The sequence below is a fragment of the Leucopleurus acutus genome, assembly GCF_964270905.1.
Source record: "Leucopleurus acutus genome assembly, chromosome: 6".
NCBI classification, from domain to species: Eukaryota; Metazoa; Chordata; class Mammalia; order Artiodactyla; family Delphinidae; genus Leucopleurus; species Leucopleurus acutus.
In genome coordinates, this window is record NC_139149.1 from 48713523 (window position 1) to 48857701 (window position 144179).

General features: G+C 37.0%; 3 protein-coding genes across 3 annotated transcripts; 2 read left to right on the forward strand and 1 right to left on the reverse strand.

The window, feature by feature from the left end:
- The first annotated feature begins 10689 nt into the window (after positions 1 to 10689).
- On the forward strand, positions 10690 to 106297 carry PSMD14 (proteasome 26S subunit, non-ATPase 14). Its single transcript, XM_082841791.1, has 12 exons — positions 10690 to 11023; positions 17351 to 17479; positions 19746 to 19797; positions 64926 to 64997; positions 65225 to 65344; positions 67900 to 67970; positions 68964 to 69114; positions 82926 to 83033; positions 89703 to 89777; positions 92955 to 93080; positions 102817 to 102879; positions 105335 to 106297. The coding sequence occupies exons 3-12, from the start codon at positions 19750 to 19752 to the stop codon at positions 105431 to 105433; spliced, it is 933 nt and encodes a 310-aa protein (XP_082697917.1). The 5' UTR covers positions 10690 to 11023; positions 17351 to 17479; positions 19746 to 19749; the 3' UTR covers positions 105434 to 106297.
- On the reverse strand, positions 20694 to 22471 carry LOC309962821 (AP-3 complex subunit sigma-1-like). Its single transcript, XM_082840849.1, is given in 2 exon segments — positions 20694 to 21888; positions 21891 to 22471. Coding segments are annotated over 2 exon segments (579 nt in total). The 5' UTR covers positions 22381 to 22471; the 3' UTR covers positions 20694 to 21799.
- Positions 106298 to 110637: 4340 nt separating the features above from the next.
- Positions 110638 to 118662, forward strand: TBR1 (T-box brain transcription factor 1; the record flags this gene model as incomplete). The annotated part of the gene is made up of 6 exons (XM_082841146.1): positions 110638 to 111329; positions 111891 to 112045; positions 112400 to 112521; positions 113144 to 113302; positions 114253 to 114314; positions 117374 to 118662. The coding sequence occupies 6 exons, from the start codon at positions 110638 to 110640 to the stop codon at positions 118227 to 118229; spliced, it is 2046 nt and encodes a 681-aa protein (XP_082697272.1). The 3' UTR covers positions 118230 to 118662.
- Positions 118663 to 144179: the final 25517 nt, after the last annotated feature.

Genomic DNA, 144179 nt, shown 5'->3' on the forward strand with positions numbered 1-144179 from the left:
TGTATATATGTCAATACCAATCTCCCAATTCATCCCACCACCACCACCCCCGCCACTTTCCCCCCTTGGTGTCCATATGTTTGTTTTCTACACCTGTGTCTCTATTTCTGCCCTGCAAACCGGTTCATCTGTACCATTTTTCTAGGTTCCACATATATATGTTAATATACAATATTTGTTTTTCTCTTTCTGACTTACTTCACTCTGTGTGACAGACTCTAGATCCATCCACACCTCTACAAATGACCCAATTTTGTTCCTTTTTATGGCTGAGTAATATTCCATCATATGTATGTACAACATCTTCTTTATCCATTCGTCTGTCGATGGACATTTAGGTTGCTTCCATGACCTAGATATTGTAAATAGTGATGCAGTGAACATTGCGGTGCATGTGTCTTTTTGAATTATGGTTTTCTCTGGGTATATGTCCAGTAGTGGGATTGCTGGGTCATATGGTAATTCTATTTTTAGTTTTTTAAGGAACCTCCATACTGTTCTCCATAGTGGTTGTATCAATTTACATTCCCACCAACAGTGCAAGAAGGTTCCCTTTTCTCCACACCTTCTCCAGGATTTGTTGTTTGTAGATTTTCTGATGATGCCTATTCTAACTGGTGTGAGGTGATACCTCATTGTAGTTTTGATTTGCATTTCTCTAATAACTAGTGATGTTGAGCAGCTTTTCATGTGCTTCTTGGCCATCTGTATGTCTTCTTTGGAGAAATGTCTGTTTAGGTCTTCTGCCCATTTTTTGATTGGGTTTTTTTTTTTTTAATATTGAGCTGCATGAGCTGTTTATATATTTTGGATACTAATCCTTTGTCCATTGATTTGTTTGCAAATATTTTCTCGCATTCTGAGGGTTGTCTTTTCATCTTGTTTGTAGTTTCCTTTGCTTTGCAAAAGATTTTAAGTTTCATTAGGTCCCATTTGTTTATTTTTGGTTTTATTTCCATTAATCTAAGAGGTGGATCAAAAAAGATCTTGCTGTGATTTATGTCAGAGTGTTCTTCCTATGTTTTCCTCTAAGAGTTTTATAGTGAGTGGTTTTACATTTAGGTCTCTAATCCATTTTGAATTTCTTTTTGTATATGGTGTTAGGGAGTGTTCTAATTTCATTCTTTTACATGTAGCTGTCCAGTTTTCCCAGCACCACTTATTGAAGAGACTGTCTTTTCTCCATTGTATATCCTTGCCTCATTTTTTAGATTAGTTGACCATAGGTGCGTGGGTTTATCTCTGGCTTTTCTACCCTGTTCCAGTGATCTGTATTTCTGTTTTTGTGCCAGTACCATATTGTCTTGATTACTGTAGCTTTATAGTACAGTCTGCAGTCAGGGAGTCTGATTCCTCCAGCTCCGTTTTTTTCCCTCAAGACTGCTTTGGCTATCCATGGTCTTTTGTGTCTCCATACAAATTTTAAGATTTTTTTTTTTTGTTCTAGTTCTGTTAAAAATGCCACTGGTAGTTTGATAGGGATTGCATTGAATCTGTAGATTGCTTTGGGTATAGACATTTTCACAATATTGATTCTTCCAATCCAAGGACATGGTATATCTCCCCATCTGTTTGTGTCATCTTTGATTTCTTTCATCAGTGTCTCATAGTTTTCTGAGTACAGGTCTTTTACCTCCTTAGGTAGGTTTATTCCTAGGTATTGTATTCTTTTTGTTGCAATGGTGAATGGGATTGTTTCCTTAATTTCTCTTTCTGATCTTTTGTTGTGATTGTATAGGAATGCAAGAGATTTCTGTGCATTAATTTTGTATCCTGCAACTTTACCAAATTCATTGATTAGGTCTAGTAGTTTTCTGGTGGGATCTTTAGGATTCTTTATGTATAGCATCGTGTCATCTGCAAACAGTGACAGCTTTACTTCTTCTTTTCAAATTTGTATTCCTTTTATTTCTTTTTCTTCTCAGATTGCCGTGGCTAGGACTTCTAAAACTATGTTGAAAAATGGTGGCGAGAGTGGACATCCTTGTCTTGTTCCTGATCTTAGAGGAAATGCTTTCAGTGTTTCACCATTGAGAATGATGTTTGCTATGAGTTTGTCATATATGGCCTTTATTATGTTCAGGTAGGTTCCCTCTATACCCACTTTCTGGAGAGTTTTTATCATAAATGATGTTGAATTTTTTCAAAAGCTTTTTCTGCATCTATTGAGATGATCATATGGTTTTTATTCTTTAATTTGTTAATATGGTGTATCACATTGATTGATTTGCTTATATTGAAGAATCCTTGCATCCCTGGGATAAATCCCACTTGATCATGGTGTATGATCCTTTTAATGTGTTGTTGGATTCTGTTTGCTAGTATTTGGTTGAGGATTTTTGCATCTATGTTCATCAGTGATATTGGCCTGTAGTTTTCTTTTTTTGTAGTATCTTTGTCTGGTTTTGATATGAGGGTGATGGTGGCCACATAGAATGAGTTTGGGAGTGTTCCTTCCTCTGCAATTTTTTGGAAGAGTTTGAAAAGGATGGGTGTTAGCTCTTCTCTAAATATTTGATAGAATTCACCTGTGAAGCCATCTGGTCCTGGTCTTTTGTTTGTTGGAAGATTTTAATCACAAGTTTCAATTTTATTACTTGTTATTGGTCTGATCATATTTTCTATTTCTTCCTGGTTCAGTCTTGGAAGGTTATATCTTTCTAAGAATTTTTCCATTTCTTCCAGGTTGTCCATTTTGTTGGCATAGAGTTGCTTGTAGTAGTCTCTTATGATACTTTGTATTTCTGTGGTGTCCATTGTAACTTCTCGTTTTTCATTTCTAATTTTATTGATTTGAGTCCTCTCCCTCTTTTTCTTGATGAGTTTGGCTAAAGGTTTATCAATTTTGTTTATTTTCTCAAAGAACCAGCTTTTAGTTTTAGTGATCTTTGCTATTGTTTTCTTTGTTTCTATTTCATTTATTTCTGCTCTAATCTTAATGATTTCTTTCCTTCTACTAACTTTGGGTTTTGTTTGTTTTTCTTTCTCTAGTTCCTTTCGGTGTAAGGTTAGATTGTTTATTTGAGATTTTTCTTGTTTCTTGAGGTAGCATTGTATTGCTGTAAACTTCCTTCTTAGAACTGCTTTTGCTGCATCCCATAGGTTTTGGATCATCGTGTTTTTGTTGTGATTTGTCTCTAGGTATTTTTTGATTTCCTCTGATTTCTTCAGTGATCTCTTGGTTATTTAGTAACGTGTTGTTTAGCCTCCATATTTTTTGTGCTTTTACGTTTTTTTCCCCTGTAATTGATTTCTAATCTTGTAGCATTGTGGTCGGAAAAGTTGGTTGATATGATTTCAATTTTCTTAAATTTACCGAGGCTTGATTTGTGATCCAAGATGTGATCTATCCTGGAGGATGTTCTGTGTGCATTTGGGAAGAAAGTGTAATTTGCTGTTTTTGGATGGAATGTCCTGTAAATATCAATCAAATCTATCTGGTCTATTGTGTCATTTAAAGCTTGTGTTTCCTTATTAATTTTCTGTCTGGATGATCTGTCCATTGGTTAAGTGAGGTGTTAACGTCCCCCACTATTATTGTGTTACTGACGATTCCCTCTTTTATAGCTGTTAGCTGTTTCCTTATGTATTGAGGTGCTCCTATGTTGGGTGCATATTATTTATAACTGTTATATCTTCTTCTTGGATTGATCCCTTGATCATTATGTAGTGTCCTTCTATGTCTCTTGTTACATTCTCTATTTTAAAGTCTATTTTATCTGATATGAGTATTTCTACTCCAGCTTTCTTTTGGTTTCCATTTGTATGGAGTATCTTTTTCCATCCCCTCACTTTCAGTTTGTATGTGTCCCTAGGTCTGAAGTGGGTCACTTGTAGACAGCATATATATTGGTCTTATTTTTGTATCCATTCATCGAGCCTGTGTCTTTTCATTGGAGCATTTAATCCATTCATGTTTAAGATAATTATCGAAATGTATGTTCCTATTACCATTTTCTTAATTGTTATGGGTTTGTTTTTGTAGGTCGTTTTCTTCTCTTGTGTTTCCCACATAGAGAAGTTCCTTTAGCATTTGTTGTAGAGCTGGTTTGGTGGTGCTGAATTCTCTTAGCTTTTGCTTGTCTGTAAAGCTTTCGATTTCTCCATCGAATCTGAATGAGATCCTTGCCGGGTACTGTAATCTTGGTGTGGGTTCTTCCCTTTCATCATTTAAAATATATTGTGCCACTCCTTTCTGGCTTGTAGATTTTCTGCTGAGAATTCAGCTGTTAACCTCATGGGAGTTCCCTTGTATATTATTTGTTGTTTTTCACTTGTTGCTTTCAATAATTTTTCTTTGTCTTTTTTTTTTTTTTTTTTTTTGCGGTACGTGGGCCTCTCGCTGTTGTGGCCTCTCCTGTTGCGGAGCACAGGCTCCAGACGTGCAGGCTCAGCAGCCATGGCTCACGGGCCTAGCTGCTCCACAGCACATGGGATCTTCCTGGACTGGGGCACGAACCCGTGTCCCCGGCATCGGCAGGCGGACTCTCAACCACTGCGCCACCAGGGAAGCCCCTTTGTCTTTAATTTTTGTCAGTTTAATTACTATGTGTCTTGGGGTGTTTCTCCTTGGGCTTATGCTACCTGGGACTCTCTGCGCTTCCTGGACTTGGGTGGCTATTTCCTTTCCCATGTTAGGGAAGTTTTCGACTATAATCTCTTCAAATATTTTCTCGGGTCCTTTCTCTCTCTCTTCTCCTTCTGGGACCCCTATAATGCTAATGTTGTTGCATTTAATGTTTTCCCAGAGGTCTCTTAGGCTGTCTTCATTTCTTTTTATTCTTTTTTCTTAATTTTGTTCAGCAGCAGTGAATTCCACCATTCTGTCTTCCAGGTCACTTTTCTGTTCTTTTGCCTCAGTTTTTCTGCTATTGATTCCTTCTAGTGTATTTTTTATTTCAGTTTTTGTATTGTTAATCTCTGTTTGTTTGTTTTTTAATTCTTCTAGGTGTTTGTTCTTTAAGTATTCTAGGTCTTTGTTAAACACTTCTTGCATCTTCTCAATCTTTACCTCCATTCTTTTTCCAAGGTCCTAGATCATCTTCACTATCATTATTCTGAATTCTTTTTCTGGAAGGTTGTCTATGTCCACATCGTTTAATTTTTTTCCTGGGGTTTTATCATGTTCCTTCATCTGGTACATAGTCCTCTGCCTGTTCATTTTGTCTGTCTTTTGGTGAATGTGGTTTCCCTACCACATCCTGCAGGATTGTAGTTCTTCTTGCTTCTGCTGCCTGCCTTCTGGTGGATGAGGCTATCTAAGAGGCTTGTGCAAGCTTCCTGATGGGAGGGAGTGGTGGTGGGTAGAGCTGGGTGTTGCTCTGTTGAACAGAGCTCACTAATACTTTAATCCGCTTGTCTGCTGATTGGTGGGGCTGGATTCCCTCCCTGTTGATTGTTTGGCCTGAGGTGGCCCAGCACTGGAGCCTACCTGGCTGTCTGGTGGGGCGAATGGCAGACTCCGGGAGGGCTCACACCAAGGAGTACTTCCCAGAACTTCCGCTGCCAGTGTCCCCATCCCCATGGTGGGCCCCAGCCACCCCCCGCCTCTGCAGGAGACCCTCCAACACCAGCAGGTAGGTCTGGTTCAGTCTCTTATGGGGTCACCGCTCCTTTCCCTGGGTGCTGATGCACACAGTACTTTGTGTGTGCTCTCCAAGAGTGGAGTCTCTGTTTCCCCCAGTCCTGTTGAAGTCCTGCAATCAAATCCTGCTAGCCTTCAAAGTCTGATTCTCTAGGAATTTCTCCTCCCATTGCCGGACCCCCAGGTTGGGAAGCCTGATGTGGGGCTCAGAACCTTCATTCCAGTGGGTGGATTTCTGTGGTACAAGTGTTCTCCAGTTTGTGAGTCACCCACCCAGCAGTCATGGGATTTGATTTTATTGTGATTGTGCCCCTCCTACTGCCTCATTGCAGCTTCTCCTTTGTCTTTGGATGTGGGGTATCTTTTTGGTGAGTTCCAGTGTCTTCCTGTCAATGACTGTTCAGCAGTTAGTTGTGATTCTGGTGGTCTTGCAAGAGGGAGTGAGCGCATGTCCTTCTACTCCACCATCTTGAACCAATGTCCCTGGTAATTGTATTTTTAACTTTATTATTTAAAAATGCCAGAACAATTTTCAAAGTGGTCATACCATTTTAGTTACTGTTTGCATGGTATATATATTTTTCATCCTTATAGTTTCAAAATATTTTTGTCTTTAAATCTAAAATGTGTCTCTTGTAGATTGCATATAGTTGGGTTTTTTTTTTTAACCCATTCTGTGAATCTCTGGCTTTTTTTTTTTTTTTTTTTTTTTTTTTGGTGGTATGCGGGCCTCTCACTGCTGTGGCCTCTCCCGTTGCGGAGCACAGGCTCCGGACGCGCGGGCTCAGCGGCCATGGCTCACGGGCCCAGCTGCTCCGTGGCATGTGGGATCTTCCCGGACCGGGGCACGAACCCATGTCCCCTGCATCGGCAGGCAGACTCTCAACCACTGCGCCACCAGGGAAGCCCAATCTCTGCCTTTTAATTGGAATATTTAATTCATTTACATTTATTTATTTATTTATTTGCCACACTGCTTGACTTGTGTGATTTTAGTTTCCCTACCAGGGATTGAACCTGGGCCCTTGGCAGTGACGGCACACGGGGTCCTAACCACTGGACTGCCAGGGAATTCCCTAATCCATTTACATTTAATGTAACTACTGATAAGGTAGTATTTAAGCCTGCCATTTTGCTATTTGCTTTCTAAATGTCGTATGTTTTTCTGTTCTTCTATTTCTCTATTACTGCTGCCTTTTGTGTTAAATATCTATTATATTTTCTAGTGTACCATTTTAATTACCTTGTTATTTCTTTTATTATATATTTTTTGATTATTTTCTTAGTGGTTGCTCTGGGGATTACAATTACCAATGTAGAACAACATAGCTTGGATTAATACTAATTTAATTTAAATAGTATACAAAACTTTGCTACTATATAGCTTCATTCCCTCCCCCACCTTTATGCTACAGTTGTGATACAAATTAGATCTGTATACATAATATGTCTATCAACACAGACTTATAATTATTGCTTTATGCAGCTGTATTTTAAGTCAAATAGGAGAAAAAAGGATTATGAAGAAAAAATATATTTATACTGTCTTTTATAATTACTTATATAGTTACCTTTACAAGTTTCCTTTATTCCTTCATGTGGATTTGAGTTATTGTCTAGTTTCTTTTCATTTCAGCCTGAAGGACTCCCTTTAGAATTTCTTGTATGGCAAGTTTCCCAGTGACAAATTCTCTTTATTTTTGTTTATGCATATATTTTGGAATGTACTAATTCCTCCTTCATTTTTGAAGGACAGCTTTCCTAGGTATAGAATTCTTGGTTGACAGTGTTTTTCTTTCAGCATTTTGAATATGTCATCTTACTGTTTTCTGCTTCCATAGCTTTGGTTGTGAATCTTATTTAGGATTATGTGATGAGTAGCTTCTCTCTTGACACTTTTTTTTTTTTTTTTTTTTGCGGTATGTGAGCCTCTCACTGTTGTGGCCTCTCCTACTGCGGAGCACAGGCTCCGGATGCGCAGGCTCAGTGGCCATGGCTCGCGGGCCCAGCCGCTCCGCAGCATGTGGGATCCTCCCGGACCGGGGCACGAACCCATGTCCCCTGCATCGGCAGGCGGACTCTCAACCACTGCGGCACCAGGGAAGCCCTCTTGACACTTTTAAGATTCTCTTCTTGACTTTGGCTTTCAACAGGTTAATTATAATGTGTCCAGGTGTGTATTTCTTTGAGTTTATACCACTTGGAATTTATTAAGCTTCTTAGATGTGTGGATTAATGTTTTTCATGAAATTTGGGAAGTTTTTGACCATTATTCCTTCAAATATTATTCCTTTCCTTTTACATTTCTCCTCTCTAGAACTCCAGTTATACATGGTATGCTTGATTGTGTGTGACAGCCCTCTGGGGCTCTGTTCATGCATATTTATTCTTTTTCTTTTTTTCTGGTACCCAGACTGGATAATCTCAAGTGAGAGATATTCAAATTTGCTGGTTCTTTCTTCTGTTAGCTCCAGTCTGCTGTTGAGCCCTTTTTTTTTGAGAGTTATGTTTTATTTGGCAGGAATTTTTAAGGCTTCCAGCCCAGGAGGTAGCATCTCAAGTACCCCTGAGAGAACTGCTCTGAGGAGGCGAGGAGGGAGCTAGGATATATAGGAGTTTTGGAACAAAGGGCAGGTAGTTGGAACATCAAAAGATTACTGTTAATTAAATAAAACCAGGTATCCCAAGTTAAGGAATTTAGCACTTTTCTATGTATGGGAAGATGCAGGAGTCTAGGTTCACTGAAATCATTCCTTTGATATGTACCTCAGTTATCTGGGGTCAGTATCCTGTGTTTTCATATCCTCAGTTTCCTCAAGGTGTTGAGCCCTTCTTATTTTTCACTTCAGTTATTATACTTTTCAACTCCAGAATTTTTGTTTCTTTTTTTTTCAAAACAATTTCTTTATTAATGTTACTTATTTGGTGAAACATTCTCATCATACTTTCCTTTAGTTCTTTAGACATGGTTTCCTTTAGCTTTGTGAACATATTTAAAATATCTTAAAGTCTTTATGTAATATGTGCTTCCTCAGAAATATTTTCTATTGATTGCTTTTTCTCCTGTGTACAGGCCATACATACATTCTTATTTCTTTGCATGTATCATCCTTTTAAACTTTTGTATTTTGAAAACTGGACATTTTGAATAATACAGTGTGGCCACTCTGGAAATCATATTCTACCCTCTCCCCAGGGTTTTTGCTGTTTTTGTTTGTTGTAGTTATTGTTGATTTAGTGAATTTTCTGAATTCATTCCTTAAAGTCCGTGTTCTTTGTTGTGCATAACCACTGATGTCTTTGCTCAGTTAGCTTAGTGGTCATCTGATGACTGGATAGGGATTTCCTTAAATGTCTTCCACCAATACGTTTCCTAGTCTTTGTGGAGGGGCTTAGTATGTGTGTTGGGGCGTGACTTCAACAATCAGCCAGGGAGTATACAACTCTATTTTTGTATTCATTTCTTGCTTGTGTAGAGCCTCAAGGTTAGCCAGAGGTGAGAGCTTAGAGCCTTCTCAGGTCTTTCCTGAGCATTCACACAGCCCTAGGCATTCACACAATCCTAAGCATGCATATTACTTGGATTCCCTGAAATATGTCAGAGTTTTTCAAAGTCCCTATGGACATCACATTCCCCAGCTAAATAGTATGGCTGGAGCAACGGTGCTTCAAACAAAGATGAGAGGTTTTTTTTTTTTTGGTATGCGAGCCTCTCACTGTTGTGGCCTCTCCCGTTGCGGAGCACAGGCTCCGGACGCGCAGGCTCTGCGGCCGTGGCTCACGGGCCCAGCCACTTCGCGGCATGTGGGATCTTCCCGTACCGGGACACGAACCCGTGTCTCCTGCATCGGCAGGCGGACTCTCAACCACTGCGCCACCAGGGAAGCTCAAAGATGAGAGATTTTTGACCTCTGTATTGGATGAGGAGCCACCGGTGAAATTTTAAGCAAAGAAGGAGCACGACTGTATTTGTATAGCAGAAAGAACCTTTGCCAATGAAGCGGAGAATGAATTATGGGCAGACAGACTGGAGGCAGAGAGATCAAGGAGATTAATGCAGTATTTTAGGAAAAGAGTAATGAAGGCTTGAGTTAAGGTTGGAATACAGAGAAAGGAGAAAGAGGAGTGGTGGATTGGAAAAGCTATTTACAGATTAGACCCTTCGTGATTTCCAGGGTGTTTCATTGGGAGGCCAGTGCGAACAGGTAAATCAGAGGTAAGGTCTGTCTATTCTCAGATCTGATGAGGGAAACTAAATGGAGGATGGGGTCATCTACCAAAAAAATTAAAGGGAGGAGGCACAGGTTTGAGGGAAAACATAAAGACAGGGATCCAAATATAATTAACATTACCTGTGATTGAAATAATTTATGTATTTTTTAGATAAAGATCTTTGAGTGGGAAATTCTGTGTAATTGTGCCACTCAAACAGTTTTGGATTCAGATGCCACAATCCTTCCTTTCCCTCCATCCAGTAGATTCATCACCATTCTTGATTTACGAATGCTTTAAAGATGCTGGTCATTTGGAACATATCTGACAAAGTGAGAGGGACTTGGTAAACGTGCTGCCCTAAACAGAAATGTGATATAAACTTGTCAATAGTTATTTCTTGGGCGGTTTTGCTCTCTGAAAACCTAGCAGAGCAGATAATGGGTGAAACGTTATTGGTGATGATAATTACCTGGAGAAACGTGAGTATATGATTTCTTAAACCTTGTAAATTAAATTGGGCTTAAAATAGATGGTTTTACCACTAGGGAAATGGTTGTTTTCCTTGAAATTCAACCTTTGCAAATTGGTAAAGACAAGAAGGTGGGTAGACTGCACTATGGAAAAGAACATCCGACCGATTTCCACTCTTTTCACACCTCTCCCTTTTTTTCTTTTGCTTCTCAGATGACCAAGTTAATCTTAGTCCAAGTGAACCTTTTAGTTTTGAAGTAGGGCCGCGGTGAACACTAAAACGAAGAAGGGTTCCGGTCTTCGCGTTCCTGCAGTTTCATCTCGGCGCCAGCCGGGCGCGCAGAACTGGGGAGGGAGAGGTGCGGGCAGAGAAGAGAGGATGTCGGAGAGGCGGGAGCGGCCCTAGCGCTAACTTCCGCCCCACCCTCCAAGCCGGGACGCCTGAAGCAGGCGGCCCGCGTTCTCCGTCCCGGGCGCTCCTCCTGGGACGCCCGCTCGACTCCCGAGTCGTCTTCAATTGGCCGTCGGGGAAACGGAAGCCGAAGCGGCGCAGTGAACCCGGAAGTGCTTCGCGGCGGAGGCCTGGGCGACTCTTTTGAATGGAATCGGGCTGATTCATCGCAGGTTCGCGGAGCCAGAGCTCGGCCGACTCGGAGCTTGCTGGTGTTGCTGTCGCTCTCGCCGCCGCTGCTGCGTCACCGCTGCTGGAAGACAAGGGTCCAGACCGCGGCCTCCTGCTCCGCCCGCCTTCAGGTAAGACGGGGAACGCAGGCCCCAGAGGTCCGCGGAGGCAGCCGCGCTAGGCCGCTGCCAGCGCCTTGCTTTCCTGAGTCACGTTGCTCAGCCTAGTTTCCACTGGGGTCCCGGGCGGTGAGGGTGGAGTCCAGCTCCCTTCGTCCTACACGCTGTCTCCCTGGGTCTCCGACTAAGTTAGGTCTGGATGTGGTCTCCTTCCTCCAAGCGTTTCTGCTCCGCTGAATTCACCACATCTTGGGAGCCTCTCCTCTCTATTCAGAGAGGACCCTTAGTTTTGGCTTCTGTTTGTCTGTGTTCTGTTGAAACTTACCCCTGTGTTGAAAAACTTCCCGCCAAACAGGAAACAAGGGCGAGAGAATAAAATTAACTTTCCCGTTGAATGTATGTTTGCTTTATCACTTGTGTTAACCTTAGGCCTTGGCCCCTTTTCTCATAGTGTTAGGTTTTCAACTGCCTTCAAAAACAAACAAAACCCCAGAGGTGCATTGTTTTTTAACCTTGAAACTCTTTAAAACAAAGTATGGTTATTCCTGCTCTGCCTTTTAACTTAACTTTCAGTTTGTCCCACTTGAGTAGTTGTTGATGAATTGATTACATTTCCTGTTTTCAGTAAAGTAGAAATCTGCTACTGTGTGTTACATCTTGGAACTTAATTTTCCTGGGGGCACTACTTTGTGTCAGGCAAAGAAGGAAAATGTAAATTTCTCGAAAGAGTTTGAATATAAACCTAGTGACCTAAGGAAAAATTCTTGAAATTAAAATGGTATCCAAAAGTTGGGAAAGGCAAGGAAGAGGCTTTAAAAATTAGCAAGAAATGTACTTCTAGAGTGAAAATCATTGTTTTCATTGCTCACAAAAGTATTTAGTGCTGCAGACTTAATGTTTGTGAGTAAGCAAGACGATAGCCACTGATAATGTTGAAATAAAAAAGAACTGAATACAGTTATAGTGGTGATGATTAATATAATGGTGGCCTTCTAGTCTTGTCCTATAAAGTTAGCAACTGGCTCATTTGAAGTTTAAATTATGTTTCTTTTAAACATATAAATTTAAATGGGTTATTGTGCATTTGAAGAGATTAAGATACATGGTGGCTCAGAATTAACTACAAAATGTGTTTAGTGAAGTGGTATTTAGTGAGAAGCCTGAATATTGTCTTGAATTCGTCCCAGGACAGAATTGCATCTGGCCAACAGAAGAAAGTTTTGAAGTCATGATCTTTCAATGAAGCCTCACCTGTTGAGTTTGGGAGATTTTTTTTTTCCCCCCAAGGGTCTTGATAAATATTATATTGCTGTTCTAATTGAAAAGCTGGATTTTTAACCTGTTTGACATGGGTTTATTCTATTTTTATACTTGTCTGTAACCCTTGTGTTTAATACCTAATTTCAGAATCCATGTTTGAAAATCAATAACAAGGAGCAATTGTGCTTCTATTTAATTGTTCTAAATTTTATAGCAATGTTTGTTTCATAAGTCATTGTCTACCTGTGAAAGCCTTACCTAAATACTTGTGATTTAGTACTCATGAACTTGTCATATACCCGGTTTGTTGCACTCATTTGACACTCATTCTGTTTTATGGTATTTTGGTGTCCCCATCTGTAAAGTGAGAATTGGATTAAATAATCTTTCCTGGCTCTAAGATAAATAACAATAACAACAGTTACTGAGTATGAATGTTTCAGGCACTATATTAGGTGCTTTGCATTTTTTTCTTACAACAGACTTGGAAGGAAGATATTATTCTCATTTTATAGATGAAGTCTAGAGGCTAAGAGAAGGTAACTTGTTCACATCATATAGAGGGTAGGTGATGAAGCCAGGATTCAAATCTAGGTCTGATTGCCTTCAGAGCCTTTCTGGCTCAATACTACTATTCTTTCACTTTATGTTTTTTCTATGGGATTATATCATGCCTCCCCAGGTAGATTATAAATTCTTTCAGTGAAAGTCACTAAATTCCTTAGTGGCTCTGTTTCCGTATCACCTTATAAACAAGATAGTATTTAATAAATATTTTGCTTCAGTGCTGTAATTAAGAGATAGCACAAGAAGATATTCATGATAATTCCATCCTCACTGTTCTAAACAGGGGGAATCTTACTTTCAAAACCTTATTTGTATAATTAAGTTTAACGTTGACTCTTCCTATTTTTTCCACTGAAGAAAGCCCTTAAGAAAGTGAGAGAAAGAAGTTCCTGATTACTTTCCACAAATCAGACAGTAGAGGAATTAGAAATATAGTGAGATCACAAATATGGAGTAGTTAAAGGATTTAGCATCAATCTGAGAAGTAATAGTATATAACTGCAGCATGGGTTGAGGAGTAAAAAATGAAAAATGAGCTAGGAAACAGTAGAAAAACCTGAACAGATAAGGGCTTCATGATTTTGTTAGCTCAGTTGTGAGATGAAGAAGTGGAAAATCATCAGCCCTTTTTTTTTTACCAATTAGATTCTAAACATTATGTATGACATATTAGGCATAAACACTTTATTCATATTATCTCATAATGTTTTAGTTAATCATATCATGAATAAGCTGTTGAGTCCTCTGCTTTTTGATAGGTGTAAAAACTTGGTTTAGATCCATAGACCTTTTGCATTGCTTTTATTTCTAAGCACTGGAAGTATTCTTTTATGTTCTAGTGTAACACTTTTAATTTTTATGAACCCCTTTGTGAAGTTCTGCAAAATGCAAGTCCCTCTTCTCCAGTGTGATTCATTTAGTACTGTGAAATATGCCATGTTTTGAAATTCACTAAATGGCAAACTCTATGGGAAGAAGAACCCATGCTGGATGAACTGTAGCTATGCTCAGGATGGTGGTGCTGATGACAGCAGCTAGCATTCATTGTTTACTTGCTATGTGCCATCATTGTTTACTTGCTATGTGCCAAGCCTTGTATTAAATGTTGTTTATGTTCATTATCTTATTTAATTATCTAAACACCTCTATGAGGTGGATACTATCATTATCCCTATTTTGCAGATGAGGAAACTGAGCCTGAGAGAGGAAACTGACCCAAGGATACAGAGCTAAAACGTGTTAGAGCCAGTATTTGAATCCTGGCACTTAGATTGCAGACTCATAGCTCTTAACCTCATATAGCAAGAAAAACAGTCATCACCATTTGCCATCTGGGTCCAGTAGACCTTTTAAAATTTCTTACACCTTTAAGTCATTTGAAGGTGTATGTACCTGAAATGGACAACATTGTTGGAATGTAATTAACTGCTCGTCATCCATCATGCATGAACCTGGAACATACCCATCTTATAAAGATCAGTTCCACATTTTAAATATGTCTCTAATAGGCCCCAGCTTATCTTTTCTTTTGGTTCTACTTGCACTCGCAATACTTTGCGAGTGTGTATTGTGTTAAAATATGCCTATCATAAAATTTACCATTTTAACCATTTTTAGGCATACAGTTCAGTGGCATTAAGTTCATTCACATTGTTGTGCAATCATCACTACCATCCATCTCCAGACCTTTTTCATCTTCCCTGATGCAGTACTTTTTAAAACAAGCTTATAATTTTGTTGAAGTGGAGATGTCCATCATCTTTGCTTATAAAACATTTTTATTTTTAGATTTATAAACACCAATTAGAGTTAATCCAATGATTTTTTAAAATTTCTACATTCTTTTACTCACCTTTGTGTACACTTCAGCATTTGTCCACTTATCAACTGTATCAACATCATAAAAGATAACAGAATATGTCATCTCTTTATCAAAACACGTTGTTGTTGTAAAATAGTGTATAATGAAGTCCTTGTTGAATACTAACTGGATGAGAATGTCATATTTCCTTTCTGGTCTTAGAAATATATTGTTCAACTCATTGATCCTTTAAAAAGTAATTTTTTGAGGTAAAATTCACATAACACAAAATTAACCATTTTAAAGTGAACAGTTCAGTACCATTTAGTACATTCATAATGTTGTGCAACTACCCGCTCTATGTAGTTCCAAAACATTTTCCATTCTTCTAAAGTAAAATCCCTTACCCATTAAGCAGTTTCTCCATTTTATTCCCTCCCTCAGCCCCTGGCAATCACCAACCTGCATTTTGTCTCTATGGATTTATATATTTTGGATATTTCATGTAAATGGAATCATACACTATGTGACCTTGTGTGCATGGCTTCTTTCACATAGCATAATGTTTTGACGTTCATCCATGTTGTAACAGTTATCAGTATTTCATTCCTTTTTATAGTTGAATAATATTCCATATGTTCCATTGTATGTATATATAGAATTTGTTTATCCTTACCCCCTTTGATGGACATTTGGGCTGTTTCCACCTTTTGGCTGTTGTGAATAGTTATGCTATAAATATGCATGTACATGTTCTTGTTTTGAATACCTGTTTCAGTTCTTTTGGCTATATACCTAGGAGTAGAATTTCTGGGTCATGTGGTAATTCTGTGTTGAGCTTTTTGAAGAGTTCTCAAACTGTTTCCAACAGTCATTAATTTTTAAGTTTGAGAAAATTGATATAGGATATTGTCAGTGGTCTGAGATTTTGTTTATATTAGTGGTTCTGAACTGGGATGATTTTGCCCTTCTAGGGGACATTTGGCAATGTCTGGAGACATTTTTTTTCAATTGAAGTATAGTTGATTTACAATATTGTGTTAGTTTCAGGTGTAGAGCAAAGTGATTCAGTTATATAAGTATATTTTTTCAGATTATTTTCCATTATAGGTTATTACAAGGTATTGACTATTGTTCTCTGTGTTATACAGCAAATCCTTATTGCTTATCTATTTTATGTATGGTAGTTTATACTGTTAATCCCATACTCCTAATTTATCCCTCCCCCACAGCCTTTCCCTTTTGGTAACCGTGTTCATTTTCTATGTGAGTCTGTTTCTGTTTTGTACATAGATTTATTTGTATTATTTTTTAGATTCCACATATAAGTGGTATTATATAATTTTTATCTTTCTCTGTCTGACTTCATTTAGTATGATAATCTCTGGGTCCATCTATGTTGCTGCAAATGGCAATGTTTCATTCTTTTTTATAGCTGAGTAATATTCCATTGTGTATATGTACCACATGTTCTTGAACCAGTCGTCTGTTGATGGATACTTGGGTCGCTTCCATGTCTTGGCTATTGTAAATAGTGCTGCTGTGAACATTGTGGTACATGTACCTTTTCTAATTAAGCGTTTTCATCTTTTCCGGATATATGCCCAGGAGTGGGATTGCTGGATCATATGGTAGCTTTATTTTTAGTTTTTTAAGAAACCTCCATATCGTTTTCCATAACAGCTGTACCAGTTTACATTCCCACCAACAGGGTAGGAGGGTTCCCGCTTCGGAGACAGTTTTGATTATCACAGCTGGTGGCATCCAGTGCGTAGAGGCCAGGGATGCTGCTAAACATCCTATAATGCCCAAGACAACCCCCTACAATAAGAAATTATTTGGTTCTGAATGTCAGTAGTTCCAAAGAAACCTTGGCTTATGTCAATTTTGTTATCATTAGAGTGCTGTTACTTGTTTCTTTACATTCACCTTGTGATTCTCTAATAATTGTGAAACTTTTTTTCTCTGTCAGTTTTCTCTTTGCCATTATGGGAGGAAAATGAAGAATTCTGAATTCTCAACTGTGTTCAATGAAAGCTAAAAAAAAGACTACAAAGATGATGTGTCCAGTCTTTTATATCTTTTTGAAAGATGAAGCAGTGCTTTGGGCAGCACAATAAAAACTGAAGGATGATGCAATGGCTGTAATGTATTTCACTATTGCATCATTTGGGATGATTGTTACCATTCTTCCATTTTCTTATTATTTTAGTCTTTTTTGGCATAGTTGGGAATAACTGATTAAGACATGACAAAGTAATTCCTAGGATAATGAAATAACAAACCTTAAAGATATAGGAAAATTAACCACTTAGATTCCATAATATGTTATAGATTTCTAACAATGTACAATGAACCTATATGGTAATTACTCAATAGAATGAATTTTGTTCTATTTAAAAAATGAATAAATCTTCTTTGTTCTTTAAAACACCTCTAGAAAGACTGAAAGTCATGAAATGTCAATCTACATACAATTAGAACAGCTCAAAAAAGAAACTTTAGAAACAAAATTTGGGTACAGGGGCAATCACTATGCTCTGTAGCTCCCTTGGATGGTATTTCATTCTGTACTCTCAGGAAATGGTAATTAAAAATCAATTTTGATTTCTATTTTGTTTTTAGGAATTTTGCTTCTTTTAAAGTTCTTGGTATATTTCCCTCCTTAGTTCTCAAAATAATTACATCTTATTTTATTTACTTTTTTTTAGGAGAGAAAAAAAATAAAAACTTGGGAAAAACTGTACCTGCCAGCATTAGCAAGAGCTTGAGTTAAGAAGAAATTTGTCAAACTCAACAAATTGAAGCTTAACATCACAAGAGTTGTAGTTACTGACCAGGTGAGCATTAAGAATATATTTTACTTTTATTTATCCTTACAGGATATGTCATAAAGATGTTATGAAAATGTATCAGTTTTAGCACACATGAAAAGCCCAGATTGAGGGGCTCATGAAAGTCATTTAGATAACTAGCAGTTTTGTCCTTGTCTGCTTTCTAGAAACTTTTTTTAAAGTAGTATGACTTAGAACATTTATCGATGTATTTCATTCCAAATGTTAGTATTTTTATTAAACCTTATTATCTTAAAATATTTAGTTTGTTAAATTTTTTCCTGTTTGCTGAGACATCTAATTTTGTTAAAAACACGAATTTGACCTGCCAGATTTTCTTTCCCTCTGCTCCTCACATTGCTCATGTATATTCACAGCATCTGGAGTCTGTGTAAAGTCATCAGAAACAACACAGGGGGAATAGATAAACTGAACACAGCTGGGAATTGACTTTGGCCTGGAATATATAGAATGTCTAAAGTTTTTTTTTCCCATTTGTTCTTTATGTTTGTAAGCTTGAACTAGGCCAAAAGAATTTTTTTGAAGGGGGTAATATATTGTAGAGGAATAAACGTATTTTATATTTTAAAATACACAGGGTTTTGTTTTGTTTTCAGTCTACAGCCTTTAAAAAGTGATATGTATTAATGCCATATTTGAGTTGAGGAATTTTAATGAGAATTTGATGGAGATTTTATTTGTAAATATTGCTATTAGGAAGGTGAGTTAAGGTTATAAAGTGGAAATTTTGTTTAGACTATCCAGTTTTCTTATATGCCTTTTCATTTTTTAAAATGAGTTTATCTGTTGTCAGTCTCACAAACTTGTGGAGTGAAACAAGCCAGACAACATATATTATTTTGTTTACATAAAATTCAAAAGCAACAGAAGTGATCTGTGCTGTTGGAAGTTGGAATTCTACCTTTGCAGGGTGGTAGAGACTAGGAAGGGGATACGAGAGGTTCTTAGGTGCTGACAGGGTTCTCTTTCTTCATCTTGGTGGTGGTTATGGTGGTGTGTTCACTTTGTACAGGTTCCATGGCTGTATCATTTGTGCACTTTTCTAAATATGGACTTGAATGAAGTTTGCTGTACCAACAGTGTTAAATATTCACAGGATTAAATTGTTTGCAGGATTCAACAAATATAATTAGGCAGTAATGATCATAAGTACATTATTGAAAAGTTTGTATATCTGTTCTAACTAGTAAAACAACATGGACAAATGACTAATCTGTTAGCATTTAATTTAGAATATAATTTGTGGTAATACCATTTTCTAAAGCATACACATAGGAAGAAGAGGAATTTTAAGGCATAGTAGCAATTTTTAAGTAGAAAAAAATGCTTAATTGTTTAGAGTGTTTAGTTGTACTAATATTAATTTTTATAATTTGATTACTCCTTTTTGTGTATTTGTGGCCATACTAGTACCCTTGTTGTTTTTTCCTTTGATTTCTTCTGTGAATTTTTCAAGCTTATAAGAATATCTTCTGTAGTTATTCCAGACATAAAAAACAAATCAGATTGATATTTCAAAGTTAATTCTCTTGGTACTGATTAACTCTAAAATTGTAATTGAGAACAGCAGCCAAATTTCCTTAGTGAAAAAGGTGTATATCTTTACAGTATCTGAAATAAGGCAAACTATCTGTGTGGATTCTAGAACACTATCTTAATGCATTTAATGCAGTATTACTTTATATTTCTTTTAGTATAATGAGTTCGTTTTTAAAAAGCCTTTGATGCTAATTCAGAGATCCATAATCTGCTCACAATGTCTTTCACATGTAGTTTTGATGATAACTGACAAGCTGTAAGTTAATTAGCACAGAACTTACTAATGAGGATGTTAAAATTTAATTTAAAAGTGAGGACTTTTATTTGTACACTCTGGACAAATTGAAGGAAATTCAATCATACATATGATAAGCATTTCAGGCACTTTTTCCTCATTCAGGTACTTTATTAGGTAACAATAAGAAAATATAATTAACTTAATGATAGCAAAGTTTTGAAAGTATGCTAAGATTGCTTGTCTTTAAAACTGGGGATAACCCAAAACCAAAGCAGTAAAATAAGGTCTGTTAATTAGCATGGAAGACAGCTTCTTGAATTAATATGTGGTGTTAATTAACAGGAAGTCTGATGTTGTGTTGTAATTACCACCAATATTTTTGACATACTGAGTGACTGAAGGTGAATTATGTAGATAGCAATTGAGTAAACACTTTTGTGCTTAGGAACGTTTTTCTTTGTTTCTGTTTTCTAGAAATATGGACAGACTGCTTAGACTTGGAGGAGGTATGCCTGGACTGGGCCAGGTTAGTATATAGACTCTACGTGTTTCTTTGTGTGTAAACTATAAGCCTTTCACTAGTTATCCAAAGAGAAAAAAGTCAGTCCCAAGAAAATCGCCTCACAGATAACCTTATGGTAAGAAGCTTCCCTTACTGCTGGTTACTGTATTCCAACACTAAATAACTTGTGGAGAAAATGTTCTATTTTCTTAATTTAATTTTCTCCCAGGAATAAGAATTTTCTCTATTTGCTTTGATTTAAAGTTTTGGGATATGCGAGATTATCAAACTTGCCTATTGGTTAAAAAAAAAAAGACTCAAAGTATCTTATTTCTGGGTTTACAATGTAGACTTTAAAAGTAACACATGAAAAAGTAAACATGGCATACTCTTGGCAAGATCCAGAAAACCCATAGAATGTTTGTATGTACAGTCTTAACACTGATAAATTCCTTCTAGTAATTATGATACATGGATGAATTAATAAGTAATACCTCTCTTTTCTTTAAATTTGGTATATATGGTTCCTTTTTACATTCTTATTAAAATTAAGTGAATTTTCAGTTGTTTTAATATTATCATCTGTCTTGTTCCATACTGTTGGGGCAAATGGCCTCCAGATAGATTTCTATCTCAGGATATTCTATCTGCTTTCAGCTAAAGAAGAAATTTCTGCCTCTTTTGAATTCTACACTGATTATCTTTCCAGTCCAACATTTACAAAAGAGATGACTATGTTAGACTTGAATGTATTTTATGTCCAAATTTTGGGACTATTTTTATAACCCTCCTTAAGAACCCTTTTAGTTGTCAGCTGTTTCCTATTTCCATATCACTGTCAATGACTTTGTCTTCCTTTATTCAAAGTAGTCTAATATTTTGACTATTAAGAAATAGTTTTGTTTGAGATTTCATGAAATTTTCAATGTTTTGTAGGTTCTTTTACAAGGGTCTATCATGGTTTATGACTAATAAACCTTTTCCTTTTAGAAAGTTGAAATCATGTGATCCTATATTGCATCATTGCACAGACTTCAGTTATTTTTCGTTTGCTTTTGTTAGTTTTTTTTTTAAACAGTGAGGTTCATTTATTTATTTATTTATTGGCTGCGTTGGGTCTTCGTTGCTGCACGTGGGCTTTCCCTAGTTATGGTGAGCGAGGGCTAGTCTTCATTGCAACACGTGGGCTTCTCATTGCGGTGGCTTCTCTTGTTGCAGAGCATGGGTTCTAGGTGTGCGGGCTTCAGTAGTTGTGCCGTGTGGGCCCAGTAGTTGCGGTGCGCGGGCTCAGTAGTTTGGCTCGCAGACTCGAGAGCGCAGGCTCAGTAGTTGTGGCGCACAGGCTTAGTTGCTCCGCGGCATGTGGGATCTTCCCTGACCAGGGATTGAACCCATGTCCCCTGCATTGGCAGGCAGATTCTTTTTTTTTTTTTTTTTTTTAACAGTGATAAAATATATTTTTATTTACTTCGTTGAGTCAGAGGGTCATAAAAAAAATTATTGCTAAAGTAGATACCAGGCAAACAGAATGGTGCTTTAGAAGTCCAGTTACCTTGGAGTTTATTTAAACTAAGAGAAAAAGGTCATAATGTTTTCATGCAATACATACTTCGTTCTTTAAATAACAATTCTGACAAATAACAGAAAGAATTAAGGAATGCTGTATTTGTGATCCATACAAAACACCAACATTTTAGGTTATACATAATTTAAAGAAATGTCCCAAACACTTTTCAAAATACTGTAGTAGCCAATACATAGAGGCATGCCTTAGGTGGCCATAGGAATGCAGTTTAGAAAACAAAGAAAAAAATCACACTGTAACTACTCAATTCTTCAAAATCACTGAACAAGAAAAGCAACAATGAACTTCCATACTGATTTTACATAACTTCTATACAGTACCTTGACTTAAATCCAAGAGCAAAAGTTAAGCCTCTCCTCCTCTATTTTTGGTAAACAACTGCATGGTAAACTTAGATGACATTTCCCCCGGATTTTACCTGGGAGTGGCCTTTTAAATTTTTTATTTAAAAGAGGGCAGGTTTGGCACTTTTATACTGATGTCACCAATGTTAATATTTCTTGGGATCTCAGGAAGATTCATATTCTTTAAGCTGATACAGCACGGGCTGGAGCTCCTGCTAAGCCAGCCTCAGATTTCTCCAGTTTATTTTGTGCATCAATTTGTGTAACAATCTCATTCATGTTGGTCTCCAATACCATTCCCCCCATCACCATTTCTGCAAGAATATTGTGAACCTTGTCTACATGGAAAATTAAATCCAGTTCACAGACGTTTTCAAAACACTTGTCTAATGTTTCCACAAATACTTGAATTAGATCTAAAATGCCAAGTTCACTTTCTGAAGTATCCACACAGAAGACAAAATATAATGTTGCATAATGTCTGTAAATCAGTTTGTTGTCAGATCCTCCAATTAATAATCCTCCTTCTAGGAAATTACAAACATTTTCATCTCTCTTAGATACCAAATGGAATGTCTCCCTGATGATTTGCTGTTGTGTATCTTCACTGTAGGGCTGGTAGAACTTGGAGAGCCGCGGCTTCCCGTGGTTGTTAAAGATGAGGATCGCCTTGATCATGGCTGAGCCGGGCCGACCGGGTGGGAGCTGGGGGCCAGGGCGGGGGCGGGCGCGCGAGCCTCGCCTCGGGATCTCGCTGGCGATCCTTCCCCACCCGCCCCCTCGGCAGGCAGATTCTTAACCACTGTGCCACCAGGGAAGCCCCTACTTTTGTTAGTTTTGAATATTTCTCATGTTCCTTTACTGTAAGCGTGTTTCTTCATGATTCTTCATTTTTGTAAGATCTGTGTAATACATTCTCTTAAGAGGCCTAAGCCTCTCTGAACTTGACCCTTCTAAAGCTGCTTCCATACATTTACAAACATTCTAGGTAGCTTCTACAATTTCCCTAATTCATTCTGAAATGAGCAATAACAATGTGTAGGCATATAAAAGTGTCAGAAGTGAACTGAGGTGGTATGTAGATACTGCACATTTACCTGCAAATTACAGGTAAAGATGTTGCCTTAGTAGAATTCTTACGGGGAGTTGCATCAAATTTAAATACCAAAATAACTTTTTCCTTAAGTAGTAGATGCAATAAATTATATATCCATGCCAGAAATCCATGCTGGGAAATTGTTGGACATGAAATAATGGGTTGACTGACCACCAATTGAGTTACATCATATCTCAATGACCGCTGCAAACCTTTGCATTGAGTGGAAAACTAAGTGTTGGTTCAATAACCTGTCCTTGGTTTTGGATAATTTAATCAACACGTATCCCCCCTCAGTTTGTGTTCTATTTGAACTTAAAAATGTGGTGCCTGAGAATCTGATATTTCATGTGTTTCATCTTCCTGATTAGATGACAGACTCTCAAGAGAATGATTTATGGGGTTCTTATTTCTGTGTTACCTCCTTTATCAAATACTAGGTGTTCAATGATTACATTTTTTCTTAAAAGTTAATTTACTCTTGTTCTAGACTAATATGACAAACGGATATAATGTTACTTCTAAAACATGAAATGTTAAGTGTATTATTTTTTAATAAACAGGAAAAAAGTTAAGTGTATTGTTTATTTTTTAATTTTTTTTGGCTGCGTCGCACGGCATGCGGGATCTTAGTTCCCCAACCAGGGATCGAACCTGCACCCCTGTGGTGGAAGTGGGGAGTCTTAACCACTGGACCACCAGGGAAGTCCCGAGTGTATTTATTTTTAATAAAAAGTCAAAGACCTTTGGATTGATAATAGCTACTCTTTCCATTAGATAATGCGTAGCAGCCAATAAAAGTAGAAAGGATGGGCTTCCCTGGTGGCGCAGTGGTTGAGAGTCCGCCTGCCGATGCAGGGGACGCAGGTTCGTGCCCCGGTCCGGGAGGATCCCACATGCCGCGGAGCGGCTGGACCTGTGAACCATGGCCGCTGAGCCTGCGCGTCCGGAGCCTGTGCTCCGCAGTGGGAGAGGCCACAACAGTGAGAGGCCCGCGTACCGCCAAAAAAAAAGTAGAAAGGAGATAGAAGTTGTTTTACCCCTCCAAAAATCAATGGGAAATGTTACTATCTTACCATATAATATAAAAGTCAGAATTTCCTCATAAATAGGGGCAGGTTACTTGCTGTTAACTTTGCAGATGTCTCTTTTAAAACATGGGAATAGTAGCAGAACAGGGTTTTCCATCCATTCTACTGACTCAACTTTCTTTGACTAGAAATGACCTTTCTCTTTTCCATGGCTATTGCTTTGACTTATTCTCTGATCCCATCCTCTCTTGAAACCTTGCTCATCTCCACTGACCCCTTCCTCTGCCTACAAAGATGTTTAAGTGTCCTGTATCCCAAAAACAACCAAACTTCACTGCATTCTGCCATTAAACCTTTTCTTCCATTTATTTCAAGAATTCCTGAAATAATAGCTTATACTCACATATTCTACCTCCTTACCTCCATTGACTCTCATGAGATTATATTCTGGCCTCCTTCTTCATTACTGTACTGGAATTGTTCAAATTGCCAAGTCTATTGGCTTACTTTTAGTTCTTTTTTCACGAGACTTTAATATATCACACTGTTCACAATGTCTTTTTTAAGAATTTTTCTTCCTTTAGCTTTATCATGGTACGTTTTCCTAGTTCTTCATTATGGTATGCATACCTATAAAACAATTTAAAGTTTTTCTTAAATATTACATTTTTAAATGTTAATACGTGAACAGTAGCAGGCTAAAATCATTAAATCTGTCTACAATCCCCTACTTCAATATAACTTATCAGTAGTGAAGCAGAAACAGATGTTTTATTAGAACTATTAAAATTTGTAAACAAATAGCTTTTATTTCAAATGTGTGTTTTTATTTACTTTGCTAAAGTGCTTATGAACTTGAAATTACTGAAAGATGTGAGATGACTGTATTAAAAGTATTTACTGCTGTAATTTGACTGCTCAGTTGTCTTCATAACTATCCCAACTTAGGTCTTGGCAACTAAACTATTTCCCAAAGTAGTCAAGACTAAGCCCAACAGATGGGCCTAACCAAAGCATAGTCTGCAGCGTCTAAAAGTGTTTTTTTAAATAGTTTAATGATAGTTATTTTATTTATTTATATTTTGGCCATGCCACATGACTTGGGGGATCTTAGTTCCCCAACCAGGGTTCCAACCCATGTTCCCTGAAGTGGAAGCTTGGAGTCCTGACCAATGGACCGCTAGGGAATTCCATCTAAAAGTTTTTGTTTAAGTCTCTTGGTCCATTTTAGCTTTAGAAAGAGTCAAGATAAGCTTAAAAGTAAATGAGGGCTTCCCTGGTGGCGCAGTGGTTGAGAGTCTGCCTGCCGATGCAGGGGACACGGGTTTGTGCCCCAGTCCGGGAAGATCCCACATGCCGCAGAGCGGCTGGGCCCATGAGCCATGGCCACTGGGCCTGCGCGTCCGGAGCCTGTGCTCCGCAATGGGAGAGGCCACAACAGTGAGAGGCCCACGTACTGCAAAAAAAAAAAAAAAAAAAAAGTAAATGAAACTTAAGTAAAATGTCAATGACATTTATTATCTCGTCTTGTATTTACATTCTTTAGGCCAGTATTTTGAGTTTTCATGTGTTGGGTGTTATGCTATAGGGAATACCAAGGTAAACAAGAACATTGTTACTTAATCTAGGGACCTAACATTCTAGTAGACATACAGCAGTTATGTTTCAAGTGCCTGGCACATATTAACTCTTTGAATTAGCGAATACCAGTGCTTATTGTAAATAATGTGATTTGTAGAGGATGTGGTACTTAATTTTTTTTCCCAAAAAAGGAAAGTGAGACTGAGTTGAGGAAATGATGCTTGAGCTAAATTTTGGAATGTAGGCAACACATATTGAGAAAGGCCTGGAGAATAGGTGATGTGAGGGGAAAAATGGGAAAAGAATCTGGTAAGGGAGTTTGGAGTAGATTATAAAAGGTACTGAATGCCATTTTTAGTGATTTTTACTTTTTCCCTAGTAGATGTACTTTAATGAAGACTTTTTAAGCAAAGCTGTGGGATAACTGAATCTGTGTTTTTGAAAAGTAATTCTAGTGGTAGTTTGAAGAATAGGTAGGAGGAAAGAGTTTGAAGGTAAAGTCATCAGTTATATGAAATATTTTTGTCTTTTAATCTTCTAGGTACATAGTAGGGTTATACTTTTCCATCTTTTTTTGTGGGTGTGTATGGTACGCGGGCCTCTCACTGCTGTGGCCTCTCCTGTTGCGGAGAACAGGCTCCGGACGCGCAGGCTCAGCGGCCATGGCCCACAGGCCCAGCCGCTCTGCGGCATGTGGGATCCTCCCGGACCGGGGCATGAACCCGTGTCCCCTGCATCGGCAGGCAGACTCTCAACCACTGCGCCACCAGGGAAGCCCTTTTCCATCATTTTTGAACTTAGCCTGCTCATGATTTTGCTTTGGCCAATGGAGTGTGAGTTGGAAATTAACAGGTCACTTTTAGGTGGAAGCTTTAAGAATCAGTGTGTGATTTGCCTGCCCTGGTAATCAAGGAAGCATGGAAATGGAATCTCTCTTAACTGAGAGAGAGTGACATACAACCTGCAAGTCAGAAATCCTATGATTTTTGTGTGAAATTCCCTAATATTTTTAGTCTCTAGTTTTTAAGAAACATGATATAGGCCAAACTAAGCACAAACCAAAAACATATTTGTTGCCTATAAGTTATCAGATTGTACCTTTCTAACGCAGACCTCAGTAAATTTCAGATGCAAAAATAAGGGAAAATACTGTAGGTGAATGGTCAGAGAAGGCTTTCTGAAAGTGGTGAGATGTAAGCTACATTTTGAAGGATTATTTCAGGTCGCTAGACTTAAAAAAAATAACTTCATGAATTGGATATGATCTATTTTATTTGTTATAACTCCCAAATTCACACAGTATACAGATTTTATATTTATAACCAATAACTGTTTTTTTGGTTTTTGTTATGTGTCTTGGAATAGAAATGTTCTTTCAGTTATCTGTCTTTCAGATTTTGGTCTAACATTTTATAGAAAGAATTAATTTAACATAGTAATGGGGGGAAATGCCTGGAATAAATGAAGAAATAATAAACTTTCATGAATGATGAGTCTCAATATCACATGCCAGTTATCTTCAGTTAATCATAAATTCAATACAGTTCCAATAAAAATATCAACTAGAATTTTCATGGAATTAGAAAACTGATTCTAAAATTCATATAGGAGAAAAAAAATCCAAGAATAGCAAATAAATTCTTAGAAAGGAAAAAGAAACTGCTCTACCAAATATCAAAATATATTTTAATGCTGTGTGACTCAAATAGTGTTATATTGGTATAGAAATAGTCAGGTAGATCAGCATAATCAGATACAAAGTCCAGAAACAGACTCATGCATATATGGGAGCTTGATTTATAATAGAGATGGTATTAAAAATTAGTGGGGAAGGAGAGGCCTGTTCATTAAATGATGCTGAAGCAAGTGGCTTTCTATATGGGGGGAAAAATAATATTAAATTCTTACATTATTCTGTACACAAAAGTGTATATCAGATGTATTGAAGACCTACCTGTGAAGATTAAACTTTATAATTTTGGAAGACACACCTATTAGGATGCCTATTATCCAAAAATATGTAGCAAATAAACAACTGTTGGTGAGCGTGTAGAGAAATCCTTGTGCATTGCTGGTAGGAATGTAAAATTGTGTGATCTCTGTGGAAAATGGTATGGCGGTTCCTCAAAAAGTTAAACAATTGCCATATGATCCAGCGATTCCATGTCTAGGTATATACCCCAAAGAACTGAAATTAGGGAGTCAGGTATTTGTACAGACATTTCATAGCAGCATTATTTGCAATAGCCAAAAAGTGGAAGCAACTTGTATTTATTGATGGTTGAGTGGATAAACAAAATGTGGTGTATTAATACTGTGGAATATTATTCAGCCTTAAAAAGGAAGTTCTGACACATGCTATGACATTGATGAACCTTGAAGACATTATACTGAATGAAATTAGCCAGTCAGAAAAGGACAAATATTTTATGATTCCACTTAAATGAGTTACTAGAGTAGTCTGATTCATAGAGACAAAAAGTAGAATGGTGGTTGCCAGGAGTTGGGGGTTGTAGTGGAATGGGGAGTTGGTGTTTAATGGTACAGAGTTTCACTTTGGGAAGATGAAAGTTCTGTAGATAGATAGTGCTGATGATTGCACAACAATGTGAATGTACTTAATGCCACAGAATTGTACACTTAAATATGGTTAAAATGGTAAATTTTATGTTATGTATATTTTACCACATTAAGAAATTCAATTACCATATCTTTGTAATGAGAGTAACAATATCTACTTCAGATAGTTCTTATAAGGATTAAATAAACTAACCCGTGACCATGTCAGACATACAGTACATAGCCCCAAAAAATGTTTTTTGGAAGAAAATTTCGTCCTTTATGACCTCAAAATAGGAAAGCAGAACTCAAAAGAGAAGATTAGTAATTTGACTGCCTCAATACATTACTAACTCTTGTCCTAACAAAGACAATATAAACAAACTTAAAAGACAAGTAGTAGAGCAAGAGGAGATATTTGTGACACGTCCATCCACAACACATTTAGTGGAACCATAAATCAGTAACACAAAAAAGACCCATGGGAAAAAAGATAATGAAATGATAATCTGTAGAACAAGATTTGCCAATGAACATGAAAAGATGGTCAACCTCACCGTATATCAGGGAAATGAAAAGTAAAACAAGTATTAGATTGTTTTTTTAAAAAAAAGTATGTTGTTTTAAGTGTTAATGAAGACTTGCGGAAGCAAGAATTCTCATGGAAGCCTTTTTCCTTAGGGTTGGTGTGGGTGTGGCGGTTTGGATTATTGAAAAATTGCAAAGTACTTAAGTGTCTATCTGTGCCAAAATGCATTATGATGGAATATTATGCAGCAGTTAAAATGAACTAGATTCTATATCTCAATATGCGTAATAGACCTTACAAACATATTAAGAGAAAATTTCAGGTTGTAGATATATACATACAATATGAAAGCATTAATGCTAATTTTAAAAACATAGAATAACTTTTTTTTAAGGGCATGTAACTTTAGTAAAAGTATTACAAGTTCTATAGCAGCACTGTCCAATAGAACTTTATGCTGTGAAGGAAATGTTCTATATCTCTGCTAATACAATAGCTATTAGCCACATGTGGCTATTAAGCCTTTGAAATGTGACTAGAACAAGTGAAAAACTGAATTTTAAATTTTATTTAATTTTAATTAACTTAAATTTTATAGCCACATGTAGCTGTTGAGTCCATGATAATGTGCCTAGTGTGACTGAAGAACTGAATTTTTAATTTTACTTAAACTTAAATAGTCACATGTAGATAGTGGCTACCATATTGTATAACACATGCCCAGATAACTCATACCAAATGCATGAGAAGGGAGGGAGACAAAAGGAATTTCCACTTCATAAATAATGTTCTCTCTTTTTAATAAACAAACACAAAAATTAAAGCAAAAGAATAAGTCAGTGAATAGCATTAAATAACATTTTCCTTTGGTAAAATCTTTTTTTAAAAAGCTGCCAAGTAAAACATAATCAGAAATTCATTTTATTTTTCAGTACTTTTTTTCATGCCTTACTTAGACATTCCATATTCTCCTTGGAGTTGAAGAGGGTAACACTATAGCAGTTGCCAGAGACTAGATCATAGAGGGCCTTGTAGAAAATTCTCTTCCAAGTGAGTTGGGAGGTTGTTAGAGATTTTTGAGGAAAGGAGTTATGCTCATCATACTTCCATTTTTAAAGAACCTGGATACTCTGGAGATGAGACTTAGGAATGGAAGTGGAGACATGAAGCTACTACGGTACTGTTTTAAAATAAATTACAGATTATGACTTATTTTTATTGTGTATTTATCTACTGGAGAGATTCTGGTGTGGCTTCAGCCACATTTGAAATAAAACCTTTATTTACTGCTGGTGCAGTAGCATGAAAATGAGCAGGTGTTTACAAAAGGCTTTTTATGAGTTCTCTTTATGTTCCTGAGCTCTTTAACCTGTCTGTATTGACAGTTTTTATATACTGATGGGTGCTTCTGGTTACCTTTTTCCCCCCTTTGATTCTTTGAGTATCCTGATGTGATCCTCTGAACGTTTACAAAGAGCCTTTCTAAACACTATTAGATTAATTTGGCCATTTTTGTTCCTATTGAGAAATAGGGAAGGGTCAAGAAATTTTAATTCTTTTATTTCTTTGCTTAACTACAAGTAAATAGTGATTTTGCTTTAGAAACAAAGGAAAAATACGAAATGCTTTTAATTTTTTTTCATTTGCTGCTCTTGTCATGTAATAATTTTATTATTTAAAAAAGTATAGTTCCTAATTATTCTATTCATGTACTTGAGCTGATGTTTCTACTGTAGAAAATTAGAAAGAGGTCAGGTCAAAAACATGCTAATTAGAGCATATTCTTTCTAGGTGTCATTGTAGTATAATTCTTCTGAATAGTTATTAAACCCCATGAAAAATGTGCTCCTGAGGAGTCTCAAATCTGTTCTTGAGAGTTCTCAAGTAAAAGGGAAACAAAACAGATATCTGGTGGGTGCACTATAGTTAATCTGTGTTCTTTTGTTTGAACATTCTAGTTGTGACTGGGCTTTCAAGGGAAAAGGTGTTTGACACTTGTGAATGTTAAATTCTGTCTTGATATGAAATTACCGTAAATGACTTTGCTTGAATTCTTTAGAATATAAGGGGAGCAGTGACGTGTTTTCAATTATAGTGAAATTGTCTTCCAGAATTAATCACATTCTGATGAAATAGAAAATCAAAATCATGAGGAAAAATGAAATGTTAAGATTTTAAAATTAAAGTCAAGGATATGATGGATCCATGACAACTGATACTGCTTTTGGTAGAAAGGGTATATGGGGTGAGAAACAAGAAAAGATACCTCTGTCTAATATAGGAAACTGAGATGTTACAGCATAATCTTAATATTCCAAATGTATGGGATGTTATGGTCATAAAAATCGAATTTATGTCTTTTCCTTCCCTACCCTCAACATTGTTTTACTTGTTTGATTTACTGGTAACCATTCTCATTTGGTACACTGATCTTTGGGTTTCCTATCTTAAACTTGTGTTACATAGTTTCTAATTTTTCAGTTCATATGATCATTTGGACAGTTCTTCAGGTTATCATACTCACTTGAAATGTGGACAGACATGGCCAGTGTTCTCTCCCACAACATACATTCAAGGTGGTTCTTTGTGGAATATTTTCTGGGTTGAGCATCCTGGAAGCATGCCACGAGAGCAGGGCAATGGTCTCTAGTGGGCAGCCTCCCAGTGCTGCTTTTCAAACTGTTGCCAGTGATTTCACAGGCTCTTCCTTCCAGGAGACTGAATGAATGCCTGTGTTGGGCACAATGGGAAGGCTTAGGGACAATAAAGAGTTAAGTAATGACTATGATAGTTATACTTTTCTCCCATTCATTGTATATTCATTTCCTCTGTTTTTACTTGATTACATATTCTTACCTGCCTGTGGTATCTCTCTGTTAACTATTAGTTCTTTGTTACCTAGTGTTGTAAACACAAGAGCCTGAGTAATTAGAAGTAAAATGCTTATCAAAAGTAATAGTAGAATGACAAAACCTAGTTTTGGAAAAGCACCCCTTTCTGTTATATACAAAAGGTATTCTTTTACATCATGGGAAACTACTTATTTTATTACCTAGTAAAATACATTTTTGTTACCATTATATTGCTGTATCACTTTAGGGAGTTAATTTTGATTTTACTTTAGCTTATAACTAGTTCCACAGTTTCTGGCTACTGTTTCCTTCCCACTTGCAGGTTCTGGTTACTATATGCATTTCCTAGTTTCTATTTTATAGGCTAACTGAGGTCTTCAAATATTTTATAGCTCAATCTTTCTACAAGGGTCTTCCTGGGGATTTCCTTGGCGTCTATGAAAATTGTAGCAATATAGGGAGATAGCCAGATACTCTAAATAGGGAATGTAAGTTTCAGTGGGATCTGGAGCAAATGTATGGATCTGTAAAGAGAACTCACTTTTTTTTTTCTGCGGTACGCGGGCCTCTCACTGCCGTGGCCTTTCCCGTTGCGGAGCACAGGCTCCGGACGCGCAGGCTCAGCGGCCATGGCTCACGGGCCCAGCCGCTCCGCAGCATGTGGGATCTTCCCGGACCGGGGCACGAACCCGTGTCCCCTGCATCGGCAGGCGGACTCTTAACCACTGCGCCACTAGGGAAGCCCAGAACTCACATATTTTGACAGTTGTATCAGGATTCCCCTCTAGAATTTATAGCAGTGGTGTGGAGAAAGGGATGAGAGCCAAATGGACGAATGCTGAGGGCTCCCATGTTTTAATGTGAGATGTTTTATGTATATAATCTCCTCGTTTAATCCTCACAACAATCCTATATGGGTAGGGATAATTATTTCCATATTATAGGGTCAAGTCACGGAACTAACAAGAAGTGGAGCTAGAGTTGGAACACAAGTCCTGATGCCAAAGCCTATCTACATCAACATGTCCTCAGGTAGATAATATCTATAATAATGTTGTCACTGGCTACTTGCTTCATAAATTAAAAAACCTTAAACAGTCTGGAATTTTTACTGCAAAATGTAGGTGAAGAGAAGATTCTTGCTTTACAATTCTTTAGGAAACCTAAAATATTTGAGAGGATTTTTCTTCATTATGACGTGTAATACTTGGCCAATGTTTTTAAAATATTTAAGGAATGAGTAAATATTTCATTCATTTTATTCCCTGTGACAATGTATATCTTGACATATTGATGAAGACAGAGGAAACAAATAGTACAACTTTTTAAAAGAAGGTTTATATTTCTTACTCCTTTTAGTTTATAAAGCATTTTCATTACTGTTCATAAACTGATCAGTGCTCTAAACTAATTGTCAAAATGTGTGGTTTCATTAAAAAAAAATTATTTCTGGAAAGAGGCTTCTATTATTAAGCTAATTTGAATGACCAATCTTGTTACCTTGACTTGTAATAATGAAAGAAGAGGTACAGAGAGCTGTTTTATTTGAATAATAGACTTGCCAATTAGCCATCAAGTGCTTCCATCTGTGAAATTGTTGATCAGATGGGTTAGCTGGGATGTTTCCAGACTAGGGCATCATAAATGGCACTTGAAAACTGTCACTTTGATGATGAGGTTTCAAGTATTACACTGCTTGATGCTGTGGAACCTTTTTTTCCTTTTGCAGTACCATGTTTTTTTAGAACATACTGATCCCACTTACGAATTCTGTGGCATCAAGAGAACTTGGGAGACCTGCCACTGATGTAAAGTTCTGCCTAATCTGCTGCTCTGGTCTGTGCTGAGATTAAACCAGAGTATTAACAGCTTCTTTCATGGCCTTCACAGTAATGTTGGTTGGTGATCTGACTGGCACAGGCAGGCATTGCTCATTACCTGTGGGCCATGGAACTGGCACATGTTGGCAAGTTTCTTTGCACTTTCCCATTAATATAAACTCAGTTTCAAGTGTCTTACTCCCTTAAGTAAATGGATAATAGTCTAAGCTATGTAAGTGTTGAGGTTTCTATGTAGCAGTTGTATAAAGTGAATTTAACATCTGCACTATACATTTTTAAGGATTTAAGTTACATATTGGTAATTATTACATTAAAAAATTTAATAACAACTTGGAAATATAAATTTCTGGAAATAATTGTCATATGTCCTTCTTCACAATACTATATCTTTCTTGCTTGGTCTTATATTTTATAGGATGATTTCTTTAGTAAGTTGACTTCCTTGAATGCTTGTGGATATGATTAGCTATTGGAGTCCCTGAATGACATTCCTGTCTGTTAGGCCTGTATCATGCTTTTCTTTTCCCATAAACCCAGATTCCTGAAATTTGGGCAGGCTTCCCGGTCACCAGTCTGTGTGGGGACAAATTCACGTCCTTGTCACTTTGTGGACACCAGCTTGCCCTTCTGTCTGCCCTGGCACAGATCTCTGACCTGCCTAAACTCATTGTGAAAGGCAGTATGTTTTGGGCAATGCTGAAAGAAAGGCACGCTCTGGAGCTAGACCAGATGTAAACGGTGGCTGAGCTCCATGGAAGAGGAAGAGAATGAGAATGCTGTGTCAGCATGAAGGAAAGTGAGTGGTTTGTGATCTTGTTCCTATTCATTTTTCTTCCAGGGTAGATTTTCATAAATTTGAACCATCCTCAGGTCCTTCAGCCTCCCGGAGTGGACCATCTATCCCCCAATGAGAGAAAAGTATCAATTCAAATGTTTTGTTGTTTGTTATTTGGGAGTATCTGACTACTGTGCCTTTTTTGTTCTCAAAGGTTTGGCTGTTCCCTCTCCTAGGCAAAAATGTCCGGTAGTTAGTGAATAACATTGATTAGGCAACAGGTTTCTGTTTTACAGGTGAGGAAATTGAGGCATATAGCAATTCACTTGTTCAGTGTACTATATCGTTTGAAGAAATATGACATTTGGCAAAAAAAAGTGACTTCAAAGCAGAACTGAACGGCTGTTGCTTTTAAGTGCTCCTCTGTAGAGCAGTAGATGGAAGTATAAGAGAGATGTGACAGTGTGACCTCTGCCTTTCTTCCCAAAAGAATAGAACTTTCCCCTGTGCCTTTTGACCACAGTTACTCTTTCATACCTTGTAAGCATTTTTTTCCTGATGTTTTTTCTGTCCCTGTTCCATAATTCCTCAGAAATAGCAACTTGGTAATCTTTTGCATGGTATCCCAAATAATATTGTGAATAGATAAATGCTTAATGAAGTTAGGGTAGTGGGCAAGAGTATTTCTAAGAAGTCCTGGAGAGGTGATTTCTGTCCCTTACCCTCTAGCTGTTATGCTTTAGAACTTCTGAGCCTTTTATGCTTCTAAGAGCATAAATCAAGGAGTTTTTTTGAGAACCAAACAAGATATTTTTTTAAAAAGGTAAATAGTTGTTTTAAAATAGGTGGTATATGACATGTTACAGAGTTAAGAAATTAACTGTGCGTATGTTGAATGTGTCCTTGCTGTTTCTGTCCCCTTCCCTAGAAACACCTGTTATCAGTTTCTTTCTGTTCTTCTAAAGATACTCTATATCAGTGCTGTCTGATAGAACATTCCGTGAGGGTAGAAATGTATTATAGCTAGGTGCCTAATATGGTAGCCACTAGCCATGTAGCTATCAAGCCCTTAAAGTGTGGGTGGTATGACTGAAGAACTAAATGTTTAAATTTAATTTTAAATAGTTTAAGTAGCTGCATGTGGCCAATGCTACTATATTAGACAGTGCAGTATACATACTTAATAGTATATTCTGGAGATTGTCCTATTGCATACTTATACATATAAAGCTGCCTCATTTTCTTTAAATGATTGTTTGCTATTCCTTTTTATGGATGAACCATGATTTATTTAACCAGTCCTCTGTCAGTAATGCTTAGGTTGTTTCCTATCTTAATGTTTTCACAAGGATATTTACTACAGCATTGGCAGCTTTGAATTTAGGCTTCACCACTTACCTTGATCACCTTGGACACATTAGTTGATTTTGAGCCTCAGCTTGCTCATTTATACAGTAGGCGCAGTAGTATCCACTTCGCGGGATTATGTGATTATTAGAAGTAATTTATGTAAAAGACTCAAGAATGGTCTAGGAGCTCAAATTAGGTGTAGTAGATAATAGCTTTACTGTTACTTATTATTTTAGTAATGAGACCATAACAACCCCATTGGCTGATGTTTAGTGTTGAATTGTGGCAGAAAATTGAGAAAGCTTTGCTTAGCCCATTTTAGGTTTGTAAGTATAGACAGTCTCTACCTTTTATTCACTTGACTTCTCTGAATTGTACATAGCCATCTGTAGATTACTCTTCATATGCTAATTTAGAACTTTTGTATATCAACTGGCAAAATTGTACATTTAAAACTCTTACATGGTGCCTTGCCTGTCAGCCAATGGTTAAATTTAAGCAAGATCACTGTCTTAATACAACATTGCTTGTGTTTGGATATTTTATGGTATATTTGAATATTGATGGAAAACAGGAAAATAAAGATGCTTATACTGTTTAGAAGCAGCCATAAAATTATATGGATTATGGAAGTATATTATGAGTTTAGATATCAGTTTTTTCTTTAGTATTTTCAGTGATGTTGCTTATAAATAAAACCCTTAGGATTTTATTGAAAAAGTAAACTTTTTGCATAGTGATTCCTTGACCACAGGTGATTTTTTCATTCTTAATACTCTGGCAACTATTAATAAACTTGTTTTAAGTTTTCCTTGACTTCACTCTTCATAAACATTAAGATCTGTTAACAACACCTTTGCACTTCATATGAATGGTTTTCTTATTCAAAGTTATTTAAAGGAAAGTTAGATTAATTTTTTAAAGGCAGTAATCAAAATTTTCACAAGTATACAGATTAAGAACCAATTTCAAGCATGTTCTGTGTCTGTGTATACTACAAAGGAAATGTGCTGGCGGGTTTTTGTTGTTTTTAATCTGAGTACCTAAATGGCATGTTTGTGAGTGAAACTCAGTTAAAGGAAAAACAAAGTATTAGCCTTTTTCTATCTAAATTTAGTATTTATTTCTAAAGTATATATATATTATATTGAAATTAGAATGGCTAGTTTGTTTGTTTGTTTCTTTGTTTTTTTGCGGTACGCGGGCCTCTCCCGCTGCGGAGCACAGGCTCCAGACGCGCAGGCTCAGTGGCCATGGCTCACGGGCCCAGCCGTTCCTCGGCATGTGGGATCTTCCCGGACCAGGGCACGAACCCGTGTCCCCTGCATCGGCAGGCGGACTCTCAACCACTGCGCCACCAGGGAAGCCCAGAATTGCTAGTTTTTGATAGACATCAGTAATTTAAGTATTAAAAGTTTATCGTTAAAAGTAGTAGGTGGAGTGATAGCAGCTGTGTGCCAGGCACTGTATTATTTGCAGTACATATGTTGATACCACTTAATCCTCATAGTAAGCAGTACTGTGGGTATGATTAGCCCCATTTCACAACGGAAAGTGAGCCTTAGCTTTAAGCTGTGTAGTGAGGATTCAGCCTCACGTTTAATTTTTCTGATTCTGAAATACCTATGCTGTTTACAATATTTTAGTTTGGGAGGGAGTTTTATCAAATTGTTGATAAGCATCATCATCTTCCTTATATACTGACTTTATAGGAATTGCCCAGTTCAAATGGTTATTCTTTGTTCATGGTGATGGTCTCAGGGCTGCCTGTGCAGATGATTTTGAGCAGTAAGTAATAATATTTTTCAGTGTGTAAACAGTAAGGTACATTTGTGTTAATTGAAATGATGCACTGAATCAAAGGGATTAGACTGTGGGTCAGGAGATTTGGTTCTGACCTGTAGATTGCACAGTTGTTTAAATTATCTGTGTTAATTTCCTGTCTGTTCCTATCTGTATGTTCAATAAAAGTGTGATTATACTTCTTTGACCACTTCGTTGTTTTATGGATCAATAAAAAAACGATGAGAGGATTTAAAAATGTTTTGCAAAGTCATACAGCACTCAACGAATACTTTAAAATATTGGCTGTCTCCAAGCACATAACGTTGTGGCGAGTTGTCAAACCTTGATGAAGCATCCCTAAACTAGATTGTCTCCTAAGACCATAATTTCTCTTAACTTTTGGAGCTGTCTTTGGAACTACAAATTATGATATAGGAGGTTTGGAAACTGCAGAGAGAAAGGGGAGTGAGAGAGGGAGAGAGAGGGGGGGAGTGTGTGTGTGTGTGTGTGTGTGTGTGTGTGTGTGTGTGTGTGTGTGTAAGTAAACACAGGTGCTGTAAACCAATTACATTGTAGATAGAATCAGGAGTTGATTTTTTTTTTTTTGAAAGATAGGAAAACTGCTCTTAAAAAGTTTTAATTGGGCATCTTTGAATGAATGCTATATTTGCCATGATGCCGGAATTTGCTGAATTGCTATGACAGATCGTATTATCTACCCTATTTGTAGGCCTTTTTTCAATTTTATGCTTACAAAAGAGTTTTATTTTGTAGTCACTATATTTGAGAAAGATCACAAGAGGAGGTACTTGGGCATTAAATAACTTTACAATATTCTTGAGTTATAAGAAGTTAGGATAGACATATTTATAAGCCTTTTATTTTTGTTTTATTTTTAATAGCTTTATTGAGATATAATTGGCAGCCACTAAACTATACATACTTAAAGTACATAATTTGATAAGTTTTGACATGTATACATACACCTATGAAACTGTCACTACAATCATCATGGTGAACATCCATCTCCCCTTCTCCCCCAGATTTATTTATGCCATTTCGTAGGCCCTCTCCTTTCACTCTTCTTCATTCCTCAGGCAACACCTCATCTGCCTTTAAACATTAGTTTTCATTTTCTAGACTGTTAAACAAATGGAATTTACAGTAGATTTTCTTTTTCGTCTGACTTTCATTACTATATATCAAGATTCTTCTTTGAGTGTTTATCAGTAGCTCGTTCCCTTTTATTACTAAGTAGTATTTCATTGGCTGGATATACCACACTTAGTTTATCCATTCACCTATTCATAAATATTTTAGTGTTTTCTGGTTTGGGGCTATTACAAATAAAGCTGCTATGAACACTCTGTACATGTTTTATTTCTCTTGGGTAAATACCTAGAAGTGGAATGGCTGGATTATATGGTAGGTGTATGTTTAACTTACTAAAATAAAAAACTGCCAAACTTCTCAAAAATGATTTACTGTTCTACATTCCCACTAGCAGTGTGAGAGTTCCAGTTCCTGCACATCCTGGCTAACACTTGGTGCATGGTATGGTTAATTTTAAAAATTTTAGCCATTCTAAAAGGTAGTGGTATCTGATTATACTTTTAGTTTGCATTTTCTTAATGACTTATGATGTTGAACATTTTTTCATGTGGTAATTTGCCATTTATATATCTTTTTTAGTGAGGTCTTTATTAAAGTCTGCTGCCCAGTTTTTACTGGGCTGTTTTATTAATGAGTTTTGTGAGTTCTTTATCTATTCTAGATATAAGTCGTTTATCGAATACGTGATTGCAGATATCTTCTCCCAGTCTATGGCTTATTTTTTTATTCTGTTAGTGTTTTTCAAAGAGTGGTGTTCTGGGCTTCCCTGGTGGCGCAGTGGTTGAGCGTCCGCCTGCCGATGCAGGGGACACGAGTTCGTGCCCCGGTCTGGGAGGATCCCACTTGCCGCGGAGCAGCTGGGCCCGTGAGCAATGGCCGCTGAGCCTGTGCGTGCAGAGCCTGTGCTCCGCAACGGGAGAGGCCACAACAGTGAGAGGCCTGCGTACTGCAAAAAAAAAAAAAAAGAAGAAGAGTGGTGTTCTTAATTTTGGAGTCTAGTTTATAAGATTTTTCTGTTATAAATTATACTTTGGTGTTATATCAAAGAGATTTATGCCAACCCAAGGTCACAAAGATATTCACTTATGTTTTCTTCTAGAAATTTTATAGTTTAACATTTTATATTTAGTTCTGTGATCCATTTTGGATTAATTTTTATATATGATGCAAGATATGGATCATGTTCAGTTTTTAAAACTTTTTGCATGTGAATATCAAATTGTTACAGCATCAGTTGTTGATTATTTTTTTCTCTACCTTTGCATTTGTACCTCTGTTGGAAATCAGTTGTCCCTAAATGTATGGCTTTATTTCTGGAGTCTCTATTCTGTCCCATTATCTATTTATTTATCTTTTTAAGCCAGTACTGCACTGTCTTGAATACTGCAGCTCTATAACACGTGTTGAAATCAGGTTGTGTTAGTCCTCCAGTTGTTGTTGTTGTTTAACAGCATTGTTTTGGCCATTCTAGGTCCTTTGCATCTTCATATATGGTTAAAAATTAGGTATGTCAATTTCAGTAGATAAAAATCTGCTGGGGTTTTGGCTGATGCTATATCAGACCTACACCAATTTGGGGAGTATTGACATCTTAACTATATTGTGTCTTCCAACCCATGAACATAGTATATCTCTCTATTTATTTAGATTTTCTTTAATTTTTCTCAGTAATTTTTTGTAGTTTTCAGTGTACAGAATTTTTATATCCTGTCATGTTTATGTCTAAGTATTTCATATTTTTGATGCTATTATAAGCAGTATTTTTATTTCATTGATTATCTTGTCTGTGAAAAAGACAGGTTTAGGGGACTTTTCTGGTGGCGCAGTGGTTAAGAATCCGTCTGCCAGTGCAGGGGACACGGGTTCGAGCTCTGGTCCAGGAAGATCCCACGTGCTGTGGAGCAACTAAGCCCATGTACCACAACTACTGAGCCTGCGCTCTAGAGCCTGCGAGCCACAACTACTGAAGCCCATGAGCCTAGAGCCTGTGCTTTGCAACTAGAGAAGCCACCGCAAGGAGAAGCTCACACACTGCAACGAAGAGTAGCCCCCACTCTCTGCAGCTAGAGAAAGCCCACGCTCAGCAACAAAGACCCAATGCAGCCAAAAATAAATTTTAAAAAAAAATTATTTTTTTAATTGAAATTTAGGCTCAATGTGAGTGAATTAGTATATAAAAAAAAGGACAGTTATACTTTTTCCTTTCTAATCTGGATGCCTTTTATTTCTTGCTTTATTAAATTGACTGTAAATGTCAGTAAAATGTTGAATAGAAGTGGTAAAAGTCATTCCTATCCTGTTCCTGATCTTAGGGGGAAAGCATTTATTTCACTATCAAATATGATATTAGCTGTATGTTTTTTAATAGATGTTCTTTATCAGGTTACAGAAGTTCTCTACTATTTTTACTTTGTCAGAGTTTTCATCAGGAATGGATGTTGGATTTTGTCAAGTCTCTTTTCTGCATCTTTTGAGATGATCGTGTTTTGACCCTTTATCATTATATAGTGACCTTCTTTAGCCCTTGTAATGTTTTTTGCTATGAAATTGATAGCATCCTAGCTTTCTTTTGATTACTATTAATGTGGTATATCTTTTCCTATCTTTTTCATGTTAATATATTTGGGTCTTTATTACTTCCTATTTGAAGTAACTTTCTTGTAGGCACTATATAGTTAGGTCTTGTTTGTTTTTAATCCACTCTGATAATCTTGGCTTTTTAATTGAAATTTTAAGATTATTTACATTTAATGCAATTATTGATATGATTAAGTTTCAATCTATTATATTGCTGTTTACTTAGTATTTTTCTCATTTGTTCTTTTGTTGCTTTTTCCTTTTCTACCTCTTTCATGTAATATTATATTACTTCACATGTAATATTATATTACTTCACTTGAATGTTAAAATAGTATATTTTGTATCTCCTCTGGTACGGTAGTGTTGCTATAAGTTTTAGTCTCACCTGTTACAAAATTTGTAGTATGTTTTTATTATTTTTGTCTGAGTAGTCTTTTTTTTTTGGTGGCGGTGGTAAAATATACATAACAAAATTTGCCAGTTTAACCATTCTTAAGTGTACAGTTCAGTGGCTTTAGGTACATTCACATTGTTGTGCACTTAACACCACCATTCATCTCCAAAAGTTTTTCATCTTCCCTGTACCTATTATTAAACAATAAGTCCTCATTCCCCTCTCCTCCAGCCCCTGGCAACCACCATTATACTTTCTGTTTCTATGAATCTAACTACTCTAGGTACCTCATATAAGTGGAATTACAATATTTGCTGACTTGTGACTGTCTTATTTTACTTAGCATAATGTCTTCAGGGTTCATACATGTTGTATCATGTGTCAAAATTTCCTTCCTTCTTCCCTCTCTCCCTCCCACCCTCCCTCTCTCCCTTCCACCCTCCCTCCCTCCCTCACTCCCACCCTCCCTCACTCCCTCCCTCCCTTCCTTCCTTCCTTCTTTCCTTCCTTCCTTCATTTATTTATGGTTGTGTTGGGTCTTTGTTGTTGCCAGGCTTTCTCTAGTTGTGGCGAGCAGGGGCTACTCTTCATTGCGGTGGGTGGGCTTCTCATTGTGGTGGCTTCTCTTGTTGCGAAGCACGGGCTCTAGGGCATGTGGGCTCAGTAGTTCTGGCTTACGGGCTCTAGAGCTCAGGCTCAGTAGTTGTGGCGCACGGGCTTAGTTGCTCCGTGGCATGTGGGATCTTCCCAGACCAGGGCTTGAACCCGTGTCCCCTGCATTGGCAGGCGGATTCTTAACCACTGCACCACCAGGGAAGTCCCTCCTTCCTTTTTAAGGCTGAATAATACTCCATGTACGATATACCACATTTTGTTTATTCATCTGATGATGGACATTTGGGTTGTTTCAACCTTTTGGCTATTGTGAATAATGCTTCTGTGAACATTGGTATACAAATATCTGTTCTAATCACTGTGTTAAATTCTTTTGGGTATATACCCAGAAGAGGATTTGCTGGATCATATGTTAACTCTATTTTTAAGTTTTTAAGGAACTGCCATACTATTTTTCATAGCAGTGCATTATCTTTTAGAGATTTAAATAATAAGAAAAAATCATATATTTACCTATGTAGTTATCATTTCCTGTGTTCTTTCTTTTGTGTGGATCTATATTTTTATCTCATATTATTTTCCCTTTGCCTGAAGGACATAACATTTTTTGTAATGCAGGTCTGCTGCCCATTAAAAAAATTGGACTATTTTTCTTTTAATATTGAGCTGTAGAAGTTCTTTATATACTGTGGACTCAAGCCTCCTTACATGATTTGCAAATATTTTCTTCCAGTCTGTGGGCTCTCTTTTCACTTTCTTGATGGTGATCAGCCTTCTCTTTTATGATGTGTGTTTGTTTTTTTTTCTTTTGGCCGCACAGTGCGGCATGCGGGATCTTAGTTCCCTGACCAGGGATCGAACCTGCATCCTCTGCAGTGGAAGCACAGGGTTTTAACCACTGGACCTCCAGAGAAGTCCTATAACTTGTGCTTTGGATGTTGTACTAAGAAATCATTGTTTAGCCAGAGTTCATGAAGATTTACTCCTTTGTTTTCTTTCAGGAGTTTTATGATTTTAACTCTTGCATTTAGTTCTGTGATCCACTTTGTGCATGGTGTGAGGTCATGCTTTTGCATGTAGATATCTAGTTGTCTCAGCACTATCTGTTGAAAAGACTCTTCTTTCCCCATTGAATTGTCTTGGCTCCTTTATCAAAGATTTATTGACCATAAATGTTGGGATTTATTTCTGAACTTTCAAATATGTTTCATTGATCTCAGTATCTCTCCTTATTGTTCTGTAATACTTTAAAAATTTTTCTCTTTATCACTGGTTTTTAGTTATGCTATGCAGTGACATAGGTTTCTTCGTATTTCTTGTGCTTGTGGTTTGTTGACCTTCTCATATCTGTAGATTTATTATTTTCATCAAGTTTCAACAGATTTAGAAATTATTTTTTAAAATATTTTTTCTGTCCTCCTACCACCTTTCCCACCCTTTCAAGGATCCCAGTGACATGTATATTTTTCTTACAGTAGTTGTCCCTGCTGATGGCTCTGTTAATTTTTTTCCAGTGTCTTTGGTCTCTGTGTTTCATTTCCTTTTGCTGTGTCTTCAAGTTCACTCAATTTTTTCTTGTGCAGTGTTTGATCTTTCATTAAACCTATCCAATATATTTTTCATCTTACAGCATTTTTTTCTATCTTTTGGCCACCCGTGGACACCCTAGAGATAGAGCTCCCCCAAGCCCCTCTAAATTCACCGCATATTTTATCCTGTTGCCACTGATGTATTGTGACATTCATCATAAGAAGTTTCATTTGGGTCATTTTTATGTGTTTCATGTCTTAACTTTTTGACAGTTATAATAAGATTTTAATGTCCTTGTCTGTTAATTTTAACATCTATGTTGGTTCCAGATTGGTTTCAGTTAATTGATTTATCTCCTCATTGTGGGTCATATTTTCTTGCTCTTTTGCATGCCTGGTAATTTTTTTTACTAGTGCCTGACATTGTGAGTTTTACTTTGTATGTTGGCTGTTTTTTATTTTTATAGAATATTCTTGATACTTGTTATGGGGTGCAGTTAAATTACTTGGAACCTGTTTGAATCTTTCTATTTTGCTTTTAAAATTTGTTAGGTGAGACTGGAACAGTGCTTAGTCTTGGGCTTATTATTTTACACTACTGAGGCAAGACCTTTCTGTCTAATCAACGCCTTGTGCATTTTAAAGTTTGGCTGATGGGAAAAGCATTATTACCAGTGCTATGTGAGAGGTAGGTCCTCCTCCCTCTAATCTTTTTGGGTGTTCTTAACACGGTCTTAAGTAGTTTCCTCATATACCTGCACTGATTAGTACTCAGTTGAATATTCAAGGAGGACCCTCAGAAGATCCCAAGGTTTTTCTCCCTTTGCAGCTATTTTCTCTCTGGTAGTCTGTCCTGATAACTGTAGCTGCTTTGGTCTCCCAGTAATCTCAGCTCTTAACATCTCAATTTAGAGTGTCCAGTAGTCTTTGCCTGGTTTCCTTCCCCCTGCGCTGCAGCCTGGAAACTGTCTCAAGGCAATAAGCCAAGGTAGTAGCAGGGTTCACCTCCTTTGTTTCCAGGTTCTCAGAGATCACTGTCTTTTGTTGCCTGATCAGTGTCTTGCAAGCTATTGTTTTATATAGTTTTATCTTTTTTATTTTCTGGTGAGAACGTAAACTTAGTCCCTGTTACTCTATCTTGGACATAAGCAGATGTCTTTTTTACTTACTTTTTAATAAGAAAAATTTGTGTGGGACTAAATATTCTAGATGGATTCTCTTTTCTAGTGGAACTTTAGAGAGATCAGTATTAAAATTGTACTTAGATTTTTTTTTTTTTTTTGCAGTATGCGGGCCTCTCACTGTTGTGGCCTCTCCTGTTGCGAAGCACAGGCTCCGGACGCGCAGGCCCAGCGGCCATGGCTCACGGGCCTAGCCGCTCCGCGGCATGTGGGATCTTCCCGGACCAGGGCATGAACCCACGTCCCCTGCATTAGCAGGCAGATTCTTAACCACTGCGCCACCAGGGAAGCCCCTGTACTTAGATTTTAAGAAAATATGCTGACATTGAACAGTTAATTGAAACCAAATTAACAGAAAGTGCTGTTCTTTCTTAGCATTCAGAGGTAGTAAATAAACAAGATAGGTTATTGCTTTGTGGACACATAAAATTTAATGTGTAAGGCAGGATTTCTTAAACAGGATAGATAGCACAAATACTAACGGGATAGATTGATAAATTTACATTGAAATTTAAAATTCGTTTTCCTTTATAAACATGATTATAAAATAAATAGTTAATATTTGTGGAACACTTAGATGTGCCAGGCACTGTTCTAAGTACTTTAAATATATTAACTCATGCAGTCTTTGAACAACTATATGAAGTTGTGTTATTGCTAAGAGTCCTCATTTTTTCACATAAAACTGAGGCATGGAGAAATGTAAAAAGCAAAGTGGGGAGCCGCAGATTGGGAAAGATATATCTAACATATAATGGACAAAGCACTAGTCATCAGTATATGTATTTTGCTTCTACAAATCAATAAGAAAAGGGCATACATTTTTGAATGGACAAAAGATAGGAACATTAGAAGAAGAAACACAAATGGTTTATAAACATGTATAAGCTAGTGGTAGTGTACAGCCACCTTGTACATTTTGGTAAAATCTAGTAACGATGAAGATTTGCTTAGCCTGGGCTTCCCTGATGGCACAGTGGTTGAGAGTCCGCCTGCCGATGCAGGGGACACGGGTTCGTGCCCTGGTCCGGGAAGATCCCACATGCCATGGAGTGGCTGGGCCCGTGAGCCATGGCCGCTGAGCCTGCGCGTCCGGAGCCTGTGCTCCACAACGGGAGAGGCCACAACAGTGAGAGGCCCGCGTATTGCAAAAAAAAAAAAAAAAAAAATTTGCTTATCCTACACCCTAGGAGATCTTTTCCTAATTATATTCCCTAGGGAAAGTCTCCCACGTGGATGCAAGAACATTCACAACAGCATTGTTTATAACCCTTCAGTACTCCTTTCTTAAAGGGCTGGATAGTAAATATTTTAGACTTGTGGACCAAATGGTTTCTGTTGCAACCACTCAATTTCACTCTGCCATTGTAGTGTTAAAGCAGCCATACATACATAATACAAAATGAATGTGCCTGGCTGTGTTCCAATAAAACTTCATTTTTCAAAAACAGTCAGCTGGTTCTCCCACAGGCCCTAGTTTGCTGATCTCTAGTTTATAATATCAAAAAATTGAAAACAACCTAATTGTCCATCAGTAGGAGAATGTGTACATAACTTTGCTTAACAGTGGACTTTTGTAAAGTAGGTGATCTACACATATCAGCGTGATTAATCCGTACTAACATACTGGAGGAAAAAAGCAAGTGGAGGAATAATACATTCTAAGTTTTAATATACAATTTAAAAACATACAAATACTATAAAATATATTACCTACATGTACTTACATAGTGAAAGTATGAGGAAATGCATGATATCACCAAAAATTAGAATAGTGGGTACAACAGGGGGTATGGAGAAGATGCAGTCAATCAGGGAGGATGACACAGGAGCTTCAGCCTAACTTTTGGTGATGTTTTATTTCATAAGCTGTTTAGTGAGAATATTATTTATTAGGTCTTTTGTGTCTCTTAAATATTTTATAATGAAGTTTAAAAGAAAGTTTAAAAGAAATTAACAGTGGTTAGTTTGAAAAAAACATTTGTTGTTTGCTCTGTGGATAGTTGTCACTTGGCTCTCTTTTTCTCCCAACTGCTCACATACCTGCCTCATTGGCCTCTCTGACACCCAGGAAGGCAACTTTCTACTCTTAGGCCTAAAACAGATTAGTTCCCTAAACAATAACCCTTGTGTCCATGCTGCCTAGTTGGTTTACTATCTCAGTCTCTTGTTCTCTAAGTATACTTCAGGCATATTAGTTTCCTTTTCTCTAGCCTCTCATTTATTCAGCCTTTTGGATATACTTATCCTCCTGGAGAAGGGATCTAAAGTTCTTAACGGAGACCACATAAGCATAGGATTGCCTTTGGCATTTTCATGTGTGCTTGGCTCAGAGAGGCATCAGAATGCCTTGCTTGGCATGTTAGTGGGTGAGATAGTGATCAAAAAATAAAAGCCAAAACTGCATTTATTTATGAAGAAATTGAAGAGTTATTTATTGAGCATCTTTTTGTAATTCCTCGAGTGTCCCATGTCATTCTTCTCATTCATTCATGCCTTTGTATAAGGAATTCTCTCTAAATGAATGTCCTTTGCCTCCATTGTTTGTCTGATGAATTACTACTTACTAAATACTAATTACTATGTCAGTGAGGAAGGCTGGGGTATGCTTTAGCAACAACCCTTATACTTCAACCGCTTAAAACTACAAAGTTTTTTTTTTTGTTCACGCTGTGTCAGCTGGGTACTATTCTGTGGTGTCATCCTTACTCTGGGACTCAAGCTGATAGAACATCATCACTGAGCACTGGCTCTTAAAAAGCTTTGACCGGGAATGACAGGTCACCTCTGCTTACATCTCATGGGCTAAAGCAAGTCACATGTTCACATCTAACTTCAATCAAGGAGATGCAGTTCTATTATGTTCCAGAGAGAAGGGCTATAGCAGTAATCGTCACCCATGATGTCTCCAAACCTGATTAATCTCTCCTTATTTCATATTTCTGTGACACTGTAAAACCTCTGTATTTCACTGAGTTGAAATGATAATAAAACCCTATAGTAATATTGAATGTGATATGTTTGGCAGTTGGCTGTAGACCTCTGAAATTCCTAGCCAGGTAGCTGGGCAGACTTACCTCAGTCATTTCATTAACCTTGCAATAAGGAAATCTTTGCTTTATAAGTTTACAACAGTGGTTCTCAACCTTGGCTGTACTTTAGAATCACTCAGCCCAGAGCAGTTTAAATCAGAGTCTCGGATGGTGGGTCCATGCATCAGAATTTTTTAAGCTCGCCAGGTGATTCTGAGGAATACACAGGGTTTAAGAACCACTGGCTTCCATGTTCATTGCTTGTTTGCTTTTTGGGGAGGCTCTTTGAAAATAAGGCTTTATTTTTATTATATCCCCAAGGCTTATTCTCTTTCCTATTTTTTTGGTACCAAACCCCTATTACAATTATATATATATATATATTTTATATTTACTTGTATAACCATCTGTCTCCTACATACATTTTAAGGACTAGCACCACGTGTAATTGGTTCATCATATACCTAGTTCATGTCGCAGTATGTAGCACATACAGTTTCCCCAAGTCCTTTTCCTTTTTCTCTCCTAGCCATGCCGACAATTTTTGGATTCCCTCTACTCTATATGGTACTTTTTCTTATATAATACATGGTTCCTTGGTCTTTCTCTTCTTTCATTAGATGAGATAAATATCATATTTGAAAAAATATAAAGCAAGATGCACCCAAACAGGCAAGGTTATTAGTGTTCTGTGTTAATACCTCTAGGGCCTGGCTTTTATGGCTGCTTAGTGGCTCTAATAAGCTGGTCACAGTAGCATCCACTTAACCCTAAGCTCCTCTGATCAGTGATCCAACTAGTCTTGAACTCTGTCTTCTCTTCCAGGGATACCCATTGCTTGGATGTCAGGTAATCAGCTTTTTACAAATATTTGTTGAAAAAATATTTTATTTTGAGAACTATATGTTAAAGAGAAATAGCCCTTGGCCTCAAGACTATAAGTCAGATATAATATTTGTAGAACTTCTATAAACCAAAAATATACTACATATTACTATAAGCATTTTGTATGGAAAACACACCATCTTCTCTCTTGTCTTATAATGTGTATTTCTTTTAAGCATGTCAGAGAACTCCAAACTGTTTGATTTATATTCTGAAGTGCTGGATATTTTTCATAAAAGGCAAAGTGTGGATAAGAAAAAAAATGACCTTTAAAAAAAGTCACATCCTCAGTAAAACACCCATTGAAATGGAAGCAGTATTGACTCACGTTTGGCTTCTTAAGAATCCATGCTTCAGTCAGCCCATTTTATTTTTTAAAAAGCTTTGAATGGTAATGTACAGGATGATTGCTGTTTCATGTCTTTGTGCCTTTAAATGTCAGTTTCTTTCCTTGCCACTCTCCTCTCTTTTTTTTTTTTTTTTTTTTTGCTTGGAAAAGTTATACATATTTTTCAATTCTTAGTATAAGGGATAATTGTATCAAATACATAGCTCTGACTTCTTTGCCCCCTATACATGCTTTTGTGGTGCTTTTATAGTTTTTCTTCCCTGCCTTCTGGTTTGTAAACATTTTGAGGACAGGGGCCTGTTTACCTTTGTATAACCAGTACATGGCAGTGGGCTCTCAGGTCTGTGGTTGTTGAGTGAATAAATAAAAGCATGCATTCTTTGTATATGTGTGTGTAACATTCCATACATGACTTTGCATACTATACTTTAAAAGATGAGCTACTTAGTTAATTATGAATGCTTCCCAAAATAACCAGTTTATTTGTGGCTGACTATATTTTACATGTTTTATAATTTAAATACATAAATAGTTGAACAGTATAAAAGGAGAAAGGGCCACCGGTGACTGTAAGAACTTTAAAGTCAAAGCCAATTGTAGGGTCTGTTGTGGAACAGTTCTGATGCCTTAATGTTCTGTTGTAGGACTTTAGAGGTTCTGCTTGATTCCGGGACCCTATTTCCAGTATAAAAGATAGCATGTTTTAGCCACTCCTAAATGTTTGTAGTTACAGCTTCTGAAGTTTGACTAATCGAACCTCTGTGGATGATGCTTCTTTATAACAGAGATAGTTAAACACTGCTTGTTCCTCTCTCATTGCTGCGGGGCAGAGTGAAAGTCACCCAGAGTGGGAGACAGTAGGTCCTTGTTCTGGTAAGACAGATTTCACAAAAATGTCTGAAGTGGTTGGTGCTTATGGCATTTTTTACACACACACATACACACGCATTTTCAAGTAGGTGAAAATGTTTCAAAGTGAATATCAAGGGTGGTCTTAAAGAGAAAGAAATATCACAGCTGGGCATTGTTCACTAGGCCGCCAGCCCCTATGTTATTTTGATCAGGTGTCTTCGTAACCAAGTAATGGTGTCATCTCCCCTTCTCCCCGACTGTTACCTTGCCTTACCCCACTGCCTGTTCCCCACTGAAATTTTTATATTCTCAAAATATTGGCTCCAGGGTGGCCACTTAGGTTTGCTGTATTGGAGGAGCTGAGTAAGCCTAGGGAAAAAAGTCAGTTTTCAGAGAGGAGGAACTGAGTTTGTCATAATTGGAATGCTTGAAAGAAGGAGACGAATGAAAAGAAGGAGGAAAAGAATAAAGAATAGGATGTAGGAATGTAGCATGTATGATTTCTATTTTTTGACATCCTCAACCATTAAATTTCCCATTATTATCTAAGCCCTTGCTGATCAAGTTTTTAATAAGCGTATTGTTGGTTATAGTTACTTGAGAGCTCAGCTATGTTACAACAGTGGATGAAATTATGTCTCTGTTGTCATGCTGGTAATTTTTTTAATTGATTTATCACAAGGCATAATTTTAAGCATTATAGATTTTCTAATGTTTAGTTCTTACTCTGATTTTTTTTTTTTTTGACTGCATTGGGTCTTCGTTGCTGTGCGTGGGCTTTCTCTAGTTGTGGCAAGAGGGGGCTGCTCTTCGTTGCGGTGCGCGGGCTTCTTATTGCAGTGGCTTCTCGTATTGCGGAGCACGGGCTCTAGGCGCGCAGGCTTCAGAAGTTGTGGCTCGTGTCTCTAGAGCGCAGACTCAGTAGTTGTGGCGCACGGGCTTAGTTGCTCCGTGACATGTGGGATCTTCCTGGACCAGGGCTCGAACCCGTGTCCCCTGCATTAGCAGGCGGATTCTTAACCACTGCGCCACCAGGGATGTCCTCTGATAATATTTTTATTAAAGGAAATACTTCCAAGATTACTTAGTGATGAAAGATATAGCGTATGTATGTTAATTTTTTAAATTGTAATATTTAGAATGTTATTTATATAGTTGAGTTTTAAATATCTATAATGCTTATTATATGAGAATATTAGTATTTATAAATAAGGTATTTCAAAAGTAATGCATCATTATTTTAACATTTCTATTCTTATTCTTCTTTCCTTCTTTTTGTCTCTTTTTTTTTTTTTTAAAGAATTAATGTGCCATCTGGAAACCTCTGAAATCATGCTATAAAAGGAATTTTGGCTTTTTGGCAACCAGTCATCAGGATATGCTGTGACTGTGCACCTTATCAGAATAATGAAACTTAATTAGAAAGGTGTTTATCTCATATATGTTCCAAAACATTTTCATAATGGGGATTCTTGTATGGACATTGTGGAAATAAAAAAATTATTACTACTCTATCCCAAGGTTAAGGTGGTTAAGTTATCATCATGAGATAGTCCTTGGATCTTAAACAGAAATGTAAATCAAAACCTATGTGGCTAAATGGTTCTGAGCTATTTTTAAACACTATATCCTATTTCTTTTTTCAGAGTTAAAATAAGAATACATTTAGTTTATATGTTTTTCAGAGGGGAGAGTTGCAGTATTACCATGCAATTAGCTTGCTCTGTTCTTCTCTTCTGGAATAATGTAGTCATTGGAACTGTCAGCCAAAGGACCTTTTTTGGGAACTTTTTTTTTTAACTCTAAAAAGTAACAAGTTTTTAAAATTAACAGAGAGAAAACAGCTGAAAGCATGCATTGAAAGGGTTAAGTCGACATGAAAGAATTCATTTCCACTTTAATGACCTAGCCTTGCTGGGTTAGGACTATGGGGAACATGCTTCTGACTTGTACTCCTATTGCCAATTAACACCTCCTATAACAGGTTGCCTCAGCTAGTCATTGAAGCTCAGACAGTAGAAATAGTTTACATGCAGCTTGTTTTTCACACTAGTTGTTTAATACTCACAAAATTAAAGTATTAAAAGGTTGTTTCTTACCTTGCTGGGTAAGAGATAAACAATACAGTGATAGTTATTTGTGAATGTTTGAATTTGCTTATTTTCTGTTCAGGTTTTTTTTCCCCTTCAGGGGTTATTAACTGAGGAAACTGAAGGTGGTGGTTTCATCAGATTTTAAATTTTTTGACAGAATTTGTCGAGGGTTATGTTGCATACCATAAATTAAGAATTATTTTCTGTCAGCTTTCCAATATATGTTTAGGTTTTATTTTGTTTTTAAAAATATAGTCACCTTCATTTGTTAATAAAACTTGCTTTCTCTTTGTTGAAAAATATTTTAACAGACCTCTAAAAATAATTCTATAATGCAGGACCAAATACCTTAAAACAGCCATTATAAAAATAAATAAGTCCAGGTAATATTTTAATCCTAGAACAACTTTTTAATAAATTTTGAAATGCTTTATGTCATTTCCTAAGGTAACTTTATATTTTTGGGTTTTTTTGGAGTGTTGCAGTTCAGTGATACTACTTATTTTACATTTCTTTTTAAGTGACACTTCGGTTCATGTTTAATCAGCAGGTACTTTAATAACATTATAAAATTGGCTAAATAATTGATACCAGTTCACACTAAGAGAAAGGTGGAGTAATATAACTAATAGTGTTAACATATTTGTTAAAAGGCCTGAGTAGGTAACACTTTGAGGCATTAGTTTTTATCCTGTTATAATGGCAAATGCCTTTTTTTTTTTAACACTTAGTCAACAAGGGCTGCCCAAGTAAAAGTCACAGCCTTTTATGCTGGATCAGATTTTAACCTTCTAAATGGGGGGGAAAAACCCACAAAAACACAAAAAAACAACTGATGTCTCATTTAATTTTACCACATTTAAAATTTGTGGACCTGGATGATAATTTCTGTTTTACTAAATGTGACAGATAAAACTCATTGTACAGAGGTAAGTTTGATGGCCTTGTGGGGTCCCTGATAGGTATTATATCACTGGTTAGGTAGATTTTCATGTATGTATAAAGGTCAGTCACACTGCTTGTGCCTATGGCTCACCTATTTTACCCTGCAGTTCTGTTAGATAGCTAACTTATACTCTTAGTCAGTTTAAAGGTATGGATTCCCCCCTACCTCATTTTAAACAAACTTATTTTAAAGAGTTAGGCACTTACTTAAGTGATTTCAAAGTTGTGCCTGTAGGATTTGAGCATTGTGGATTTATATAGCAAAAGTAATTATTTCAGTTTCTTATTTGTATGAGGGGTATGTGCATTTTAGTTCCATGTTTTTTTACAGAAATATATAACTAAATCATATTCTAATTTTCAAATTGTTACATTCATTTAAGTTAACAGTAGACTATAAAGTTGTAGAACATTCATATATTTCTTATTTTACTTATTTGTTGTCAGTGATGTGTGTGTGTGCTTTTTGTGAAATACAGACCAGTTTTCTTTAGTTTTTTATTTTATTTTTTCTTTTGCGTAATACCACTTTAGTTATAAAAGTACCTTCAGTTATTCTCATAGTTGTTTTTAAAGAACCTTGGAGTTTAAGTTACGTCATGTTCAATCTTTAAAAAAAATGACTTTCTGTACTTGTTTATTATGGTGGTTAGATAGTTGTTATAAGGTCAATAGAGTTAACTTGAATAGTTCAAACACCATGTAAGTTGGTAATTTTAGAGTTATGCTGTTGATTAAACATCAGAAACATTTTTTCTTCATTGTTTATTTTTTAGAATAATAACAGCCTAAGCCAATTTTTGAAATTCAAAAAATATTTGGGCCCAGGTTTTCATTTGATTTATATCACTGTATAGTTTTTTACTGTAGTTTACCCAGCATTTAGCTTAGTTTCTTTTTTCTTTAGTTTCTTAAACATAATAAATTCTCAATAAATGAAAGGTATTTGAAAGTAATTCAAATTCTGTACATTTATTCAAATTTTTTTCATCCTGTGAATGGAACACATGTAATTTGTCATTGTATGTGATCACCATATGCCCATTTTAGTTGAATGTAAACATAGACTAACAGTAGTTGATTTAAATCTAACATTAAAGTTTGTATCACTTTCTACTTGTGAAATCTTTTGTTTCTCATTAAAGTCATAGGATTATAAATATGAGACATGAGGGCAGGGGTAAAGGGACGTGGAAACTTTCTGTGGGTGAGGAATAAAAACCATCCTATATCTCTTTTCCTGGGTGGCACCTCCCAATCCTGGAAGTCCCTTTCTGTGCCCATTACCACTTCATTACCCTGACTGCTCCTACTCTGTACATTTCTCCTCCTTGAATCCCCTGACTCACACGTGTTTTTTCTTAAGTTATTTAACATTTGATATAGAGCTATACCTCGATATCTTTATTTGCCTAGGGTATAGCCATCTTGCACGTCAAGTATCTTGAAAATTCTTACTTGATATCTCTGCTTCTGTAATGAACTAGTGTCCTACTTTTGTTGTTGTGCATATTTACTCAGTTCTTTAAAATACATTAAAGTGATACTCAAATAATTTGGTGTGCTGACATATGTACAACCATGATTTAATTGTTTGAATAAGGTGATATGTTTGTGAACTGTGCTTGCCTTATTATTTTTCTGTCATTTGTATGCTGTGATTAAAAAAAAAAAGCCCCAAATGTTGTGTAACTTGTTTCCTACAGTATATTTTAATAAAAAGGCATATTTTTGTTTTCACAGTAGTGTACATACTATGTTATAAGTAAATTCAGTAGTGCCTTTTGGTCAGCCAAGCCCCCTGTGCCCATCTAGACTTCAGAAAATAAAGGGAGGCCCAGAAGTGTTCCCCGTTCTTAGTGGGCATACTAACTGCTTTTAGGTAGGAAGAGCATCCCAAGACTTATTTCCATTTTCTTTAGTAGGAAATGGCTCCAGGTGGAAGAGGATTCTAAAATTGTAAACAATGGAAAGGAACTAAGCTTCCAGAATAAAAGTATATTTGGGCATATGAAAAAGGGATGGTATGCTGTAGTGGAAAGGCCACATGGCTAGAAGTCAGAGACTGCATTTCAGTCCTGATGATCTGTGCCAATGTGTGTTTTGTCTGCCTTTCCATTTACATTATAAGCTTCTTGAAGCCTTCATTTAACCATACAGCTGTAGTACTAGGCACATGGTAAATACTTAAATATTATTTGGAGCCTGGGCTTGATCTCTGCCTCACATTTGAAAAATGATAAATTTTTTCAGAGCCTGAAAAAGAAAGTCCAGATTTTCTCTGAGAAGACCATGTGGACCATGGAATGAATCGGAGAACTTCAGGTTAAACAAAGACAAACAGATGTTTTCCACTCCAGGATTTTTCTTAGAGCCTCTAATATTCTAACATACAACATAAATTTGGGGGGTAGGGTAGATATTCATTATATCCCAAACTTACTTAACTAGGAGTGAACTCTATGGATGGTATTTTCTTGAAACTCTTTCCCCAAAAATGAGTATTTTAAAAATCTCTGTCACACTGCAGAATAACAAAGAATTGATAAAACTTGGTGATATATTGACTATAAGGACTGAAGGAGAGTAAATGAAAATTTTGCCTAGGTTTCTAGTTTGAGACTCAAGATAATTATGAGTTGGGAAGGTTAGTTTGTAGAGAAACATGGTGAGTTTGATTTTTGAAGATGTTTAATTTGAGATGTCTCCCTTAGGAAATAATATGATGATTGGTAGTATTACTAAGTGAGGAGGGAACCCTTAAAAAAAAATCATCTGATTTAATTAGTCATCAAATATTTGAACCCCTCTGTAACATTTTCCCCAATATGAACCACTTATGTTTGCATAACTCCAGTTACAGGGGACTCATTAACTGGAGCTCTTCTTTAGATAGCTTGGACCAATACAAGATTTTTCTTATATTGAAGCCAAATTCAATCTCCCCATAGCTTCATTCCATTAGTCCATAGTTCTACAAATTATATAGTCTAAATCAGTGGTTCTCAAATTTTAGCAAGCATCAGAATCACCTGGAGGGCTTTCTAAACCAAGATTTCTGGGCTCTGCCCCCAGAATTTCTGATTCAGTAGGAATGTGTGTTTATAACAAATTCCCAGGTGGTGCTGGTGCATCTGGTTTAGGGACTGCACTTTGAGAGCTATTAGTCTGAACTTTGTCTGACAGCTTTTCATATATTTGAAGACAGTTGTTTTGTATCTTGTCTTTTCCAAGCTTTATTAAGTTCTTTGGAATATTTCCTATATATCATGACTTTAAGTCACTTTTCCGTACTTGGTAGCTCAGATTCTGAGAGTGAAGAACTCTGGAGTAGAATCCTTTACATACAGTCAGGAGCCAACCATAAAAAGACCTCATGGTTCAGTGCTCTAAAATACTTTGCACTGGTAAATGTTGAAACTTGTGTGGTGTCTTATAGGTTAGTTCCTAATTTACCTCTGTTTGTTATCATGGCCTTCAGGATGGGAGAGGAATCTGCCTCCATGTGAATGTACTTCACAGCCATACTCCTTTTTATTAGCTTTCTTTTTAAATTAAGGGAAGTTTCCTTCAATATTGTAAGTTAAAAATATTCAATATAGCAGCAGGCTAGGGTACTTTTTTTTTTTTTTTCTTTTGCGGTACGCGGGCCTCTCACTGTTGTGGCCTCTCCCATTGCGGAGCACAGGCTCCGGACACACAGGCTCAGCGGCCATGGCTCACAGCATGCCGCTCTGCGGCATGTGGGATTCTCCCGGACCAGGGCACGAACCCGTGTCGCCTGCATCGGCAGGCGGACTCTCAACCACTGCGCCACTAGGGAAGCCCAAGCTAGGGTACTTTTAACTTAAGGTAATATTGCTGATTAAGATGGCTAGAGTCATCTGAGATCTCAGAGAAAGGAGCTTTCAACAATATTTTTAAATTATTGGTTGTTATTTGTTCTTAGGTTTATCTGCATTATTAAAAGAAGTATCATGAATATTCTGGTTCAAGCAAACATCACTGTTTATTTACTTAAATAATTTCTAGGAGTGCAAAAGCGGGTTAAAAAGTTTGTACAGTTGTAATGCTCTTGATATACATTGCTCAGTTGCTTTTCTGATAGTTTGTACTAATCCACGTTTCCACCAGTAGTGCTGAGAGTGTCTCTTTTATCACAACCGCTCCAAAATTGGGCATTGTAAAGCTTGTTTGATAGGAAAACAACAGCAACAACAATGTCTTAATGTGTTAATTGGCATTTCTTAATTAAAGGAGGTCAACTAGTGAGGTTGAATACTTTTCATATTTATTTCATTATTTCTTATGTAATTAGTTGCTTTATATTCTTTGCCCATGTTTCCATTAAGATTTTAGTATTTCGTTAACTTGGGTATTGACTTTTTGTCATAAATGTACAACTATTTTTTCAGGTTTTTTTTTTTTTCCTTTTAACTTTTTTAGTACAGGTATACCTGATTTTATTGAGCTTCACTTTATTGTGCTTTGCAGATAATTGTGTTTTACAAATTGAAGGTTTGTGGCAACCCTGCATCCAGCAAATCTGTTGGTGCCATTTTTCTAACAGCATTTGCTCACTTCGTGTCTCTGTGTCATGTTTTGGTACTTCTCAATATTTCAAACCCTCCACCAGCAAAAAGATTATGACTCACTGAAGGCTCAGATGATGGTTAGCATTTTTTTTAGCATTAAAGTATTTTTAAATTAAGGTATGTACATTGTTTTTTTAAACATAATGCTATTGCACAGTTAGTAGACAACAGTATAGTGTAAACATAACTTTTATATGCACTGAGAAACCAAAAAATTCATGTGACTTTCATTATTGTAATATTCACTATAATGGAGCGGTCTGGAATTGAACTCATAGTATCTCCAAGGTATGCCTGTATTCAGAAATTTTAGATTATATTGTCAGTTTTGTATATTTTTTTTGTTCAGTTGGGTTTGTAACTAGAATGTATTTCCTCGCCCAGGTCAAATTTATTTAGTTAGTTAGTTAGTTATACTGAAATATTATCCATTAGTAAACAGTAACTTTCCATACTCCCCTCCATGCAGCCCCTAGCAGCCATCATTATATTTTTCTGTCTTTATGATTTTTGTTTGTTTTGTTTTGTTTTTTTTGCGGTACATGGGCCTCTCACTGCTGTAGCCTCTCCCGCCGCGGAGCACAGGCTTCGGATGTGCAGGCCCAGTGGCCACGGCCCATGGGCCCAGCCGCTCCATGGCATGCGGGATCCTCCTGGACCGGGGCATGAACCGCGTCCCCTGCATCGGCAGGCGGAGTCTCAACCACTGTGCCACCAGGGAAGCCCAGTATTTGTCATTTTTGATTGGCTGTTTGACTTAGCATAGTGTCCTCAAGGTTCATCCATGTTGTAGCATATTGCAGAATTTCCTTCCTTTTTAAGACTGAATAATATTCCATTGTGTATGTGTATACCACATTTTGCTTATCCATTCATCCATTGGTGGACACTTGGGTTGCTTCTACTTTTTAGCTCTTGTGAGTAATGTTGCTGTGAACATTGGTGTACAGACATCTCTTTGAGAACCTGCTTTCATTTCGGGGGGTTATATACCCAGAAGTTGAATTGCCAGATCTTACAGTATTCAATTTTTAACTTTTTGAGAAACCACCATACTGTTTTTCACAGTGGCTGTACCATTTTATATTCCCACCAGCAGTGCATGAGGTTTTCCATTTCTTCACATCCTTGCCAATACTTGTTTTCTGTTTTGTTTTGTTTTTTATTAGTAGCCATACTAATAGGTGTAAGGTGGTATCTCCTTGTAGTTTTGATTTGCATATCTCTAATGATTAGTGATGTTGAGCATCTTTTCATGTGCTTACTGCCCATTTATATATCTTCTTTGGAGAAATGTCTATTCAAATCCTTTGCCCATTTTTAAATCAGGTTTTTGGTTGTTTTAGGAGTTCGTTATGTATTTTGGATATATAATTTGCAAATATTGTCTTGACACCCTTGACACTCTTATTAAAAAATCATTTGACCCATATATGCAAGGGTTTATTTCTGAACTCTCTGTTCAGTTCCATTGGTCTATGTGTCTGTTTATATGCCAATACCACATTGTTTTGATTACTGTAGCTTTGTAGTAATTTTGAAATCAGGAAGTCTGAGTCCTCCAGTTTTGTTCTTTTTCAAGATTGTTTGGCTGTTCAGGGTCCCTTGAGATTCCATATGAATTTTAGGATGGGTTTTCTATTTTTGCAAAAGTTGTCATTGAAATTTTGACAGAGATTGCTTTGAATCCATAGATCACTTTGAGTAGTTTTGACATTTGAACAATATTAAGTCTTCCAGTCCATGAACATGAGATGTGTTTCCATTTATTTATGTCTTCTTTAATTTCTTGCAGCATTATTTTGTGGTTTTCATTGTATAAGACTTTCATCTTCTTGGTTAATTCCAAGTATTTTATTCTTTTTGATGCTATTGTAAATGAAATTATTTTTGTAATATCTTTTTCAGACTTTTTCAGATTGTTCATTATTTGTATGTAGAATTGCATGGTTTTTTGAATGTTGTCTTTGTATCCTGCTACTTTACTGAATTCACTTATTAGATCTAATGTCCTTTTTGTGGATTCTTTAGGCTTTTCTTTTCTTTTTTTTTTTTTTTTTTTTTTTTTGTGGTACGCAGGCCTCTCACTGTTGTGGCCTCTCCCGTTGTGGAGCACAGGCTCCAGACACGCAGGCTCAGTGGCCATGGCTCATGGGCCCAGCCGCTCCGCAGCATGTGGGATCTTCCCGGACCGGGGCACGAACCTGTGTCCCCTGCATCGGCAGGCGGACTCTCAACCACTGCGCCACCAGGGAAGCCCTAGGCTTTTCTTTGTATAAGATCATATCATCTGCAAACAGAGAAATTTTCCTTTCTAACTTGAGTGCCTTTTATTTCTCTTTCTTGCCTAATTGCTCTGGCTAGAACTTCCGATACTATGTTGGATAGATGTGGTGAAAGCAGGCATCCTTGCCTTGTTCCCCATCTTAGAGGAAATGCTTTCAGTCTTTCACCAACATGGGACATTATGTTCACTGTGGTTGTTTCATCTATGGCTTTTATTATGTTGAGGTAGTTTTCTTCTATACCTAGTTTGTTGAGTGTTTTCTTCATGAAAGAGTGTTGAATTTTGTCAAATGCTTCTTCTGCATCAATTGAGATGATCATGTGGGGTTTTTTTTCCCCCTTCATTCTGTTGATGTGGTGTATTACATTGGCCAGTTTTTGTTTGTTGAACCATCCTTGCATTGCAAGTTTTAATCCCACTCAGTCATGTGTATAGATAGTCCTTTGAATATGCTGCTGAGTTCTGTTTGTTAGTATTTTGTAAGGATTTTTGCATCGATGTTCATAAGAGATACTGGTCTGTCTGTAGTTTTCTTTTCTTGTAGTGTCTTTGGTTTTGGTATCAGGGTAATGCTGGCTTGCCTCATAGAATGAATTAGGAGGTGTTCCCTTCACCAATATTTTTTTCATGGTTTTGGTTATGATTTGATTTTTTTTTAATGTAAATCATTGATCTATCTGGGTAGTGATAATGTGACATGGAGAAACAAATTTAGTTTTAAATGTTTTCCATACTGAACAGTTAAAAAAGAAAAGATAAAGTAGAATATGTTCGATTCTATGGTAATAACTTTGAATCTAAATGAAATGAAACTTTCTGGAACAATATAATATTCCATCTAGTTTCAAGACAGGTAACCCGAATTTATTAATACCACTGCAGATGTTATAAAAATTAGCTCCAAAATCAGCGTCAGAGCCAAATGTTTCATTAGTGAACTTGTCCAAATTTAAATCTGAAGACATAGATAATTTAGTATATATACATTGTATTACAACATAGAAAATGGGAAGTTGTAAAACTTTCCAATTCATTTTATACATCTAGCATAATGATATCAAAACCTGACAAATTTAACAGAAAAAAAGAAAATGTCAGGTCAGCCTCACTCATAATAATATATATAGTAATATAAATAAAAATTATGTATAAATATATTTTAAATTTTAGTATAAAAATAGTAAATTAAACTTGAACAATTTATCCTGGAAAGGTGGTTTAATACTAGGAAATCTATTAATGTAACACATCACTGAAGAAAGGCAAGGTAAGTAAAATATAGTGGCCATTGTGGCTTCTTTTGCAAAAAGAAATAGCTATGTCACTGACAAATCTCTCCAATCCTTTTGTTTTGTTTTAATTCTTATTTGTAAGCAGCATATACATGAATTTCCATTTTAAACCCATTATAGAAGGACTTTAACAGGGGACTTTACCTCATTTATACCTCATTTATATTTTTCCATTTCATTTTCATTTCATATTTTTTATTGTCAGTGTTGTGTTAGCTTTTTCTTCTTCAGAGATTTGGTAAGGTGTATATTCAGTTTTAATGTTTATTGTGGTTACTTTAAATTTGTTCAAAAGACTCTCAAATCCATATTTCTGTGATAGTCTAAGTCAACACTTAAACAGATCTCTTTTTTCCCCTCCTATATGTCAAACAGAGAGTTTTGTATACTTCGTTTCTCTCCATTGCCCTATATAGTTATTGGGTGAGATCTGTGGTTTTGAACCCTGGTTATTTATGTTATTTAGCTCTCTCTGTTTTTAACTGCTTTCAGTGGTCTTAACAAATCGTTTTGTATAATGGCTTTTCCATTTTTAATTTTCTATTTTTGATTTGTGGGGTCTCAACTGGATCATTTATTCAAAAAGTTCTTTGAAGGAAGATACATGGAATCATATTGTCTGAGCCCTTGTGTATATAGTAATATATTTGTGGGCCTTTAGACATTTTTTTTTTCATAGAGTGTAATGTTTTTGACTCCACAGGGTATCTCTCTTAAAAGTCTGAAACTTTGTTTCATTGTTTTCTGCCATTTAATGTTGCAAAGAAATTCAAAGTCAACTGAGGTGCATTTTTTTCTTCAGGTTATGTAGTTTTTCTATTTGTATGGTTTTAGAAATTTTGCTTTATTCATGTATTAAGATTTACCTAAGACTTTACAATGTATATAACACTTTTCTTCATTGATTATTGCCTGACATTTAGTGATGCAAAAGTTGAATTGTTTTTCATTCAAGAAAGTTTTCGTCAGCTTTGTCTTATTGATGCTTTCCATTTCTTATTTTATTCTTAGGATCAACTGTATTTCTTAGCTTACATCTCCTTCCTTTCTCCTCTAGTATTATATTTTTAATAGTTTTCATCTGTAACTTTTTTACTCTACATTCTAAGACATCTTCAAAAGTTTATGTTCTGTATCACTGAATTAAACTTGTCATAGTGTTATTTTTACCCTTGTTTACTCCAGTGTAACTTTAATTCTTAACTGTTTTTCATCTTTTCATCTTGGTCTATCCTCCAGTGTTCTATTTCAAAGATAAGAAATCGTCTTGTATTCTGCTGGTGCCAAATAGTTTTCCAGAATTTTGTATATGATTCCTATTTTTAAATGACTTTCCTCTCTTTGAATTATCTGAATGCTATTCCTCAGGAGTGTTTGCTGAAAGGCAATGTATGTAAATTGTACATTGCTCCACAGTTTTCTCAACTCAGGTCATCTTTGATCTACAGCTGTACTGGCTCTTACATAACTGTTTTAGCTCAGTTTCCAGGATATTTAATGGGGTTTTCTTCATTGCCTGGTTGTGTGCTATTCTGAACAGGTGAGCATGATGATAGAAAAATGATAGCATCTGCTCTAGAGATCCTTAACACATGTTCCATAGACAGTGTTTTACATGGATTACTCTTTTTTTTTTTTTCTTTAGGTTGCAGTTCACTGCTACAAACCCTTCTCTACTTCTTGTCAAGTTGTTTTCTGGGAAATTTATTCTAACTAGATCAAGAAACAGTAGTAATAGAGTGAGAAGGGTAACAGGAAATATCACTGGCTGCTGTCTCAAGAAACAACAATAGAGAAGCCAGCTACATGGTTTTCTGTTAGTATGTTTCTGAACCAGAAGAACATAGTGAGAGAGGAGCTAGCGATCTTTGTACTTGCTTGCATATGGCTTGTTCTCTCTCCCAGGGTAACTGGTGGGTATTTTCCCTTCCTGTTCCATTGGTTTGCACTACCTTAACTTGTTCATTCTTTTTTTCCAACCAATACTTAGTGAGTTCTGTGTGCCAGGCACTTTGCTAGGTACTGGATATATATAATGCTGAACAAAACAGTGTTTCTTCTTTCATTGATGGCAGAAATAGTTTTTGAACTTTGTCAGTAATGCATTTTGGCAGAAATAGTTTTTGAACTTTGTCAGTAATGCATTTTGGTGATGATGTGATGTTTTATTTCCCTATTCTTTTTTTTTCTTAATAAGTATTTCCTGGCACATTGAGAAAGGCTGTATTAATAACTCTAGCCTAGATATCAGTTTTAACTTTTGTCATGGGCATTTTTTAAGTTGTTCTGAATTAGGAAATAACTTTTATGAATACAGTGTTCATTATCCTGACCTTAGGGTATTATTTCCCCAAAAACATCTTGTGACAACTAATTTACTATTTCTTCTCTTTTTTCTTAAACTTTTTTAACTTTCTTAATTAGATGAATAAAATTGTCATATCAACAAAATTATCTTGTTTTATGTGGTGACCTCAACAAATGTTTTGGCATGATAGCACTTTAGCTTACCTTAGAATTTTCATATCTATTTGAAAGGCAAGCAGCAAAGCTGCATTAGGTGATAACAATGAAGAATTCGTTCCTTTTTAAAATATGTTATCTGACATGTATTTTTAAACATAAAATTTGAAGGATTTTATTTTTCTCACCACTTTGTATATAAGGAAATAGAGGTAGTTTTTGTATGTGATGCTTATATTTAGAGAAAACTTTTCATACTCAGTGCTTCCAGTAAGTATTATGAGCTTTTAAACAAAACATCACAGAATTTGGCATATAAATAGACAAGAAGCACAAAGTACACACAGACCTATAAGTGTGAAATGTAATGAGTAAAGCAATTTTTTAATTTTAGTAATAAGCAAATCCATGAAAGCAAGATAGAATATTGACTTACAATTTAGATAGCTAACATGTTCATTATGTAATTGTAATAGAGTTATTGTTGAGGAAAGGGAACTTTAAGCAAAACAGGACCTGGCAATTAAAAGTCACATCTCTCGGGCTACCCTGGTGGCGCAGTGGCTGAGAGTCCGCCTGCAGATGCAGCAGACGCGGATTTGTCCCCCGGTCCGGGAGGATCCCGCATGCCGCGGAGCTGCTGGGCCCATGAGCCATGGCCTCTGAGCCTGCAGCGTCCGGAGCCTGTGCTCCGCAACGGGAGAGGCCACAGCAGTGAGAGGCCCGCGTACCGGGGGAAAAAAAAAAAAAAAGTCACATCGCATTTTAGTTTCCCAGGACTGCTCAGTATTAAAAAACAAGAAGCTTTCCATGTGCACTGATTGGGGCAGAATTAAATTTATAAGATTGTAGTCATCTTGAGGGTAAGGACTATATCTAAATTACTTTGTGTGGCAGAATGTTACACTAAATAGTGGTTTGGTGATTTTGATGAAGAAGATAGAATCCTTAGGGGGAAACATAGTATCTTCTTAGGCTGTAATAAGATTAATAGTAATATTTGTTTTAAAGGTAGTTGTCAGGATTTGGAAGTATTTTCATGTTAGCTATACCAGTCTCAACCAGTTTGTTCACATCTGGGGCAGTTGTGTTAAATTTGATGTTGTATAGGGGAGGGGAACAACTTCATCAGGTGAAGTGAAGAGCATGTTGTTCACAGCTCTTTCACCTAGGGATTAGAAGTCTTCTCCGCCCCTCACCCCCCCCCCCCATACCTAAGTTTCTGCAGAGATCCCATAGCCCTAATCTACATGCTGTCTTTAGCTGAAAATCAGGCTCAGAGAATTTACTGTTCGTGTTGGTCCTTCAGTTAATCAGTTTACATTCACGTTGGGGTAAGAAACATAGCTAATTGGTGCATTACAGTTATTTTGTAGTGGAGGTAAATTAGCATCGCTGAAAGCTTCAAGCATTCTGTCCATTGGACACTTACCTGAGTACTAAGTTTGATGTTTTCTACAGGTTTGATATTTATAAGCTTGTTTTGATTGTGTTGTAGCTGAATACTTACCATGTTTCCCCTAAACTCTTTTAAAACAATCATGTTTAAATAACTTGTAACTTTAATTTTAAACTCATAAGTTCTTTGTATTTATAATGATTTGTATGCTTGTTTCTAGGGCCCACCTACAGATGCTCCTGCAGTGGACACAGCAGAACAAGTCTATATCTCTTCCCTGGCACTGTTAAAAGTAAGTGTTGAATGGAGTTACTTGCTTCAGAGAGTACAGCTGCTTTCTCTCTTTTACTTCGGAATATTTTTCACGTTAACCCTCTCACACATAAGCTGTTGTTTTAGGTGCATGTATAAAATAGAGTGTTTTATTTCCACTGAAACACAATTAAGTTATTAATTTTAAAAAGGGGGATGGGTCCAAAGATCTCAAAGCTTTGTGTCTATATATCTTCCTCTTTACAGATGTTAAAACATGGTCGTGCTGGGGTTCCAATGGAAGTTATGGGTCTGATGCTTGGAGAATTTGTTGATGATTACACCGTCAGAGTGATTGACGTGTTTGCTATGCCACAGTCAGGAACAGTGAGTACTTTTTTGGTTGCCTGTTGCAAGTAAACGTGTTTCTTTTTTCTTTTCCTGTGTAAAATAACTCTCATCATATTGTAATTTTCTCTTTCTGATAGAAAAATTCATTATAAGATTAATGATAGAAATTTTTAGACTGTATTGAATCAAATCATTGATCTTTTAAATGCATTATGAATTCCCTGTAGATCCACAAATTGAGTGATGCTAACATTTAATGCCTTTACTTGTTCTTTCAGCTTTAACTAGCATAGTGTACTGGATTTATAAGTTAGTTACCTTAAAATAGTAGGTTACTAGTTTGATTAGTTTGAACACTTGGTTCAAAAGATTTCAGAGACACTCTTTTTTTACGCGGGCCTCCCACTGTTGTGGCCTCTCCCATTGCGGAGCACAGGCTCCGGACACGCAGGCTCAGCGGCCATGGCTCACGGGCCCAGCCGCTCCGTGGCATGTGGGATCTTCCCGGACCGGGGCATGAACCGGCGTCCCCTGCGTCGGCAGGCGGACTCTCAAGCACTGCGCCACCAGGGAAGCCCCCAGAGACACTCTTAATTAGAGTTTCAACTCACCTACATTATCTAGTCCTCATGTTTTGTTTTTATTGTTTTGAAATATCACCCTTTTTAAAATGTTCTGTGTATGGTGATAAATGACTCTTAAGCTTTTCCTATTCAAAATGTTAAGTTTAAAAAAAAAACCAAAAAACCATGACAAACTTTAGTTCTTTTTGGCTTTTTCGCATGGTAATTTGTTAATAGACGAACCGTACTGCATACACATTTTGAAAGTCCTCTACTTTAATGCATTTAAAATGCATTGTTCTTTGTGGGAGTTTTTTGTTTTGTTTTGTTGTTTTGTTTAATGCATTGGACTTGTAGATAGATGTGTATTTAGATTTTTTTTAATAGCCAAAAAACAATAACCATTTACTTACCTTCCAAAAAATAACACATATATCCTTCTCATCTACTTGCCTAAGAAAATATAATATGTATATTCGTCTGATGAATGTCCGTATGTGGATATCCATTGTAGTAAAGGGTTCTTAAGTTTTAATATCCTTTATTTCCTTGTACTACAAGTGCTTGTTTGACAATATAAAATAGAATGTTTGATCCCCATGTTCATTCTCTGTAGTAGAGTGGGAAAGTTTTTCTTCTAGCCCAAGAGTTAGCAGACTTTTTCTGTAAAGACATATGTCTCTGTCTCATATTCTTGTTTTGTTTTTTTTTTAAACCACCCTTTAAAAATGTTAAAAAACATTCTTAGGCTGTAGGCAGTAGATTGTATACCCCTGTTCTTGAGGATGCACTCTCAATTAGAATTCAAAATACTGTTTATTTTGGTGGGAAGAAGTGCTTATGTTAACTGGTTTGTTTAGGTAGATTAGACTTAAATTCCTGATGTTAGAGGAAAACCTTGAGGGAGCTATAATGGCAGTGATCTATCACTGGAGAGATAATATGAATGCCTTTAATTCTTCCATGTCCTAAAATTTTCTTTTGGTTGAACTAGCAAAATAATGCAGCATTTAAAAGACTTGGTTGCAGATTGCCTCTTGTGGGGAATATTTTGAGAATGCTGTTATATTTGAGGTAATATTCAAATGTATATATTTCCCTCCAATTGCCTAATCTACCAAGTAGTCCTAACTAAAGCACTGAACGTCCTCCCCTCCCAACTCAGCCAACCAAAAAACAAATAAAAACAACTCTGAAAAACTATTAAATTATTTTCCTTCCTCAAGGTGTTTATATTACTGAAGGAAAAAAAACCAACTTGAACTGTTGATTATTATAATAGCACAATATTTGTTGAACTTCAGATGAGATGGAAGAGGCCTAGTGCTTATCAGTTATCAGAGGATGACGTTAGGAAGTATGCTTGCCTAGACTGATCTAACCAAAAAATAGTTGGTTCACTTATTTGGTATTTCTGGTGTGTGTATATATACACACACACATTAGTCATGGCCATAAACTCTTTTTTTTGTTTGTTTTTTTTTTTTTTTTTTTTGGTAGGTGGGCCTCTCACTGTTGTGGCCTCTCCCGTTGCGGAGCACAGACTCCGGACGTGCGGGCTCAGCGGCCATGGTTCACGGGCCCCGCCGCTCCACGGCATATGGGATCTTCCCGGGCCGGGGCACGAACCCGTGTCCCCTGCATTGGCAGGCGGACTCTCAACCACTGCGCCACCAGGGAAGCCCCCATAAACTCTTTTAAAGGAGCCTAAAAACTATCTATCTTAACTCAAAAAAAGAAAAAAAAAAAAAACTATCTTAACTCATTAGCTAACAGCAGTATGGTACTTGGCAATTTTTTGGTTTTCTTGGTACTTGGCAATTTAAAAAGTTTTATTGATGTATGGTTTATAATTGAATGACATGAGTGGGTATCAAATATGGATATCAAAACCTATTAACTTATTTTGGTATCCCAAAATAATATACACAGGTTTTTAGGCAGTAGCTTTTTGTTCATTTATCTTATAATATAATTTTTTTTCTCATTGTTATAGAAGCTAATCGTTTTGCTTTCTTTCTAAATCAGGGTGTTAGTGTGGAGGCAGTCGATCCAGTGTTCCAAGCCAAGATGTTGGATATGTTGAAGCAGACAGGAAGGTAAGTATTTCAAATGATCATATAATGGAATTATGGGAAATATTTTCAGAAATGTATCTCAGAATTTTACATGTTCGTGAATATCATTCTTAGGGGAAAAAAGCCACGTAATTAATGTAAAAGTATCACTGTCAGTGCTCTGCACCACCTATCTAGTATCTCTTTCCTCTAGAATCATAGAAATTTGCCAGTTAGGAAACTGCCTCATGTTAAAATTCTCAACTGTTACATAGTAAATTTGGACTGTAGCTTCCCACCGTTTAGCATATGGAGTTACTCTCTAGTCACTTATAATTGAAAGAGCTTGTATGTTCCAAAATTTGAGAGTTGCAGCTAAATAAAATTCTAAATATTTAATTATATTTGTAGTCATATTGAGTTTTAAAGACAGGGAAGGTACAATCCAAATATTGTTCAAGTTTTTTACCCCAGATTAAATCTCTCAGTAGTTGTCATTCTCTTGCTCAAATTCTTCTACTGTGGAAAAAACTTCAAAATTAATGTTAGCAAAAGGCTCAGCAGCTGAGCAGAACAGTGCAAATTGGTTTTTGACTGAGTTCCTAGTTCTACTGCTGGTTTAATTGATATTTAATCCTTTCACAACAGTGGATCCTGGTGTCCATTGTTAAAAATGTACTCTGCCTGGAAAATCCAACTCCCAGAGCTAAGGAGTTAAAGAGTAGATATTTACTTGAATGCTGAAAGGGTAAAAACTGGCTCTGAGAAAGTGTGGTAACAAGGTGAAAAACTGAAAGCCTTATCTACCACTGCTAATGTGCATCTCTTAATGATAGCACTCCTTTGTCACACTTTTTCATTTCCATGTTTTCTGGATAATATGGTGTATGATTTCAGTGTTTCTAATGGTGCTTTTTCACACCTGTGTGTTTTTCATGTCTTCTTAATTTATACCCTGTTAGTGTGTTGTTTCTTTTCTATCATAAATGTATTACTTATTCTGTTCTGAACGGCTGAATGCCCTCTTTGTTTCAGGCCTGAGATGGTTGTTGGTTGGTATCACAGTCACCCTGGCTTTGGTTGTTGGCTTTCTGGTGTGGATATCAACACTCAGCAGAGCTTTGAAGCCTTGTCGGAAAGAGCTGTGGCAGTGGTTGTGGATCCCATTCAGAGTGTAAAAGGAAAGGTAGAGTGGATTCTATCTTTATTAGCATCTCCTGCCACATTCTATTTACAGATACATCACATAAAAATCTATTTTGTTTAAAGCATGATTCTTAATTACACAAAAATACCAACCAAACAAAAAACTGTACCAGTTAATAAATGTGTCTTGGTATTATCATTAGCAATTTACCTATTTAGAGATTTGTTTCTACTTTAATTAGTCTAATTATAAATGTTTATCTTTAATTTTTATTTCATAGATTTAGGAATGTTAATCATACTGAAAGCCTTCTATACACATTTTATAGATATTTTAATAAACATTGCTATACCTTCTTTTATTTTAAAATGGTGAATTTGGGATTGGCACATTTAAAAAATCTAAAGAGCTCTGTTTGCAGACATTGTGCAGGACATATTCTGCAGTTGTAGGTTCCAAATATTTTAGACAGTGAAAACTTGACCCAAACATTTGGTATCAACCGTTTGCATTTTTGGAGTGAGGACACAGATGAATGATTAGATATGCTAAATGATTCTGAAAAGAGATTAACTTGCAAAGCATATTGGGTTATAGTTGTTCTTTGTTGAAATCTTTTGTTCATGTTTAGTTCTTTTTTCCTTCTTTTTTTTCTTTTTTTCTTTCTTTTTTTTTTTTTCTTTCTTTCTTTCTAGCCCCATATGCCATTTTCCTATTTCCTGCCTCATGACAGCAGGGAGCAGCTCTATTATCACCTTCACAGAGCTGTCTGCAAATGTGAGAGGCAATTCGATTTTGCTCAACCACAGGGAGAGTGGATTAGAAAAACTACAGAACATACAGAAATTGGCTAGGTGGTTACTGCTTTAAAATACTGCTGAGGTGTCTTGTTTGAGCATGTACGTCCATTGTAGTGTAGAATAATTGCTAAAATACAATCACAGTACATTTATGGAATCCTTTTTATGGAGCTTTTACAAATAATTTTTGGAGCACTTAAAAATAAATATTAGCTTATCAGACCTGGAGTTTGATAGTATTGCAGATTACATTTACATCTGCTCACCAGCTCAGACAAACTAAATATGGCTGTTTAAACATGGAGTTTTTATCTGTCATGAATTTGAACACTTTCTGACATTATATTATTGTGATGAATAAAAATTGAGGTCTTTTCTAAATCATGATCCTATTAGATGTGATTTAGCTTTTTAGAGGTAGAAACTAGCCACAAAAACAATAATAATAGAAACTGATAATACTAGGCAGTTCTGAATGGATAACTTCTGAGGCTTGCTATATAACTATATTTCAATTTATTTACTTTCTTTTTTACTAAGTGTATTGTTATTTAACTGATATAGATAAAAGGAGTTGAAAATCTTTGACATTTGTTAGTTTTATGAATTAAAGTACAGTATAATATTTAAGTTTAATTCTCTGATAATTAAGATACCTTATAAAAAAGTAACCCATAAGTAACTCATTTAAGTAATAATTATTATTTTAGAAATATAATAGAATTATCTGATTAAATTCCCATGCCACAATATATACTACTAATAATTGAAGCTTAGTTTTAAACATAATTGGAATTCTGTTTTGTAGTTTTAGTGTGATTTTTTTAGGATACTTAACTCATGTGATGGTGGCTGCTTTGAAAAGGAAAATATAAACTTAAATACAATGAAAGAAAGCATTTTCAAAATAGAATGTAAATAAATGAATATGTGTTTTGGTTATCTTGTTTATAGTATTTTAAATGGCAGTTTTAGTTTCCAAACCTGGTTTAGGTATTATATAACTGTGGAGTTTGCATTGTTTGTTTCTAATTAACCATGATTCAAAGAATGCATTTCATTAAAAAATATACTTGCATCACATGACTCTGTTGTCATGTGGTAAAGTGTAGTATTTAAAAATATATATCAAAAATTACTTTAGGAAATTACATGTATCGCTGTCTAGTTTTATATGTCATGAAAAAAATTATTTGGAAAAAATTTAGTATAAGCATCTATCACTGATGATTCGCATCACTTGTACCTAACGAGATTCATACAATTATATCACCTCAAATAAGGATCCATTTTTTGGTCAATAATGTAACTTCATTTATAAGGTGTCTGAGTTTGGTTATAATTTATAGTTCTCTCAGTGTCTCAAAACTGAATTAAATTAGATGTTAGTAAGTCCATGGCCAGAGTGTTCTAGTTAAATCATTACACTTAAGAATATAAACTTACAAGAAAATGAAGAATAACATAGGACTCTCCCTTCCCCTTCCCTGCACATGATTTATCAAAGCTGTCAAAATATTTAGCAAGGCAATGATTAGATCAAGAGTTAAATGACAATCTATATATAAAGGATTTAAGTGGGTGTCTGTTCTTTTAATAGCTCTTTCCTGTATATTTTTGTATTTTCATTTTTCTAAGTCCCAGTATTATCTCTGTTTTTTTGAGTGATTAGGTAAAAATGGATTCTTTCTTTGTAATCTCAATTGATTCAAACTGGTTGATTTCCTTTTATAGTGACTTGACTTTATCTTTATGGAATTATTGCTACGTGCCAGGTATTACGGCAATAATCATTTGAACTTGTCTCATTTATTCTTTTTGATAATTCTGGAAATAGGTTCTATTATTCCATTTGTCAATGAAAGGGTATAAAAATTTAGGGTCAAAAAGATTACTTTGCCCAAAATCATACTATTGTGTATTAAGCAGCAGAACAAGGATACAAATCTAGGTCTATAAAATTTCAGAACTCAAGCTGTTTACTGGCTCTTTAATATTAGACAGTTATGAACAATGTAATTAGAATAACTCAGGAATGGAAAATGAGTACCATACTCATTGCAGGGCCTTCTCTTAATTTACGTGTTTAGATATCATTCCCTTCAACATAAGTCAAGAGGAAGGAGCTGCAGTTTCTCAGAGTTCTCGAGAGTTCTGTGTACTATTTTTAGTAGATATTATATATTAATTGATTTTCTCATATAGTATTTTTCTATTAATTAAAAACAGTTTAGACAGACTCATGTCTGTCAGCTTTTGTGACATCCCTAGGACCAAACATTGAGACCAACATAAAAAATAAAATGTACTATATGATAAAGAGTCCATATCACTCTGTATATCACATAATCTTGGAAATGTTTAAAAATGATACAGGCGAAAAATCAATGATAATAACATTTGTAATTTAAATGGAGTGTAAGCTTATAGAAATTACCAGCGAGCTCCACTCAAAACTTACCAGTGAAATAGTTTTTAAGATTCTGTTTTAGTTTACTTGTAAAGAAAACACGTATTAAAATATTTTAAACTTCAGTTCTCAAGTGGTATGGTGGCAACCTCTTGCTTAATGTTTTGTTATCTTGTATATTCAGCCTACAGCTGGACTTAATCCAGCAACAAATTTAGAAGTAAATTCAACTTGTAATATGACTATACTTCTTCATTAAGGCAAAAAGAACAGTCACTTTGTGCAAAGTCATAAAACTAGCCTACAACCATGACTACTTTTGAGAACTAATTTTCTTGTCAGGATTCCTGTCAGTAAAATGTTCACATGTTACCTGCTAACTCCAAACAATCTTTGTGTCTGTTCTCTATTTTGAAAATACAATCACTAAAACCCCTTTATCTCAAATAAATCTTCACACTGGCTGGACTTTCTTGAAGATTTTTTATTTACTTTGATTGGAAATACTCAATGGGCTTCTGAAAATGTGGTGTTTAGTTTCAGATCAACTCATCATCAGGTATTTCTTAAGTACAGCTGATATGCCTGTATGCTAATGGGGATACAAATTAAATAAAAAATGGTCTTAGTCTTTTTGAGAAGATAAGTCATATACATTTAGTGTCACTAGTGAGCCAGATAACATTCTGCTAGTTATGTGCTGGTAATCCTACACTGCATACTGATATAATACAAATTATACTGGTACTGCTTTGTTTCTGTAACTAAGTATTAAATTGGTTGCTAGTGACAAATGATTCAACAAATACTTATTTAGAACCTTTTATGTGTCAATATGCAATAAAATAGTACTTGTATAGCAAACATAGTAAATGCAGATTAAAAGTAGGCAGAAATCAGTGTAGACTGCATAAAGTAAATGAAGTTTGGACTGAATTTTAAGGACATCACTCTGTTATTGTTGTCTTTTAATCAGCGTTTTACAGAAAAGGTAGGGCTCTGAAGAGTAACTACAAAATATAGGAGGAAAGAATTAGGGAATGTATGTTATAGGAGCTTACCTTTTATTTTCAGATATCTAGAAGGTCATGTCTTTTTCAAGGTAAGGGGGAAAATATTTTACTTATCCAAGAAATTTTGTATTCGAAAGTTTTAAGATGGTGACAATTTTAAACTACTCCACTAATAGTTTTGTTTTAGCATTTTCTTATTGCTATTAAAAATTATATACCATAAAGGCTGGGCATAAAGTAAAGAGCACAGGCTTTGGGATCAGGCCTGTATTAGAATCCAATTTTTATCTCTTCTTTATAGCATGACCTTGAGCAACTTACCTAATCTTGAGCTTCAGTTTTCTCATCTATTAAACAGGAATTTTAGTAACTATCTCATAGTATTATATTATGAATATTATAAAGTGATATATGTAATCATTACAGTGCACATGCATATAGAAGGTGTGCAATAAATATCACTTTATTATTCTGAAGATTAAAATAATTGATACTTAATAGGAAAAACAACTAGCATATTTAAAAAAATAGAACGTGAGCATTTCTGAAAATGTTGTTAAGAACAAGTCTATAAATTAATTACTAACTTGCTCACTTTAGGAAGATGAAGGTAATAATTACAAAAGAAATGAAAACTTTCCCGTTTATATTTTGTATGTTCAGACTAATTTAGGAACACTCTTCTGATTCAGCTGATTTTTTTATTGAGCACTTAGTGTTTTTCCAACATATTTCTCTGGGGCATGCTGATGAAAAACAAAATGAATATATTACTTTAAAATTCTGGCCTTTGAAATGATTGATGTGATTAAAACCATTTTGTGTTTCATTCACCTGTCTGTGTGTTGTCTCTCTCACAAGATTGGAGCTTCTTTTAAGGGAGAAATGTTTCCATATCTTGGAATTGGTGCAGTGTCTGCAAAAAGTAGTTTTTTTTAAATAAATGTATATAAGGTAAAATCAGGAATGAATGTTTCAGTGGTCAGCTAGCTGTTACCAATTCAGACTTTTAGCATATAAGAAAACTGCAACTAATTTTGTGAGGTTAAGTAATTTGTATACATTAGCGGTGATCACTTATTAAATGAGTGAAACATGAGATTGACAAGGTCAGTGAGCCAGTTTGTTCATAGACATTAACCTTGATGAATCCGAGCCTTGTGTAATCAGAGTTAGAGTTCAAGTTTATCATGTCATTTGTCTTCCAAAGGTAGTGAAAGATATTTAGAATAGCTGTCATTCATAAGATTTTCTGTTGATCAGTATCCCATAAAGGTTAATTAGGGCTGAATAATTCTTATCTCAAATTGTATATATACACATACCTTTCCTTTGCCTAGTTTTTCAGACTGAAAGAGAAAAATAGAAAATAGGACACATAAAAATTCTATTTCCATTCCTAATATAGCTCTGTGAGCATACTCATCCAACTCTTGGAACAAGGTTAGTTACTATATTATCTTTTGTTTGTGTCCTGTTTTTTACTCCTAGTATCAATTTGAAGTTTTATAACACTCTTAGACAATCTGTGAGGATGTCTAAGAAAATATTTTAGGTGCTAATGTGCATGTACTATTCCTGATAGACTTAATAGTCTTAAATTATAACATTAATTTAGCTGATAAATCAGAAATTGTCAGCTAAGAATTTTAAAGCCAGTTTTATGTTTAAAATTCTAAGAAGCATAAATCTGATATAGAACTAACAGTTCTTAGTTTTGTTCTTTTAATTTAGAGCTTCTGTATTAGTAATATAATTTCTGAGCTAATTTATTATTGTTTAGTAATTGCTATGCATTTGAGTGATAGACATCTGCTTCAAATTAGTTTGAATTCAGCTGTTTCTGTAAAGATATAGGAAAACCTTTAAAACAATGTCCCATTATCTATAAGAATATTATTTATTGACTCTTTTGCCTCTTGAATGCTTTTCTTTCCCCAATCTAACGATCCCTGGTCATTCATTCAACAGACATTTATTGATCATTACTGTGTGCCAGGCATACAGTGGACACACAGGAGAGTAAGATCTACTCCCTGTCCTTAATGCCAATGTTGTACCGGAAAATGGAAACTATGACTTTGTATAAAAGGCCTTTGCGTAGCCCATGTATATTAATTGTTTAAGATCATATTCAAATGATTTGACATTAACCCTTGTTAATTGTGAGGATGTTTCTGGGCCTGGGACTTAGTTTTGGCGGATTTAGTCTGTTGTTATCACTAATTTCCTGAAGAGGGTAGAATTGATTATGGTGGTGAATTTTCTTCTAAGTCATAGTTAATTATTATTCTAATAATCAGTAATTATTCTTAGACTAGTAGTAAGCTTTTCAGTAGATGCCCACTGCCACTTTTTACATGCCAAATAGCTTTTCTGTATACAGTTTTTATTCCTAATTAAACACAAGTCAGTGCTTTGTGATGTTTGAGTGTTTCATGAATTCAAAACTGAGCGGTGGTAAGGAAATGGGAAGTATATATTTTGTAAAGCTAGTGATTAGATTTTTATAGATAATGAATTTGTGGGGGCATTCAGTGGTAAAACTTTATATAAAACGGTAACCAAAGGGACTTCACTGGCTGCCTAGAGGTTAAGACTCCGTGCTTCCACTGCAGGGGGTGTGGGTTAGATCCCTGGTCAGGGAACTAAGATCCCATATGCAGCGCAGTGTGGCCCAAAAAACCCCCCAAAAAACATAACCAAAAATGCTTTCTTGGAGCTTTTCATTTTAATAGATATTTATTCTGCACCATATTAGGTGCCCCAGGTACTCTGCTGGGGAATGGATATTCAGTGGTGAATAAGACACAAACCTTGCTGTGAAGTAACTGAATCTAAGAGTGATCTTTTCTTGCATTTGTGTTAGGATAACTGTTACATCAAATAGCTTGGTGATGAAGAGTACTGGCTTTGGCATGCTGTGTATGTACAAATGATAGTGGTATCACTTACCTGGTTGTCATCTCATTTAATGTATTCAAGTCCTCAGAACCTCAGTTTCCTTATCCATAAATTGAGAATATTAATACCTACCTCTTGATTGTTGAGTATTAGACAATATAATTTCTATATGATATTTTAACAAGCCCAATAAAAATATGTAAAAGTGATAACATAGCAAAGTAATTGACCTTTGCATATTTTTCCTACAAAAAGGACTATATTTTTTGAGAGATGGCAGTCTGAAGGATATATTTGTATTTTTCTTTGAAGGTGATGTTAAAGCACAAGAAATGTATGTTAAGTCTTTTATTTCCCTTATCCCCTCCTTACTGCCTTTCTAACATGGGTGAGCCCTAGCCCTTAATCTCTAGAGCCTTTTATTCCTTTACTTTATGTGGGACTGTCAATAAGCATACCAATTGTGTTGCTTTCATTTGTCTACTAGAGGGGAATCTGAAGTCACTTGCTCATTTTATGTTGGCTGACAGAGTAGCCACCAGATAGGATTGGTATTCTGAGTTGGTTATCTGACCAGTGACCCAGAGATGCTAGTATCTTGTAGCTCATTAATAGTCCCTGAAGAGTTCAGTTTTTAAGTTCACTGTTTATTCATCACCTATAATTCTAGAAATACCTATCATAGAGGAGTATCAAAATTCTAGGCATATTGTCATTTTTTTAAAGAGATAATATTCAGTATAGCTGTTACATTTTTTCTTTATTTAGGAATTTTCGTAGGGAAATATGTCTTTAAACGTCTCTCCCTAATTTCCTGTTGGTATTTTCATATGCCAAATGTCTGTGGATACCAAATTTATAATTCTGATTTGATTTTGAGGGTGGCTTTTTTCTAACTTTAACATTGTATTGCAGTAGCAGTATTCTGCTTAGTTTACTGGTCAGGTTGAGTGCTACAAGAAGCAAACGCCAAAATGGGATTCAATCTGTCTGACCGTGTGGAAGGAGAAAGAGAAAGTAGGATTGGGTAGGAAGAGCGTCAGACTGCAGCATGTTCCTAAGAAAGTTTCAGCCAGGCTGTTGGGGAGTCCTTGAGACAGTTGTCCTTTAGAAGAAGCCCTTATTTGGCAGGAATGGCTAGGTTTGTAGTACCCCTGCTGTGCTCAGACATTGGCTGGGAGTAGCCCAAGGGAGGTTTGACCTGGGGTGAACCCCCAGAGGATCCAAAAGTGTAGCATCTGGAGTTTGTGAGTCAGCTATGCTCTCTACAGTAGGTTCTATTGAAAGGAGATCTGAGCTAGGCAAGTCCATGAGCACCATAGTTAAAAACACTGAGAACTATAGTGGTAGGTACACACATATTATTTCATTTAATCTTATCATTAAATGGTGTCATTCATGAGCCAATGGAGACATTGAGAAGGTAAATAACAGTTATCTTAGCTCAATAACTAGCAAGTGTTAGAACCAGAATTCTAACTTAGGCAGGCTTCTGACTGCAGAGTGTCTTAAGCATTTAAATACCTATACCATACTGAGTACATGCATACACTGTAAAAATTTTGCTAAATTTATTTTATGACATAACTATATTCTTTTTAGAAAGTTTCATGAATCTAAAAATGTTTAATTACCTTTCACCATACTAGTTTTTAGAGATCGATTTGTTTTTATTAAAGTATATATATCCAAAACGGTGGCTTTACTGTTTGCATTTTGATGCATGTCTTCACTTGTCAAAAAAAGTACGTTATGCTAGTTATACTCCATCCCCTTTTCTCCCAATATATTGAAGTTGTACTACAGATCTCTAGCTACAATAAGCAATTCTCCAAGGATGAAGAAAGAAAATGTACATACACATAGGAATTTCTTTTCCAGAGCTAAAATTGACATTTTATAAATAATTTCCATGTTGCAAAGTTGAGACTAAGAAATCACAGCAATTCAGTGATATGCATTTGGCATGAGTCAGTTTTAGTTCTTAGTGCTTTTCATTGGAAATGGCATAAAAAGTAAGATTTCTTTGAATTTTTTATGCCGTGGGCTTACAAGAGACATAAGATGTTTTTCTCTTATAGATGCCTGGCAGTGCACGGCAGCAGAAGTAACGAACTGGTCACAAACCCCAGCAGTACTTCCCAGGTCACATGCACCCTTAATTTTTAAAGAATCTAGAAACAACCTAAGCAGTTGATAACAGGTCATTTCTAGGTGATAAAGGGTATTTGATTTCCACACCTAGCATTTTTATAGTCATTTAGAGACTTATTTATGGTGGTGGGTTTATATGTGTTTAAATATGTAACCTAACTGGTCACTGAATTGTAACTCTTTTCTTTTCTTGATGTTTGACATTGATTTTGAGGTCTGAATTTTTTTTTCAAGCTTTTTTTCTTCCAGCTCATTTTATATATAAACACTTCCCATAGTCATTGACTTCAATATAAGGGCAGCTGGGAATGCCAAAGGCAGCTACTGTTAAACAAAAAAGGAGAGGGGGGTGGGGAGGGAGATAAATTATGAAGTACAGTATCTACTTACAGAAGTGCTTGTGTATTTTTCTTTCAAACACCTTTGAATTAAATTAATTTTACAAGCTTTACTTAAAAATTAGTCTCCTTTGAATGTAAAAATTGGGAACCATACATTGGTGCTTTAGAAATTTAGTCTAGTCTTTCAGTGACCTAGCAGTTGATATGAAAACATGAATTTAAAAATAAATAGCATATTGGATAAACTGTACCATACTCATGAAAGAAGCCAAAAAATTATGGATTAAACTGAATTTGAAAATAATTACAGTTTTGTGTCCTAAACCAGATTCGTTGTTAAAATGAAATGAAATGATAGGTCTTTGACCCTTGGGTGTGCTTGGAATAAATGTGGAACACAGTATTGTTTTTAAAACTATTTTGCTTTTATAAGCTAAGACAGATGTACAAAAAAGATGCAGTTTTTATTTTGTGTTGGCAGCTTCCAAATATTTAGTATCTATTTCCAAGAGTTGCAATTAGTAAAGCAACCATGGTACTGAAATCTGCACATCCCACAAGCTAATTATATTTGCAAGGTCAGAGTGAATACATATTTTCAGAAAAATAAAGGGTTATATAAATATGTGTCTTCTACTTGGCTGTTATATCACAGTTTGTTGATCTGGGGTATAATGTGTACAATTCACAAATTTGTCTGATAACAGAAAGTGGTGTGTGATTGTGTTTATTTTACTAACCAGTATATTCACAGCAATCACTTCCAAATATCTCTCCAGTAAAGATGTGTTAATTACAAAACAGACAAGGTCTTCTATTATATTAAAGCTACTAACAAGAAGACAGCAGGAATCACACATGTAAATAGCATCATCAACCCCTATTTTAGTCCTCTGTTTTGATCTGTGAGTTGCGCATAGACCAAAGGTGCTATTAAAGACTGAGTGTATGAAATAGGCAGCATTATATGAACAAAATTTATTCAACAAGAAAACAGACCTTTAACATGAATTTAACAAGCCTGAGAAATTATAAACTATCATATGCTGCAGATTCATGCAGTGATAATAAACAAAAAAGGAAAGTAAGAGGTTTCCCTAAGCTAGCCAAACTGCTAATGGTTTTGTTATAAGCTGTCTACTGTTGCAGTGACCTCTGAAAAGTCTCAAGGCACTTGTACCAGAAAAAATTAAATGGTCAGGCCGGTGAATGGAGATTCAATGTGGTGCGTAGGACTGCAGCATGGAAAGGAATTATAAAAGTCTAGCTTCATATTCCTGAAAATATTTGTCATACTTTAGCTTGGAAGTTTTTGTTAGTACATATTAAGGGGTAGTTTTTGTGCAAAGTTTTTTGGCTAAATTACTTTTTGGATTTATAACCTTATAAGACATAAGCTGAACTGGTTTAATGTATATATACTTTAAAACAAACCATTTAGAAAATTCATATAGCCCCCAAAAATGAATTTTTCCCCTGCCCCCCTCCCATAACTTAATTAATCCTTGGGGGTTCTTTGTTCAGTCTATTGTATCTAAGATTTCTGTTCTCATCCATGGAGTGACCACTTTGCTGTCATTCTGTTGCATCATGCTGTAAATACATAAACATGGAGAAACGCCTTCAGCCTATACACACCTCCAAGTGCTCACCAAGGCTTTTTCTTGAATCTTACTATGGCATAATTAACACCTTCTTCACCCATTGCTCATTAGTGCACTGGACATTAAGGAGTCTATTTTGATAGGTTGCTCTAAAGGAGAAACCCACTTATTCTCACAGCACAAAAAGCAATTATAAAATTGTACAGAAATTAAAATGTAGACTATATTGCCATATTTATATTTTTATTGTGTACTAAATCTAATTTTGGTCTGCAGGTTGTTGAACATGTTAGTTTCCTTAAGACAGTTGCTATAGTGATGGCAGCAAATTCCTTTAATCTTGGTGTAAAGTGTTCATTTTCTATTGGCTTTCATATTGCTACTCAGAAATCGTCATTCTAAACATTTCATTTCATTTAGGCCATCACTTACTAGTTGAACAGTATATTAAATTCTTGAATTTTTCTCTTAATTTTAAATAGAATTAAAATTCTAAATTTCAGACTGTTTTTAATTGATCATGATATCTCTTTAGCTGGTATTTTTATTTCCCTTTTATGAAGTTTCACACCTGTTTATAGTATTCCAGAGAAATATTACAGAGATTTTTTTTGTGTGTAAAATAGCTGGTCTCCTGTTCTAGTTTAGAAGCATTCAGTATAAAAAAGATATTTTGTGATATATTGTAGAATTTTCATAGTTTTGTAGAAGTGTTCTTTTTCTACAAATGATACAGAAATCTTTAAATGGAATCCAAGTATTCTAAAAACAACTGGACCAAAATGATGCTTTGCTCTTAAATATTTACTGCTATTGGTTAGGGAAGCAATTCTTAATTTTGTATTTATTTAAGTTGTACATCTGTCTATCAAAATGGTCTCTTTTCCCTTCTTTAGCCTACATTTTATCTTATTTTTATGTGCTTTTTAGTAGAAAATTTTACTTCTATATGTTTTTAAACAATTGTTTGAAAATATTTATGATAATATCTGATTAAAGCATGATAGTAGTACTTATTACTTTATGAAAATGATTAGAAAAAAGTTTAAGTATAAGCAAGAGGTATAAACCTAGGCCATATTTATTTATACATAATTGTGAAAGTTAAGTCTGGATTACAGTTACTGTATAAAAAGAAAAAAGTTTTCACAAACTACTAAATCATGCATGTTCTGGGGATACTTGGTTTTATTTTAAGGCAAGAGGAATCTTTGGGGAAATTCAAACTGTTAGAAATAAAAGCAAAATTCAAAGTTTTGGGGCGGTGGGGGGGGGGGGAATTGCCAGAGTAGATGGAGGCCTTAGATTGAGTCACTTGTCATAGTGCTTTGGTGTAAGTTTGTATTCATTAGTACCGTTGACCCTTCATGGCAGCTTTTTAGAAAGGGTGATTTTTCCTTTCTTTCTTTCTTTAAATCTTATTCTTTAGCATATAGCATTTAGTAATACTTACTATAGATTTTTCAGACTTGATTAGATTCCAGTTGGTTTATTTTGGAAATAACTTTTTTTTAATCCCTTAGTATCCTCAAACTATAATTATACAAATGAGAAACAGTCTAGTAGACAATAGATTTTAAAACATTGATAAGTCTCAGTTGTTTAGCACTTTTAAAGGCAAATCTAGAAATAACTGTATTACCCTGCTTTAAGATATTTTTATGTGAAGAATGTATTGAGTTTATTCTCTAGGTAATTGATTTACATTCCCTGGAAGAGGCATCTGTCTTAAGATCCCCAGTTCTTTACATAAAACTTAACAACATTTAAAAGCTTTAACAAGTTCTTTCAAATCCATGATAATGAACAGAGAAAAGCATTCGGATAGTATGTGATTCTTGTTCAATCTCTTAATATATGAGCTAAAAGATGATTTGTATCATGTAAGAATTTGAAGTGTTTCTCTACAGAAATATTGAGTACACCTAGGAAAAAGAGGATACCTATTGTTATTTCTTTACTATGAACTTAGGGCTATATCATTCTATACCATGTTCCTGGCTTAAAGCATGGATGACCTTGGTTTTCTTGTATTGTGCCTTGTATTCTTGACAGTGGCTTGGACATTTAAGGCCATCAGACAAGGTACAAAGTCTTTTATAGTCACAAGAAGTAAAAGGTATCTGACTAGAAGAGAATACGTGGAGCAAGTGCCTTGCTGGTTGTAATTTTGTTGTCATTTCAAGTACTGTGGTAGTATAATTGATGTGACAGGGCTGGGCTTTAGATGTGGTCCCTTAGCTTGTGCTCACTTTCAGTTTTAGTTTCTCTTTGTCATTCATTTTGATTAGGTAAAATTTAGGTGACAGACATATGCGCACCAATGAAGGCTGTTTGGTCTAAGTTTAGTAATGACGTATTTCAATAATAAAGATGCAAAGTTAATATTTTCCTTTACTGCTTCATGAAAATTGCAATAATTGGTGTCACCTTACATTACAAGATAGAGGGTGGTGTGCTGATGGTGCAGTCAGCAGGAGGTTCTTTTTTATTAATATTATAATTAAATGATTTTCTGGAAATAGGCCAGAAACAGATGCAAGTTGATCATGCCTTGTCCAGTGTTGCTTGGCACCATCACTTGCTTTTTAAAAAAGAGATGACCTGACACCTTGTTTTTACAGGTTGTTATCGATGCCTTCAGATTGATCAATGCTAATATGATGGTCTTAGGACATGAACCAAGACAAACAACCTCAAATCTGGGTCACCTAAACAAGCCATCTATCCAGGTAATACCTGTATTTGATAATGTGTTAAAACTGTTTTACATTTTAAAAGCCTGTTATAAATGACCATTTTAAGATCCAGTACTTAGCATTTTAATTTGTTTTGCAATTAATTTTTCTTGTGCTTTAAAAGGAGATTATGGAAATAGTGTTGCAAAAGTTAGATTTGCTCACATATGAGTCTGCTTTCAGTGAAGTCTTTAAACTTTCCTAACATAGTTTGAGGACACCCTTTTGGGGGGCATAGTAGAGCCTTAATCTTGAGAGTACCTTACAGCTTTGCACGGTTAACACTGTAGTAAAGGACTGATAGGGGTTTTAGGTGGAGTGCGTTAGGTATCATGGTATCATTATTGGTTTGGTTAGTAGACATTTCTTATAGTAGTAAATAATGGTAAATTATTGTATACTTTAAGAGGTCCCCAGAAGCAGTTCCTAAATAGTACTTAAATATTTTTACCTTTTTCTTTTTTTGCCTTAATCCCTACTTTTAAAACAAATCATATAAAACACGACTACATATTTCTTTTGATTAGAGTTTATATCTTGTTCTTTCTAGTGATGTCAACCACCATTATTACAGTTATTCAGACACTTAATATCCTCCTGAGTGATTAATGTTTTCTTTGTATCATCCACATGCTTCATTGTTTTTACACAGATCTTTATTGTCTGCAAAAATTATTTTAAATGTGTTTTTAAATGCACCACAACCTGTGTCTATATAGTTAATTGCTTCTCTGAAGATTAATTAAAAGGACAGAAATACCGTGTTTGGTTAAATAGAACACATAGGACAGAGACATTATAGTAGCTATTGCTGCTCCCCTTCTGAAACCTTGCTCTGTCATATGATTGTCTCTGGGGAGTTGTGGCTTTGACAGTTAAACTAAGCTTGGTTATACTTTGATAACTTTATACTTTTAGATGCTTACTTTTTCAGCAGTCACTCATCTGAAATCTTCATCAAAGTGAAAAAGTTCTTTCAAAGGATTGAGGTGTGTTCCTTTTGAAAAAATTACTTAGAAGCCAGGGAAAACTGCAAAGTATAGTGAGTATGATGAAATAAGCTACTAGTGTTTTTGATTGGGTACAGACAAGCCCATACTTGCATGTTCCAAGAGAATATATTATTGGACCTGTTTAGCCTGTGATAATGACCTTTCTTATAACCCCCATAGCATCATACTGCTTCATTATTTTTTTGCAAATATTATTTTTTTTGTTAAGTAGCATCTCACAGTCTAAGATCATTGTGATTACTGCATGGTGTGTTTCTGCCAGAAGTTTATACTAATTGCAAGTCAACAGCCACCTGTTGCAGATTTCATCTTTTAAATTTAAACACTGGTTTTTAACCTTAAAATTTGAGTTAATTAAATAATTAAAATCTGTTTCTACATCAGTCCAGTTTGTATTTTTACCTTATAGTCTGTAATTTAAGGTGAACCTTATGAAGCAGGTTCCAAACCAAAGTTAAAAGGACCTGTGTATATAACAGCTACAGCGTCATTGTTTTCCATTTCATTTTAGTTTGTTTTGGCTTCCAATTAAAATGTATATATATTTATTTCACAGTTTTTATAGCGTCCATCAGGAAAACATCTATCTGGGTGCTTTACAGTTTTGAGACAATTCCAATACTGAAACACTCAAATGGGATCAAGCCAAAAAGTGATGGAACAAAGGCACACCTTAAAACAATTTCTTAGTTTTCTAAGACAAGCTAGAAAGAAAGCATCCCAGAAGAACTTGAAGTGAATGGTGTATTCATAATAGAGTTTTAAGATGTGTTAGCAGAATCTTTACCTCAGGGATCAGAAGCCTTTCAGAAAGGCCGTGCCTTTTATTTTGAAGGAAAGTTAGTTTGTATTTAGAGGGATCTTATTCCTAAACCAGCTTATTACTGGTAGGAATAGGAACCTAACAGGTACCATCAGCACTCATGTGGGTGGTTACTAATGCTTTTCTAACACTGATTTTTTTTTTACTATCATACTTAAAGTAGGCGGGGAAATATTAGGGTTATACTGTAGACTACTATTTAATATATTGAGGAAAGTTCAAAATATGTTAAGAAAAAGATTATAAAATCACATATGCAAGTTCTCCTTTTTGAAAATATATATTTTATAAACTGTGCCTATATATTTACAATATGATATTAGTATTGATTACCTTTAGGTTGTAGGGTTATTGAATTTTTTTTCTTGTTTTTCCTTCTCTATATTTCTTAAACTTTCTACAATGAAACATATATTGCTCTTAGAAAATGTTATTTTTAAAGCACTAATAGCAATGTTGAAGTATCTGCCACAAGACAAAGCTAATAGACAAAGTTTATGTGAACTTTCATGTTTTAAATGAGAGGTCATTAATAATCCTGATAGAGAGGGAAGAGTATAATGCCTGTACTGTAGACTTTTCTATTAATATATGTGACTTTGTATTATTTTGTTCTTGGAACATTTGACCATTATTGTCAAATGTATAGAATTGAGAGTTAGCAAGCATTCATTTTAGTAACTAAAAATGTAAAACTATTCCACTAAAAATTGTTCAACAACATTTCAGATGCTTAAGGGCCACAGTGTATATGAAGACTGGTTGTCAACTGAATGGAAATTTAGTAGCTGTTGATGCATAGATGCATTATACTAGTGTATAATGTAGTGTAGCCCTCTAAGTGTAGCCCTGAGTACAACTGCATTGTCTAACACAGTTAGACTATTTGAAAAACATTGTTTTCGGTAGTTGTTAAACAGTTATAAAATAGTTGTACTAGAAGGAACCATTGTGATGATTTTGTAGGTGAGGAAACTGAGGCCCAGCAAGTTTGTGATTTGCCTAGCTTATCCACTGAGTTACTGTAGGAACTAGTACATAACCAGAGCTCCTCATTCTTTTATACTATATTTGGAAGTTTCATTAATTCATTAATTTTGGCATAGATAATGTATATATACAGCTCAAAATTCAAAAGGTATGAAAAGGTATTTAGCAAAAATTCTTGTCTTCTTTTGCCATTTGTGACCCAGTTCTCCACCCTAAAGGGAAAAAAGCACATGTTTTGTTTCTTTCCAGAACTATTATATTTATATAAAGAAAGATTCATTTTAAAGTATGATTTACTGGATTATATTTAGTACCACATTTTCAGTTTATCAATGTAAAATAATTTAAGGCAAACATATATCTTTAGATCTAAGTAAATATGCCTTTTTTAAGAGCATGAAACTTTTTTAACCTATCAAGAACCTATAAATAGGTTATTACATAGTTCATAAGCTGTGTATTTTATAATATGCCTGCTTTTCCACAGCAGTGAGCAAATGGAGTTATAACTTCTAACCTCTTCTCAGTAGTCTGGACAATGCCAGTGAAGTATTATTTCACCGTAATGATTATTTGTGCGCTTTTCTTTGAATTTGTCATACCAACAAAATTATAAAGCTCTACTCTAAAGATTAGCTTAAAGAAACATAGAAATAACCTGGAAGTTAATCAGTGGGATCTCAAAACTCTGCTTTGTCTAGTTCCTCCTCCAAACCTCTCTTTGTCTAAAATAAATAGCATCTTAGACTGATAGTACCAACCTAGGAAGAACTTCCTACTTTGAAAGGTTGGCAGCCTTTGAGCAAAGAAAACAAGGGTCAGGATATCCAAGAAGCAAATAAGCTAAGTCCTGTTAGTAATTCCAAAAAGTATTGTCCCAGAAACAGTGCTCTAAAAGGTGGCTAGCTTCCCAGGTCAGTCACTGAAATATTATTTAGCCCACAATATAAACACTATAGAATAGAACCATGCTTTTTAACAGTGCTTCTATGAGAAACTGTTGCAGATTTCAAATAATTAATGAATGAGCTTCAGGACAATATCCTGTTTTAATGAAGAATTGCCTAAATTTTCCTAAATTCATCATATGTTTGTTAGGTGTAAATTTAAAAGTTAAGTATTGATGTTTTGAGAAATTTCCTGATTATGTAACTTCTTTGTCTGCCTGACATACTATGGCATTTGCTAGTATGTTATGTTTAATTTGCAATTTGACCCTGTCAAAAGGCTAGTCTCCCCCTTGGTAAAGCTAATCTTGTATTTGGTGTATGCTGTCACAACTTGTAATTCAATGTCAACTAGAATGGGGAATTTGAGAGAATTTGTTTTTCACTGAGCTAAATAAAAGAGCCTGTGCCTTTGGGTTTATATGGAAGGAGGACTGTACATGGCCAGTTTACCTATGATTTGGGATGAATGTACTTGGGGGCACACAGCAAGTGAGTAAGTGAAATTGGGAAATGGCTTGAAGATATCATTTGATTTAAATTTATATTTGTTTTATTATTGTCCCTGCTAATCTTTCATGCTGCCTGTTAGTTGTACTACTTTCATCTAAATAATGTAATTGAAAATCAAGTAGGTAGTGCCTTCAAGTTCCAAACTGTATATTTCAGCAGTACAGTTAATCTCCAAAATGTGGACGTATCTGTGTGCCCATTTGTCTGACTTCTGTATCTCTTGGCCATACCTGTTATTAGCTTTATGGCCACTATATAGAATTATATAGTTGAAGCACTGCATAAAGGTGATTGGATGAGAGGGCAGTTGGCACCTGAAATCTAGCCTAAACTTTGCTCTCCAGCCAGGCTGAGTTTGCTTGGAGCACTGGGCACCTTTTTCTAATTCTTCCACCCAGAGGATGCACTTCCTAATTTGCATAAAGGTGAGTACAGATTAAGGGAGGCACTGATTAGCTCCACTTTTTGATTCGCACAGTACAGCATATCTAGGCACTGAAATTTAATTCACTATTCCTGATTATTATTGAAATGAATAAGGATTTAATAGATACTCCTAGTACTTTAATTTCATATAGCAACCATTTTATTATAGCAGATGTTAGGAATATAAGAATGGATTGTTGGGCTTCCCTGGTGGCGCAGTGGTTGAGAGTCCGCCTGCCGATGCAGGGGACACGGGTTCGTTCCCCAATCCGGGAAGATCCCACATGCCGCGGAGCAGCTAGGCCCGTGAGCCATGGCCGTGGGGCCTGTGCTCCGCAACAGGAGAGGCAACAGCAGTGAGAGGCCCGTGTACCACACACACAAAAAAAACAAAAACAAAACTAAACTAAAAAGAATGGATTGTTATAGTACATACCTAAAACGGGTTAGTATTTGGTGGGGCGATTTTTGCTAGCAAAGTTTAAAAATAAGACTATGCTTTGTTTTCATTCTGATCCCTGAAGTACAAAGACTTAATTTAAGAATTTCCTAAGATACATTGTAGCATAGTATGATAGAAAAAAACATGGGCTTTGGAGTCAGAAAAACTTGGGTTCAAATCCCAGCTTTGCATTTTATTAGGTATAAACTAGGACAAATTGAGATTTGTGTCTTATTTCCTCATCTGTCAAAATACAAATGGAACCAGCCTACCTTACTGGGTTGTTGTGAAGATTAGAAGACTTATTGTGTAAAGCAGGTGCAGGTGCTCATCAAATGTTTCCTTTCCACCCCTTCTTCTACCTCAACACCTTAAGACTACATTGTAAAAATCCAGTTATTAGTGTGGTGGTTGTTTTAGTTAGCTTTATCTTTAGATTCCTGAGAGTTAACCCCAAAGCCCTTTTTGTTTTTATACTTGAAGATATGTCCAGGGTGTATTTCTGTACTTTAATGTCTTAGAAGGCTGACAGAGGGGTCCACAGAAACTGTTCTGGACCTCATTTGAACCTCTGTAGCTAGAGTTAGACATTTGTGCAGCTGTGAATGGATTACAGCACATGCAGGATTATTGTTTCTTAATAAAGCCATGCCATTAGCTTCAGTTTTTATGATGATTTGAGTGTTTGTCTTGGTGATCAAGTACAGTGGAAAAATTTCTGCTTAGTGAGGTTGCCTGAGACTGGACCCACTAAAAAACAAACTCCATTTCGTTAATTTGGAGACATATGCAGACACAGTTATTTTTTTATTTTATTTTATTTTTTGCGGTATGCAGACCTCTCACTGTTGTGGCCTCTCCCGTTGCGGAGCACAGGCTCCGGATGCGCAGGCTCAGCGGCCATGGCTCATGGGCCCAGCCGCTCTGCGGCATGTGGGATCCTCCCAGACCGGGGCACAAACCTGTGTCCCCTGCATCGGCAGGCGGACCCTCAACCACTGCGCCACTGGGGAAGCCCAGACACAGTTATTTTTAATATGTTAGAACTGAATTAAGAAAAATGGAAACTCCAGATTAATGTTGTGGGTGAAGGAATAATTATATTATTATGTCTTTTTAGGCTTTTCTTTTGAAATAAGAAAGAGCCCCCTATGTAGATAATTATAAAATCAGACTTAATAAATTATGTATTATTTATAAATTATGAATAATTATAGGTTAGATTATGATGAGGTCAAATCATATCTCTGACTCTGAGCAAGACTACTAAAACTGTTGAATTTGTGCGGCTCTATGTCATGTTTTAAAGAATGTGTGCCCTGTACCTCTAAACCTCACTTCTAAACTCGTAGCTGAGAAAAAAAGTTTAATATTTACTTAGGATAAAAAGCTATTTTTAGAAGATGGTAAAGGTATTGTCTACAGGATATGTCAACAGTTTAAAACAGTTGTATTTATTTTATTAGATGAAAAATACTAATTTGTCCTTCTAATCATTTATCTATATAGGCGTTAATTCATGGACTAAACAGACATTATTACTCCATTACTATTAACTATCGGAAAAATGAACTGGAACAGAAGGTAAGCTTAAATTTTTATCTTAGAGGCGGAAAAAAATCTATTTCAAACAATTTAAACTATTACCTGGTATATTTGAATTTAAATTGTTGACCTCTTTCATTGATGCGTTCAAATATTTTTTCATTCCTGATGAACTGTAGCATAAAATAAAGGAATATTTTATTGGACAAATTGAGAGACATTTTACCTTATTGGTAGGCGCTAAAACAGGAGAGGAAGTAGGAAACAAACATTCCAGTTTGGTTTTATGATAAATTATAAAAATCTTTCTTCTAGTTCTGCGATTTTTCTGATTAATTTATCTTCTCCAATAAAATGGCCTTTTGTTACTAAATTGCTAAATAAATAGCTTTCCAGATTTGAAAGGAATAAATTAGATTGTAATTGTGTAGTGCTTTTTAAAAAAGTACCATGGTTACTTAGGATAAACTAAAGGTGAGTCAAAAGGGAAATGCATTTTAAGGGTTTTCAGATATTTAGATCTAAATTTTTATACCTTTTTATAGTAATCAAATTTGATGACTTTAAAAATTACCTAGCGTCTTGGTAGATTAGCATTCTTTAGTTTCTGCTGTTTTAGGATTATCTCAAGAACAGTTTTTCTTTCAACTAATTGGAAATATTTAAGTCTGCCTACTGCTTTTTGAAATTACAATCTGAACTGCTTTTTTTCTTTATTATTACAATTAGTCATCCTCCAAATAAGCTTCTTGTATTTCTCTCTGAGAAAGACTTAAAAAATTTGAAAGAACATGAGTACTATTGACAGCCCCTAAGTTTTGATTTCTACATGCACGCTGAAGTCCAAACATAAGTAATCAGTAGTAAACAAGACCTTTCTTACTAGTTGAAAGTGTTCCCCACAAAGTCACCCTAGAAGGGATTCTAGTGATGGTGTATGGGAGTGGAGTTAGAGGGCTCTCCATACTACACCCTCTTTCAACCAGATCATCTCCATTTTCAGTCTTATTTATATATTGTGGGCAGAATGTGCTGTATAAGATTTTCTGAAGTTTGATAAACAATTGTTTTAAAAGTTCAAAGCCACCAGTAAACTCACTCAAAGGTCCTAGGTGCTTGAGCATGACTTTGAGTGAGGGGCTGCAGGGGACCAGTTCTTCCTTGACCTGAGGGGAGACACAGAGCCATAGTTCTTCCTTCTGCTTGCTTTTGTCCCAAAGTTCATATCACCTGTGGTAGATTTAGTTGATAGCTTGAAGTACATTTTCAACACTTATTTTAATTTTATGTAGAATAGGTACAGGCTGTGGGATAAAAGGGTACCACTCAGACATAAACTGAAAAATTCATTCAGATATATAAATATTTTATCAGTCTGACACCCAACTATTTGGAAATATCCATCTAATTACATCAAATTTTCTTTTTCTTTTTTTCCTTTATGGTACCCCATAAACTTAGCCACCATCCTTGGTATAAAAAACACACATATAAATACTTACATAAATTAATTAATATTTTGTTTATGTTCCTAGTATAGCTCAGTTCAGGTGCTTTCTTGATACTCAAAGCCCTGCCTTTACTCTTATCTCACCAACCTGTATACTTAACTCCAAGTGTTACCTGAGGGGCCCAATCCAATCTTTGTCCAGGCATGGTAGAATTATTCTCCTGCTCTGTGGGAACTTTCTTTGTTTACTTCTGAAGTGTAGAAAAATCCAATTCTCAACACTTAATTATAGGTAGCTTTATAGCATAGGTAGTTGCAGCTGCACCAAAATTTCCTGAGGATGTATTTTCTAAAACACTGTCACTGGCGAAGATGGGAAGCAATCCAAGAAATTCGGGTTGCATGTGCAGGAGTTTTCCAGTTTTTTTCCAAACTACTCTTGCTTCCGTGGGCCCTAGGAGGGGCATGGAGGAATATGGATCTTTTGTGTCTTGAAAATTCTCATAGGTGATTTTGACATGCAGCTTATTCTCCAGCATAAGGAAAACTTTATACCACTTTTAGCTGCAAACCTCTAAACAGATAATTGTTCTAAACTAAACTCATACACTTCCGACTATGTCTTTAGATCCTCATAGCTTGTGGATCTCACTTAAAGTATACTGGTTCTCATAGCAAAAGAACAGTAGTCATTCTGTAGGTACCGTTTTTTTTTTCACATTGCATAATTTTATCAATCGTTTAGAAAACTCTTCTTATTCAATGATTATCCTCAACTGAAGGACATTATAGAGTAGGACTTTTAAGAAAAACTGTCTTAAGACTCTGAACTTGAAAACTTATGAACTTCGAAGAATATGTATTCAGAATTAGGAGTCCAGTTTGAGAAATAATGAACTAAAGTGTTTCGTTCCATGATCACTACTAATAGGGTCTGATCCCAGTTTGCTGATGTGATTGCAAAGTGGATCTGTGATTTCCTTCCCAGTTTTACGACTTTTCATTCTGGTATAAAGAAGTTCAAAAATTTTAAATTATAGATGGAATATTAGAATTTGAAGAAAATTTAAAGATTATCTAATACAAGCCTTCAGTTCATAGCTATGTAAACAGGAACTCAGAAAGATTGACACAGTCATTCAGTAAATGGAGGTATTTACCTCCTTATCTCGGCATTTGAGAGCAGGGCTATATGAACTATTAGAAATCCTGTGTGTAACATAGTAGTTTCATTCATTCAACATATGCTTATTTAGTATTTGCTATGATTAGATTATGATCTAGATTCTAGAATCTAGACCTTGGTAATCTTGAAATAAACAGAGCAGAGTCCTTGCCTTGATTTCTCTTTAATGGGAGAGAAATGCACTAAACAAGAAAACAAAAATTTCAGCTGTTTATAGTGTTATAAAAATAATAAAGCAAGTTAAGGAAAGAAAGATGTTTAGATAGTATGGGGTGGCTTTATTATATAGTGGTGAGGAATGGCAGCTATATCTAAGGAAGTGAGAAGTGTAAGCCATAGAAAGATAAGAAAAATAGCCTTTGAGGCAAAGGGACAGCAAATGCAAAGGCCATGAGTTGGAGTATTCCTTAGATTTTATTAATATAAATTTAGAAGGATACTTATTAGAGTTTATTTAAATTAATAAAATTAAACTTAAATTCATTAATTCCAAAAGTTGTTTGTAAAGTTGTTTCTCAAGACAAATAAAGGAAATTTTCTCAATACAGGAAAATAATTAATTTTTCTCTATATTTTTTAGATGTTGTTAAATTTGCATAAGAAGAGTTGGATGGAAGGTTTGACACTTCAGGACTACAGTGAACACTGTAAACACAATGAATCAGTGGTAAAAGAGATGTTGGAATTAGCCAAAAATTACAATAAGGTAAAAACTTACTTTCAACATTTATTTCTTATAATCTTTGGAATATATATGATTAGATATCAGGCATTGTATAAATATAAATAGTTAAGAGTAGAGTGGCCTATTTTGTAGACCAGATAGTAAATATTTTAGGCTTTATAAGCCATCCAGTCTGTTGCAACTACTCAACCCTGCTGTTATAGTGTAAAAGTAGCCACAGACACCTCGTAAAGGGATGAGTGAGGCTATGTCCTAGTAAAACATTATTTGCTAAAACAGGCAGTTGGCTAGATTTGACCCGTGGCTTATAGTTTGCCAACCCCTGTTGTAAATAGCTTTACAATTGAAATCTCTTCATTATTCAGAGGACTTTTTCTTGGAAGGGAAGGAGGAACAAGGAGATGTGAACAACAACAGCATTTAATACTTGATAACATATAACTTATTTTATGAACTTCTCTGTTTTTCATTTAATATGTATTTATTGAAAACCTGCTATGTGCCAGGTGCTGGGGATATGGTAAAAAAATAAGACCTATCCTCATGGAATTTATTTTCTGGTAGGGGAAACAGAAAGTAAACAAATAAACACAACATAATACATTGTAATTAGTGCTGTGAAGACAATAAACAGGATGATGTAAAGAGTAGCAAAGGGAGACCACTTCATATGAGGATGTAAAAAAGTTACATTTTTCACAATCTCCTGAAAATATTTATTGTATGCTAAAGTATATGTGGCCATGATAACATTTTGTTTATAGATTTATGTTCTTTTACAATTCTGAAATTAAGAGAATACTTGACCAAGACTAAAATGTATCTTCTGTATTGTATCAGTTTCCTAGCATTGCAATCACAAACTACCATATAATGGGTGACTTAAAACAACAAATTTATTCCCTCACAATTCTGAAGCTAGAAGTCCAAAATCAAGGTACTGATAGGGCCATGCCCCCTGTGAAGCTTCTAGTGGGGAGCATCCTTCTTTTTTTTTCTAGCTTCTCTTGGTCCCCAGGCATTCCTTGGCTTGTGGCAGCATAACTCTAATCTCTAACCAGGGTTATGACTTCAATGTATCCTTTTAGGGGGGACATGATTCAACTCATAACATGTATTTTTCAACTTTTTTGACCAAAACCCATATAAAGAATAGATTTTACATTTGACCCAGTACCTGCAAATGTATATGTATGTGTGTATATATATTGCAACAAAAGTTTTATGAAGCAATATTTACCCTTATTACAAGTGGTTATATTCTATTTTCTTTCTCATTTGACTCAATTTCATACTGTTTCAGTTATATACATACATATTATATACATCGACATATAGTTTGCAACCTATTAATGGGTTGAAAACCTGCAATTTGTAAAACATATACATACTATACAGTGTTATGCTTACAGATACTTATCAAATATCTTCTGTACAATTTGCAGTGGAAAACAGGGATCCTTCCTTCATTTTTAGGAAAACAGGGGCATTAAGAAAAGTTCATAACCAGAGTACTTGACCAAAATTCGTGTGTTTGATAACACCTTAGTATTCAGATTGTCCACAGACCAGCTGCATCAGTATCACTTGGGATCTTGTTAGAAATGCAGGTGTTTGACCTGCTAAATCAGAATCAACATTTTAAAAAGATTTCCAAGAGATTTGTATACTCATTCAAGTTAGAAGTTAGAGAACACTGCCATAGAGAAGTCCATGTGAAGTCCTATAGAAGTTCAAAGGCTTTTGCTTTCAGCTGGTACAGACCCAGGATGATGTCTTTAGAGAATAACATTTGAACTGGACCTTAAAGCATGAATAAGATTTGGACGTACAAAGGAATGTTACCCTAGGCCAACTGAACATCATGAGCAAGACTAGGAGACAGAAAAGCAAGGGCATCTTTAGGAAACTGTGTTTGGCTAGAGTACATGAGAAGGGTGTACATAAAAGGGTGAATAGTGGGGAATAAAGATTTTTAAAGTTACTGAAGTCAAGTAACAGAGTTTGGAGAATCATGATAGAGTTATTTTTGATCAGGGGCATGGTATACCCAGAACCTGACTTTAGAAACATAATTTGACAAGGCTATAGAAGAAAGAGTGTTGTAAGAGGAGATTTGAAATGGAGATTCTATATTTAGGAGGAGCTTGCTATTACCCAAACAAAAGGTACTAAGTGTGTGAATTACTGTAGTGGCAGTGGGAAGGGAGGTATCAATAGACTAATAAAATAAAACATGGTGCCAGTTGGATAGATAAAGTAAAAGAAGAAGGAATCAAAGATGAGTTAAATGTCTCCTGCCTAGGTGACCAGAAGTACGTTGGTACCATTAACATTTCCAATTTAAGTAGAAGTAGAAAGATTGAGAAAGAAGGTAAAGAGATTAAACAAGCAGGGAATTCCCTGGCGGTCCAGTGGTTAGGACTCTGCACTTGCACTGCCGAGGGTGCAGGTTCAACCCCTGGTCAGGGTACTAAGATCCCACAAATCATGGCTCGGCCAAAAAAAAAAAAAAAACGTTTAAACAAGCAGTTTACTATGTGGGACTAAAAATTAATGGTGGGGGCTAGAGCTTTTGGAGACAGTTAAAGTTGATATTGGTTGGCACACACCAAAAAAGTAATATTTTTTTAAATTAAACACATCTTACAAAATAAATATTAACCAAGGGACGGTGTATAAGATTTGCCAAGTGTTAACAACAAGCCTTTTGAGAGAATTGAGCTTTGAAAAAATGTTGATGGGCCCATACAAGCTAAATTCCAGCAGAATTAGGTTTGGCTTTGAAGAGCATGCCCTGATTTATATGTAGTGTTCCAGCTGGAAATTCCCATTGCTTCTAGATTGTAGGGAAAATATATATATATATTTAATCTTTCTAGTGTATGTTTTCATGCTGTGGAGATTAAAGAGAAAACAATAGTTCATCCTATTTAAAACAGTTAACCTTTTATAAATTAACCTTTAAAGAAATTTAAGTTATTATTCAGCGGACTGTAGGAATGGTTTTCATTTCTCTGTAACATTACAAGTTTAAGTAAATTCTTATTGGTACTACTGCCAGGAAATAACCTATTTATGGTTACTGCTGCCCATCCACAGAAGTTTTTGCTATTTTACAGTTTTAAAAAATCTCTGAAGTACTCAAAAATTTGTAAGGTTTGGTTATAAAGTGAAAACAATGTATAAGCTGTGATATGAAGGAGTCCAAATTTGGGGCTGTAATTCCCTCTGTGATTGAAAGAGAATGTGGTGGAGTTTTTAGTAACACTTAAAATATAAAAAGAAAGGCCCATACAACCAGTTCTTCATAGTATTCTTTTTAATTGGTTGGTGTTTTAAACTAAGGTAATTACTGTTACGTGCCAGTTAGCTCCTAAAGTGAAAGAAGGTTAGAAAATAATTAAATTCCTTTGTACCAACTTTTTGATTTCAAGTCTGAAGTCCACGCAGACGTTCTGCTTGATTATTAGTCATTGATTTCTCTAGTTACTGAACTTTAGCACCCACAACTCTTTTATTCCAAATCTCCTAGTTTATTCGTGCCAAGATGTATCAGTATTTTAATATTGATAACATTTGATTGGATATTTGTAAATGAATCTGCCAGTGAAAAAATGAATTGTAAAAGACTTTTTTAAGAATAGCATAGACACATAAAAGTTTGCTTTGTTTTCAAGCATGTAGCCCTATAAATTCAGAGATCTGACAGTTTACTTTTCAGGTAGAAAAACTGCCTACTTAGGAACCTGAAAGAAGGTTTGGATGCAACTTTTATGTAATTACATACAAAATATGTAATTATATGATTACATTTGGTTTATCAAAGTAGCTGTATTAAATAAGAAGGTCTTGTTTTGTGCTAGTGCAATAAGATAAGAAAAACAAAATAAGATATAAATATTGGGAAACCAGGCCAGATTATCATTATTTAAGTATGATAGGATACGTTTGCAATCAAGCATAGAAATACATGAAACTAAACTAGAATACTATTAGAACTATTATGATTGAGAATTATGTAGCCATGCAGTTACATAGGCTGAAACCAGTTGAGAAATATAAAAGGCAGGGCTTCCCTGGTGGCGCAGTGGTTGAGAGTCCACCTGCCGATGCAGGGGACGCGGGTTCATGCCCCAGTCCGGGAAGATCCCACATGCCGTGGAGCGGCTGGGCCCACGAGCCATGGCCGCTGAGCCTGCGCGTCCGGAGCCTGTGCTCCACAACAGGAGAGGCCACAACAGTGAGAGGCCCGTGTACCACAAAAAAAAAAAAAATATATATATATATATATATAAAAGGCAAATCAGTTTACAGAAGCATCCAAAATTACAAAGTATTTAGGAATAACTACCATAAAAAATGTAAATGCATAAATATGTATATATGACTTCTTTGAAAAATGCTAAAAACATTGTGAATAAATTCCCATTTCCAAAAGTAAGACTTAGTATTTGTAAAGCTGTGGTCAAGCTTCCCAAAGGTTACTTTAGTGCTAGTAAGAATATCAGTGAGCTTTTAAATTTTGATAACTTGACAGTAAAGTTTACCTGCAATAAAAATAACATTTATTAAATGCTTATTAGGAGTCAGACTGGCAGAAAATATTTGTACCTATAACACAGAAAAGGCTAGTATCCAAAAAGTACATAACAGACAAAGAATTCCTATAAAATATAAAGAAAGGATAATAAATTGGACAACAGAGCTGGAAAATTCACTGAAGATGAATGGCATATAAACATGAAAAAGAATTCAATCTTATTAAGTATTCAAAGAAAAAAGTTAAAAGTATAAGATTTTTTTTTCTTTTCAAATTAAAAAAAATGGTTTGGGAGAATGCACCACTAGTGGGAAGATAAAAAAGTGATATATGACATTTTTGAAGGCCATCTCCCATTTTATCTTTAAATTTTAAGTGCATATAACTCTTTAAGCCAACGTGTTCTCTTTTAAGGATTTATTATGAAGAATGAAATTCTACAAGTACCAACTTAGAGAAATATTTAAAACTTGATGTTATGTGTATAAAATGAAATTGTGTAACAATATGAAAAGTCCCTACTATGTTACCTTCCCTCCATTTTTCAATGATACCTCTCTGTCTCACATATATCTCAACGTATTATGCTGTTAACAGTGTCACCTCTCAGGTGGAAGGTAGGGGAATTTTATACTTTATGTAAATCCTGGATTCTTTTTAGTTTTTGCACTAAGCAGGTGTTATTTATATCTATTGTGTTAGCTGGAGGTAGCAATGGCTTAAAGAGGATAGGAATGTACATCTCTTGCAATTCAAGTCCATGTGAAACTTTGAAGTTATTACATTTACATACCCAGATATCTCCGTCTTTTGCTCCACTTTCCTTGTATTGGCTTCCATCGTTTAGATCTCCTCATGATTCATGGTGATTGCTAAAGCTTTAGCCATCCCATCTGAGTTCCAAGCAACAGGAAGAAATGCAAGGGCAAAAGAGAGAGACCTCTCAACTAAATCAATTCCTGTTCAGGATCCTTCCTATAAGTCCCACCCAGCACTTCTGATTATATCTCATTGGCAGAACTTAATCAAGTGGACATACTTTGCTTTGAGAAAGGCTATATAGTCTTTTACCTGGGAGCATTACTGCCTTTAATAAAATTAGAGCTATATTATAAAAGAAGATGTGTATTAGGTAGGCAACTAGCAGTAGACTCTGCCATAGAAAGTTTTTTCAACAGTCTAAACTGCAGTTTCTATTATACATACACACACTTGTATGGGCACACACATGATGTTTATTTTATATCTCTATTTTATATAATTATATTTTAAAATTGGATTCCTTATAATATTTTTAGAAGGAATTTACGTATTCTGGGTCACTTAATAAATCATGGGTTTGGCTTTATTCAGGATGTGTCATTAAAAAGTAATGATTTCCCGAATTGCCATGAATGTTGCTTTGAGGTCTTTGGAGATAGATAAGACTGTATTTAAGTCACAGTTTCATTGCTTATTGGCTGTGTGGCTATATTGTCCCCATCATTAGTTGGGCACACTCCTTTTTTGTATAGTTCATATTGCATTATAATTTGAGATTTACAGGCAGGTAAAGTAAAACCCAAATGCAAGCTTCTTGAAGAGCAAGAACTGTCTTACTCATAGTGAGTACTTAATAGTTATTTACTGAATGTATAAAATGAGGAAAATTCTACTGTTGAGGACATACATAGAATGTACTAGAGCGTTATAAGCACTTTCAAAAGGAGAGTTAGAAAAAAAATTTATAGTAGAAGTATTGCTGGAATTAACATATAGGAGATAGTGCCTAATTTCTTTATGTAAAATGTAGATTACTTCACTGGGATGTTTTAAGGATTCAGTAAATTAATATGTACATGTTAATGTTTAATTACTAATGGTTGTAGGGAACCCACTTTTTTGTTCTCCATATTCACACCTGTAATACTTTCTCATATAGTTTTCTAATTGTTTCATGTTTGTTAATTTTGCTTTCCCAAGTATGTTTTATAAAAGCCATTTCTTTAAACTTATTCTCTATCCCCATAACCCATAGTGTGATTTTCAGTTATATAGTTAATGCATTGACTTTTTATGAAAATCAAGAAAGAACTAAAATGCCTATATTACATTCACTAGCAGTTTATGCAGAGATTGTTTAGTGGTGAAAAAATATACCATATAGGTGATTTTACAAAGCATGTGCTTAAATGGAAACATGGCGTGTTAAGAGTGAACACTGCAAACATATCAAAGGGAAAAAAAGAAGCCCAAGGAATGGAATAGATATGACATATAAAGTGAAATAAGAGACATGGTGTCATGAAAGCAGAGGTTAAAGGATTAGAAGAGAAAAGGGGTATTGGAAAAGGTGTTCAGAAAGTTCAAGTAAACTGAATCCATTGGAATTTGCCAGGTGGAGATCCTTAAAAGAGTACTCATGAAGTGCTAAGGGTCCAATCCATGTTTGTTAGAAGGTAAATAAAATGGTAGAATATGAAACACAGATTTTCCATTTGAGAAATTTGACTATTACCAGGAAAAAGATAATGAGGTTAATGGCTTTAGTAAAAGCCTCTTTAAGATGGGGGTACATCTGAGGGGATTATGATAACATAACAGACCAAATTCCAGGAATTTCTTAGAACTGTGCAGACCGTGCATGATGGGATAGCCATCTGGGGGTCTTTGTTGATAAACTGTTAAAAACGTTTCTAGTGTGAATAGCCACAAACATTTTCAGTGCTTTTTTGTTGGTTGAGTAAACCGAAGAGCACGAATGCAAAAGCAAAATTTGATGCCAAATCACAGAAGTTGCCATAAACACAGAAGTTCCCCTAGTAAGGACACTGCCTGTGCCTGAATTTCATTTGTTTCTGCTGCTACCATTTCTTAATTTTTCCTGGTGACTAGCCAGATTAGAGCTATGAATGAAGGCAAACTGGTCTTGCTCAGATGATAGATGAGATAAAGGTAACTTAGGTAGCTGGAGAAAATATTTAGGGGTTTAATGTGATGATCTGGTCTATCTCAGAGTGTAAGAGATGTGCTTACTCTTTTGTCATGGGGGTTTGCAACCTTAGTATATGCCTAAATCTACAGCTGCTCCTCATTTTCCAGATGGCATCTATGGCTGGGAGTACTTTTTACCATCTGCACTTCTCAAAGAGTTTGTGAACTCTCTCTTTTAATTATAGGAAATGGAAAAACTAATTGGTAAAGTGGTTAAATGATATAAAAGATTTCTTAAATTGAGTTAGAGCTTTTTATATTCTGTTTAACCTTTCAAATAAGATCAATGCTTTAAGTGCTTTTTTACTTTCATCTTTGCATGTCTGCCATCTTTGATATTTGCAACACTCCAAAATACTCCATAATAACTATTTTGTACATGGATTGGTATTTTGAGCCAAATTCCAAAACCCTTACCTCCTTCCAGTACCGTAAAGTACTATTGTTGGCGTGTGCATAGAACTAACACTGAATGGATATAGAGTACAGACTTAACGTGAATTGTTCCATTTATCTAATATGTTTTCAGGTTGGTAAGGTATAGTGTCATGATTTGTAAAAGTAATTTAGAAAGACAAACTTTTTATGCGTTGCCAGTGTTTCTGTATATGTAAAACACTGAGATAGTAGGAGAAGCAATTTTCCAGTTAGAAGATACTTTTTTTAACTAGCTGCGAATAATAGGAGTGACATCTGACTCTGAAAATGAATATATTCTCTGTCTAGGGAATTCTAGATTTGGAGTGTTATTAACTTATTTTCCCCTTTTTAGTTTTATGAGTCATAAATGTATTTCCTAATGATGTGTTGTAAATAAGTATCCTGTAATAATCAGTAGATACAATACTTATTCACTGTCTTTTCTCTTTAGGCAGATTCTACTGCGGAAAATTCTCCAGATAGTTTGTCCGTTTATAAAATTAGATACTTGCCATCTTTGCTCATTTTCAAGTTCTCTGTTTACAAAACTATTAAGAAGGTGTGAAATGCAGCCAAACTTCCCAGTTTATGGGAAATGTCTGATGATTGCATTTCCTACGTGTTCATTGTTCACACATGAAGAAATTTGGCAGCTGCGAGATGATTAAGTTTAGAGTATCCAAATCTAACCCTCACTGGGATTTTGGTTTCCTGCTTTCTGCCCCTGTTTTCTCACCCCCTTTGTAACCATATTAAGTGCTATGGTATTACTTCTTAAGATTGGTGATACTTAAATTTTCTTCATTTTCCATTTATCAAATGCTGTGAATAAATCATAGACCAGGAGTTCACCTGATGCAGAGTCCTAGCTTCAGGCAGTACCATACCCAAAACTGTTACGAAGGAGGTTGCTTAAACTTAGAATTCTTAATAAAGAGGTTACACAGTGGTGCATTATTAGGGTAGAGGGCAATATTGGTAGCTAATCTAAATGTTGTAATTACTTCAAAATTATTCTGCTAGAAAATTTATGGTCATACACATAAAAGTTTGTAGCTGGCTTTGAAATAGTAGAAAGTGGTTTGTATATATGGTTTGGTTGAATTAATTTTTATTTGATTTGGCATTTATTTCAAGTAATTTTTTGATGTTGAAAACTTCAGATTACTCTATTTCTTCATGATTATTAAAGATCATTCATGTGGAGAACTGAAAATTTTTTCTGAGTACATCTATTACTTTTACAGATTTAAATATGTGAAGGTATTAAGGGATTACACTATATGATTTGTTAACTGTGGATCAAAAGTCAGTAGCAGGTCCTTTGATCCTAAGTGTTACTGATAGTTAGATACTGGGTATGCACAGTTTGGTTGACAAGAAGAAGGTGACAAAGATAATAGGAAGTTGGGGGAGAGCCATAGTGAAAGTAGGAAAAGAAAAAGGAGACAGAATGGGAGTAGTTAGTACCCCAGTGCCACAAGCAGCTCCCTTAGGGTCTTCCATCCTCCAGTTTGGCCATCCCTCAGATAATTCCATAACAGTTTTCAAATGGTTACCACTTCCATTTGGTGGTCCAATTGGATATTTTCAATGTCTTTTACAAATTTCTTAAGTCTGTTTTCAAAATGATGGTGGTTATAGTTTTTATTACCCTGAAGGCTGTTCTGAAGATTAGCAGAATTGCTTTTTTGTGCAATAAATTACTTGAATAAAAGGTTCTGTGAATGAAAATTATGATCATCATTATCTGATGATTATTCAGCAGTGGGAAAAGTACATTTAGAATTTGAGACTCTGTCCTTTGTGTTTCATTCACAGGCTGTAGAAGAAGAAGATAAGATGACACCTGAACAGCTGGCAATAAAGAATGTTGGCAAGCAGGTGAGGTGTACTGTAATAGGTTATGCATTCACATAATAACATGCTCTTGTAGAGTTAAAAGTATTTTTTTTTTCCCTGTCTGTTCACTGTGATTTTTTTTTCCCTGTCTGTTCACTGTACATTTTTCTTCTGTCATGTAAATGTGATGCTAATTTTAAAGGTCCCTGAATTATTTGATGTCAGATTCTTTTTGCCATCTATAGAGAAGTAAATCACAAATATACCTGTGAGATACTATCTTTAGTGAAAACAATTTTGTAGAAATAAAGTAGGAAACTTGTGTCCTGAGTTGATTTTCCAAGCACTATTTTTACTTGAAATAATATTGTCCATGAAGATAATAGAATGATAGGTTTATTTCATATGTAACAGTTTTAAAAATGATATAGTTTATCAATATGTAGGCTTCAATATATAGGTAATATTCCTGAGACAGCTTAGAGCCCTGTTGGATTCTACTGAGTGAAGGGAAAGGGTTTTAAGTATTTGCTCTTTCACTTTTCCCAAGATGAAATATATATTTTAGTTCCTATTTTTCTGAAGGTTGGGGGGAACACAGCAACCAATTAAAAGAATCTACAGATTAATTAGACTGTTTTTTAAAGAATGTTGATTACATTTTTTCATTTCATGGAACATGGTTATCATATTGCTGATGTTGGCAGAATCTTGATATTTCAGATGCAAGACACTAAGCTGTCTTTGCTTTCAGCCATCCTACCATATGCTCTGATCCCATCACATCTCACAAGCTATGTAGGTTTGGGCCAGGACCATTCTTGGATGGGAAATCTCTAAGAATCACCCAGCTGCCACAAGAAGTAATGTAGATAACTGAGGGAAGTGTGTTACCAATTCACCGCAAAACCAGTTATTCCAATAGAGCAGTAGGGGCAAAGGTCTGACTTAAGTATCATAATTGGTGAAGTCAAATCTCACTGCATTCTGAATATTACAGTTTCATTAACAAGAGGAACCTTCCAAAACCGAAAATGAGGTATAATTCATCTTATTCTCTCATCCTGTGTGATACAGTCACCCTTGTTGTCTTTTCCCACTACTTATTTTAGTCTAATATGTAATATTAGATCACCAACTTGGAGCCTAGCATTCAGTAACTATTTTTTGAATAAATGACTCTGATGCTATAGTTTCTTGATGTAGATTCTATTTAACAGTTAGCAGCAAAGAAATTAAAAGTGAAACTGAAAATATATATAATTGGCAAAGTTTAATAATCATCAGAATCATTTTTTAAAAATATAGTACTTCACTAGTTTGGCCTCCTTTGTGGCAAAAGCAAAACTGCCTATGATGGAATCAGACCAATATCTTTTTCTCCTGCCAGTCTTTCTTAGTCTCTGTCACCTAAAATGTCCTAAGGCTTATTTCTGAAATAAAGAAAATTTAGTGTTGTGGTCTAGTTATTTGAAATTATTTGTAGCGTGTTGTATCTCTGGGTATTTTAAAGAAATCAAGCGTATTGAAATTGTAGTTTAGAAAAGAACAGCCAAGAAGTAATTTCAGTGGTGAACATTTGTTTAAAGTTAGGAGTCTTGGTATTTTAGCAAAATACATATAAGAAAATAATGGTTTAGTTGAAAGTTTTTTATTGTGTGCAGTATCTATCCTTTATTTCAAAGCTTTCAAATTTAGCTGAAATATTTCAATCAGCTCAGCCTTAAACATAAATGTATATTAAGCATTTAAACTTAACCTCCTTTATTACAATGCAATTTTAAGTCTTGTTTTTAACTCAGATGTTTCAAATACAGATTTGATCAGGTTTAAATTAATGGATTGTACCTATATTCTTTTCTGTGATACATTTTTTCAAAATAGCTACACGAAATATCCTTAACATTTTAGAATTGATCCAAATTGTATTTAAATTTTTAAATTACTAACAGTGACTTTTGATCCAAGAATATTTCCTGAATCATTTAAAGCACTATTCCTGAAATATTAAAATTACATAGGAATTAAATTAAAATTACAGAGGAAGTGATGAGAATTCACATTGAACTCTTTCCTTTTGGTATGTCTGCTTTGAGTAAAGTACCCCCTCAGACATTCAGTATATATGAATGGCAGAAAGTATACACACATAATCAGGCTTATACACACAGATAAAATGCTTATGCTTTTTTAAAAAAATCAGATGATTTCGGATTTGTATAGAATTCCTTGTGACTCTTTATCATTTCTGCTGCAGAGTCATAACATCGATTGTGTAAATCGGTCTTTATTTTATCAGCTCCTTAACATTTTAACAGATTTAGAAATCCTGAAAATGTAACAATATATAGGGAAAGTTAAATTGTAAAATATATATAAATTTAGTTTTGGCTTTCTTTACCAATTTCATCAGCTACTGAAAAAAAATCTAAATAATTCATCTACCAGTAATATGGTTCTTTTTTCTTTTTCTTTCCTTATTCCTTTTTTCTTTTAGGACCCCAAACGTCATTTGGAGGAACATGTGGATGTACTTATGACTTCAAATATTGTCCAGTGTTTAGCAGCTATGTTGGATACTGTTGTATTTAAATAAAGCAATGCAAAAAGCTCTTAGTGATACTTTCAGTGTATAGTCCTCTTGTTCCTAATGCTCAAAATCAAGGGACCTCTGAAGGTGTATTTGGTTAAATGTAAGACATCTGGCATCATTTGCAGCACTGTAACACCTTCAGTCTCCGTTGTGCAATTACTTCTGTTTCTTTAGTCAGGGTCTTTGCAGATTCCAAAGTTGTATAAGAATACATCAAAGTGGACAAATTTTGTTAAGATCCCATTTAATATTTGAAGAAATCAGTAACACAAATATATTTTGATTGTTGCTTACAAAATAAAATACATTTACAGTCTATGTCTCCTGAGGTCTTTTTGGCACTGGGTGGAATTGACAGAATAACATTTGACAGTGCACTGGAAATCTCACACAAAGATATGTTTTCCTTTGTAATTTAAGATAACACATAAAACATCAGTGTGATAACAAAACTTCACAAATGTAAAATGACTGCCATTAAAGAGTGGCTACCTCATTAGTGAGTAACCCAGAAAAATGTTGACATATTTTATTAAAAATATTTGTCACAAGTTAATATTGAATACTCAATATCTTGTTAACAGATTATACTTTCAGTATTTCAGAGGGGTACATATAAGGAGAAAAGGGAGGCAGTTTAAATTTAGACTTTGATGATTTTTTTTTTTTTTAAGAGTACATTCCACCAACAGTGTTGCGATTGTCTGGGAATTGCCTGCTGCAAAACTTCACTAGACTTTCAGCTGAAACAGCCATAGAAGGTGTGCAGTGTCCTCAAAGCAAAACGAGAAACGTAGCCATAATGTGAATTGAATATCATGAGCACATAAGCAGTAATTTTGTTACTGTTTTCTCTCATCTTTCTTAAATTAACTTAGAAGTACCCAGTTTTCTGATAAAGACAAAAATTTGACTAATGGCAGTTTTCATAGATGACCTCGTCCCTCAACCTGTTTCTAACCTGATGTACATAAGTACTCACATATGGTACAGCACCATACTGGGTACACCAAAGAATGTGCAAAACGCATGGAGACAAAGATTTAATTGTCTCTCCCTTTGTGAAAATACGGTAAGAATGTTTCTAAGGCTTCATTAAAGAGGGAATTTACTTGGGGATTTAGAATTGAGCTTCAGCCTCTGGTAGAGTAGTATGAATAATGTGGTGAACCAAATTACTCTCCTATTTGAATAATTCTAGGCTGTTCTTGGTTGCCTAATGAAAAGTTACCAGAAACTAAAAGTGGAAGTGGCTTAAATTCCCACTATGTTTCACAGTCTCTGTTTTTGGTGGAATAAGGTATTCTGAGCATTTCTTGATTGTCCTGTGGTTTCTTCTTTTAAATATAGTGATGGTATATTTTATATAGGACTTGTAATATGTATTAATTGTTGGGATTATAACAGCTAACCATTTACAATTAAAATATGAGTTGAAGTTTGTAGAAATTTTCCTTTTGCCTGATTTAAACTTGTGTGCAAGTGTTTCGGGTTTTTTTAATACATGATTTTCCCCTTTACATAAATCAGGTTCTGTGACTTCTTTCACAGATAGTGTGAAAAGCTAGTCAAGATTATTTTTGTACAATATGTCCAAAGAAGAAGGCCTCAGTAATACAAGGGTTATTCTCAACATTGCATTGGAAACTACTTTTTTTTTTTCTTTCTTTCACTTTAGTCCCCTGAAAAATAGCTCCTGAGTGAGTAAAGTGACTGAGAAGGCTTACACAAGGCCTGCCTTTTGCTCTTCTTGTTTGATCACCTCATCTTCCGGGACTTCCCACAGTCACATACCATGTTCTCCCACTTGGTTCATGTTGGAGACGTTCCCAATTTCAAAACCTTACCAGAATCCCTCCTAGCAAAAACCTACAGTTTTGTAGATTTGGAGTCAGTCAGAATGAGGATGTCTTAAGAAGGCTCAGTGAACACCTTTCTCTTGGAATGCACAGCTATTTTAGCAGCAGCCTGATAACCCAGGCTGAGGCAGGCACTGAAACAACTTATTTAATCACAAGCTCAATAAGCCACTTCAGGGTGTGTGTGTGTGTGTGTGTGTGTAATCACAAGCTCAATAAGCCACTTCAGGGTGTGTGTGTGTGTGTGTGTGTGTGTGTGTGTGTGTGTGTGTGCATCTTTACCGGTCTCTGCAGCACTAAAGCAGCACTAGAACCAAAACTCTTGCCTCTAATACAGAGATGTTCCCGCTTTCCACTTAGCCTAGTATGGGGGCATCAAAAGCTCCAGCCTCACTATTCAGTGCCATCTGCCTGTACCAGGAGCACCTGTGTCTTCCGGGAGCTCATTAGAAATACAGGCCTGCTGAATCCGAATCAAGAATCCTGGTGTGGTGCATAAGCACTTTTAAAGTTTGAGAAGACCAGCTCTATGGAAGTATGATTCAAGAGCTGATGTGCTGATTCTGAGAAAAGCCTGTTTTCCTTCTTGAGCATATATGTTAAAGACGTAGCCTGTATGTGAGGAATCACTGAATTCAGTACTGGTAATCTAAGTGAGAATGCACATTTATCTCCTAATCCAATTCCTTAGAAACTCTGAGGAGGAGGCACTCTCCCTTTCCTCTACTTTAACAGTCATTTTTAGCATTCTTCATTTTTTAAAAAGCCAGTTCAGGGTACCGGGAATAACAAAACCCGAAAAAGAGTCCAGGTAGAGTCTCTCCTTTCTGCGACACACTGAAGGCTCTGTCCCACCGAGGAGGGGGTGGAGAGGCATTCGGGGACAAAGAAGTGAATGATCGAAAAAGGGGAAAGCAAGAGTAGCCCAAACCAGGCCAAAGGCTCTCGGGAGAAATGGCGGTGAAAGGTAAAAGGCAAAGAAAACCAAGCGTCCAATAATGTCATAGCTGCTGTCCCCTCCCCCCACACCCCAACGCCTCAACAGTTAAGGCCCTGCTTGTTAGTGAAGCTTCCTGGCCACGAGCTGAGATTTGCTTTCGAAAGGAAAATGGGGTCTGGCTGTATTTTTTTTTCCCCAGTCCGGGACATCTGGGCACCAACCCTTCCGGCCCTGGGCCGCGCTCGCCGGGCCTTGCCACGCCTGGTGCCCTCTGCGGCCAAGGCGCCCGCCCGCCTCGGGGGCGCAGTCCGGGCTCAGCGCTGGCCGCTCAGCCCCCAGAGGCGGCGCTCTCAAAATGCGCCCGCCTAGGCGCAGGTCGAGTCGGGTTAGACCCTCTCTGCAAAGCGCCAGACCCACCCAATGTCCCCGGCGCCGCTCTCCCTCAGGGAGCGGCCGGGCCCGAGGAAGGCAGATGCACTCTCTCGGAGGAAGGTACGAGCTCCACCGGACGGAGGCGCCCAGGCCGAGCCTCCGGCAGGGAAAGAGTGTGTGCCCCCGGGGTCCGCGCCAGCGGCCGCTCGCCCCGCGCTCCCCGGGTCTGTGGGCGGCTCCCTCTCGGGACCGCCAGGGTGCTGGGGAGCCTACGGGGACCTTAGACAATGGAGCCAGAGCGGGGCGGCTGGCCTGGGGCCGAGCGCCGGGCGCGGGGGTGGCTTCTCTCGCCGCCTGCCCCCGCAGTGCCCCGCGTGGAGCCGGCCCGCCAGTCAGCCAGCTCGCGGGGCCGAGCTGAGCTCCGGCGCTGCGCTCCTCCTCCTAGTTCCCGCGCGGCTCGGCGTCCCGGGAAAGCCACAGGAGGGCAGGTTGGCGGGTGCCGGCCACGGGAAGCAGCGTAGAGCGGTGAAGCCTCTTGGCCCTCTGGTTCGGGCGGAGGGCTGGGCTCCTCTGTAGACCCAGTACTGGGAGATTTCTTCCTACACCTCGGTGCTGCTTTGGGCCTCGTGCTATTGATTTGTGCCAACATCCTTTTAAACTGGTTCTTTTCTCTATTCCTCCTTAGATTCTTTCTCATTTTAAAATTACTGGCATGGATTCTTTTTCTCCCCTCCAGATTATATAAACATTAAACACACACACACACACACACACACACACACACAGTCTTCCGTAACGATCACTGCGTTGACACCACTTCCACTCTGTCTCCCCAGATCAACGCTTCTAGGGAACCCATTTGCGCGAGGACCCGGCCCTCTCTTTTCCTGGCGAGGCTTTTGAACCTGTCGCCAAGGCCGTACCTCAGAGAGAAGGAAGTGCAGTGGCATGCGAGGCATGCATGGCGCCTGCCCCCAGTTAGATGCTCTTCAGATAATCTGCAACCAAGCTCGCTGATAAAATATTTAGGGAAGACCTCGTAAACATCACAGCAACTACATTAAGGCACTTCAGCCCGACAGCTTATGACTATTTCAAAACTTAAAAAGGAGATCATTGATTGTCACTGTTTCTGTGCTCAACCAAGAAACCGAACCTTCCCGAGGTGGGTGGATGGGGGGGCTGAGTTGCTTGCCTTTCTCCCCCACTACTCCCCCTTCCCGCTCTCTCTCATGGAGGTGGCTCTCAGCAGCAGTGATTTATTTATGTATGTATGTAGTTTAAAAGGTGTGCGTTGGTGGGGGTGTTCGTGGAGGACACACAGGACCTGCTCACAAAGGACTGGGTCAGGTGTCTTGTGCTTCTGTATTAACTGGAAAAGACAGACTCTGGAACTTTTACAGGGCGAGAAGAGGCCACCGGCTCGCGCTTTGTATACTTTGCACTTGAAATCGTTACATTCAACTGAATATTTGGCTCATTCAGATCCGAAAAATCTCCTAGCATCGTTGAATTCCCTCCTCCGCCCCTCAGCTCCAAAGGAGGGAGGTGGGGGGAGAAGGTAGGAAAATGTTTAGTAAATTGCACATCTTTGAATCTTCCTAAAGCAGTGGTCACAAAGCTTAAAGGTGACACAACAGTGCTCACGTAAAACTAACACACGTTCCCCATCCCACCCCCAAGCCAACAATAAAATCATCCCCTTCAGTTTGCCATGATCGCAGCGACCAGGAGCCAGGTGATTATCCTAATTAATGTCTATCTAATTAAATTACTGTCAGCAGTTAACCAATGGCAGGAGCCGTTTCATCGGCTGCACAAGCAGCAAGATCAAAAGTGAGCCTTTTCTGATTGCTGCATAGTGTCAATTGGCCAATCTCTTCTCCCAGGGAAAAAAAAAGTAAATCAAACCTTTGAGAAGCATTTGCTGGTTGAAGTGCTTTCTGTCTAGTGAGGGGGTCTGTGGATTTCTAGTTTATGATAAATAGGACTTTAAAAACCAGGGACAGGAGGGCGAGTGTTCAGGTTCCAGAGCTATGCAGCTGGAGCACTGCCTTTCTCCTTCTATCATGCTCTCCAAGAAATTTCTCAATGTGAGCAGCAGCTACCCACATTCAGGCGGATCTGAGCTCGTCTTGCACGATCATCCCATTATCTCGACCACTGACAACCTGGAGAGAAGTTCACCTCTGAAAAAAATTACCAGGGGGATGACGAATCAGTCAGATACAGACAATTTTCCTGACTCCAAGGACTCACCAGGGGACGTCCAGAGAAGTAAACTCTCTCCTGTCTTGGACGGGGTCTCTGAGCTTCGTCACAGTTTCGATGGCTCTGCTGCAGATCGCTACCTCCTCTCTCAGTCCAGCCAGCCACAGTCCGCGGCCACTGCTCCCAGTGCCATGTTCCCGTACGCCGGGCAGCACGGACCTGCGCACCCCGCCTTCTCCATCGGCAGCCCAAGCCGCTACATGGCCCACCACCCGGTCATCACCAACGGAGCCTACAACAGCCTCCTGTCCAACTCCTCACCGCAGGGCTACCCCACCGCCGGCTACCCCTACCCACAGCAGTACGGCCACTCCTACCAAGGAGCCCCGTTCTACCAGTTCTCCTCCACACAGCCCGGGCTGGTGCCCGGCAAAGCGCAGGTGTACCTGTGCAACAGGCCCCTTTGGCTGAAATTTCACCGGCACCAAACGGAGATGATCATCACCAAACAGGGCAGGTAATGCTACGTTCTTGGCTGCCGCTGCTCCAGGCGCGGTCCGGGGGCAAGTGCACCCGGCTTGTGACCGCCGCGGCAGCGAAGATTCGGGGTCGGGAGCAGAGTGGAAGGCGCTCTGGCGCGTCCTAGAGTTGGCTGGTGTTGGAAAAACGGAAAGTGGAAGGTCTAGCCACCGCGGTGATGTCGGGGAGGGGGGTCCCGCTCTAGAAAGGTGGTCGGAGAGCCAGTCAGTGGCCGGAGAAAGGAGAGCGAGAGAGAGGGGGAGAGCCCTGGCCGGTGGCCGGGAGATGGGAGGGACGCATCAACGCCCGATGCACCGACAGGTGGAGATTCGGGTCGCCAATCTCGCTTTTCAGCTGGGCAGTGCTACCTGCCGACTCCCCGACTTCAGCCCCACTTCTTTTCCTCCGCCACCACCCCTTTTCCAACCCAGCAAACATTCGCTCATTGACGCTGAGAGAACAAGTTTTGCTTTGCTATCTGGCGCCTCGCTTCTTGCATTTAATCTTTAACATTTATGTTTTTCCCCCTTGTTTTCTCCCCCCTTCCTAATTTAAATAGGCGCATGTTTCCTTTTTTAAGTTTTAACATTTCTGGTCTCGATCCCACGGCTCATTACAATATTTTTGTGGATGTGATTTTGGCGGATCCCAATCACTGGAGGTTTCAAGGAGGCAAATGGGTTCCTTGCGGCAAAGCGGACACCAATGTGCAAGGCAAGTCCTTCCAATTAACACGTTTTCCTGACACTTATTTAGGTGAGAATGATTAATTAAAGCCTTTGTGGACTGGCTCGAGCGACTTTTAAAACGATCGGCCAATGACTTCTAAAAGCAAACGAGGGGGATAGGGGGACAGACTGAGCCGCGAGAAGGGGGAGGATTATGCAAAAGCAATTTTAATCATCCCAGTTAATAGGAAGAAAGCACGGCCTAAAAAGCCCCAGCTAATGGGCCTCACAGTGGAATAAGTGGTGTGCGTATGTGTATATGTGTGTGTGTCCTACGTGGTGAGGAGTTAAGACTGGGCAGTGCCCGGGGCACATGTAAACAACTTGTTTCTTTCTCTAGGAAATCGGGTCTATATGCATCCGGATTCCCCCAACACGGGGGCTCACTGGATGCGTCAAGAAATCTCTTTTGGAAAATTAAAACTTACAAACAACAAAGGAGCTTCAAACAACAATGGGCAGGTCAGTGGCTCAAGCGCTCATTTCTCTCTCTCTCTCTCTCTCTCTCTCTCTCTCTCTCTCTCTCTCTCTCTCACACACACACACACACACACACTCACTTATACATACTCGTCCCTCCCTAAGATCCAGTTCATCACTTTAAACCAACATGAGAAACTGGACACGTTTCTTTGCTTCATTAAAAAGACTTCTAAAAAATTCTATTTCCATCCTCCGAAATTATATTAAACAATCTACAAAGTTGTTCTTCTCCCTCCATCTCGCCCAATTCCTGAGTTCCCAACCTTCCCAAGTACAAATACTTGGTTGATTTTGAGAAGGAAACGCGCAGGATCTTCAGGTTGTGAAAATCTTTGTTTCTCCTTAAAGGAGGACAGGGAGAAGGGCCCTGAGGATCGGGCGGTCGGGTTTGGTTTTCCTCCCGTGCTCGGGCGATCCGTGCTCCCGGGCAGCGAGGGCTGGTCTGCCCCCGCCAGCCAGTCACCAGCCGGGCGAGGCCCGCTATCAGTTACTAGGGGCGGCGGGCTCCTTGCAGCCTCCGCGCGGCGGGCGGCGCAGAGCCCCGCGCACGCCGGCTGCGTTAACGCGCCGCCCGGCGCTCCCCTTTCTCTCCGCCGGACAGATGGTGGTTTTGCAGTCCTTGCACAAGTACCAGCCCCGCCTGCATGTGGTGGAAGTGAACGAGGACGGCACGGAGGACACCAGCCAGCCCGGCCGCGTGCAGACATTCACTTTTCCCGAGACTCAGTTCATCGCCGTCACCGCCTACCAGAACACCGATGTAAGGAGGCCTGGGGGCTGGGCGCGCGGCGGTCGGCACCGGCTTCTCCAGGCCCGCGCCGCTACCCCCGGCCATCCCCCGCTCTGGCACTAACGTCAGCCGCAGCTGGCTCTGCTGCGCCTTTTAGGCGTAGGGCTAGGGGCCTGCTGGGCACCTTCCCTAAACACCTAGCCGGTGGGAAAACGCTTCCTATTCGTCTCCGTCGCGGGTCACCCGGGCCACCTTTAAGGTGACCAGAATTTCTCGGGCCTCTTGGGAATTTTTATTTCGTTTTCAAGCATCACTTTCTGGGTGATCAAAAGAAACCCACATTCATATATTTAAAACCTACAATAAATTACTGGGGGCTACGAAGTGAGTTTTCTAGCAGTTTGAACTTAAGCATTTGCAAGTTTGCAGAAACTTAATTTTACTACTGTTGATTTGACTACTAGAATTGATGGTGTTTTTTAAAAACTTAAATGAAAATATTAGAAGTTAAAAATATGCGTTTATTTTAAATCAAAACTGATTTTAAGATGCAGCTTGTGGGTTCTTCAAGTTGTGTATCAAAAGCGACCAATTTTAAAAAATATGATGAAACATTTAAGATACGCAGCATTTTTTAGTGATGAATTCAAGTGCCCCTTAAAGATTTTTGCCTGAGTAAGGGCATTATGTAACAAGCATTTAAAAAAATGAGCATTTGAACCAATTTAGAACACATGGGAGAGCTAATTGAAAGCAATTCTTTAGTTTTAGTCACCATTAATTTAAACATGTTCCTCATAACTTTCATCATACTTTCTTTTTTTTCCTTTCCACCCATTCCCTCAAATTTTTCAGTTAGGGAAACTTTGCTATTTAATGAAATTGTGGGCCGTAAGCCCCTGTAAAAAGCGGCAGATGACATATCCTTAAACACCAAATCCTCTGTATAGAATGTAAAATCGTATTAATCTTTTTTCCAGATTACACAACTGAAAATAGATCACAACCCCTTTGCAAAAGGATTTCGGGATAATTATGACACGTAAGTAGTTTTGCACTTTCTCAAATTTGTGGAATTGGGCTTTAGGTCAAAGGTGCATTGCTTTGTACAAGGCTTTTGGAAGCTAGAAAGTGTGAAGACAGGGTTGTTTTCGAGGTTTTCCTTTCCTTTTTGTCGGCTCCCCTTCTCTCTGGTGACCTGGCTTAGTACTTCTGTGGTTTTGGTGAAAGGTTTCCTCTGCCTATTTTTAGCTTTTGCGTGAATTACAAAGTTGTTGGCGGGGCTCGGGGACTGGCTGGCTGGGGAAGCCGCCCTGGTTCCCGGGTGCGCGAGTTGTATGTGGCACTGCAGATGCTCAGCTCAGATTGTCTGTGTCTGAAACCGCCCGAGTCTGCCTGAAAGTGCATGTGGCTCTGGCAGTTGTTACAGTCTCCTTGGCATATGTGACTTTTATTTACCCATTTCCAAGTTTTGTGTAATAGCTTTTCCTGTGCAAGTTTACTATGGACTGAATAAAAATGTGCACCCACTACAGGCAAGTTCACGAGCACAGCCGATATTGCAGTCACTTCAGGCTTTGGGAAGGACCCAGGTTCTGTTGCTGTGTATTATTTATGCTTCGAAAGAAAAATATTTCCTCTTATCGTTTTTATCTAGGTGCGTTTTAATTAAATGTGTTGGTTCCCTTTTCTCCAGGCATCACTTACCTACTCCATGTCTTTTCTATCAAAATGCTGTCCTCTGGGGGCAACAGTAGGTGTAAACTGAATACTTCCTGGGCTTGTTCTAGCGTTCTTCCTCAGAGCCCAGGTATAGTGCCTAGGAGTTCAGATAGAGTTATATAGCAAAATCTAAATCTGGATTATGGTGATCCCTTCACTTTTTTCTGACCATAGAAGGGAAGAATACATACATTTTAATTTCATGGCTTGCATTAAGTGCTTGGGATAGAACTACAAAGTTGAATCTGTCTTTGACTAGGAATAGATTAAATTTGTGGAGGAGACAAGTGGCTATCTCCAGGTAGATACCGAACTTCCCTCCTGATATTTTTATAACAAATTGAAAAGACAGTCATGGATGGTACTGCCTGTAACTGCCATGTGCATCCCTCAAAAGTGGTCCAAAGGAAGCAAGCCTCATCAGTATGATTCCCCAGAAAAAACAAACTTGGCTACTCTAGTCCTTCCTCACAATCTAAAAAAGGTGGGCTCAGCACAGTGGAAAGTGTGTGGCCCATGAGACCAGAGATATTGGTCTCTGTACTAGGGGGTCTTGTAGATTTTGAGCTTTTAATTCTGCTGTGAACATCTGTTCCAAAGCATTTATTTTGCACAAATCAATTCAGTAATCCCAAGTGGGTTGGGACCTGTATGGGCATATAAACTGTATCTTTTGCAGATTGTTGTTTTTTTTTCTTTTTAAAATATTGTGGTGGTAAACAGAGAAGATATTTGCACCTTGCTGGTTATGTTCCCTTCCTGCCTCCCTCTACTTGTTCTTATTTGAGGCTGGACTTGAATTTCAGGAGGGAAATTTTGTGCAGTAAGCAAACTGCACCTGAGCAGCCACAGCATGACACTCACTTGCCCCTCTTCTGGCTGACTTCTGTTGGAAAAAACCACTTCCATTTGGTTCTTAAATCACTATATATTTCTCATAAAAAGCTTCTTTAACTGTAAAAGTGGTTATCTTAGACATTTATGGGTTAGAGAAGAGTAGAATGGTTTATGACACTCCCTTTCCACTGTTCATGTCGGTTATTTGGGCCTGGCTCACTTTTGGAGAAACAGGGAGAGCAATAAAGAGTTCAGGGGGGCCAGGGGGTTTGCTTGGCCACTCACCAGGGAATCTCCTCCCCAAAGGATTGAGGTCTGACAAGACTGAGGCTCTCTTTCAAAACAGTCTGTTGATTAAAGATTAAAACATTTATGTGTGAGCTAAATAAAAAGGGAGGCATGTGTGTATGTGTATGAGAAAATACTTCGACCAATCTTGATCCAATCTCTGGTTCCTTCTCAATTCGAATGGGATTTTCTAGGCCCAGGGCCTAGAGCTAATCTTTGACTATTTTATTTAAGGTAATTCTTAGTAACACAATTACTGTATGGGGTTGGGCAAGTTATTTAACTTCCCTTTGCCTCAGTTTCTTCACCTGTAAAGTGGGATAATAATGGTACCTAACTTGGAAAATTGTTGTGATGGTTAAATAAATTACTGTCTGTACAGTCCTAGACAAGGGTGCCTGGTACACATAATCAAGTTGTATAAGGATGAGCTATTATTAGTGGGAGACTGCTTGGCGGAGGTTGATAACTGTACTTCAAGAGTTTGCCCCCCAAGTTGTTGTTGCTGTTGTTTTTAACCAGTAACAGATCAAAAGCTGGGGAAAGAAGGTCAGAGTAAAGAATGCTTTTTCTCTGCAAAAGAATTTTACTGATTGATGACTTTGTTTCCAAGTAGTAATTCTTGTTTGTATTAGTGGTCGGGAGCTGGGGGTTGAAAGATCACACGGGGAAAACAAGACAGTAAGTCCTGCGGAGGCTTGCAGCAGTAACCCTCCCGGGTCTCAGCAGACTGGCGAAAACCAGTCCGATGCTTGTCAGTACCTGAGGGGCCCGCGCGTGTGTCAAATGGAGGAAAGCGGTCTTAAAAGGGTGGAAGTGGGTGACTTGTTTAGAAATTTCGCTCAGAAACTCTCACCGAAGAAGAAAGGCCCACTGGGCAAATAACACCTTAGTTCCTGGGTAAATCTGCCATAATGTGTACACATACAGTGGAGAAGTGGGATGAGGATCCCTTGCTGTGCTCCTCTCTCGGGCCCCCTGTGCACCTGTCGAGAGAACGCAAGAGAGGAGGGAAGCCTTCCTCTTCACCTGTATCATTTTTAGGTCCCTAAATAGACAGATTGATTCCTTTATAATTTCACGATTTATTTTGGAGAGGATGCAGGTCTGTGACCTTTTGTCTGTCTCCATCCTGGACGGCGGCAGGTTACACGTGGAGATGGTGTGGGTGGGCAACCAGGGGTGGCCTTCCCTTTTGCCCCCCGAAGGGACCTGGCGCCACCCTTCGGTTCTCTCTCTCTCCCTCCCTCGCAGGATCTACACTGGCTGCGACATGGACCGCCTGACCCCCTCGCCCAACGACTCCCCGCGCTCACAGATCGTGCCCGGGGCCCGCTACGCCATGGCCGGCTCTTTCCTGCAGGACCAGTTCGTGAGCAACTACGCCAAGGCCCGCTTCCACCCGGGCGCGGGCGCGGGCCCCGGGCCGGGCACGGACCGCAGCGTGCCGCACACCAACGGGCTGCTGTCGCCGCAGCAGGCCGAGGACCCGGGCGCGCCGTCGCCGCAGCGCTGGTTTGTGACGCCGGCCAACAACCGGCTGGACTTCGCCGCCTCGGCCTACGACACGGCCACGGACTTCGCGGGCAACGCGGCCACGCTGCTCTCGTACGCGGCGGCCGGCGTGAAGGCGCTGCCGCTGCAGGCGGCCGGCTGCACGGGCCGCCCGCTCGGCTACTACGCCGACCCGTCGGGCTGGGGCGCGCGCAGCCCCCCGCAGTACTGCGGCGCCAAGTCGGGCTCGGTGCTGCCCTGCTGGCCCAACAGCGCCGCGGCCGCCGCGCGTATGGCCGGCGCCAACCCCTACCTGGGCGAGGAGGCCGAGGGCTTGGCCGCCGAGCGCTCGCCGCTGCCGCCCGGCGCCGAGGACGCCAAGCCCAAGGACCTGTCCGACTCCAGCTGGATCGAGACGCCCTCCTCCATCAAGTCCATCGACTCGAGCGACTCGGGGATTTACGAGCAGGCCAAACGGAGGCGGATCTCGCCCGCTGACACGCCCGTGTCCGAGAGCTCGTCCCCGCTCAAGAGCGAGGTGCTGGCCCAGCGGGACTGCGAGAAGAACTGCGCCAAGGACATAGGCGGCTACTACGGCTTCTACTCGCACAGCTAGGCCGCCCCTGCCCGCCTCGGCCCCGCGCCCCGCCGCGGCCGGGCCCCCGCCAGCCCCTCGCGCCTCTCCCCCTGCGCCTCCTGCCCACGCCCCACTCGCGCGCCCCCTCAGTTTGTTTGACCCTCGAACACCGTCTGCAGCGGATTAGTACAGGTCTCCGAGTGTAATTTTAACCTTTTCTTTCTTTCTTCCTTTTTTTTTTTTTTTTTGCACAGCAGTTTCCGCAATTAGCGCACCGACCTTCAACTTGGCTGTAAACCTTTTGGTTTTCCTACTTCCGAACCTTCTGTGAAGTTATCCTCCCAACAATTCCCCTTCCCCTCGTCTTTTTCTCACCCTCTCCTTCCCTTTCTGGTAATGAAACTCTTCACCTTTAGGAGACCTGGGCAGTCCTGTCAGGCAGCAGCTATTCCGACCCGCCAAATCTCGGCCTCCCCATTAACCGTAGGATGTTGACTCTAGAACCTGGACCCCCCAGCGCGTCCTTTCTTATCCCCGAGTGGATGGATGGATGGATGGTAGGGATGTTAATAATTTTAGTGGAACAAAGCCTGTGAAATGACTGTATATAGTGTTAATTTACTGTAACGAATGGCTAGTTTTTATTCTCATCGTCAAGGCACAAAACCAGTTCATGCTTAACCTTCTCGTTCATTTCTTTTCCTTTCTTTGCCTTTTTCTCCACCCCCCTCCCCTTTAACATTTTTTCTGGTGGGATAATTAACAATATTCTAAGAGGCTCTGAAAACTTGAAACTTGAAAAACTAGATAATGATGGGTTTCTCACTTCTCCTCAATCCGTTGCATGAAATAATTACTCTGTGCCCTATTGCACACAAATAGCTAAGGAGAATCTGACCAAACACCTGTAAAGGATAGGTGTCTTTTCATAGGCAAGTCGATTAAGTGGCATGATGCCTGCAAAGCAAAGCTAACTGGAGTTATATGTTTTTTACCCCTTACTTCTAAATAGAATAGCTCGACATCAGCAATATTATTTTGCCTTATTTGTTTTTCCCCAAGTGCCAAATCCATTACTGGTCTGTGCAGGTGCCACATATGCTGACAAACTGTTTCTGAGTATCTTTTCAGTTCCCCCCTCCACCTTTATATGCTGTAAATCTTTGTAATGAATATTCTACTAATGATATAGATGACTGAATTGTTGGTAACTATAGTGTAGTCTAGTGAAGATGAATTGTGTGAGTTGTATATTTTACTGCATTTTAGTTTTGAAAATGATTTCCCCGACACCTAGAAACAGCTGCAATTTGACTTCCTTGGGAAAACACTAGCATTAATGCAAGTAAGACTGTTTTTCCCCCTCCCACTAAGTCTTGTTATATTTGATAAGGAGCACTAATCCCCCTGAAAATAGATTAGTAGGATTTCTAATGTTGTGTAGCAAACCTATACTTTTTTTTGTATTTTAAAATTAATGTGAAATATGCATCATACACAATATTCAATCTAGATTCAGTCCATTGGGGGGATTTTTTTTCCTGATAGGAATTCAGGGTCTAAACGTGTGTATATTTTGGCTCTTCTGTAAATCTAATGTTGTGATTTTTATATTTGTTTCGTTTTGTCTGTGAACTGAATAATTTATACAAGTACACACTCCATTGAGAAACGTTTTGTTTTTTGCTCGTTTGTATCGTCTGTGTATAACAAGTAAAATAAATCTGGTAAAATGCTATGGTGTTTGAAAGCAGTTTACAGTTTGAAAATAATTTAATTATAGATGATTATTTTTAAGGGTTAAGGAAGAATAGCCTGTCCCTACTCCAATATGGGGCAGTCTGTTTAGTGGAAACTGCCTCCCGTTTTCCTCTTAAATTTGTTTTATAGCACTACCAGTAATTACTTTTTTTCCTCTTATTTACAACTACTTAGTTCCCTGTGAGTCGTTTCACTTTGTTGCACTTTTTCTTTTTTTCAGGAAAATGTAGACACTTCCTTCTATCTTTAAGTAGGAAATAACGTGAGCAGGAAAAGGAGGGTCTTTAATACGAAATTTAGAATTTCTTTAAATTTCACAAAGTCAGGAGGGAGGCTTTGGGCAAGAAAAGGGTGTGATTTAAATGCTTGTCAAAATAGGCTGTTGACCGCAGCTCTAGGCAGATGTCGAAAATTCCGGTCCTTAAATACGAGGCCTTGGAGTTGAGTGGTGAATCCGTAAATGAATACACAGGATGGCCTACGTTTCTTGAGCGGATTGTTTTGGGGGGATTTGGGAGGGGTTGGGGGGGGGAAGGACTCATAGAGCAAACTCGTGAAAGGTCGGTATTTAACCACTGAGCTTAAAACTTGCTTTAGGAGGTATCTGGGGGGCACCACTCCCGTCTTTTCTACAACGGAACTCCTGTGCCAGTCCTGCCCAAGCCAGATCCCCATCCCTTGAGAAAAAAAATACAGAAATGTGGATATTCCAGCTGGGGGGTCGCTGCGTCTTAGTCAAGGTGTCCGCAGAGCTCTGCCTTTACCTCCTGGAGAAGCGATTTTTGTACTTTTGTGTCCAGAGAAACGAGATCCAAGAAAGAGGTGGAGAATGGTTCAACTTTCTTGCTTAGTCTGGGCCAGTCTCAGGTTATGGGACGAAATTTACCACCACCCAGAGACGGTCGTGTATCCCCTTTGCAATTTGACAGATGCAAAGAGGCTTCAAAGTTCCAATTAAAGTGAAAATTGGTGGGGGGAACAAGACCGATTTGCCTTTCCTGGGCGATTTCGCCACTAGACGGCGTTCCGTGGAGTTTTGTCTGCCACATAGAAAAGCGAAGACTGATTTTCCTTTGTGTTTCTCCGTTCCCACACCTAAGAACTAAACAAGAGGACAAAAAGCACAAAACAGGGGGTCTGCGTGGCGAGTGAAGTGGAGCAGTGTGTTCCTGCAATCACCCACTGGCCCTGCGCTCTTGCGACCTCGCTGCCGCCGAGCAGGAGGCGCACGTGCAGCCGGGAGGCCCGGGGACGCCCAGGCCGAGGGCGAGGGGTAGCGGGGGCCGCGCGGGGCTTCCGGGAGTGAGCCTGGCGGTCGGAGCGCGGCGCCCGGCCAGACCTGCCGCCCTCGGGTCAGAGTCACCGCGAACAAAGGAGTCGGTGTCATGTGCGGAAACGAAGCTCTTAGAAGCCGAGGATAGATTTCACAGGAACGTAGTGCCCGGTACTGAAAGACGCACTTAGCTGCTATTAGGAAGTACTTAAAAAAATTGGGGAGGTCGTTTCCCTTGCAGCTCTGCACCATCTGCTGTGTGGACTGAGTCAGCGTGAGGTAAATTTGCAGCTCCGCGCTCCTCTCGGAGGCAGTGTGCTTTCCTGTCCTTTGCAAGCATGATCATTTCTCCTGGCTTCCAAGGAGTCTTGGGTGTCTAGTGAAGTGACACTGTCAATGTGTCGGAGAAGCTGCTGCTATTCCAAGGAAATCAGAGTTCGTTTTGGGAGGGCCTGCGGGAACCAGAGTTCGCGTCCCGGGTTAGATTTCGAGTTGCCTTTTTACCTCCGTAAGGGTAGGAGTCAGGGGAGGGACGGAGAAGGATGACGAATCCTCCCCGTAAACTGCAGATTTCCCCAGTTTTCCAAAGTGTCTTTTCAAAAAGAGAAAGAAAGAAAAAAAAGGCGAGCGTGCGGCTAGCATTCTATTCTGGCTCCAGCCTTCCCGCCACTCGCATCCCTCGCCATCTTAGCTCCTTGCCCACCAGCCGCTTGGGGCCGAGCGCGGCGGGCAGGCGCCGCTCGAGCCCAGAGACGCTGCGCCCTGCGTTCTTCACCTTCGAGCTGGTGCCGCGGGTCAGGGTGGCCGACGGGCGGGCACAGAGCGCGCTGCGGTCGAGGGCGTCCGGGAGCCCAGGCCGGCGGGGACGGACATCCGCACGAGTTCGGCCGGCAGTGGGGCGGCTCTGAAGGCCTGGTCTGTGCCGCTGAGCCTGGGCCCAGGCTCTCTGGCTTCGCCGTTGGGTGGCGGTGGGGGGCGGCTGCGTCCTGGCTGTCCCCGCCGTGGATCCAGGCCGGGAGTCCAGGCGAGGAACGCAGGCAGGGATTCAGGCCGCGCCTCTAGACAGGGGGCCCAGCGTAGGTCCAGACCTGGAGTCCAGGCGGTTCTCCTGTCCCTTCAAGAGTCCGGTCCAGCGTGGCTCGCGGCCTTGACTCTGGCCTTGGGTGCGGCCCTCCCAAGCCGGGCAACCCACTAGGATTTAGGGCGTGAAAGCCTTTGTAGGCCTAGCAGAAACTTACTGGGTTTGCTTCAAAAATCAGGTCGTTTCTGTCTCTTTAGGACTGACTTAACATCCCCCGAGCTCTTAAAATGTTGTAATTTAGGGTCTGTGGAGAACTTTATGAACCATCTTACCTCCTGCAGTTACATTTTCTTATAAATCCTGCTGCTAAAACTCACTGTGACCCACCTTTTTTTTGTGATGCTAAGTATTTATCTTTTTAGGAGTGAGCTTTCAAGGATGTTGTACTTGCTGTTTAGGGTGCAGGCTAGGAACAAAAGCCTTGTTGAGCAGAGTCTATTTACATTCTCGGGGAATTTAAAATGCACTGTAGCAGTATTTGGGCAACGTATTTGTGTACATAAGTGATTTTTATAAAATGTTCTGCCTGTCCTCTGGTGCAGCACCTTTTCTATGCGTATATGAGTTATTTTATCATGTATGCGTTTTAGCCATGGAGATAGGAAAAATCGCAGAGCTTATGATCCTGTGTGAAAACAAACCAATCTAGATTCCTCCATAGGAAACAGTAACAATTATTCTCATTTTTGGGCAAACTTACTTTGAAGAAGTCAGCAACTTTAAAGACCAGTGATAAGCGTTCAGTTTTTTAAATATTTAATTTACGCTGGTATGTGGGCAATTGCTTGGTTAATTTTAATGTTTTAAAGAGTAAATGTTCATCCTAATATCAGTAGAATCAGTCTTTGAAAAGGTAGCTGAGAATTTTTAAGCAAGTTGAATCTCTATGATTTATTGAATTTACAATTTTAGTGCAAGATTTACTTTTGGACAGTGAGTTTTTCTTTTGCCAGAACAAGATGAGTCAAGGAAGACAGAGACAAAGTAGGCAGTAGGAAGACAGAGACAAAAATCCTACAAAGTAGGATTTTAGGCATTGCATTATATTTGATTTAATTCAGTTGCTTTGAGATTTGTATTGTCTTCCTGGTTCTGGTCTTCAGCTTGTAAGTTAGGTTGCAACGTATTTAAAAATATATTCACTTGAAAGAAAACCCCACTGCTTTCACAATAAAGTAAACTTGATGGTGTACAAGTCACTGGTCACATCTGAGCTGATTATATCCGCCTTGCATGTATTTTACACCCATAGTATGGTTTGCAGTGGTGTTCAAGGCATAGTGTGAAAAATTTGATTTGAATAGTTCCATTAAAGCAATGGAAAAAAAAAACATGGCTTAATAGACCTTCTAGTGATAGATCCCCATCTTCCTATGCTAACTCTGAAATAAATATGTGGTCTAGTATTAGGAACGTGGCATTTAGAAGACCCTTGCTGGTAATACTTAATTTAATAAACACACTAACTGTGACATTATTAATGCAATGAAACTTGTACCACAAGCTGATTCTTTCAGGTTGTTTGACCTATTACTTATCACTAGATTCCTTATGAACATATCCTGTGATTTATAACTTGAATTTTATATTAAAATTATTTTGGATTTCAACTCTAAAAATATCTGCATGACAAGGCACTCATTTTATATACAAAGCATTTATACTTATGTATCTTGGCCAACCTTTCATGAGGAGGAAGATGGAATTTATGAAGGGAGAGCATCTCTAGGGATATGCCTCTGGTTATTTTGGCTAACATTTTGGCTAATATATATTTTGTTTCAATACTAGTAGAAAAAAAAGAATATAAGGTTAACTTTAAGTTTGGGGACAAAAGTTATACTTACTTAGTATATATATGTCATATACATGCATTATATATGTATATATATATACACTAAGTTTCAAGAAATGGCAAGTTAATTGAACTTTCTGGTTGACAGGATATTCCTGGCTCAATTTTCAACTTTTAAGGTGTATTTCTCTTTTATTTTGTCATTCCTAGTATGAAGGGGAAGGCATTTTTCAATCTTAGGATAATTCAGAGGCAATTTTTTGTTTCTCAGTTAATTCAGTCTCATCTTAAAAGTTCAAATTTAGCAAAGCACATGTTCCCTTGTTCATGCCAAGTGTGATAAAAACTAGTCGAAAAATAAAACTATTGCAAACAAGTAGAGCACTGCACTTCACTGCATACTATACAGGCCACATCATTTCTAGGTCTGATGTCACTGCCTACTGGGCTGCCATTTGTGGGCACAAGTAAGGCCTCCTTTGAAAGTGGATAGAAGGCACTACCGTTTCAGATATGTGTGTTTGAATTGTGTGTGTGTGTGTTTTAAATATCCCTTTTGAATAGTGATAAGCATACTTGTGAGCATTCAAAGATTTGCCGTCTTCTATCAACAAAAGGTTATTCTTTTTAGGCTCTGGGATGTGTTTTTCTCACTCTGCATTGGAAGCTCTTTTCTTTGTATCTAAAACATGAATTAGCAAAATCATCTCTCCCCCTTTGTAATATAGTCAAATTATAGGCTATTCTGTGTAATTATAACTTCTCAATAGTTTAATCTTTCTATTTACGGTATGAAACTATCACATATATATTTAAGTTTAACATCCTTGAACTTCAGTGAATGAAATACACATACATGTTATATAGATTCAGTTTAGGCCATCCGCAATCAACAATGATATTTTATGAGGCCGTCTCAGTTATCATATAGATTTGTTATTTTGATTGGCTCCCTCAGTTGGAAATTTACAAAAGGCCAAACCATTATTTCTAATAAAAAATGTTTCAAAGGTGGTTAGTACTTTTATAACTGATTTGTTTTTGAGTTTGAATTGTATAATTTCGGATATAATTTTACCAAATAATAACAATGTTTACTACTCAGTACCTTCCTAAAAAAATAGAAGCTGTAATGAGGACTTATCCTTTCACAGTTTACCTACCACTGAATGCTGTGTATTATGTTCAAATGAAATCTTTTTTTCCTACCTCTGTCTTAATTTGCTACACACCCACCCACACGCACACACACACACGTGCGCGCGCGCTTTTTTTTTAAATGACTGTGTTCTAAATAATCCTTAGAGCTCACTCACCTTTGGGATTCACTCTCTTAATTTATGCTCACATTCTGCTTTGTTCCTGTGAAGAAAGTCAAAGAGACATACTGATTCCTCCTCAACAAATTTGTTCTTTCCTCCCCCCAGCTCTGCTGTCTCTCTGACACTCATTTTGCCCTTGTCAACTCTCTTGCCAACAACTTTTTTTTTAAACCTACTCTTCCTTCTCATGCTACCACCCTGAACCTGAGTCTTTATAAAATCTATGCCTGATTCATCAGTTTCTTTCAGATCAGAATTTTTATGCTTTCCTCAAAAGCAGTTGTAAAGTTTTCAGGACAAATATCAGATACAATATGTCTTTTTATTTAACTTCTCCCACATTGGTTTTTTATTTTGTGCTTTTTTCCCCTATATATTTCTAATCACTTCTCTCAATATTCACTTTATTCTCTTATCTTGGATTTTTTTTGTGTGAAAGGACAGTATTTTTCTTTTATTGGTATTTCTGTTCTCTTTTTTACCCCTAACATTCTTAGCTATGTGAGGCACTCCATTTATTCCCTGCCATCTTTTGTACTTAGGACCCATCTTTCAATGCTTTCTTTGATCCTTTTCAATTCAGCTTCCTCATTTGCACAGACATTAAAATCTTTTTTACCTTTACCAGTGTGCCCTTAACCAAATGTAATGGCCTTGTTATAGACTAATCTTTATTCTCTTAGCTATTTAAACATCATAATTAGCCCTTTGGCTAATTCTGCAATTAGCCCTTTGGCTAATTCTGCAGATTCTGCAACTCCTTCACTTTCCCTTCCTTCCTCTGGCTTTTCTTTCATGGGGCTCTCTGCTTGCTTATTTGTTTATGCAGTTTCTACGTTTCTATAGGGTTGCTTTTCACAGGGTATGCCCTCATATACCTCTTCCAAGAAAACTTGCTTGACGTCTGTTATGGAAGAATGGGGTGGGAAAAAGAAGATCTAGTACTAGTTTTCCTAATACATACCTTCCACCCATTGTCTAACCACCTTCACCTGCTTAATGGTTTCTTATTTTTTGTAGCCTGTTACATTTTTTTTTTAAAACATCTTTATTGGGGTATAATTGCTTTACAATGGTGTGTTAGTTTCTGCTTTATAACAAAGTGAATCAGTTATACATATACATATGTTTCCATATCTCTTCCCTCTTGCGTCTCCCTCCCTCCCACCCTCCCTATCCCACCCCTCCAGGCGGTCACAAAGCTAGCCTGTTACATTTTAATTGACATTCTGAATTTTTCTATCTGTCCTTCCTTGAACCATGTGATACAGACTCATGTTCTTCTTGCCTTTAAGTTTAACATGATGAGAATTGAAATGAATTTTAAAAATTTAATTTCTCTTAGTTAATATTAATGTAACCCCTTAAGGAGATTGGAATGTCAAGTATATGTGGCAGCACCACTAAGGAGGAAGGTTTTTTTTTTTTTAAAATGGCTATACAATTGTATGTACTATATCTTATTTTTTTTAACATCTTTATTGGAGTATAATTGCTTTACAATGGTGTATTAGTTTCTGCTTTATAACAAAGTGAATCAGCTATACATATATATATATATATATATCCCCATATCTCTTGCCTCTCTTGCGTCTCCCTCCCACCCTCCCTATCCCACCCCTCTAGGTGGTCACAAAGCACCGAGCTGATCTCCCTGTGCTATGCGGCTGCTTCCCACTAGCTAGCTATTTTACGTTTGATAGTGTATATATGTTAAACGACATCACTATCAGCCCTTTCTCTACATAGTTACAAAACATAAAGTACCAAACCTAAGAGATTCAGGCTTTATAGATTATGAGAAACAGTTCTACCTGCGTCACCACTTTTTAGGAAACTCTTTGCTCTGGAGTTTAAAGTTACACAGATTTTTAAATTCATTTTCAATTCTTTTTACAGATTCTCTACAGTAATCTTTCAAAATATACATGGGTGTGTGTGTTTGTGTATAACACCATAATGAAACGAGAGAACGAGAACGTAAAATCAAGAATAATGCTGGGGAATTTCTGACACGCCTTGTATCCTGCATCTTAGGCACTGTCGTAATCGTGTGCTTTACGACGATCTCTTACTGGAGGCTGAATACGTACCCGTTTAATAATCTCCTGTCTATGAAAAGAATTCTATACTTCGGAGCACTAGAATCAAGAGACTTTAAATTTATTATTTAATTTGCACACAGTATACTTTCCATTTGAATAATAAGTTGGTGAAAATGCCACCATGTCAAAGGAATGTTCACATGATATGACTGAAAATCTGTAGTTGGTGTCAAAGCCAATGTCGTATGCATGCTACTGCCTTAAATTTGTTTTGTAAGTATAGGTCTCAAAGGAACCTGACTCCTAAGGTATAGTAGAAAAAAACGGGACACAGAACATTTTATTTCTGTGATTGTCAATATCCTCATTCGTAAAATGAACTGATAAGCAAATCTTTTAAGTATCTTCCAGCTTTAAAGAACTTTGTTTTTTTTTGGACCTCTGATTTTCTCTGCAGTTTGAGTTCAGATGTTCTGAGCTGCAGTAGAACGACCTCTAGGGCAGTGTCTTTTAAACTTTTTAAATTGAGACTCGCAGTAATAAATAAATACACATAGACACATACAAGTGTCACAAAACATTTAACTTTACCACATTGATACACTCTAATATTTTTTCTTTTATGGTCAACTTTATTGAAAAGAAAATTTTGGTTATGACCTAGTAAATTTGACAGTGACTTGAAGTTTGAGAAGCATTGCCACAGTAATAGTGTTAACTTGACTAGCCTGTAACATGCTCAGTTTCTTCTTGTATCTCTGCATTTAAATATTTCTTTTCTAGAATCGCAGGATATACGGATTAGTGAAATAGAGTGAATCACTTCTTGTTTAATAACCTACTTGAATGTATGGTATAAAGCGTGTTTTGATATAAAAATGGAGACACTGTCATTTACAGTATTCTTTCCATTATGATCTGCAATTTAAAAATCTTTTGAAGTTCTTTCTCTTTGAGACTGCTAGATTTTATTTAAGACTATTTTTTTTGGCATTTAACATTTCTCTCTCTAACACGCAAACATACTTACTCTAAGCATATTGATTTATTGAAATCGAGGTCACTTCTAGTCTTTGAGATAAGCAGGCCCATACTTGCTGGTGTGGTTCTTTGTATGAACTGCCTCTTGCCCTTTCTTGACACTAACACAGCTGGATGCAGGAAGAGGCTATCAGCATCTCAGGTCCTTTAGGTCAGTGGCTTCGCAGTAGAATCCCCAAGGGAGCTTTTAGAAATTCTGTTGTCTGGATTTGCACCCCATTCCAAATAAATCAGAATATGAATGTTTGGTGGTGAGAGCTAGGCATCAGTGTTTTTAAAAGATTGCTTGGTGATTCCAGTGTGTAGCAAAATCTGGGAACCACTCCTCTAGGTTTTTTGTTCATTTGTTTGTTTTTGTAATGAAAGAGAAGGTAAAGTGTTTTTTGTTTTTCTTTTTTTTTTTTTAAGCTTAGCAGCTATTAACCATGGTGGCAAACTATCTGTCCATTATAATTTCATGCCTAGGGACTCTGATAATGGTAACTTTCTTAAAAATAGAAATAAGTTCACAGATTTAAAAATAACTATTTTCAAATACCTTTCTATTTTTTAAAACATGTGACAGTATGGTCATGTTTTAGAGTTCATCACCTTGACTCTAAGAGAAGAGCAACCTGAAGAACACTGTCTTCTCACTTTCTGTATAGAAGAAGCATTTGTACTCAAGCTTATCATGATTAAAATGTGGTGATTAGTGCTGTCTCTGGAAACTACAGACATCCATAAGGTAGCCCTTATCTACATACACGGAAGTTGGACGGTTGTCTGGAAGTATTGCATGTTTGACATCTATCTGATGTCATTCTCAAAAGAATAAATGCCAGAGTATCTAGAATAGTTCTAATCCATGGAACAAATACAGAATTCTAGGGTAGGAAGTCAGTATAGCCATGCCAGCCATATATCATATTTCTATTCGGTTATAGAGGGATTACCTCCAAAATGTGTTAGATGGAAAAATTTCTTACCCTTAATATAGGCTAGATACAAGCAGCTTACTCAGATAGCTTCATAGTCCATGGCAACCTCCCAATTCATTCATTTTTAAGTGGTTGCATCCATTTGAGTCATGATGTGAACATCACCCAGCAAACTGAGTCACAGGTTAATTTACATATTTGAGAAGTTGTTGTATTCAGTATATTGCAATAGAAATATCATAGAAATTTTGCTTTTTTCATTCAAATTTGGAATCCACTAAATTATGTTAAGGTTATTATTTTCTGTTATCTCTAGGAATAATAAGTTAGTTTGAATTGAGTTGTTTGTGTTTTACATAATATTTATATAGTGAAGCATTATATCATAACTAAAGGATAGGATGAAATGAAATCTGTTCATTTGCTGAGAAATATAATTTAGGATATGCAAATTCATCAGCTCTAGGACTCAAAATGGTTAAAACTCAAAAGGTTAAAAGGAAAAAACTTGGTTAAATATATTTTGGGATTTCCTAAGCTTAAAGTATTAGAAGAGTTATCAAGTTTTTGTCATACACAAACAATTCAGTTTGTTCAATCTTTAGAAGTCTGCAGGCTCTGGGATTTAAAAATAAAAGAGAACCACAGCAATGAGTAAAGTTATTGATTCTACTTATTTTTCACTGCGTACTACCCACCTCTCCAAATGCAATATTTAATCTGTGCTGGAATTAAGTATTTATTAATGTTCAAGAAACTAGGCAGTCATCTGACCATGGCTTATTATAGCTCATTCCTAAATTTAAAAGTGTTTCCAGATTGAAAAATGGTGAAGGGAATAGAGAACAAATGCACAGCTTTTAGTTTACTCCTTGTTTTGGATTTTATATATTTTTTGAAACTAGATTTTTTATCCTAATCATACTGTATTGAGCCTTTTAAGAGAGTGAAGTAAGATTGTGTTAGAATTTTTTGAGATCTGCAGATTTTATTTGTATATATTCTTTTGTTTGTCCAATTAGCATACTTTCTAGAAATGATATACAGTCAATTTTAAAAAATTCAGACAATTTCCTATTTCTGAATTATCTGTGTACATTGCTTTTCACTTGCTTCCATCTGCCAATCTTTTGATTACTTTTACTCCTTATTTTTCCTAGATAACAAAAAAGGGAAATTTATGGTAAAAATGAAATCTGTTTATCAGTGAATGCAATTTGGCAAGAAGGAGGATAAAATATTTCTAAAATGAAATCTTTAGACCAATGGATTTTATTTATCCTTGTCCTTTTGCAGTCTTAAACTACAATTAAATGAAAGATTTTAGTTTATTTTTATTGCAAACTGAAAGCAACATTGTCATAGTTCATTTCCTAGAAATTCTAGTGAATATGTACTTCCAAGGTGAACTCTCTAATACTTGAACCAGAGCTCAGGATTTCTCTGCCGTAATTTCGAAAGCCTCCCTGGTAGATCTCCAAACTGGCTGTCTGACTAGTCCTCATTTTTCCTGCGGATTGCCAGTTGAAAGAAGAGTTATAATGGACACCCCCCACTCATGTCTCTGTTTAGGGTTACAGTAGTTTAGATAAATTTCCTTTCTCTTCTGCCACTCTTTTGTGTTCACAACTTTGAGAAAAGTATGAGCTCCTATTAAGCTCCTCTTCACAGAAAGATTGGGGATTCTTTGTCTAAGATAAAACTGATAACAATAAGAACTTTCTATGTTCATCTGATTATTTTAATATTATTTATTTATTTATTTGGTTGTGCCAGGTCTTAGTTGTGGTGTGCTCCTTAGTTGCGGTAGCTGGGCTCCTTAATTGCGGCATGCATGTGGGATTTAGTTTCCTGACCAGGGATTAAACCTGGGTCTCCTGCATTGGGAGCATGGGGTCTTAACCACTGCGCCACCGGGGAAGTCCCAATCTGATTATTTTAATATAGCAAGCCCTTGTTGATTGCTGACTGTGATAGAGGCTTAGATAAGGCACCATGGAAACTGTAGGATGAATTAAATATGGATTCTCTGTGACTTGTGAAAGACTATATTGCATGATAAAAAGTGGTGAGTGATGAATTCTAGAAGAGAAGCACAGGTAAAAATCCTTTGGGACCACAGGAGAAGGTGTGATTACCCCTAGCTGAGGGAATCTTGGAAGGCTTTATGGATGTGTTACTTGTTGAGCCTGGATTTTCAGAAGTCAGAGGTTGGAAAGGCATTTTGGATAGGAAGAAAAAAAGTCTTAAGCCAAGTGTAGGAGGTAGAGAAGCAGAGGCCTATTGGAGAAATAGGTAATAGATTTGATGCTTAGGAAATAGCATGTGTAGAGGAGGTAATAGAATGGTACGTTTGGAGAGGCTGGTTGCCATAAAATGGAACACCTTGAATGTTAGGTTAAGACAAACTGGGCTTCTGATTAAATGAAAATAACTCGATCTGATTAAATTTAACTGACTTTTACTATGAATTCCACTAGAAGAAACCATGTGTACTGTTGTGCAACTTATATTTTTCATTTAATAATATATTAAGGCTGTATTTCTAAATCAGTACCTATTGATTGCATTCTTTTTAACATCTTTACTATTACTATTACATGGGTAAATTATACCTAACTTAACTAGTCCTTACTGATATACATGTAGTTGTTACTAGGCTTTTCTATTGTAAAAATGCTACATTATACATTTATCTGTGTGTTCCTGTGTTAGATAACTATTGGGTAAGTTTCTAAAAGTGGAATTTCTGGGCTAAAGGCTGTTGTCAATTTACAGTTACTCCATAGGTATATGAGAATTTGTTTCCTCACCCACTTACCAGTTCCAACTGTGTCAGTCTTGACATAACTAAAAATTTGATTGTATTGATGAAATTAGAAATTGACATCTAAAATAGGAAGGTATCCAGTAGCTAGAGAACATATATCAATAATTTTGGAGGATGTGTAGTCCTGGGGTAGGGGATGGTGTGACAGTAGAAGAGAAGACTTACAGGAATTATCTTACGTGCCTTTCTAGGTTGTTAGTTTCACTTAAAGATTTGGGAGGAAAACATGTTATTTTCATTTTAAAACAAGCTGAAAAATTTAAAGGTAGAATTTGGTGTTTATATGATTTTTTACTAACAAAAATGAATATTTATAATGTTTCATTATTAAATAATGTTTATGATAGCACTTTGCATATTGGAGCGCTATACAAATTTTATTACTGTGTTAGCCAACAACCTATTACAGGACATAAAATCTCCTTTCATTGCTCAACCAAGCCATCAGTATACAAGAAAAAGGGATGGCAAATTGTTTATTTCTTCAAATGTTCTGATAGAATAGTTGCATACACAAATCAAAAAGTGTCATAGAGTAGAATTTAGTTATAAACACCTACTTCTCTCTCTCTTTCCCTTTCAGTTTGTAAGCAAACTATTACATTGCCTTAACTAATTTTACTTATTTCTTATTTATTTTGCTTTTAATAAAAAAGTCACTTTTTAAACTTGCAGATATCAAATAATTTTTTATAGTCACCACATAATGTACACAACTCTCTTGACTGGTAGATGAACTGAAGGGCACAGAGGCTAATTCATATTTAAGGTAACACATTTAATAGAAAGAAGTACTAAGAAAGGATACTGACTTTTCAGTGTCTCTAAGGTTCTCAAGGAGGACGGTTGTCTTCATACTTAAAAATTCTTTAGCAACACAACTCTTTTTCAAAGTGCAGAATATAGATGTAAAAGTGGAGGTGTTCTGTTGAAGCAGGGTGAGGTCCCAGGATTTCTGGTGACCAGGCCTCTCTCCCTCAGTTCCTCCAGTGACTCCTGAGGGTAGCTCCAACCTATCTAGGTTGTTGGGAACACAGTGCAGGAGCAATACCCTCCTAGGCGATTTTGGTGCCCTTGCTTTTTAGGAGCCACTAGGTGAAAGCCCCCAGATTACTCAATGGATTATTCTCTACTCTATTTTTGGAAGATAATAGGTCCTGAATATGCTATATGAAACTCTAAAGGTCCAGGTTTCTTGGCTGAAGCAAACAGGTCTTTGAATTTCATTTTATCATATTGTTTATTTGCATGAACCAGGTAACGATAGTAATAAATTAAGCTACCTCTGTGACCCTCAGAGAGCTTTCTTATTGTGATTCATTGATCCTTTCTCTATGGATTTCTTTTTTTTTTTTGCGGTACGCGGGCCTCTCACTTTTGTGGCCTCTCCCGTTGCGGAGCACAGGCTCCAGACGTGCAGCCTCAGCGGCCATGGCTCACAGGCCCAGCCGCTCTGCGGCATGTGGGATCCTCCCGGACCAGGGCACAAACCCGTCTCCTCTGCATCGGCAGGCGGACTCTCAACCACTGCGCCACCAGGGAAGCCCTCTATGGATTTCTTTTAAAACATAAATCTTCAGGGAAATTTTATACTTGGGCTGGATGCTTTGGGCTCTGCTCCTGACTTCTAGGCTCTCCTAAACCAAAATATTTTGGTGGAAAAGTTAAAAAAAGGACTCCTTAAATTTTATGAAAACAGTCTCCTTTAAATAATCATGTATTTCTGAGGTATGTTAAGTGAACTTTGATGATTGGCTCATTGATTCATTCTAAAGGTAGATTTACTCCACAAATTCTGCCTTAAATATTGTATATAATAATACCACTTCTTTCTTTTTATTAATTAATTAATTTTTGGCTGCATTGCGTCTTTGTTGCTGTGCACGGGCTTTCTCTAGTTGTGGCGAGCAGGGGCTACTCTTCATTGCGGTGCACGGGCTTCTCATTGCGATGGCCTCTCTTGTTGCAGAGCACAGGCTCTAGGCGTGCAGGCTTCAGCAGTTGGTGGCACATGGGCTCAGTAGTTGTGGCTCGTGGGCTCTAGAGCGCAGGCTCTGTAGTTGTGGCACATGGGCTTAGTTGGTCCGTGGCATGTGGGATCTTCCCAGACCAGGGCTCGAAGCTGTGTCCTCTGCATTGGCAGGTGGATTCTTAACCACTGCGCCACCAGGGAAGTCCGTAATACCACTTCTTTATCAACATGCTGCACATAGCAGGAGATCTGTGACGTGTGGCAGATAACTAAAGGCACTAATGCCAGCACTGTACATTAAAACTTGTGATTAAACCCAAGAGGAGATTGGAGGTGTCATAAAATGCTCCTGTTGACATTCAAAAACTTTGTCTATGAAGTATGACCACAGATTGAACTGAAAAGATAGAAACTTTACAGAGATTTAATTTTCTTTTTCTTTTTTGTCAACATTCTTTGCTAAATACTTTAAATTATTATGGTAGTTAACGACAATGAGCAGAGGACTCTATATAATCTGGAATATTCTAGATGACCCTCAGTATAATAGTGTACTGTACATGGCCATCAAACCAGTTTTCTTAGTTAATGCCATAGCTTGCAAAGGTATTAACTGTATTAACTTATGGATTTAGTTGAAATTTTTAAAAATGTTCTTTTTACCTTTGACTAATGAATGAATAAGAGAAAATTGATTGTTCTGCATTCTCTAATGGGGTTCATAGCTTTTTCAGTTCTGATCAGAATCATCTATTTAAATAACACTTTTCTTAAAGAAAATATTTATGAAACGCTAATCAACTATTAAGTGAACAGGTAATACAATATATGATAATTGTTACACCCTTCCTACAGTGCATAAAATTTTAATACAAACTTAGTGTATACTTGATAACAATTTACATGTTTATTTTACCATCTGGTAAATGTGTAACCTATATTTTGAGAAGCACATTTCATATTCACTTTAACAACTTATTCTTGACAATATGTGCCCTATCTTATGTATTGACTGGAAGGATCTTGAAAATTTTCGAAAAAGATGAATCCAGGAAAAAAAATTCATGTCCTAGTTTGCTTGTTTTAAAAATATTATGGAGATTTAAGACTTAGTTTGTAGTACCAAAGTGAGGGATTGTGTTGTTTGCTGACTTTTACCAGACATCCTGCTAATTAGGGTAGAATAAGCAGAGCAGCTTCCAAACATAATATCATGTACATCAAATCAGTTTTCCTGCTAACACTATAGGCCACATAGGTAGCAATAATAAAGTAAATACGGTTCTGTGTGTTGTTGTATAACAGTATCACATCTTTTTCAGAGTGTTTGGCTTGCTATCGCTTGTGTCTAAATATGAGAAGATCATTTTTTCCAATGTGTTGCAGTGAACCTCAAGTGGATAGCTTTTATCGAATACTTGAACAGCATTTATGACACTTTGGCCTTCCGCCTTTTTTATTTCATTCTCTCTGTTTATGGGTCTCACTGGAATAAATCTCAGGGATTTAACACAAAACAAGCAAGTAGATAATTCCCTATTTAGTTTTGTTTTAATGCACTCTTTCTTAGCTGGTAATAATTTAAAAACCTTTGTAAAATTTCATGGACTACCTCTACGTACTAATTACCATCTGCCCACCTATAATGAAGAGGTTTGATAAGCAAGTTGCAGATTTTGGCTTTAACAGATAGACTCCTCATCACAAAATCTTTAATTTGAAATAAAAATAAAACTCAAAACCACATTTTTATCTACTAGATTTAGAAATCAATGTACAGGTGTATCTTGAACCAGTTACTTTTTTTTGTTTTTTGGCTGCGTTGGGTCTTTGTTGCTGCACGCGGGCTTTCTCTAGTTGCGGTGAGCGTGGGCTACTCTTCATTGCTGTGCTCAGGCTTCTCATTGCAGTGGCTTCTCTTGTTGTGGAGCAGGGGCTCTAGGCGCACTGGCTTCAGTAGTTGCAGCACGTGGGCTTAGTAGTTGTGGCACACAGGCCCTAGAGCGCCCAGGTTTCAGTAGTTGCAGCGTGTGGGCTCAGTAGTTGCGGTGCACGGGCTCTAGAGCACAGGCTCAGTAGTTGTGGCGCATGGGTTTAGTTGCTCTGTGGTATGTGGGATCTTCCTGGACCAGGGATCGAACCCGTGTCCCCTGCATTGGCAGGCAGATTCGTAACCACTGCGTCACCAAGGAAGTCCCACCAATTATTTTTAAATTTATTCTAAATTTATTGCATTTTAAACTCCTCAGATTATTGGTAGTTGCCTTTATTATGTTTCCTCATAGAATGCATATTTCACTTTTATGATTATATAACATAATTCTGAGAAATATTGTTATCTGTGTTCATCTTTATTTACAGCTATGATGTTAAACTACATTATTCCTAAGACTTTATAAAGCTTGTAAACGACTCTCTGCAACAACCCTGCAAGATGGGCATTGGCTTCATTTTACAGATAGATTGAGGACAAAAAGTTTAAGTTATCTTTCCCATGGGTATACAACAAGTAAATGTTAGAGCAAGAATTTAACCCCAGATTTGCCTTGCCTGAAGCCATGTTCTCTTCAATACATTATTGCCTCAAATTTTTAATCAGGAAGACAGAATCTACTTTTATTGAAGTATTTAAAGGTCCAACGTAGAGTCATTTGGTCTTGGAAGGATAAAGCTACCTGATATCAGCGTAAGATGGTAGGGATGGAGGTTGGGAAGAGAAGGGAAGAAATGCAGATGACCTTCTAGAATCCTTTCAGCACTTTGATTTTATACTTCTAAAATCTGCCTCTGTTCAAATTATTATTATCATGCCTCCAACCCTTATGTCAAATCAATGCACTTGGATTCAGTTTGTTATAAGATGGATTAGAAATTCAAATCAAGTGTTTAAGAATCAACTAATATTCAGATTTTTTTGAAAACAAGCAAAAATAGTATTTCAGACACCATGGCAACTCTGGAAGAAAAATGATTTTTAAAAATACTAAAAATATTATAGTGATAATAATAACAATAAGTACTTACTGAATGCTTACTTTATGACATTTGTTTTAAGGTATACTAACTAATGTATAATGTATATTCACTAATTCAATTCTCATAACAATCCAGTGAGATAGATACTTATTCCCATTTTTCAGATGAAGGATAGAGTCATTTGCCTAAAGACATAGTAAACAGTAGTTAAATCAGGATTTGAACTCAGGCAATCTGGTTTCAGAATAATGACTAGTATTAGCAGTGTTATTAAAATAAATGAGATGGTAACTGATCTCTCTTTCAGGACTACTACTGCAAAAGCAGTATGAAGAAAAAAAATTGGATCAAATAGGAGTTAAGAACTCAAGAAAGAAAGTAAATCTGCATTGGGTCCTTTAGAACTTTAGTTTATTTAAGGATGTAAATATGAGCAAAACAAACAATTTTCCTTTTTCAGAAAATAATATTTTATTTAAGGAGTACAGTATTCATTATTTATTCCAAATGGAATAATAGCATAGTATGTTATTTGTGAATCGCCAAAACTTTCCTCTTTATTGGTCTCTCATGATTCTTTATAGTTTCTAATAAGTAGAATGATTTCTAATAAGTAAAATTAAAGACAGTTTAAGCTATGTAAGCTTGTTCTATACATCATGAACTGAAAGGGTTTCAGCTTTTGTTCAAAATTATCAGTGTCTCAGTGATATTTTTGTTATATGGCTTCCTTTGTACAACAGAAATAAAATATATCTGGTAAAATAAAGTCATTATTTTGAATTAAAAAGCATTTTCACCAATAAAATGCACATTTAAAAAGAAAAGAGAGTATTTGTAGAATTATTAGAAGCTTGTTAAATTTATGCAGAATCATCTAGTCCCTCAAAGGTCAGAACCTTTGAATGAGATTGCTAAAATGAAAAGTTTTAATTGTTTTTTTGATGTTTTCTGAAACACAAGATTTACTAAAATCCTTACATAGAGCACATGGTAGGCCTAATCACAGGGTATTTACACTTAGAGATCAAGTTTTTTTTTTTTCTGTAACAGTTTTTGTTCTAAAGTTGGACATCCTCTATTTTATAAGCTTTATATTACTAATTTCACAATGTAAATCTTTTTGTCTTTTTCTTAAAAAAGGAGCAATTTATACAAAAAAGGAAAGAGGACATGTAAAAGAGAAAAATAGTAATGGTAGTATTTCTTTTTTACCTATGTGGCTTATCTTGAGTTTCAGTTAAACATATCTATGTGCAAATTGAGAAGTGTTTTTTCCCTTATACTTTAAAAATGTTTACTTGTGTGTTTTTATGAATGGACTTTTATTTTATGGTCTAAACTTTCAAAGAAGAAGGCTATAAAAGTGAGTGAATACTTCTGAATTAGAAATTATTTTTAATAATTTAATCCATACCTTATTATGGAAAAACTCATTGAGCCTGTTTGAGAAGACAAACTCTACAAAACTCATTTCTATGTCTGTGGTGGTAAAATGATCTGCAACTAGATCTTTATACACTTTTGCCTCCAGAAGAACCCTTGTTTTTGTGTCTCTGTAACTGTGTCTCTGTTTTATATATTGCTTTTCTCCTTCCTCCGTTACCTCATATCCTCTTGCTTTCTCCTGTATCTATTCAAATTTGCTCAAATACTCTACCAGTGGTGGTTCTCAATCATGGCTACTCATTAGAATCACCTATCATTCTCCACTACTTCCTCCACACCCTACCCTTCCCCCCAAAAAACCAAATGCCCAGGCTAAAATAAGAATCTCTGGGGGACTTCCCTAGCCATCCAATGGTTGGGACTTCGCCTTACAATGCAGGGGGTGCGGGTTCGGTCCCTGGTCGGGGAGCTAAGATCTCACATGCCTCATGGCCAAGAAACCAAAACATAAAAGAGAAGTGATATTGTAACAAATTCAATAAAAGACTTAAAAAAAAAAAAAAGAGAATCTCTGTCATGCTTACAAACAAACACAAAAACAGTTGCCCAGGGCATTGATGTTTTTAAGAAGTGTCCCTGATAATTCTAATGATTAGCCAGGCAAATTCATGAAGAATATACTATCCTATTATTCCATTTGGAATAAATAATGAATATTATATACCTGAAATAAAATCTTAATTCTCGTTTGAAAAATAAAAATTACTTGTTTTGCTCAGGGATTAACCATTACATTAAATGATGAAATATTTGTTTCAGGAATCAGCAGACAGGATGGAAAGAAGACATTTTGGGCCTGAGTGCCTTTCCTGTATGCTTAAACTCACATTACATAGAGAGTGCCTCATTGGCTTATTCATAAGGCTAACCATGGTATAGCTGGTATCCCAGTGAGAATAGGCTGAGTAGAAGTGTGTATCTGTAGAATTTGCTTCATTTGTGTTTATCATCCCCAAGTAGCTGGTGTTAAGAAAACAAGAAGTAAAATTTATCTATACCTTCTCCTAAGAGCCTGCATTGCTAATTATCTTAATTTGACATTTTGAATAACAAATTATTCTGACTTAGTCTGTTCCTACCTAGTGTTCACAAAAAATTCAATACATTATGTAATGGGAATTGATGCTAGATTTGATAGCTTATCCGTTACTCAAGTACCTTTGTAGAAGAAATTTTTTTAAAAAACACCTTTTTTGGATAGGTCAATAAATGACATCCAGAGCTTGATTAAATCTGGTCTCAAGCTCTAGCATTTAGACTAGGTGTTGTCTGAAACTTGCACAGATTAATCGATTTTTGTCTTTTTAAGATCTTACACTGAGATGCACCATAGTGGATCAAATACTTTTAATTAACTGAAATGAAAGCAGTATCCAGCACCTACCTATGGTTTTGGAAATTGTTTTGCTGTTTGGTTGAACTAAGATCGTTCAGACTATTTGATGGAACCTTTTCAGACTGGTTCTTGAGGAACTAAACTCATTTGAGGTGTCTTTAAAGTCTATATTACTTTGGATTAAGTAAGATTTTTGTAGAAAAATTAATTTTATATTGGGGAAGTAGGGTGTGGTATTGGGAGTTACTTCTGAGTTCTGTAAGTCATTTAATTTTGTTGAGCCACTATTTCTCCACCAGCAATTCAGCTATAATAATGATTGCTCTGTACATACTTTAGAGGGATTTGGAGGCGGAAAATTTTGCTATAAATATATTAAAATTCAGTAAAGCTTTGTTGAATTCTGTTAATAAAATGTGTTGTGAAGATAGTGAATTAGAGCAATAAAAATCAACAGTCACAAATGGTGTATTTTGCCCCCAACAGGGCTTTGTATTACCTTTTCTGTCTAATGAGTTGCTTATATCTATTTCTTCTATTACAGTTAACTGATCTTGAGGGCAGGTGCTGTATTTGTCTTTGTACTGAGTCTAATATAGACCTTGGCACATAATAGTTTCAACAAATGTTTCCTCAAGAAGTATTTTTCTTATATATCTAGGATAAAAGTGTTAATTAAATTAAAATCATTATATCACTTTTTTATTTTTTGGGAGGACACTATTAGAAAACATAATTTTACTATCTCTGAGAGTATGCACATACACATGTAAGAGGAGAGTCAGTGCTTTTGAAAATTCACATTGGACTGGGAAGTGAATTATGTTAAGTTGGAGTGACCTAGTAGAGCACTAGTTACTGTGTATAGTAGGTGGGCTGTGAGGTGTCAAGGAAAGATCATGAGCTTTGAAGCTAGACAGACCTGGATTTGAATCTGCCACTTTCAAGATAGGTGATTCTGGGGAAATTTCTTAATGTCTCAGCTTCAATTTCCTTATCTGTGAAAAAGGGTAATACTATTTACTTCATGGACTATTTGTTATAAGTAAGTAGAATGCTTAGTAAAGCATCTGATATAATGTCTGGACATAGTAGGGGCTATGATAGCTGTTATTATTAGATAAGCTAGCAAAAGGATTCTTTTCAGGTAGAAAATGATTTAAAGATGGGTTTTTCTTTTCCAAAGACAGACTTTTCAATTGAATAGGAATTTCTGCCTTTTTACTTTTTCTTTTACTTTAATTTGCTGGAAGTTAATTTCCAAATGTTTTAAATTAAACACTGTGAAAGATTGCATAGAATATATTTTACTCCTTGCTCTTAAGGGATCTTGTACTATCAAGAGGATTACAAGGTGAGGCTAAGCTGGTGGTTTTCATTCTAGCCTCTGTTAGTCCCTGTCACCAAACTACCACATAATTTGGAGCATTTGCCAGTGTTGGCTCAAGAGAGGCCAGTCGAGACACTAATAGATGCATTTTCTCCATGAGTACACCCTTGGATCACACATAGAATTCCTATTAATAGCAATGAGAGTTAAACTTGTAAATCCCTTATGCACTGATGGGAGAATAGACCTTTTAGTTTACTTAGCCATCTTCCAGTTATTTGGCACTTTCCCCATCCCTTGTGAGTTCTCCAACATTTTCATTAAAGGCTCTTCTATTTTCTATTCTGCTTCATTCAGTTTGGGTTGTAATTCACGTTGGCCTGATGCCTTGGCAGCAATGAATAATTCTAATTGCCTCACTATCTATCTAGTCTGGCCTAATCATAAAGCCTTTCAACTTTTCATTCAAGCTTCCAGCAGTATCAACTTCATGGGTCACAAACTTCCCACTCATATCCTTTTATTGCATTTTAGCTGCTTACCTCTTATGTTTTTAAGAAACTCCAGAGAGTTCATCATTATTTCATTCCTTTTCTTTTATACCATCTTATCCTTTCTGTAAAATTAAAGCAAGCACTGCAGAAACCTAAAGATGCAGGGCGACTTTTGTCCAGACATTGTATCAGAAGAGCTAGATACCCTAGTTCTCATCTATTTTAGTTAGATGAGAAAAGTTTTAAGTATTCTTCCATGTCTATTCTGTCACCTCCACTGCCCTGTCTACCTACTGAAATACACATTTTTCTTTTCTGATCCTAGAGATCGATATAGTATGAGAACCATAATGGTATGCTGAAAACAAAGGTCCTGCTTTGAACTGTTGTGATTTTTTTGGCAGACAGGGAGGCTTCTCCAGTACTCTATATAGTAAGGGTGTTCTGTTTTGATTCTGTATAGTGATGCTTAATGCTTATTTTAGAGATTTTGCAGGAACCTTTCTCATATGGTAAAAAAAGAAAATTGTGTTTTAAAGATCCCCAAAAGGCTTAAAAGGAAAGAAACACATATTCATTGATTATGAAATAATTTATTTTTCCTTCTTCCTTCTCCTTTAAAAAAGTATTCTAAACATTTTGAAATCTTATTGTTATAGAAAATTTTGAATATTTCATAATAGTATCTAATGAATTCCCATTTATGCATCTATTGACAGATCTAGGGGCTTTAACAGATTCAGGTTGGAGTTCTGTGATAAGACTCGTACTTTAAAAGTGATATTGTGTACTTCTGTGATACCTGTTTGTCTCTCTTTTGTCAGTCAAAAGAGATGTCTCTTTTGTCTCCCTTTCTCAGCCAAGATGATTATTGCCTAGAACCATTAATTCATTAGAGTTTACAAAATGGGATTTTAAAATTCTGTCATTGCTTCATTTATTACCTAGAATACTTACATAAAGTATTACAGTCCCTTGTTTGGTTACAACAAGGTAAATGAATCCTCTCCCTTTATTTGCCAGTTTTCAAAATAATAAGTTGGTTCATCAGTATTTTCCATAGGTGACCAGTGAGTTGTTTTCTTTTATCATTATAAACACATGGATTTAAACTTGTTGATGTGTTACAATCTATTGTAGTTATTATCAATTTGTCCCATCTTTGCCCCATGAATGGCTTGTTCAGTGTAAATCTTGAGTGCTTTTGAAAGAACTCCTATAGCCTTTGATAACATCTTTTCCTTCCTTGTATAACAAGATATTTTAGTCTTATCTTCAATTCTAAATGGTTCATCTGAATTCCATTTCCCTCCCCTTACATGGAGTCAATTAGTTCCCTAATGAGCTATAGTTCATTTTAGTGTGAATTGGGAATTAGAAACCACAGACTGAATGCTAAAGGTGATCATTGCTACTGGATTGGTCCTTTCAGGAGTCTGTGCTAGGGAATTTTATACACATGCACACACACACACACACACACACACACGTAATAAGAGCATAAGATAAAACACATCATGGGTTTGTACTAATACTTCCAATTTCAGTGAAGGATTGTAGCATTTTAATTTAACCATCTTTAGTCTTAGATTTGTAATGGCTTTCCCTTATACTGAAAACCTCTTTTCCCTCTCCTAGTGAAATCTCTGTTCCCTACCTTATTAACCTAATTATTTGCTTCCCCCTCACAATGTACTCACAAGCGTCTCATAATAAAAATACCAACAGCACTACTAACAATATGATCACTGAAAACAGTTTAAGATTTTATTACAGTTCTTTCCATCCTTAGAATATATCCCATTAAGTATGTCAAATCACTATGTTTTAAAGTCGTGTGGAATGTTCCTTTCTTGACGGTTGTACCATCAAGTGATGTGGTAGGCAGAGCAATGTCCTTCCTAAGATATCTATGTCCTAAACTCTGGAACCTATGAATATGTTACCTTACATGGCAAAAGAGATGTTACAGATGTGATTTTAAGAGCTTGAGATGGGGAGATTTTCTTGTATTATCCGGGTGGGCCCAATGTAATTACAGGGGTCCTTAAAAATGCAAGAAGCAGAACAGGAGGCTGGAGTGATGTGATGTGAGAAGGAATCAACATACCCTTGCTGGCTTGAAGATAGAAGGGGGCCAGTGACAATATGTGGTATTGTTTTCTCATAACTAGAATACCCAGGTCTGGTAATCAAAGGCTTGAAGGTGTGAGCATTTTGCTTATTGCAAGTATATGTAATTGCAAGTTTTGGTACAAGGGAGTTAGTGTATATTGCAAAATATAGTAACCATGCTTATAATTCCAGGTTTTGGTACAAGGGAGGATTGATTGTTCATTTGAAGGTGGCATCTGACTCTTCACT

Excerpts from the sequence above, each read along its gene's own strand:
- PSMD14 (XM_082841791.1), top strand. The coding sequence starts at position 19,750 with ATGGACAGACTGCTTAGACTTGGAGGAGGTATGCCTGGACTGGGCCAG. Across the intron at positions 65,345-67,899 it reads CTATGCCACAGTCAGGAACA|GGTGTTAGTGTGGAGGCAGT; the intron begins GTGAGTACTTTT and ends TTTCTAAATCAG. Across the intron at positions 93,081-102,816 it reads TAGCCAAAAATTACAATAAG|GCTGTAGAAGAAGAAGATAA; the intron begins GTAAAAACTTAC and ends TTTCATTCACAG.